This window comes from Mauremys mutica, chromosome 5 (genome assembly GCF_020497125.1).
Source record: "Mauremys mutica isolate MM-2020 ecotype Southern chromosome 5, ASM2049712v1, whole genome shotgun sequence".
NCBI lineage: Eukaryota > Metazoa > Chordata > Testudines > Geoemydidae > Mauremys > Mauremys mutica.
Window position 1 is genome coordinate 96662853 of NC_059076.1, and position 144179 is coordinate 96807031.

The following is a 144179-nucleotide window of genomic DNA, read 5'->3' on the forward strand; positions in this document are numbered from 1 at the left end:
CACTTTTTATTAGTTTTGCTTTAAAATACATATAATTTTGTATGCATTTATACATTATAGCAGAAAGACAACTTAGAAATATAAAATGTTAGGTCTGATTCATCACTCATTCCAGTTCTACAGTTCTACACCAGCATCACTCCAGCATCACTCCATTGACTTCAATTACTCCATTGTCTGCAGTGGAATTACTCCTGATTGACTCGATTGACACCATTGTAAGTAAATGGAAAATAAAACCCACTATTTCCAAGGGTGTCTGGTAAGATAACAGCCCCAGAGTGCCAATAAAAATGGCAGTAACAAAACCTTGGGCCAATAACAGGTATACAGAACTACCTAGAGTCTCCAAAACCTGGTTAAACTGATTCACCAGTTTTACAGGGGTGCAACTCCATTAACTTCAATGAAGCCACTCCTGATTTACATCAGTGAGAGGAGAATGAAGCCCCTTAATGTTAAGAATCAAATTTCTGTCTCTAAATGACAAAACAAACAAACAAAATATCAACACCCAGCACAATCAAGTCCTGGGTTTTCAAAGAAGTTTAAAGTGGCAGGATACCAGTTGTAACTGTTCGGTACCAAAGTGCCTACAGAATTTGAAAATCCAGGCCCTTGTTATTAACACCACCCTTAACAATTATTAACGAGCAATCCCTCACGTTCTAACATAAAATGATTCAATAAGATGCAAAATACACTTTGAGATACTTGTTAAGCTTTTGCGCAAAACTCACTCACTTAACTCAAAACTGGAAATAAAGTTCAATGGCAAAATCTTAAACAAGAACCTTTTATCTTTCTCTTTTTATATCTTTCCTTCTAGAGGGCAAAGTTTGGATTTATTAGCTGAAGTAAAATTTCCTACATTCATACTTGCTGCATTGTGGTATCCCATCCAGCATGAGAGAGCGAAAGTCATGATTATCCAATGGAAACTCCCTCAGAAAAACACTGCATGTTGACTGAAGACACAAAATGGAAGCAAACAAGAAGCTGTGTTCGTGTGTTTTGAGAGAGTCAGAGTAACGGTTACACTAGAACATTAAGTCAGCATATCTATATTGCTCAAGGGTGTGAAAAATCCACACCCCGGAGTAACATAGTCAAGCCGACCCAAGTCCCTATGTAGACAATGATAGGCTAACAGAAGAATTCTTCTATCAACCTAGCTACTGGCTGTCTGGATTATCTATGCCAATGGGAGGATTCCCCCATCGGCATGGGTAGTGTCTACATTTGAAGTGCTACAGTGGCGCAGCTGTGCTGCTGTAGCATTTTAAGTGTACACAAGCCCTGAGAGTAGGTCTACAAACATAAAAGGTAGAGAAGAGAAGGAGTTTAGTAGTGGATTGGCCTGCCCAGTTTATCAAGTTTGGTCATCTCCATTTCAAACTCTTTTCAGCCCAGATGTCAACAGCACTCCAAGCGTAGTACAGGAGGTCAAGGTCTGTGCATGTGTGAAGGGGGTAGGAGGTGGTGGAGGAAGAAGTTACATAGGAACAGTAGTTGATGGTAAAATATACAGTAATTCACATTAATATATTTGATATAATACTCTCAGTGTCTAGGGGGGGAAAATGTCACTTGACTGTCCTAGATGCAGAGGAAGATTCCATTGCAATTTTAAAATTTCTGCACATATTTAACCCCACAGTATCCTGTGAAACAATCTCAGAATCCAGCAGAGGCACAACGGCAAGATGCTCTGGCTATAAGATCAATATTGTGGTTTCACATTCATTTTAATAGGTCATTCTAGGAGTGTAGCATTCAAGGCTTAACCATGGAATAATTATAATCATGTGGAAAAATAAAAGGTCATCTGTACAGCTCTGGAACATGATTGTTGCAATTGTCTTGATTTCATGCTGTATTTTTCATTACCTGGACATTTTTTCAAGTGTGTGCTGATCTATTCGGTGTACTGATTTTGCTCTTGAGAGTACAGTGAATAGACAGCTCTATACTATATAAAGGTAAGAAGACTAGAAGCTGTTTTGGAAAGGAAGTGACTTATTCTAGTGCACATGAGCAAATTAACCATGTGGAATATAATAGAATCTCACAAATTCACTCTGATAACTGGGTAAGCAAACAGTTACGAGACAGGGAAATCAAGAGCATGGCATCACAAAACCCTCTCTTTAAAAAATAGCTTGATGAGGATAATTTAGTAATAATTTTTTTGTGATAGTGACATTTGGCAAACTAATACATGTACTCCTATATAGCTAAATAATGCAGTCTTAGAACTTCCCTTCACCAGTCTGCTAGCAAAAAGCTTTAGATTATTATACTATTAAAATTCACTAAATATTATTAATTATCTGTCTTGGTTTTAGATTTAGATCTTGCTGAGATATGTTATGTAACCATGTTTTAATTGTATTAGTTGTGTTGGATACAGGACTGGAAGCTCTTGGTGAGATGGTAAGATGAAAGGCAAGATGTGGGGCAAACAGCTTCTAAAGAGTTAAGATACCAATGACAGAGCCATCAATTCGGAAGAAACTATCTGCTTAGCCCCGCCAGCTGGCAAGTTGTGAAAGCCTAGGATCAAAGGAGATCCTAAATCTTAAAAATGCTGGCCTTGGTAAGGTGTCAGAGAGAGCTGATCTGCAGGATATTCCCATCTTCAGCTAGGAGAAGTAGACTAAGCTAGACCCACTTAAGCTATGGATAGAGAGGTTGAATTTAGGTGAGGAAATATGCGAATAGAACTTTTTGTTTTGTTAACCCATTTTCCTAAATGCTTCATTCCCTTTGGCAATTAAATTCTATTTTGTTTTGAAGATGCTGCTTGTGAGTCACTTTAATGAGCTGCTGTCACAGGACCCTGGAGACAAAGAGTGTATAGGAGCCAAATGCAATTGGGACTGTTAGTTTAACACAGCTGGAAAACAGGGTGCTGCAGCCCAGAGATTTGAGTCCAAAAGAGAGGGGGTTGCATGATTCCACCAAGCAAGAGGTAAAAGTAGTGAAACTGGTCATTACAGGCGTGCGGTCAAGAAAGAGTACGAGGGGTCTAAGGCCTGGTCTACACTAGGCGTTTAAATCGGTTTTCGTCCACACTAGGAGGCACCTTATATCGATTTTAATGGCTCTTTAAATCGGTTTCTGTACTCCTGCCCGACGAGAGGAGTAGCGCTAATATCGGTATTAACATATCGGAATAGGGTTAGTGTGGCCGCAATCGACGGTATTGGCCTCCGGGAGCTATCCCACAGTGCACCACTGACCGCTCTGGACAGCATTCTCAACTCGGATGCACTGGCCAGGTAGACAGGAAAAGCCCCGAACTTTTGAAATTCATTTCCTGCTTCCCCAGCGTGGAGATCTCATCTCATCAGCACAGGTGACCACGCACAGCTCATCAGCACAGTTAACAATGCAGTCTCCTGAGAATCGAAAAAGAGCCCCAGCATGGACCGCTCGGGAGGTAATGGATCTGATCGCTATATGGGGAGATGATTCAGTGCTAACAGAACTGCGTTCCAAAAGACGAAATGAAAAAGTATTTGAAAGAATTTCTAAGGCTATGACGGATAAAGGCCACAGCAGGGACTCCGTGCAGTGCAGAGTGAAAGTTAAGGAGCTCAGACAAGCCTACCAGAAAACCAAAGAAGCAAACGGAAGGTCCGGGCAGGTCGAAAAACATGCCGCTTCTATGATGAGCTGCATGCAATTTTAGGGGGCTGCGCCACAAGTACCCCACCCCGACCGTGGATTGGGTTGTAATCTCTGCCATGTCTGAGGATTATGCAGACGGGGAAGATGAAGAGGAAGAAGAAGAGGAAGACCTAGCAGAGAGCACACAGCACTCCGTGAACCCCAGCAGCCAGGAGCTTTTTATCACCCTGACGGAATTACCCTGCTCCCAGCCCTCACAAGCAACTATTCCAGAGAATGACGCCCTGGAAGGGAGCTCTGGTGAGTGTACCTTTGCAAATAGCAAACAGTGTTTTTTAAGCAAGCCTTTTTTAATGATTGATTTGCCCAGAGGACTTGGGATGCATTCGCAGACAGTATAGTTACTTAGAAAAGTTTGTTAACATGTCCGGGGATTGAGAGGAAATCCTCCAGGGACATCTCGATGAAGCGCTCCTGTAGGTACTCCAGAAGCCTTTGCAGAAGGTTTCTGGGCAAGGCATCCTTGTTCCGCCCACCATGGTAGGACACTTTACCATGCCATGCATGTAGCAAGTAATCAGGTATCATTGCGTGGCAAAGCATCGCAGCGTATGGTCCCGGTGACTGCTGGCATTCAAGAAGCATCCGCTCTTTATCTTGTTCTGTTATCCTCAGCAAAGTGATATCGTTCAGGATAACCTGGTTAAAAATCAGGAATTTAAGTAAGGGGGTGGCCATTTTTCTACTGGGTTCGTGGAATGCAGCAGCTTAAAAAAAACACTTTCCTGCACGTAGCGAAGCGGGGGGAGGGGAGGAGTGAAATGCTGATGATCTTTTCTGTTTGGTCACCGGCGAGGCGATCTTCCCCAAGCTACCGGACAAGCAGTGGGTGGGGGGGAGGGGGAAGGTTGTTGATTAGCAGGGAGCTAGCGTGGTATTAGCCATGCGTTGCGGGGGGGGGGGTAAATCACTGAGACAGTGGCTTACCATGGCCGCATGCAAGCTGAATCCTGATGCCTGGACCTGTGTCTGAGATCTGTAACCCCAGAGATGCAAGCAGTCACTATTAAGATGAAAAATGCGACCTTGTAGGGAAATCACATGTGCTATGTAAGGTGAATAGTGCTTTTCACTGTGAAAGAGTATAACCATTGTTCTGTAAAATGTATTTTTCGAAATATTTATCTCCCTCATGCAGCTGCAAATTTTTCAAGCGTCCCTCCTCCATCCCAAAGGCTAGCACAGATAAGGCGGAGGAAAAAGAAGACGCGAGATGAGATGTTCTCGGATATTATGGAAGTTACACGCAATGAAAGAGCTCATCTGAATGAGTGGAAGGACGTGGTTTCAAATTACAGGAAAGAGGCCAGTGAACGTGAGGACAGGAGGGATGAACGTGAGGACAGGAGGGACAACCGAGATGAGAGGTGGCGGCAGGAAGACCGGCAGGAAAATCAGCGGTGGCGGCAGGAAGATCAGCGGTGGCGGGATGCAACTCTGGGGCTGCTGCGTGATCAAACTGACATGCTCCGGCGTCTTGTGGAGCTTCAGGAACGGCAGCAGGATCACAGAGTGCCGCTGCAGCCCCTGTATAACCACCCTCCCCCCTCACCATGTTCCTTAGCCTCCTCACCCAGACGTGTAAGAACGCGTGGGGGGAGGCTCCGTGCACCCGCCCACTCCACCCCCATGGACAGCCCAACCAGAAGGATGCCGTTACTCTGAATTATTTTTTAATGGCCTTCTCCATCCCTCCTTTCCTCCTCCCAAAGCACACCCTTACTTCTCTCCCTCTTTTTATAATGAATCAATAAAGAATTCATGCTTTTAAAATGAGAGTGACTTTATTTGCATAAGTAAGCTGTACTCGAAGGGGGAGGGGGAGTTGCTTACAGGGACTGAGTCAATCAAGGGGGTTGGGTGTTCATCAACAAACACAGCAGTCACACTGTACCCTGGCCATTGATGAAGCTCGTTTTCAAAGCTTCTCTGATGCGCACCGCTTCCTGGTGTGCTCTTCTAATCTCCCTGGTGTCTGGCTGCGCGTAATCAGCGGCCAGGTGATTTGCCTCAGCCTCCCACCCCGCCATAAAGGTCTCCCCCTTACTCTCACAGAGATTGTGGAGAATACAGCAAGCAGCAATAACATAGGGGACATTGGTTTGGCTGAGGTCTGAGCGAGTCAGTAATGTGCGCCAGCGCGCCTTTAAACGGCCAAATGCACATTCCACCACCATTCTGCACTTGCTCAGCCTGTAATTGAACAGATCCTGACCACTGTCCAGGCTGCCTGTGTATGGCTTCATGAGCCATGGCATCAAGGGGTAGGCTGGGTCCCCCAGGATAACGACAGGCATTTCAACATCCCCAACTGTTATTTTCTGGTCTGGGAAGTAAGTCCCTTGCTGCAGCCGTTTAAACAGAGTAGTGCTTCTGAATACGCGAGCGTCATGAACCCTCCCTGGCCATCCCGCGTGGATGTTTGTGAAACGTCCCTTGTGATCCACCAGTGCTTGCAGCACCATTGAAAAGTACCCCTTCCGGTTTACGTACTGGGTGCCCTGGTGCTGCGGTGCCAAGATAGGGATATGGGTTCCATCTATCGCCCCCCCACAGTTAGGGAATCCCATTGCAGCAAAGCCATCCACTATGGCCTGCACGTTTCCCAGAGTCACAACCTTTCGTAGCAGCAGCTTAGTGATTGCTTTGGCTACTTGCATCACAGCAGCCCCCACAGTAGATTTTCCAACTCCAAATTGATTCCCGACTGACCGGTAGCTGTCTGGCGTTGCAAGCTTCCACAGGGCTATCGCCACTCGCTTCTCTACTGTGAGGGCTGCTCTCATCTTGGTATTATGGCGTTTCAGGGCAGGGGCAAGCAAGTCACAAAGTTCCATGAAAGTGCCCTTACGCATGCGAAAGTTTCGCAGCCACTGGGAATCGTCCCACACCTGCAACACAATGCGGTCCCACCAGTCAGTGCTTGTTTCCCGGGCCCAAAATCGGCGTTCAATGGATAGAATCTGCCCCATTACCATCAGGATCTCCAAAGCGCCGGGGCCCGCGGTTTGAGATAATTCTGTGTCCACGTCCTCATCACTGTCATCGCCGCGCTGCCGTATCCACCTCTTACTCGCCTCGGTTCGAAGGTCCTGGTTCAGCATATACTGCACGAGAGTGCGCGAGGTGTTTAAAACATCCACGATTGCGGTATGGAGCTGAGCAGGGTCCATGCTTGCTGTGCTATGGCGTCTGCACGGTTCACCAAGCAAAAAAGGCGCGAAACGGTTGTCTGCCGCTGTCAGGGAGGGAGGGAGGGGTGAGGCTGTACCCAGAACCACCCGCGAAAATGATTTTGCCCCATCAGGCACTGGGATCTCAACCCGGAAATGCCAAGGGGCGGGGGAGGCTGCGGGAACTATGGGATAGCTACGGGATAGCTACCCACAGTGCAACGCTCCAGAAATCGACGCTAGCCTCGGACCATGGACGCACACCACCGATTTAATGTGTTTAGTGTGGCCGCGCGCACTCGATTTTATAAAATCTGTTTTACAAAACCGGTTTATGCAAATTCGGAATAGTCCCGTAGTGTAGACGTACCCTAAGGCACAGCTTGCCCTGTAACCATGACAGAGATGTCTACAGGGGCTGTAAAAGTAATGCCTGTAGTCAAACTGTGCAATTTCAATTTAAAAAGCAAAATAGATCCTAGTTCAGAAATGACTGAGCAACCATCTGATGGCTGTTAAATGTTTTGTATGCATGAGCAGCTGAGCTCTGTCCAGTTTGTATTGGGCAATATGGCATACTTGTTGGCAGTCTTAACAGAAAGGCCAAGTCTTGAATAGGCATGGAGGCAGATTCAGGCCTTCTGCATGGTGCTTCACGTAGACCAGCCTGTGCCTATGCACAGACCCATTGACTATGACTGTAATGAGACTCTGCTCCTCTAGCACTAGCTTCCACAGGCACAGATTGGTGCCTTATTCTCTCACCTAAAGGTGGTCCCTCCAGCTCAAGATTGAGGGATATTGGTGGGGCAGAATGGAGAATGCAGAATGCACAACTATTGCTTGGGCTGTACGTATTCTCGGGAGAAAGAAAATACTTCAATTTTTACCTGTCATGCACTAAAAATTCAGTTTAAAGTATTTTTAAAGTGAATATGTCACCTCATTCTCATGCACTCGAGATCTGTTTCTAGAGCATAACATATAGTCAATGGAATTTAAGCATAGGATTAACTTTTTAAGCACTGTCCTGAATAGGGATAGATATAAGCATATGCAAAAGTGCTTTCCTGAATCAGGGCCAAAGTTCACATAAAACATGTCTATAAACAGCAATATTCAGTTAGAAATGAATGCTTCTTATAGTAACTGTATACATAGTAAAGTAGTTAAGAAAAAAATCCTTCTCTTAGTTTTGTATTTATATCTGTTAGATGCCATTTAAAATTCAGGCTCAAAAACAAAAATAAAATAAAATGGATCCAATCTATAAACTTTGTATCATAATACTAAAGCATTATTTTATTATTTCTGCTTTTCTGAAAGGTTTTGATTCACTGACTGATCCGTTCCAGGCACCTTGAGTCATTTATTTTTCTCAGTCACTTCATGTTAGAAGTCAGGTAGCATAACAAAATATGACGGATTCAATTGAAAACTTCAAAAAGATTGTTCACTAAAATAATGTGGTTAAAGCAACTATGCTTTGGTTTAGAAAACTATTTCAGTCACACTGGTTTCATGCTATCTTTTGTTTGCTCAATCCATATGGTGCCTCTGTTATAACCCAGGATGATTATCATGTCCTATTTTTCTTGTGCTTTCACTGAGCTAGAAAATAAAATGTTGGAAAATTGTATTATTGCATTAATACCTATATTATTTTTACATTATTATACTTATGTGATATTTGTTCTTGGATCCAAAATGTCACACACATACAGATAAAAGAATAATATTTCAACCATACATAAATGAGTTACTAAAATCTAATTTTAAAAAGGGACTATCAATTGAAATAGTCAAATTAATGAAGATACAGTTCTTTGATCACTCATCCTAGAGTGTATTGTTGTGATTCAGTGCCCATTTAAGCAAGTAAAAAGAATCCCATAGACTTCCCTGGGAACTGGATCAGATCCAATAAACCCATTTAGAGAATCTCTGAATTAAGGAAAATGCTAAACTTTTAAACAATGATCATATAGATTTCACTCACTGGAAAATGCTAGATTTAAAAATGATATTCCTTTTAAGATTATTGCTCCAGATTTTTGTATTTGGGTGTTTGAAAATGTGCATGTTTAATCTGTGCATGCAATTAACATAACTGGATGCATAAGTGTGACATTTTGGTAATTGCACATACAACTGAATTTTTTATAGTTATTATTATTTGTTTTACAGTAGCTTTTGGAGACACCAGTCCAAATCAGAGCCCCACTATTCAAGAATTTAATAGGAAACAGTCCCTGTCTAAAAGAGCTTATAGTCTACACAGACAAGATAGAGGGGGAATAGAAGCACAAAGAGGTACAGCGACACTAGCTCAGTGCTGGATCTGGAAATAGAATCCAGGTTTCCAGAGTCCAGTCCAGTGTCCTGTCCATCAGACCACGCAGTATGCCTAGCTGTAAATGTGTAGATAGAATTACTGTGCTTATACTCTCAATTGTAATAAATATATGCATAAATCATGTGCACAGTGATGAAAATCTTTCTCTAAAATGGATAAAGATAATGTCAAGGAATGTGTGGTTCCTTTTATTAGTAAATATTGATAGATTAGCTCTGTCTTAGTGTATAATCACTACTGAAGGTGTAAAATTGTGCTTTAGAATATTATAGTAAATAGTTCAAACAACTACGTTTCATAAAAAAATATACCTCAAAAGCTCCATGTCAGGATACGACACTCATGTGGAGCGAACAGGAAAAGGAAAGCTCAGGATTCCAGGCTGGAATTATATGTGGAAAAACAAGGGTTAATGAGCCAGACCCAGAAACAACTGAAACAACTCTTGAAATCTGTTGAGACCACAGAAGAGGCTGAGCCCTAGGATAAACTGAAAATGATTGTAGCCTGGAAGAAACATTTGAAGAATGTCCAAACTAGCCTTTTCAAAGATGTTGATGACCTTGAGTTCATCAGCAATCAATTAACAAGGTAAAAAAGTCTACTGAAGACAAGCTGAAAGTGGCTATTACCCCTGCTACAGAAAATGGATGGAGACTTTCCTTTAGCTCAAGTGGAACCCAATGGAGTTTTTGACACAGTAGGTCATGGTACTAAAGCCAAATAGCAAAATATTACTGTGTTCTGTAAGATTCTTTAAAATCAAAACTCTCACAGTTCTGTCTCAAAGGTCCCAGTCCTGTAAGGTTCTGAGCACCTTCAGTGAAATTAGGGGTGGAGGGGGGGTTAGGGTGCTCAGCAACTTTCATGATATAGGTACATGACACCTTTTGTAGAACTGAATCGTTTTCAAGTGTCAGGTCTAATTCAGTTTGCAACATATAGTTTAGTATATTCTGGTTTGAAATTACCTCTGATCACCTGAGTTGGAAATGTATGTTGTGGAAGACTGAAACAAAAACCAGTAGCAAACTCCTTTAAATGTTGGGGTATTCTACATTTCAGAGTGAGAGATATTTCATTATTTCTCCTCTGGACTAACAGAAAAGAGAAGAGTCTTAATACAAGAAAATGTTTACCTGTATTAATATAGTGATCATCATCAAACTAATCCTTGGTGTGATTTAAAACTAAAAATATCTGTCTGCAGTTTAAAAGTTTAAACAGACTTTATTAATAGCTTGCTATACAATCTGTGTGACATATAATTGTTGAAGACACGTTAGTACCCTTTAGTGGAGAAACTATTTTGCCTGTGAGGTGAGAACATTGATTAATTTCTTTATTAATGGTTTTACCTAGAATTTCAATGGACTTGAAAAGACAGGATAGTGTGGAGACAAAGTATATAATAAAATGTCTGAAACAAGTAGCTTATATAAAGCTGGCACGCTATAGACATAGTTCCATCTTCTATTGTTAACTTGCTCAGAAGAGACAAAACAGTATAAAAAATAGAAGATTTTGAAAACTCTTATGATATGGACAGCAATGGATTTTATTTTAGCTAATTCATGTTAAAGGGTTTTGATAGAAAAGCAAATCTCTTGGTTAAATTTCATGAGCACCATACAACTGATGAATTCCAGTATTATTTTTTGGTCCTATTAATTTAATGTAATCTTCTATTTATATATCTCTGCTAATGGGGTCTGATCCAAAGGTCAATTAGTATTCCACGTACTTCAATGGCTTTGGGGTCAGGCTCTTAAACCTTACCTACTAGCTCAGATTCTATGAACCTTGTGAAACATCCTTATGTTGGCTTTTGGCACATGTAAATTCTGCCTGATCTTGTGTGCATTTGTGGCAAAACAAGCGAGTGTAGAGAGCTGGTCTAGTTAGTGTACACTTGCTTCTGCAAGAGCCAAGCAAAATGCTGACATTGCTCGATCGAGTGCTATGAAAGGGAGCTTGGCTAAATAACTGGCAGCTCTCTTCTAGCCCAAAAAAGCTTGGGGGGCTTTAGAAAGCCCACTCACCATATTTGAATATACTGTATACAAATATTGATGTGTAGATATGCTGGTTGTAATGTGATGTTTCATTCTGTGCTAGCCATAAGAAGTACTAATGATGAGTGTGCTACTCCAGTCTATGCTGAGCGTTCAGGCTGCGTCTACTTTGTGCCAATGGATGGCTCAGTGAATCTCTGCTGGGTCACTGCAGAGCGCTCTGCCCATCTTCAACAGGAGTTGGAAAAGAAAAGCTAGAATTTAGCCTCATGGCTGTGGCCTATAAGGGAAAGCATTTCCAGGGTGGATTTACAGTCGTTTTAAAACTAGTGTATTTGAGAGGATGCATGTTCATGAAATGAGTCCTTGCAAAGACATAAAGCCATCATGGCGTGGAAGGGTCCGTGAAAGTTTCCCCCTATGTTCATCCAAAACTGCAACACCTCTGCTTTTGTTGTATTTTTTTTTAGTTTACGTTAACTCTGATCAAGAGACCTTTACCCTTCACCAAGAATAATGCGGTGGCTTTTCTCATTTGGATGGTTCTTCACAAGAGATTAGACTACCTTTCATTTCACTTATGATCTATATTCAAATTTGATTTCAGGTCTCCAGAGTTAGTATGCTGTACTAACCCATTTGGTACTCGGTCTTCAGGGTACCTCTTTTTTAAAGGTGTGGGTTCTAATGTCAAATACAACAAATTGATTAATTTCTTTATTAATGGTTTTACCTAGAATTTCAATGGACTTGAAAAGACGGGATAGTGTGGAGACAAAGTATATAATAAAATGTCTGAAACAAGTAGCTTATATAAAAGATCAGCTTCCATTTAAGCCCCTAAATAAGTGACAACTCTTTCAAAAGACTCAGCATGTTGGGTGCTGAACACGTACAAAAATACTAGCCAGAAAGCTTATAGGTCTTATTGTAGTTGTGTCTGTAGAGATATGTTTGTAGAAAATTATAATTTAGAGATGCTCCCTCCTAAGGGACTGTATTATGAACATAGTAATTTGGGGATATACCATGGAGGTGGGGGTTGGGAAAACTGCATGGCTGTGTGCAACAGTTCACCAGAGATGCTCTCCAGTTTATTTTATTAAAGTTTTAATCCTTTCTCATTCATTGATATGTTATTTAATGAACCCCAAGATCATTACATGGTGTCAGAAGTGCTGAATGAGTAGGAGACTGCAGTCATTTTGAAGTTAACTCCTGTGTTTGAAACTGAAAGTAGAAGCAAAGGGAGGCACTGGGAAGTATGTGGATCACCAGGCTCAGCGGCTCTTGCAGGTATTTCATGAGCACAATAGTAGCTTGACTATCTTAAAAGCAGGGGATGAGGGGAAGCCAAGACTGGATGTATTGCAAACTCCATCTAGTCTGCACTTTTCAGGCAATATTGCAGAGAACTGGAAAAAATTCAGACAGATTTGGCTAGTATTTAGCAGCCACAGAGGCAGAGGAGAAAAATGATAAAGTTGTTATAAATAGCCAATACTTCCTCCCCAAGACCATGCAAAAATATTGATGATTTCTCTTTCAGTTTGAAGAAGGTGAAAGCATGAAGTTAAGTAAAATACTGACTACATTTAAGGGACGTTGCATGCCAAAAAGGAATGAAACCTTTGACACCCAATTTTTTTACATGCATGCAAAAAAACTGAAGACAACGTAGCACAATATGTCACAGAATTAAGGATACTCAGTAAAACCTGTCACTTTGGTGAGCTGACAGAGTCTCTGGTCAGAGATAGAATCATTTGTGGCATTAAAGACAATGTGTTAAGAGAGAGACTGCTCTGTGAAGGAGATTTAACTTTAGAAAAAGCTCTCCAAATACGCAGGGCAGCAGAAACTGTGAAAGCACAAGCCAAAGAGCTGAATTCACCAGAAGGGGTTATCCAGGTACTAAATACTAAAGCACGCTGCCAGAATATTTCAAATCAGAAAGTGGAATTATTCGCTATGAAAACCCTTGCTAGGAGGAATTTCCGATTGGGTACAGACAGTTATGTGGAAGGTATGGTTCACAGCATGGCCCCAAAGAATGTGTCCTTTGGGAAACTCTGTCATAAATGTGAGGAAAATAATCATTTTGCAAAATGCTGCAAATCCCAAATGCAGAAAAGTCAAGTGTTTTCAGTTAAAGACAAGTTGGCTGAAGAGTTTTTGATAGATGTACTGGGATCTACCAAGCTTGATGTGAAGGACTGGATACTGCCTATCACAGTGAATGGAACAATTATTCCACTGAAATTGGATACAGGAGCTCAGGTTAATATTCTGTCTGAACAAGAATGTGAGAGACTAAAAATAAGACCAAAACTGGGACCAACAAAAATAAAAGTAACTGGTTATTCTGGAAAAAAAAATACTAGTGAAGGGGAGGTGCATCAACTGTAAAAATCACCATGGACAGGCTCCTGTTCATTGTAATGCTAAAGGATGGGACACCAATTTTAGGCCTGATTGCTCATGAGAAACTCAATGTGGTAAAATGGGTGCTTTCACTGCAAGATCATACTGAACCTAGCTATGAGGCATTGTTTTGGGAATATCACAATCTGTGTCAAGGGTTGGATTGCTTGCAGGGTGAACATACAATCTGGATAAACAAGCAAGTCCCTCCAGTTATCCATCTACATAGTAAAGTGCCATTTGCACTCTGTGATAAACTCAAGGCTAAGCTTGCAAGGATGGAAGCAATGAAAGTAATATAAAAAAACTGAGGAGTCAACAGAATGGGTGAACTCCCTCATCATTGTGGAGAAAAGTAGTGGCCAACTACACATATGCTTAGATCCCAGAAACCTCAACAAGGCTATAAAAAGAGAACATTTCAAACCACCAACCAGATAAGCGATTATGGCTCAATTTGCAAATCCTCAATATTTGGCTATATCCTCAGGTTTTTGGCAGCTAAAATTGCCTGAAGAAAGCCAAAGCTATGCACATTTAATACCCCATTTAGAAGATATGCTTACCCTTCATCACAACTTCAGCATAGAAAGTGCACCTCAAAACCATACATATGATGACATAATCATCTGGGGCTCAACAAAAGAGGAGCATGATAGTAGACTTCAGGAAGTCCTGGATGAAACTAAGGCTGTAAACCTCATACTACAGAAGGAAAAATATATTTTAGGAGTTACAGAACTGGCTTTTGTTGGGGATGTTATTTCCAGCAAAAATGTAAAACCTGATAAGAGAAAGATTTCAGCCATTGAAATGATGCCTCATCTCCAGTCAGAGAAAGATGCCCAACGGTTAATTACTTTGAAAAATTCAAATCTAATCTATCTATCAAAGCAGCATCTTTGAGAAAACTCATAGAGAGTAAAAATGAATGATATAGGAGTGCAGAACAGGAGGAATCATTGAAAGGTTTAAAACAACAACTGATACAAAAACCATTGTTGAAGTTCTATGCACAGGAAGGCCTATTAAAATTTCAGCAGATGCTTCACAGTGGTTACTTACAGTGATTTTACAGAAGCAAGAGGCAGAAACCAGATACACATAGATTGAGATGGAGCTTTTAAGAATATTGTTTGCCTGTGAGAGATTCAATCAGTATATTTATAGACAGACAGCGGAAGTTGAAATGGACCACAAGCCCCCGCTGGTGTTATTTAGCAAACCACTAAATGACTGTACCTTAAGGCTTCAAAGAATGATGATAAAGCTGTAAAGGTATGATTTAGTTGTGACTTACACACCCAGTGAATTCATGTTCACTGCAGATGCACTTTCCAGAGCTGTGGCTCCCACAAAACCAGAGAAGACTTTAGAGACAGAGATGCAAGTCTACTTAGATCTGATTGTAAAGACAATTCCCATAGCTAACAAGAAACTGCAATGAATAAGAGGGGAAATGGAGAAAGATGACTCATTAGGAATCCTTAAAGAATTGATGATTGAAGGGTGGCCTGAAGAAATGAGCAATTGCTGTCCAAGTTTATGGACTGTTGGAACTACAGACATGAACTTACTGTGATAGATGGGGTGATTTTCAAGGGCAGAAAGGTTGTAATTCCAATGAGCCTCCAAAAAGAAATGCTACGGAAGATCCACGAGGGTCATTTAGGAATTGAGAAGTGTGAACAATGAGCACAGGAAGTGGTGTGTTGGCTGTGGATCAATCCAGGCATTGTTAATGTGGCAGGAAACTACATTTCATGCTTCAAGTACAAGCCATGCCAACAGGCAGAAAAACTGATACCTCATCCAGTTCCACAAAGGCCTTATGAGAAGGTAGGCACTGACTTATTTATCTGGCAATCAAAGGATTATTTAATAGTCACAGATTATTATTCTCTGGGTCTAGAAATTTGCAGACTGAACAGTACTAATAGTAAGTCAGTGATAGCCGGCATAGAGGGAAACTTCTCCAGACATGGAATTCCAGATGAAGTCTTTAGCTGTAGTAGGCCACAATTTTCCAGTGCAGATTTTAGGAAATTGCCATAGATTGGGATTTACATCACAAAACATCAAATCCAAATTACCCCCAATCAAACGGACTTGTCAAAAGATCTATACAGACAGTAAAGAGCCTTAGGAAAAAAGACTTTTGACAGTGGGGGTGATTTGTATACAGCCAGTGGTGCTGGAACACTCAGTGGGAGTGCTGAAAGCCAGTGGTTCCTACCTGTGTCCACACCCCTCTACCCAGAGTGAGGCCAGAACCGGGCCGTGGCTCCAGAAGGATGGGGGGACATGGACAGGGGTAAGGGCACTGAGTCTGTGACCACAGCTGGGGCTGAGAGCAGAGCCCCGGGCGCAGGTCCTGCAGCTGGTACCCCACGTGTGGCTCCGAGAGCGGAGCCCCGGGCACGGATCCTGTAGCTGGAACCCCACATGCAGGGCCAGGGCACGGGTCCTGCAGCCGGGACCCCACGTGCTGGGCTGAGAGCAGAGCCCTGGGCGTGGGTTCTTCAGCTGGGACCCCACGCATGGGTCCTGCAGCCGGGACCCCACATGCCGGGCTGAGAGCAGAGCCCTGGGTGCGGGTTCTGCAGCTGGGACCCCACTCACGGGTCCTGCAGCTGGGACTCCATGTGCGGGGCCGGGAGCAGAGCCCTGAATGCAGGTCTTGCAGCCAGAACCCCGGCTCAAGTCCTGCAGCCGGGCATGGGGTCAGGAGCACCGAGACCCCGGGCATGGGGTGGTGGCTGGGACCCCACACAAAACCTGGGGGTGCTAGAGCACCCACCCCACCCCTAGATTCCACACCTAGGTATAAAGCATCACTGGTTTACTGAAGCACACCGGTGATGGCTGGAGAATGGCTTTTCTCCAACTCAGATGTTAATGGGAAGAAGGATGAGGTCTAATTTACCCATTACAGATAATTTGCTGAAATCTCATAACAATGAAACCATACGAAAGATTAAAGAAAATCAGAGGTGGAAGCAGCAATATTATTTTGATAAAAAGGCCCATGATCTCCCATCTCTTAATCCAGGTAATGGTGTGCCTGAGGAATCACACCTCTAATACTTGGGGCCACAGGAGTATCATTAAAGAACAGCTGCATCTAAGGTTTTATGTAGTCCAGACAGACTAGGGGGACACATTTCAATGTAACTGAAGAGATTTATGAGTAATCCCCAAAAGTTCCAACACACTGACAATAGATGTGGACTCTGGCATTTCCCATCTGACTATTTCTTTATCAGCGCACAAAGGAAAAAATGTCAAGGAACAAGAGAACAGCTCAGACTCTAATGAAAGACTGATACTGAGAAGATCAGAGCAGGAGATTAAACGTCCTGCAATACTCAGAGCCTTGCTAACTTGCCTGGAGACGAGGTATTTGAAAAAAGTGAGTGGTAAAGACTCACTCAAGAGTTATGTGCTGGTAACCGCTCTTTTCTAGGCAGTTGACATATTGGGTTTATGGAAATATACTTCATGGACTGAGAATCTAATGCATGTGTGATTAGTTGGCTGTTAGCTGTTTTATATATATGTATATAGGAATTAATTAGTTTTTCTTTAAAAGGGAAGATGTAGAGATATGTTTGTAGAAGATTATAATTTAGAGATGCTCCCTCCTAAGGGACAGTGTTATGAACATAGGAATTTGGGGATATATTGTGGAAGTGGGGGTTGGGCACACCGCAGGGCTGTGTGCAGCAGTTCACCATAGATGCTCTCTTGTTTGTTTTATTAAAGTTTTTAATATTGTTCTCATTCACTAGCTTGTTATTTAATGAATACCAAGACCGTTACAGTCTCGGTTCAAGAATATTAGACAGACAAGGTGGGTGAGGTAATATATTTTATTGGACCAACTTCTGTTGCGAGAGAGACAAGCTTTTGAGTTTACATAGAACAGCTCTTCATCAGGTCTGAGAAACATACTCAGTGTCACAGCTAAATACAAATGGAACAGATTGTTTAGCATAACTAATTCCAATCTGTTCTGCCTTGTATTTAGCTGTGACACTCAGAGTAATAATGAAATAATTTTATTTATTAATCCAATACAAAAGATTACCTCAACCACCTTGTCTCTTTATTTTACAATAGGCATGTCCAGTTCAGAACCTGTCATATTTATATTCATAACTAACCGTTTTCAAATGAGAATATATGATTACCAGTTCTCTTCTCTTTGTGTACCCTGCAGGCTTTGTGAATGTTCCGAAGCATTTTATAGGAATGAGTGCCCATAATGCTTGAAAAAGTCTCCCAGGCTCTTTGAAATGAATGCCCGTCTACTGCCAATTATCTGTTAAGGGCTACTGTATGAAATGGACTGGACTATACACCCTGGAAGGGAAATAGGAACCCCCTTATACACTGGCACAGGCTAGTCTGCTTGTAGAAGTAAGTGGATGCTGTGCATCTGTCTGCCTTCCTATCCCAGTACGCTCCAGAGCAGGCGGGCAAAGAATAGACAATGAAGGTAGGGAAGAGGAAGAAGCCTGGCTTTTGTCTGACCAGTGTATTCTCCTTGTAATTTGGCACCATTCAAATCAAAGGGAGTTTTTCTATTGACTTTTATGGAGCCAGGGTTTCACCCTCTAACATTAAACTTGTCAATACATCTGGTCAGAAAATAGGGTTTTTTCACCCTAAAATAATTTCAATGAAAATGATTTGATTTTTCATCTTCATCAATTTTTTTCAATGCCAAAATATGGCAACTTCTTGGCAACATATTTTATCCAAAACCAAAATATTTTGACTGAAAAATGAAAATGTTTGGGGTTTTGTTTTGTTTGGACAAAATATTAATTTTTTTTGTGGATAGCAGGCACTTTTCACAACAAAACTTTGTTTGGTCAAAAGCCCAATTTTTCACTGAAAAACAGTTTTGAAGGACATTTTTTGACCAGTCCAGCTTAAGAGTCTGGCCATTTTGTTCCTGTCTATAATAGGTTAAATTACTGACTGTGATTTAATAATGGTTTGTGTGTATTCAGTTGGGGTGAGGAGCTGCCTGGTGAGTTTGCATCACTGGTGACTAATTGGCTTGTTTTTTTAGATAGTGTTTATCTGAAAAGGAAGCTGAGATCATGGATAAACTTTTCCTATATAATGGGCTAATTTGACTAGCTATTGTGCAATTTATTGAATAGCCAGTGTGATGTTTAGGCACTTCTGGTGAGTACAGAGAAATAGGTAGAAATCTTCCTTTCCTGTGACCTCTGGGCTCTCAGTTTCTATGCTGCTTTGTAATTAACTAACTTTTGGTTTTTACTACATTTTCCTGCTTGTGTATGTGTATGTTTACATACATAAAGAGAATATTCTGTACTTCCTCAATGGAAGACTCAACATATCTCGTATTTTTAATGCCAGATTTGTATTTGTTTCTGTGGTGCATCACAGAAATGGTTTGGAGGAGGTACAGAGCACACAAAGCTTCTGCAATAATATCACGAAATCTGCAACCAATTTGCCTGCTTCCTTTTCTGGCTGTTTCCTCTCAGGAGTCGCACCAGTAACGATATGTACCTTTTGTGTTCTGTCACTTGAGACACAGATATCTGGTACACCCTTATCACTTGGTATATATTATTGCTTTCATAGCGTGGTTTACAAGCACAAATCTTGGTCAGGTATTCAGACAAGTTGTCCCATTCAAACAGAAAGGATTTCTTATGTGGTCCTTCAGTCATATTTTTGGATCCCATCTGGCTCTAGTACAGGTGCACAACGGGAGAGAGAGGGCTCAAACGACCACTGGCACTAAGGTCAGGGATATTAGCAGTGTTTGGCTGTCCATGGTCTTGTATACCATCTGGCCCTGTAGCTACTCCTTCTAGCCAGACATTAGGAGAAAACAGGCTTCTAGAAATCAGTACTTGGTTTTTGAAACCAGCTACTCTTGGCTGATGTGTGTGTGTGAGTGAGAGAGAGAGAGAGAAAATGAGGGTCAGAATGGTGCTAATATGACAAAAAGACCTTTATTAGATCAGTACTGTAACGTTTTAAAAACTTTACCTTACTTTCACTGAGCCAACATCAGTTTCCATGGAAACTGAAGTGAGAACCAGAAACCAGATGCTGAAATTGACTCATCTGCTAGTGACTGCTTCCATAAGTTGTTCCACTTACATGGATACAGATGTGAACAGAAGGTAATGGTTTAAAAACCTTAAAACAAAAACAAAAAAAACCCCACCCTCATCCTTACTTTTCGTCTCCTTAATCTCATTTCAGTAGGGATGCTAAAATCTGCAGTGTTTACAAACTATAGGGAAAACAAATATCTTTTTATTGTCTTTACTTTCTTTGAATGGCCAAAATACGTTTCGGGAGGTGCACTGGTTAACAAATCCTGACCTATGTGGTTACGTTGGAACCTATAGTCAGAATTGTCTTTGACTAAGCAAGTGCCTTCTGTACAATTCCCTTTTCTATAATTCATTTTATAGGATGAACTATGAGAAGTGATTGAGACAGTTTGATTGGGTAATGTATAGAACATTACTTCTCTACAAGCAGTCTCCCCTTACCACTTGAACCAGAATCTCTTATGAAAAAGTCACATACCTTTATGTTGGTGATACACCTGAATGAAAAATGGGGGGAAATTGTGGAAAATGTTGTCCCTGTTTTGCTTTGGCTTCTGGGTTTTTTTTTAAATAAAATAAAAAATGTGAAATGTTTTGACTAGCTCTACTCCTTGTCTCTTCACAATTTTTTTTTTTACATAGAAAAGCACAGACTGTCACTGGCTTCCTTAGGAAAGCTCTTGAAACAGGTGAGTAGGCTACAGAAAACTTGGTTCTGGTGTGCGTCGTCCTGCTGATGTTCCTTTCCAGACACACTGTTGCACTGTTGATATCAATTGCATCTTGTGCACCCTTTGCACCAAAATAGAGACAATCCTTCAACCTGGTCACTAATACTGAGGACATGTTTGTGTCTCACTAGCTATTGTTCAAATAAAAATGCCAGCAATTGTATAGTTTGTAAAACAGGGTACCATTAAAATAACTGAATAATGAGTTGTATATCACAGATTGTTTTGTGTAAGGTGCTTGTTTTGTTCAGAAGAAAAGACATCCCATATTGAAATCTGTATCTCACTAAAAAGAAGTTTTCAAAACTCCTACATTCTTCATAAAACTGAGCTGTGAAAACTCTCCCTTAAAACTTCATAGAGATACACAGTCCACCAGTGATTCACATGGTGACTTATTTCCTAACTCCCCCACATTTCATGAGGCTATTATATGAATAGTTCCATTTCCCTGTAGCTCAGAATTTAGAAAACAAAATACCTAGACCACAAACTCAAATGGGACTTACCAACCCACCACACAGTGGAACAGTATAATTCTACTTTGGCTTTAGTGACAGTTAGGGTGACCTAGGAAGTCTGACCAATTGAGTATGGACTAATTTGTAGATAAAAATGCTCTACTCCTTCAGTCATTCAAGTTCTAAGTTGGTTGTTTTCTTTCATCTGTTCATACGGCTCTATCACCATTGTTTTTATTTTTAAATGATTTATTATATTGTTTAATATATCTAACAATATGTTAAGCTTCTTGAAGATATGCAAAAAAGGGTCTCTGCCTTGTGGAACTAAAGTCTAATTTTAAAAAATAGAAGGGAGGGGAAAGGGTTTGATCTCATGCTGCATTCCCAGTTTTGTAGACTTTCTATGTAGCTGCCATTATCTCATTTATTTTTATTAACCCTAGCTTGTCCCTTGCTTGGTATTTTGACCTTGCCCTATTTCCATCGTATTTCATTTATATTAGCTATTTTATAATTCTTATATTTTCTTTAGTTTTATTTTAAAGCCATGCATTCTTACTACTGTACATTGCAAATGAGCCCTGATCCTGCAACTAAATCCTCATGAATGGTCCCTTGTGGATGGATCTGAAGGAGAACGTGTGTTTCTGTCTGCCCCTCCCTTCCTGCTCCACTGCCTGATGTTGTTTCCCCTATTATGGTTGTACTGTCTTTATCATGCTTGGCTTAGTGCCCTGGTCCTGCAAACATTTACACAAGTGAGTAACATTAGTCATGAATAAAGTTACTCATGCATAAGAGTTTTCATGGTCTGGTCCTTAGACACAGCTACCAAGTTTTGTTCTGCTCCAGATGTGACATTTTATGCAAATTATGCAGTGAGCTAATTTGAATATGAATTTAAGTGCATAGTCCCAGTTAGGACAGGGGGTTCAAGACATGGAGCTGCCCAGCACTTGGAAACTCTGCCTGGTCCAGCAGGGAAAATGCTGGAGGATATCAGGGATGGGGAGTCTGAGTGGGATGGTGGGTAGCTGGCAGGGGGTGGCTATTGGTACTGATGGAGCATTATTGGGTGTAGAGGGTGTTGGGGCTGCTGGGAGGTCAGTGAGTGCTTAAGTTTAAAGGGCTAGTGGGCGGTAGTGGGTGCCTGGACTCCTAGTGGATGGAGGGCTGGGGAGATACTGGTACAGCTTAAATATTGGGTGCAGATACTGGTACAGCTGGCTGCAGGATGGGGTTGGAGGGGAGATCTGGGCTTATATTAGTCCCTCATCTTCTGCTTCTGTTCCCTGCTGTCACCACCTTCTCCTTCAGCCATTACCTCTCAGCTGCTCTTTTAAAGGCCCTGGTTCAACAGGTGGATCAGCAATGGATGAGGTGCAGCAGATACCAGGGTCCTCTAGTGGCCAAAAGGCTCAACTACAGTGAAATGCCTGAAGCCTCCTTGCAGCTCAACATTGATGCAGGAATAGGCAATAAGGCTGCCAAACGTAGCAATGTAAAATAAGATGTGTGACACATGACAGCCCTGCTAGATTGAATACTCAGCAATGCAGGGATGCTTAAAAGATCAAAGACAATTCTGCACCTGGTCAGTACACTGGGGAAAGGTTGTGCCTTTCCTTGAGGAGCCCACATTCTAAGGACCTTATCCTGCAAACACTTAGGGCCAAACTGTGGCTTGGCTAGCACAGCAACACACAGGTAACCATGGAAGCAGGCTCAGAGCCGCTGCTTCTTCATTGGTGCAGATGAATGGGAGGGGAGGAACCTTGGGACTATCCACAGTGTGCTTGGTGGTGTAATTAGGCTAGCACATCAGGCAGCTATGTTGTGCCATATATACATGAGTGTGTATATAACCCACTGGTTGGTGGGTGTTAGGTGTCCAATCAGCAGAGGATATAAGTCTGTTACAGCCCTACATTTAGCAGCTCATGCTCTTATCTCTGGATTCCCCCCTTCAATCCCTGCTCTTTCAGCACCTCGGCAACAATCATACAGAGCCCTCCATTCCTGGAGCAGCAAATAGACGAGGCAGATTGTGATTCAGATACAAATTCCCTTCCAGGCTGCTTCAGGAGTGCACCAATGAGCTGCCCCTTACTCGGGGCAGATTGTTGCCTCACAATCTAGCCTTAAGTATAAAGATAACGCCACAGAAGTGGCAGGAATAAAATTGGATAATGACGGTGGGAGACACACAAAAAATATGATGTTGCTCAGATAATGTAGTATGTGTCTTTAAAAAAAATAAAAGGATACCATGTTACCTCCCTCTCATTCTAATCTGTCCTTAATTGCTCACCAACCCACATTCAGTTTCAGGGCATATACAAGTATTTAAAATCTGTATAACTGAGTTTATTATATATATTATATAATGTATTTGTGTTGAGGGTGGTGGGTGGGGGTGTGCGTGCGCGTACATACATACAATAAGTCAAATAACCCTTAATTATACGGGCCAGACTCTCAGCTAGTATGAATCATGTAGGTGTATGGAGGGTCCTCCTATAACACAGTATGGATTGCAGTTAACAAAACCATACCTAGACAAAGAAATGTGGTATATTCTCCTATTAACATATGGGTCAGCCACTCAATAATAATTTAATCAAAGTAAATAATACCTTTCTCTTATTGCAACTTTTGGGATAAAAATTGTACATTCTTTAATTTTTGTTCTGTGTTTTTTAATATATTCTGGGATGATGCAGCAGGTTTCTTAGGGCAATCAGTCAGATATTACTTGATATGAATAAGGGTGGCACATTAGGCTCCAATAAGCACATCTATGATACAACCCTTTCATTTAATCATTTTTTAAATTTTACAATCATAACATTTCATTGGACAATGGAGTGAGAAGCCAATGTACCTACAAGAGATGGCAGTCCATTCTAATAACTGACACTAAAAATCTCTCATGTACATTGCACTCTGTGTTCAGAGTTCAATATTGCTGGTCTCTTGCACATGTGCATCTCTGCAGTAACAGAGCAGCATCTTCCAGAACAGACATTTCACCAAATGGAGTTCATGCCTCTTATTACTTAACTGCATTAAAATAAATATAGAGAATCTAAATATTGAATGAATGATCAGCTGCCAGAGATCAATCAGAGTAGGAGGCTATTAGGAAAGTTCCTCTGCACTATTTATCCTGTTTCATGCCATCTGGAGGCATCTGAATGTGCTGCTGGAATAATTAAGAGATATCAAGAACAAAATGGGATAAAATGAATTCTGACTATATAAGATTAATTATGGGACCATTACTATAATATGTAACACTTACTGCACATTACTGAATGTCACAGTGGGATCAGTTCTGAAGGATATGTGACAAATCTTGCAAATGATCTACTTGACAGTAACTTTCTGGATTTTTTACGATCCTAGAAAACTTTTTTTTTATAAGAACATAAGAATGGCCATATTGGGTCAGCCCACTCGTCCATCTAGCACAGTATCCTGTCTTCTGATAGTGGCCAATGTCAGATGCTTCAGAGGGAATGAACAAAATAAGGTAATTATCAAGCAATCCATCTCCTGTCATCTAGTGCCAGCATTTGGCAGTCAGAGGCTTAGCCATCTTGGCTAATAGCCATTGATCCTACATGAATTTATCTAATTCTTTTTTGAAACGTTATACTTTTGGCCTTCACAACATCCCCTGGCAATGAAGTCCACAGGTTGACTCTTTTGTTTGTTTTAAACCTGTTGCCAATTAATGCCATTGGATAACCTGTGGTTCTTGTGTTATGAAAAGGAATAAATAACTTTTCCTTATTCGCTTTCTCCTCACCATTCATAATTTTATAGACCTCTATTATATTCCCCATTAGTCATCTTTTTTCCAAGCTGAACAGTCCTCCCCCTAATCATTTCTGTTGCCCTGTTCTGTACATTTTCCAATTCCAATATATTTTTGAGAACAGGTGAGTAGAACTGCACTCAGTATTTAAGGTGTGAGTATGCCATGGGTTTATATAGAGGCTTTATGATCTATACTGTCTTATTATCTATCCTTTTCCTATTGGCTTCTTCCATACTCTTAGCTTTCTTGATTGTCACTGCATATTGAGTGGATCTTTTCAGAGAACTAGCCACAATGACTCCAAGATCTCTTTCTTGAGTGGTAACAGCTAATTTAGACCCTTTCAATTTGGATGTATAGTTGGGATGTTTTCCAATGTGCATTACTTTGCATTTATCAATATTGAATTTCATCTGCCATTTTGTTGCCCAGTCACCCAGTTTTGGGACATCCTTTTATAACTCTTTGCAATCGACTTTGGACTTAACTATCTCAAGTAATTTTGTATAGCCTGCAAACTTTGCCATCTGTTTACTCCTTTCTCTAAATCAGTTATGTTGAACAGCACTAGTCCCAGTACAGCTTCTTGGGAGACCCTGCTATTTACCTATATCTGTTGTGAAAACTGACCATTTTATCCCTATCCTTTGTTTCCTGTCTTGCAACCAGTTACTGATCCCTTAGAGGACCTTTCCTTTTATTCCATTACTCCTTACTTTGCTTAAGAGTCTTTGGTGAGGGACCTTGTCAAAGGCTTTCTGAAGTCCAAGTACACTATATACACTAGATCACCCTAAGCCACATGTTTGTTGACCCATTTAAAGAATTCTAATAGATTGGTGAGGCATGATTTCCCTTTACAAAAGCCGTGTTAACTCTTCCCCAACATATTGTGTTCAGCTATGTGTCTGGTAATTCTATTCCTTACTATAGTTTCAGCCAGTTTGTCCAGTACTGAATTTAGGATTACTGGCCTGTAATTACCAGAACTGGCTCATGAACCTTTAAAAAAATTAGCTACCCTCCAGTCATCTGGTACAGAGACTGATTTAAGCAATAGGTTGTATACTGCAAGTATACAGTATATAGTAGTTCTGCAATTTCATATTTGAATGCCTTCAGAACACTTGCTTGAATACCATCTGGTCCTGCTGACTAATTAGTGTTTAATGTATCAATTGGTTCAAAAAATCTTCTCTATTGACACCTCAATAGACAGTTCCTCAAATTTGTCACCTAAACCTAATGTCTCAGGAATAGGAATCTCCCTCACAGCCTCTGCAGTGAAGACCAATGCAAAGAATTCATTTAATTTCTCCACAGTGGCTTTGTCTTCCTTTTAGCACATTGATTATTTAGTGGTCCCACTGAATGTTTGTCAAGCTTCCTGCTTCTAACGTGCTTAAAAAATAATTTGCTGTTAGTTTTGTCGAAGAAAAACTCAGTTCTCGCTTTTTGTTTGGGTGCAGCAAAATCAAATACTTTATTATTTCTCCAGTAATTACAATGGAGGGAGAGAGTGCCATAGGACACAGGGTCGCCCCAGTCCTGGACAGGTCTCTCAACTGGTAAACAATTACATCAAGCCTTTATACCTTTGTTACAGACAATTTCTAGCAATCATGGAGACAGTAAAAAGCAACAAATACATTTTGTTTATACATAGCAGAAAGGCTTATCTTATTTGTCTCTCTCTTAAGAAAAGCAAGCCTGCATTTTGGTTAGTGATTGCAAGGTCGTAATAACTTTGTACACAGTTCTTGTCCTGTCGCCTCGCACTATCTTTGCTCCTACAAGTCTCACGTCATTAGGGTTACAGTATGGCCTGACTCTTGCTAACTGACTGACACGCATTAAAATCCGCTTCAAATCCTTATTGAAGCTTTCCCTGCTTCCACAGTTTTGTGTCTTTTGCCAGTTGATTTTCAGATTTTTTTCCTGACTAATTAAACGCTAGCAAATCAAGTGTAAAAGTATATGCTCTTTTGTTTACCTCAGTAATAACTGATTTCTAATTGTTAAAGGAAGGTTTTTTGCCTCTAACCAACTCTTTTATTCTGTTTAGGCAAGGTGGCATTATTTTTTTGGTCTTCTTACTATTTTTTTTGGAGGGGGAGGGAGGGTATACATTTAGTTTGAGTCTTTATTGTGGTGTTTTAAAAAGTTTCCATGCAGCTTGCAAAATCTGTATCCAGAGTATATTAAATGTATACCATATGTAGAATAGATATTAAGATTAAAAGTAGATCTTTGAATATTTCTGAAATATGTAAAATAAACCTGATTCTCTTCTATTGGGAAGTATATTTAACATTTTTTCAGGATCCCCTGGGAGAATAACATGAGGGAGAAAGGAGAGCTGGCTGTATTTTAAAGAATCCTTAGTGAGGTTGCAGGAACAAACCATCCCGATGTGTAGAAAGAATAGTAAATATGGCAAGCGACCAACTTGGCTTAACTGTGAAATCCTTCCTGATCTTAAACACAAAAAAGAAGCTTACAAGAAGTGGAAGATTGGACAAATGACCAGGGAGGAGTATAGAAATATTGCTCAGGCATGCAGGAACGAAATCAGGAAGGCCAAATCACACTTGGAGTTGCAGCTAGCAAGAGATGTTAAGAGTAACAAGAAAGGTTTCTTCAGGTATGTTAGCAACAGAGAAAAAGAGAACTGAATAAATTCATGGTGGTTAAGTCCATAAATGGCTATCAGCCAGGATGGGTAAGGAATGGTGTCCCTAGCCTCTGTTTGTCAGAGGATGGAGATGGATGGCAGGAGAGAGATCACTTGATCATTGCCTGTTAGGTTCACTCCCTCTGGGGCACCTGGCATTGGCCACTGTCGGCAGACAGATACTGGGCTAGATGGACCTTTGTTCTGACCCAGTACGGGCATTCTTATGTTCTTATGCTAACAAGAAGAAAGTCAAGGAAAGCGTGGGCCCGTTACTGAATGAGGGAGGCAACCTAGTGACAGAGGATGTGGAAAAAGCTAATGTGCTCAATGCTTTTTTTGCCTCTGTCTTCACGAACAAGGTCAGGTCCCCAACTACTGCACTGAGCAGCACAACATGGGGAGGAGGTGACCAGCCCTCTGTGGAGAAAGAAGTGGTTCGGGACTATTCAGAAAAACTGTATGAGCACAAGTCCATGGGGCCAGATGCGCTGCATCTGAGGGTGCTAAAGGAGTTGGTGGATGTGATTGCAGAGCCATTGGCCATTATCTTTGAAAACTCATGGTGATTGGGGGAGGTCCCGGATGACTGGCGAAAGGCTAATGTAGTGCCGATCTTTAAAAAAGGGAAGAAGGAGGATCCGGGGAACTACAGGCCAGTCAGCCTCACCTCAGTCTCTGAAAAAATCATGGAGCAGGTCCTCAAGGAATCAATTCTGAAGAACTTAGAGGAGAGGAAAGTGGTCAGGAACAGTCAGCATGGATTCACCAAGGGCAAGTCATCCCTGACTAACCAAATTGCCATCTCTGAGGAGATAACTGGCTCTGTGGATGAGGGGAAAGCAATGGATGTGTTATTCCTTGACTTTAGCAAAGCCTTTGATACGGTCTCCCACAGTATTCTTGCCAGCAAGTTAAAGAAGTATGCGCTGGATGAATGGACTATAAGGTAGATAGAAAGCTGGCTAGATCGTCGGGCTCAATGGGTATTGATCAATGGCTCCATGTCCAGTTGGCAGCCAGTATCAAGTGGAGTGCCCCAAGGGTCGGTCTTAGGGTCGGTTTTGTTCAATATCTTCATTAATGATCTGGAGGATGGCGTGGACTGCACCCTCAGCAAGTTTGCAGATGACACTAAACTGGGAGGAGTGGTAGATATGCTGAAGGGTAGGGGTAGGATACAGAGGGACCTAGACAAATTAGAGGATTGGGCCAAAAGAAATCTCATGAGGTTCAACAAGGACAAGTACAGAGTCTTGCACTTAGGATGGAAGAATCCCATTCACTGCTACAGACTAGGGACTGAGTGGCTAGGCAGCAGTTCTGCAGAAAAGGACCTAGGGGTTACAGTGGACGAGAAGCTGAATATAAGTCAACAATGTGACCTTGTTGCCAAGAAGGCTAATGGCATTTTGAGCTGTATAAGTAGGGGCATTACCAGCAAATCGAGGGACGTGATCATTCCCCTCTATTCGACATTGGTGAGGCCTCATCTGGAGTATTGTGTCCAGTTTGGGGCCTCACACTACAAGAAGGATGTGGAAAAATTGGAAAGAATCCAGTGGAGGGCAACAAAAATGATTAGGGGTCTGGAGCACATGACTTATGAGGAGAGGCTGAGAGAAATGGGATTGTTTAGTCTGCAGAAGAGAAGAATGAGGGGTATTTGATAGCTGCTTTCAACTATCTGAAAGTGGGTTCCAAAGAGGATGGATCTAGACTGTTCTCAGTGGTGGCAGATGACAGAACAAGGAATAATGGTCTCAAGTTGCAGTGGGGGAGGTTTAGGTTGGATATTAGGAAAATCTTTTTCACTAGGAGGATGGTGAAGCACTGGAATGGGTTACCTAGGGACATGGCGGAATCTCCTTCCTTAGAGGTTTTAAGGTTTTGTCAGGCTTGACAAAGCCCTGGCTGGGATGATTTAGTTGAGGATTGGTCCTGCTTTGAGCAGGGGGTTGGACTTGATGACCTCCTGAGGTCCCTTCCAACCCTGATATTCTATGATTCTATGAATGTTGACATTTAAGGGGCAAACTCATGCTACTCATAATGGGAGCTGCTTGTCCAGTTTTAGTTTGCACTGTACTTAATGTGCCCATTAGAGTATTTATTATGAACTTTCTCAGGCAGTTGATGTTAATAGCTAGTTGAAGAGAATATTTTTAAAAGGTACAATATATTGTCATTAGTACCTGTTTAAGTGCCACAAAATATGCAGCATTGGGAGCCATGAAGCTTTTTGAAACATGATATAAAGATCTTCAATGAAATATAAGACCAGATAGTGCATGTCCCTTGGGCCACATACATACCTTTCGTGTGGATGTGACTGGTTACATATATAGACATAAACTGTAATATTTTTAGGTTAAAATAACTCTGTTTCTCTGTGATTTGATTTTGCACATGCAAAAGTTATATCACAGAAGCTAAGTAAAAAAAGTTGTTTTTGCTGATGGTTTCTGACTTTGTGGCAAAGTGGTGAATTAATATGAGCACATAAGCTCAGAAACACCTAGTTTTCCTGTGGAAAAGATTGCCCATACAATACATAGCAATCATTAATGCAGAACATTATTCCAAAGGATTCTATAATAGTGGCCCTGATTTTTATACCTGTGACAAATTGATGGTACAGAAGAAGACATTCGGGAAGACAGTGTCAGATCAAAATGTTTTATGGATTATTAATGGAGTCTGGATTTGACAGAAAGCATGTTTATGTGAAGAGCTGGCATATCTGGAGTCTGACTAGAATGATGTCTGTTCTAATAAGTGACTCCTATTCTGAGTTTGAGTGGGTATGAATGGAAATGAAACCAGCTTTTTATATGTAGAGGCTCATAGCCCATGTATACCGCAGGGTATGAAACGTTTGCTTTGACTGCTACCTGCACTCTTCTCACAAATGTAACATTTCAAAATAAATAAATAAATACATATATATAATATATATAATTTAATATTTTCACATATATAATAAATCTTAAATTATATCTGAGGATATTTATAATGGAAATTCTGAAAGACCCTGAATTACAGTGGACATAACGAGTGCAACATAAACACAGAACAAAATATTGCTAAGATGAATGTACAGACTTGATGCAAACATCATTAAATGAATCACAGTTAGCTGTAAAGGTAATTCCCATCATTTATGTTCTGAAGAACTGGCAATAAAGGTCAAGTTGAAATAAGAACTTAAAGCACAATATTTAGGAATATAAATATGTTTCATTCTCCATATGAGAAAAAATATAAATTCTTTTGCTTTGAAATCCAGAAGAGTTTTAAGCTGAAACTCTTGCATTTTAAACCACTTTTTCTTTTAGTAATTCAGGCAAGTATTACTCATACATCATAGAAGTATAGGACTGGAAGGGATCTTGAGAGGTCTTCTAGTTCAGTCCTCTGCACTCATGACAGGACTAAGTATTATTTAGACCATCTCTGACAGGTGTTTATCTAACCCGCCCTTAAAAACCTTCAATGACAGAGATTTCACGACCTCTGTGTGCAATTTATTCCAGTGCTTAACTACCCTGACAGTTAGGAAGTTATTCCTAATGTCCAACCTAAACTGCCCTTGCTGCAATTTAAGCCCATTGCTTCTTGTCCTACACTGAGAGTTTAAAGAGAACAATTTTTCTCCCTCGTCCTTGTAACAACCTTTTATGTACTTGAAAACTGTTGTCATGTCCCCACTCAGTCTTCTCTTCCCTAGACTAAACAAATCCAATTCCTCATAGGTCATGTTTTCTAGACCTTTAATCATTTTTGTTGCTCACCTCTGCACTTCCTCCAATTTGTCCACATTTTTCCTGAAATGTGGTGCCCAGAAATGGACACCATACTTCAGTTGAAGCTTTATCAGCATGGAGTAGAGCGGAAGAATTACTTCACATGCCTTGCTTACAACATTCCTGCTAATATATCACAGAATGATGTTTGCTTGTCTTGCAACAGTATTACACTGTTGACTCATATTTAGCTTTTAATCCACTATAACACACAGATCCCTTTCTACAATACTCCTTCCTAGGCAGTCATTTCCCATTTTGTATGTGTGCAACTGATTGTTCATTCCTAGATAGAGTACTTTGCATTTGTCCATACTGAATTTACAGCAGACCATTTCTCCAATTAGTCCAGATCGTTTTAAATTTTAATCGTATCTTCCAAAGCACTTGGAACCCCTCCCAGCTCAGTGTCATGCACAAACTTGTGAAATGTACTCTCTATGCTATTATCAAAATAATTGATGAAGATATTGAACAGAACTGGACCCAGGACTGATCCCTGAGTGATCACACTTCATATGCTCTTCCAGCTTGACTGTGAATCACTGATAACTACTCTCTGGGAATGGTTTTGCAACCAGTTTTGCAACCACCTTATAGTAGTTCCATCTAGGTTGTATTTCCCTTATTTTGTTTATGGGGAGGTCATGCAAGACAGTATCAAAAACCTTACTTAAGTCAAGATATACCACATCTACTGCTTTCCCTCTATCCACTAGGCTTGTTACCCTGTCAAAGAAAATGATTACGTTGATCTGACATGATTAATTCTTGACAAATCCATGCAGACTGTTACTTATCACCTTATTATCTTTTAGGTATTTGCAAATCAATTGCTTGATTATTTGCTCCATTATCTTTCCAAGTACTAGAGCTGCAACTCTCCAGGTTGTCTTTATTCCCCTCTTTATAGTTTGGCACTTTATTTGCCCTCTTCCAGTTCTCAGGAATCTCTCCCATCTTCCATGAGTTTTGAAAATAATCACTAATGGTTCAGATATCTCCTCAGTCAGCTCCCTGAGTATTCTAAGATGTATTTCATCATTGACTCTGCAAACATGCAGACTTCCCCTTTATTCCTGATGTCTCTACACACAAATTGTGCTAATCCAGGGCTCAGACCCAAGGTCCAAAGAGCCCATGGAGGTGGAGGGTCCAATTCTGAGTCAAGCTGGAACACAGGATTCAAGCTATTGCTTTGCAGTGTAGATACAGCCCCAATGGACTTGTGCTCTGGGGATCTGCCAAAAGTATACCATAATCCCATAGGACAACTTTTTGTCCTCTGGACTGTCAAGTTTGTCAGATAGTCAAGTTTTCCCACACAGCACCATGACCAAAAGGCTAGGAGTGGTCACTTTTAGAGAGAGCACTAGAAAGTCTGGGATGTGGGTGGTTGGGCTTGGGCCTGAATAATTCAGGGTAGATGCTGGAGCCTCAGATTGGAAACCAGGGCTCAACAATTCCTACCCTGTGGTTACAAATGAATGTAGATGTTCAAGACCTAGGCTAACAAACCCAGGGTCTGCTAACTCAACTTCTACTAACCCTGGGCTTACATTGCAGTGTAGACATACCCTGAGCCTGAACATCTACACTGCAAGTTTTAGCCCTGCAGCCCAAGCCCTGCAACCCTGAATCAACTGACCTGGGACAGCCATACTATTATTAAAGTATAGATGTACCTTATTGTGTTCAGAGATGCACAATTCCTCCCCTCTCTCCTTCCTTTGGGAAGGAGATAGAGGAGTGAGTAAATTGTTTTGACCCTTTTCAGGATGTAGTTTAGATCTTATGCACACTACAGATGTTGTGCTGGTATAACTAAACCAGCTGAGCCCCCTAGTGTAGATGCAGATTATGCTGGGAGATGGAGTTTTTTCTACTGGCATCATTACACCACCTCCCCGAACAGCATTGTCTATATTGACAGAGGCACTCTTCTGTTGGCAGTGCTGCAGTTACATAGGGTTTTTATTTGTGTCACAGCTATGTAGGTTAGGGAGTGTTTGGGGTTTTTTTCTACACCCCTGACCAAGATAGTTATGCAAGCAAAATAATGTAGTGTTGACCATGCCTTAATCTCCCTACAAGTGCTCATTCAGAGTTCTGGCTGGTGAATATGTACTTTCTGTCTCTGCTTCCTACTTTCCCCCCCGCCACGGTTGAAGATGCAATTTTAGTACCTTTAACTGAATGGTCAGAGCTATAAGGGGAGACACTTTTGTCTCCTTTAGTAAGTGGGTAAAGATGATCTATCCCCAAGTAATAGTGATACCTACAATCTCTGCCTCCTTTACAATATTCTGTCTGCAGATATCAGCAAAAGGAATTCAGGAATCTTTTTCAATGACAAGAACACTGTTGCACATTGTCTAAAAGACAGTGGATATATATATAAGAAGCAACTGTATAATTTATAGTTATTCTTCACAAATCCAGTGCATGAGAATACACTCATTCAAACAGACATGACCTTGTGAACCCACCAAAAGCTAAGCCATTCATCATTTAGTCTAGAGGAAATGATTGTCTGAGTGTGCTATCAGGTAATAGCTGCTGGAGAGCAAATGTCCATGGCAGAATGATTCAGTCTTTGCTGACGTGATATCTATGGAGTAATCGGCTTTGGCAAGATGATAGAGAGCATTCAAGTGTAAAACAAAAATTCTTTGTAATTTCTTAATTGAAAAGAAGGCAGCTGTCATTGAGTTTTAAGTTGCCAAATACTGTTAAGTAATAACCTTGATTAAAATTAGACTTGTATGAAAAATGTTGCAGCAAATAAGAGGAAAATTACATTTACACCAGTTTCACAGAAAGCAACCAACCCAAAATAGCATCATTGTTTCCTATACTGAACTGCAAATGATTCATAACAAATAATTAATTCAATTAATTCAATAAACTTTAGGTTTACAAATTGACAGCAATAAGATTGTGGTTTCCTCAAATGTATTGTTCCTCCAAATAATCTGTGTGAATAATTCTTGGTCAACATTTGAGCTATTTTGATTAGGTTGCCCTGTTCCTCACTGGAGGAACTTAAATCCTTAGATACAGTCTCCAGTCATGGACAAATAAAGTGCTTTTACATGTTTTAAAATTAACTTTATTCATTTTTCTATGTGTTCTTACCAGTCAGCTTTATCAGGTAGAATAGTTTTCAAAAAGCCAAGGCAAAAGGAATGCAAGCACAATGTAGACAAACCCATTTAAAATAATGGTGTATCTTTATGAGCTTTCAGTGAGGAGCAAAATGATCAGTTCCCAATAGCACTCAGATTGAGAATAGCGCTAGCTACCTTATAGGAACAGCTATCCTAGCGGTGAGATAGCTGACATGTCAACTCCTCACATAAACAGGCTTTTGGTCCATTAATAGTTAAAAAACATCCTGACCAGACATTTTTATTTATGAATGGATGGCAACATCTCTCATTAAACCTTGCTTTAGAATGGCTTAGCTGCTAGCATAATAGCCAGGACATAATTGTTCTCAGCATCGTTATAGAAAGCATTCTTCAAATTTGGTTTCGGTCTTTGTTCAGGGGCACCAACTCTTGATAACCATTGTCAATTGTCAGCAGTGGGTCCATCTAGTGCAGATCCTTTCTGTTCTACTCTGAAAAAAAGATGGCAAAAAGGGACACCTTCTTACTCAGCAGTTCATCTCCCTGTGTCTATTGCTTCCTTTAGTGACAAAAATAGGTTTTTAGTATTGCCTATTCCTGTTAGCCCCGCAGAACTACAAGGGAATAAGCTGTGTGACAAATCATTCTTATTCAAAAGGGTCTGGTTGTAAAAAGCTTCTAAAGGAAGTCAGACTAACCTGGCATTTGAGCATTATCAGAGCATTGAGCAAGACCCTACTTTCTGACGAAGCTTTCCCACTATAACCAAAACAATAGGGAAAGTAGGGAGGGAGAGGGAAACCTTCCCCCACCAAAATTAACCAAATGCTCATACATGCACATCTGAAGCCAGAACTACCTTCTGTAAGGAAAGGGAGAAGAGTAGAAAGCTCCATTACATCCACTAGGTTCCTCTCCCCCCACATCCCTTAGGGAGCACTTGGATAGGCACTGTAGAAAACCCTAAGAATGATAACACAGTAGTGCATACTGTACCTCGCCATTTCATAACAATTATCTGGCTCCAGAAACACACTTAATTATTTCACCTAGATTCACAGAGATTCCCAGTTGCCTGGGAAACTAGCTGCCATGTGTAGTTCTTTTCTTTTCTGAATAAATGTTGAGTCACATGGATTTTCCATGTGTTAGGCTTTGTTGTTGACTTCTTTTAAGGCAGCATGTGTCTGCTCAACAGAGCAACATCTTGCAGGCCTTCATAGTCAGCTTTGCTTCTTTGGGATTCATTGTCTCCCAAGCAGCATTTGATGTTGCTCATATAAATATTCAGAATTAAGTCTTATATAAACAGCTAGAATTACTGAATTTTTCACTAGATGTTCTTCTTAATTGTTTTCAGTTATTTAACTACAAAAATGTGTGCTGGTATCTGCTTTCTTTGCTAGTATCTCATAAAATGCTAGTCAAGCATCTAATGCTAAGTGCCTGAAAATCCACAGTCAAGAAAATTCACTTGGAATTGAAATGTGAAAATCAATTGTTGGACTCAGTCTATAAGGTGCCACAGGACTCTTTACTGCTTTTATGAAAAGAACTAACAGACGTTTTGGAGCATGAGCTTTCGTGGGTGAATACCCACTTCGTCGGATGCACGCTCCAAAACGTCTGTTAGTCTATAAGGTGCCACAGGACTCTTTGCTGCTTTTACAGATCCAGGCTACCCCTCTGATACTAGTTCTTTTTGTAACTCTTTGAGCCCAGGCATTGTCTGTCTTATCATGTGTAAACAAAACTAGAGAACATGTCATTTCTTTGGCAGAAAAGGAACAAATTAAGGTACCAATCCTCCTGTCTGATTTGTTGTGTGGGTTTGGGCAGATTATGTAAAACCTTTTGTATTTCATATCTTGGAGTAAATTGGAGAGCAGTTTTCAGACTTTCACTTGTAGGTTGCCTATTTGAAGCCAGATTTGGACAGCAGTCAATGTAAATGTTTATCATATGATGGCTGCTCAATTGCCTATGTGAAAATGTGTGATGGTCTCATTCCACTTACTTTAGTGGGGAGGGGGAAGTGTACACAGAATGTGGGTACACAAAAAAACCCGCGAGTACAATTGTACCTCTCATTCTCCCCTGAATTTGGGGCTCTACATTATTGGAAGATGGAAAACATTGGCCTCTGAAATGACAAATTACTTTCCCCATTATGTCCCCTATTCTCCTTTGTCACTACACTGTCACATGGAGACATCTGAGAACATTCTCACTGAACTCGCCTTTCTTCCCTCATCTGTAAGCTTTTCCCATACCTCATGCTGATGGCAGCCAGACCACTGAGAACACCTTATAGGATCATACTTTGTGGTTCACACCTTTGATGGAGAGCTTGAGCTGAACTTTGTTCTCTGAAGAGAGGCCAAAGTTGGCATGAGCATAAAGGATTGCTAACTTCTCAGGACTAATGCTGATCAGGGGTGGCTCCAGGCCCCAGCACGCCAAGCGCGTGCTTGGGGCAGCATGCCACGGGGGGCGCTCTGCCGGTCGCCGGGAGGGCAGCATGCAGGCAGCCCTCGGCGGCACGCCTGCGGGAGGTCCACCGGAGCCGCGGGACTGGCGACCGGCAGAGCGCCCCCTGCGGCATGCCGCCGTGCTTGGGGTGGCGAAATGTCTAGAGCTGCCCCTGACGCTGATCAAAATTTTTTGTCAGTATTTTTTCCACAGAATTTTTGTATTTGACATTTTTCATTGACACAAAACAAATTGCATTTCAATTTTTAAATGATAGCCATTTCCATTTTAAAAAGTGTAGCCAATTCTAATTGTGTGCATTTGTGATTCCTCCTTCAACAGGAGCCATACACTGAGCTCAAGACAGAAAATCTCCACCATTTTTGGAGGTAGCCTCTGGAAAGCTATATTTTCACTCCACTGATGAACAGTTGTGACATGACTAGCTCCTGTTCACTTCCATCTGGAAACAGCTGTATTGAGAGCAGATTCCAGAAAGGGCCCTTTTATTCCTCACATTCAGAGCAATAACAGTGGGTCTTCTCTTCCACCTGTGAAAGAAATAAGTCTGGCATTACGAAATGGTTAACACCCACTGGTAGGTATTAATTGCTGTATTGCAAATGAATTAGCATAGTGAAAACTAATTGCAGGACAGTAAAACTTCACTATGTCCTTGTTTAGGGGAAAACAAATCTAGCCTTGCATTCCATCGTTCAGCATGGACAAGTGCAAGTGAGAACAGATGCTGAAGTACAACTCAGGAAAATGTACCTGCCAAGATTCAGCTTCAGAAAGACTGTCTAGAAAGGCTTACCTCTGAACTGGATGAATCTATGTATACTATTACTCTGACGCACAAGCACTATGGAGAATTTGTCTTCATGGAGAGGAAAACTTCCCAAAGGAACAACCCTAAGGAATAAAAGACACCATTTATACTAGTGCTTTTGGAACAAACAAGCCAACAATATAATAGATATTTAGAATTGGTTGACTTGGATTCCTTTGGTGATGAAACCACTGGGCTCAGATAAATGCTTATGAGAGATTGGAAAGGAGCAGCATGATGGCTGGAGGGAGCTTGGTTTGAAACAACAAATCTGTGCAATGAGCGCAGAAAAGTATGAGCCACCATTCACAGGCTGAATCCTGATGGAGAACAACCAAAGTGCTCTGACAACTAAATTGCATAACAAATCATCCTAAATGGTAAACCAGCCCACAATGTAAAGTGCAAAATGAAACAAATCAAGCAGGAACTTTACTCACTCCTCAGAGACAGCAAAGTCTACAATGACTTTGTCAACAGTGAGAAACTGACAACGGCTATGAAGAATCTGAAAGACAGCTGGACCCGATGGTATATCTAATGAGCCATTCTAGGGCTGTCAAGCGATTAAAAAAAGTAATCATGAATAATTGTGCTGTTACTAATAGAATACTGTTTATTTAAATATGTTTGGATTTTTTCTACATTTTCAAATATATCGATTTCAGTTATGACATAGAATACAAAGTGTACAGTGCTCACTTTATATTTATTTTTATTCCAAATATTTGTACTGTAAAAAACCAAATAAAAGTATTTTTCAATTCACCTCATACAAGTATTGTAGTGCAATCTCTTTATCATGACAGTTGAACTTAAAAATGTACAATTGTGTACAAAAAATAACTGCATTAAAAATAAAACAATGTAAAGCTTTAAAGCCTACAACTCCACTCAGTCCTACTTCAGCCAATTGCTCACACAAACAAGTTTGATTACAATTTGCAGGAGATAATACTCCCCGCTTCTTGTTTACAATGTCACCTGAAAGTGAGAGCAGGAATTCGCACTGCACTGTTGTAGCGGGTGTCGCAAGATATTTACTTGCCAGTTGCGGTAAAGGTTCCTCTGTCCCTTCATGCTTCAATCACCATTCCAGAGGATATGTGTCCATGCTTCTGATGGGTTCTGCTCAATAATAATCCAAAGCAGATCAGATCAACGCATGTTCATTTTCTGAGTCAGATACCACTAGCAGAAAGTTGATTTTCATTTTTGGTGGTTTGGGTAGTTTCCGCATTGGAGTGTTTCTCTTTTAAGACTTTTGAAAGCATGCTCCACACCTCATCCCTCTCATATTTTGGACAACCCTTCAGATTCTTAAACCTTGGGTGGAGTGCTGTACCTATTTTTAGAAATCTCACATTGGTACCTTCTTTGCGTTTTGTCAAATCTGCTGTGAAAGTGTTCTTAAAACGAACATGTGCTAGGTCATTGCCTGAGACTGCTATAACATGAAATATATGGCAGAATGTGGGTAAAATGGAACAGGAGATATACAATTCTCCACAAAGGAGTTCAGTCACAAATTTAATTAACACATTTTTTTTTAATGAGCATCATCAGCATGGAAGCATGTCCTCTGGAATGGTGGCCGAAGCATGAAGGGGCATACGAATATTTAGCATATCTGGTATGTAAATATCTTGCAACACTGGCTACAAAAGTGCTATGCGAACACTTGTTCTCACTTTTAGGTGACATTGTAAATATGAAGCAGGCAACATTATCTCCCATAAATGTAAATAAACTTGTTTGTCTTAGCAATTGGCTGAACAAGAACTAGGACTGAGTGGACTTGCAGACTAAGGTTTTATATTGTTTTGTTTTTGAGTGCAGTTATGTAACAAAAAAAATTGACATTTGTAAGTTACACTTTCACGTTAAAGAGATTGCACTACAATACTTGTATGAGGTGAACTGAAAAATACTATTTATTTTGTTTATCATGTTTACAGTGCAAATATTTGTAATAAAAACAGTATAAAGTGAGCACTGTATACTTTGTATTCTGTGTTGTAATAGAAATAAATACATTTGAAAATGTAGAAAAACATCCAAAATATTTAATACATGTCAACTGATATTCTATTATTTAACAGTGTGATTAATCACAATTAATTTTTTTGAGTTAATCGCATGAGTTAACTGTGATTAATCAACAGCCCTAATTTTTATATTTTTGGATGAGAGCACAGAAGTGGCTACTTGAGATCTTCAGTTTTTACATGGAGAAAATGTAGATACCTAGGTGGAGGAAACAGTGTCTTTATGTGGTTTGAGCAGTGCAGCCACTTTGGCCTAAGTCTGCAATGAGCTACCACCCAATATTCTTACTCTGCCCAACCTACAAGCTATATGAGTGGGTGATAATTGAATGATACCAATTCTGGAGAACTATGAACATGCAATGTATCTTGGGGATCAAGTTAGACTGAACATTGATATACAAAGCGCACATCAAGAAGCTGAAGAAAAAAGTGAAATCTGGGTACTGTGTACTCCAGAAACTGGCCAATTCAAAATGGGGAGCTTACCCCCAAAATACTCAGCCATCAGTCTCATCTTGTGTGACTCAGTTGTGGAGTACTGTGCTCCAGTACGGTCATGCTCAACCCATGCACAAGCCATTGATATTGAAATTAATCAATCGTGTAGGATCATCAGAGTGACATTAAAACTAACCCCATGCTGTTGCTATATACTTGAAGGGATTGCACCATCACTATCAGTGAGGCAGGATACTTCAGGAAAAAGGAGAGACAAAAACAGGTGCATGATCTCTGACACCCATGGCACCAAACATTGCACCATCCAAGAGGCTGAAGTCCAGAAAGACCTTTGCTTCTGAAAATCCCTTATCCCAGAATACAGCTGTGGAAGGCTACCGAGTAATAAAATGGTGAGAAATGACCTCAAATGGAAATACTGGTGTACTTTAGATGTACTGTAGATCGAACGGCAGATGGGATGACAAAGATTGGTGACACTATCACCAAGTGGAAGCTGAGGAATGAACCCAAATGTGAATGTGGAGAGCCTAGACAAATGTTTGAACATCCTGTCAACATCTTGTACTCCCACAGACTGTTGGACATAAGTGACAACACCAGCTTTTAGCTGCAGTTTTGGAGTGACCAGCTATAATGATGAGCTCTACTGTGGTAACAGCAGTGGGAGCCATAGCCTAGAGAGAGTTCAGGCAGCTGGTGTGTGGTCTAGACCTGCTCTAAGCAGGGTTACAGAACACAGTGGTAAAAACAGTAAAGCCCTGTCTCTCCTAGTGCTACCACTGATTGAGCTGTACAGGTGGTATTGTAATGGTGGGAGAAATCCAAAAAATGTCTACGAAATACAGCCTCAAGTGGAGAGAAGCTTCACTAAAAGATTCATGAAAAATCCATTGAAATATACCTGAGCAATTCAACTCTACTTCAGTGTAAGCACCCATGCACTCCTAATGTTACTGTAACCAAGGATGTATTGTTGGCCTGCTACTACACTTAGACCTTAAATATAAATAAACTAACAAACTACATTTGTGAAGCATTCCATTGTGTGCTAAACTGTTGGGTGTCAAGCCTTAGGCTGGAGTGAAGCTTTAAATATGAATTGCAAACCCTCAAAATAGAGGTTTATTATGGAATGAAAGAGATAACAGATGCTTTAGCTACAGCAGCCTGAATGTTCCAATATAAATGAGCAGCACTGTAAATGAGAACATGCTTTATTCTTGTGTGCTAAAATGAGTAAGAATGATGAGACCGCAGTCTCACCCCAAGCTATCTTTTGAGAATAAAATCTTAGGCCCTGATTCAGCAAAGCACTTTATTCACTTATTTAACGATCAAGTTGATTTCAGTGGGAATTAAGTACATGCTCAAGTGCTTTGTTCAATGGAGACTTACATAAAGCACATGCTTAAGTGTTTTCTTCTGAATCAGGGTCTTAGTTTATAGTTTGAATAATTTTTTATATAAAATAATGGAATGGAAGCTAATTATTCAGTAGAAACTTTTTTTTCTGAGCTATATATACATTCAGCACAGCAATTCAGCATACTCGATGCTAATCAGATGCTGAATGTAGAGATAAATAATTCTTGTCAGAACAGTGAGTCAAAATCTCAAGGACTGTCAATTGATGCAGTTTCATTGTCTCTTTTACTTCAATGGAGCTATGGTGATTACTTGACTGTCTGGCATACTGTTCCCACTTGGCATTACACTAATTGTAAGAAGGGTATATAAATGCAGTTCTCTGATAAAATTAATTATACATATCTCCATTTTTTAACTTAACAGCATGACCACATTTGAGTAGGACTTCTCTTTTTTCTTTGAAGTTAAGCTCTATTGTACATGTAACTACTTCCAAATTATATACTTAAATATAATTATGCCTTTAAAAATGGGGCTGTGTAGTCATGTCATCACTTAATGTATGTGTAAAATATAGCCACAAAGCTACATAACAGAGAGGGTTGAGGAAACTATGTAATTTATACAATCAATTATAATTTTTTCTCTCAGTCAGGTAGATAAAGTAGTTCCTCATATTTATTTCCATTTTTCTTTAAGAAATGAGGAAAAAGCTAGATGTACTACTCGATTTATAATTACAGTGTGAGGCTGTTGTTGCTCCTATCGAAATCAGTGCTTATTAGTCATGTTTATTACAGTAGTGATTAAGAGCCAGCCAAAATGGGGCACAGAAGTAGGCATGCCATGCCCCAAAGAGCTTACAATCTAAACAGACAAGCCAGACACAGAGTGGCAGACGGGTTATAACACACAAGCCGAGTGAAGAATGGGAAGGAAGCAAACACTGTGTTCGTTCCATGATTTTGTGTGTGTGTGTGTGTGTGTGTGTGTGTGTGTGTGTGGAGTGGCAGGTGTTACTTAGGGAAGACTAAGTTAAACAGAAAGAAAAGTGAAGTAGGAGCCCTCACCCCCCTCCACCCAGCCCTCCCGAGCCCCACCCAGTGCTTTGGGCACCCTGGCTGGTGGCTCCTACCCTGTGCCTAGCTCAACACTCATCCTGGCAGGGATGAGAGAGGAGTGCACTTCCCCATACTGGAGGCACTCCACAGCTCATCTGCACCTTGATATTCTGTCCATGAAAATCACCAACAGGAGTCAGGACAAGATTCACCCTTGGCAGAGTCAAATTGTGATTTTCCTTTTTGGTGTTATCTGGACGGGAGATCTGCTAGGTCACTCCAATCCTTGACTCTGGGAATCAGCCTTACCCTGCTCTGCTGTGAGAACCCCCACTCCTGGGATGTTCACGCACAGCCTCTGATATGTAAGATGCTCCTTGGATTTTGCAACTGAATGACACTAGTCAATACATCTGGTCCCAGACACAACCCTAGGAACCTCCATCTTGCTGTGTTCAGTTATACCCGCTGGACACTGCAAGCTTATATGAGTTCATCAATTTAACAAAGAAATTGATATGTACCAAGCTTGTTCTCCCAAGGGGAGTCTCTGACATGCTTCAAACCAAACACACTGCTTCAGGTAGAATAAACAAACAGATTTATTAACTATAAAGATAGCTTTTAAGTGATTATAAGTCAAGGCATAACAAGTCAGATTTGGTCAAATGAAATAAAAGCAAAACACATTCTAAGCTGATCTTAACACTTCCAATGCCCTTACAAACTTAGATGATTCTCGCTACAGGCTGGCTGGCTGCTCTTCAGCCAGGCTCTCCCCTTTGATCAGTGCTTCAGTCACTTGGTGTGGTATCTGTAGATGTAGGTGGAAGAGCGAGAGAGCATGGAAAATGTCTCTCCCTTTTATTATGTCCTTTCTTCCCTCTTGGCTTTGCCCCCCTCCTTCAGAGTCAGGTGAGCATTACCTCATTGCAGTTCCAAAATGACCAAAGGAAGGGGGGTGACTCCCTCGAGAGTCCAACAGATTCTTTTGTTTCTGCCTAGGCCAGCATCCTTTGTTCCTTTGAGGCTGGGCCTGGTTTGTCCCATACATGCCCTGATGAGGTGTGAACTACCTCTTAGCTCTTGGTGACTTTTTGCCTAGGCTTATTTTAAGCCATGAGGAACATTTTCAGCCTCATAACGACATACATAAAATTATAACCTATAACCTTACTATAACATTACTGTAACAACAATGCTCATGGCATCATAAGCCTTTCAAAGACACCCGACATGACAAACTTTGCATTGGATACCACACAATCATTTTACAAGGATGAACATGGGGGTTCTGGGGGTTCCCCCGAAGTACAGCGCGTCACACCAATGCCCACCTTGAATGAACTTGATTTAATGCCAAGAATATGAACATAACTCTCCCTCCTATAATAGAGGGACCAGATAGCCCTGGCACCTCATACTCCCACAACACTTCTTGGGAGTGCAGTCATATGCCTTATCCAGGCCTACAAAACAAAGGTAAAGTTGAAGGAGGCCTTCTGAGCAATGCTCACAAACTGGACTCCTGATATGGCTGAGAGTTACTCACTGGCTAAGAGGGCTGTGGCGATCACTGAAGCAAAAGACCAGGCTTGGGAGGAGTTTGGAGAGACCATGGAGAATGACTACTGGACAGCCTTAAAGGTGTTCTGGCAAACCATTCATTTGTACATTGCCCAGGCTGTACTCAACAAGGGTGGTGAAATGCTGACCTTGACTGAGGAGATGGTTGAGAGGTGGAAGGAACACTTTGAGGAACTTCTCAACCCAATGGACACGCCCCCCCTTTCAGGAGGCAGCGCTGGAAACCTCCAGTGAGATCAGATCTATTTCTGATGCTCAGGTCAATACGGTGTTAAAGTGCCTTCATAGTGATAAGGCAGCAGGGATGGACAAGCTTCTCCTGGAGATGTTGAAAGCACTCGACAATATTGGGGTGATGTGATTAACGCATCTCTTCAAGGTTGCATGGAAGACGGGTTCAGTGCCTCTGGACTGGCAAACTGGGGTGGTGGTCCTGATCATTAAGAAAGGAGACCAGAGGGTGTGTTCCAACTCTAGGGGGAATCACACTATTCAGCATCCCCAGCAAAGCCTATGCCAGGAAGCTGGAGAGGAGGTTACACCCATTAGTCGAACCTCAGATTCAGGTGGAACAATGCAGATTTTGTGTCGGCCTTAGAACAATGGACCAGCTCTTTGCTCTCTCACATAATGTATACAAAAATGAAATCCCATTTCCCCAATATCTGTCAACAGAATACACTCTAGAGAGGAAGCAAGTGTCTGCGGGGGTGAGGGAAGAAGAAGAGTTGATTATTTGATTTGGTCTAATTTTGGTCTAATTTTAATTGGAACCTGCAAGATTACTAAACCTTACTGTGGCTTTTCTTTGTGCTTTTTATGCTGGATGGAATACTCAGGTTATCTGAAGAATTAGCTTGATGTCTCTAACTAAAGAGGAAAAAATAAAGCTGTCTAACTAGAAAGTAATCTCTTGAGAAAACAGAAGTGTAAAGAAACAAAGTGATTTTGACTATACATTAAAAGAAACAAAGCCTTTCTTATGTCTACTGAAATATGTTTTCTGGAATTGTCCCTGTAATACTGTGCATTATATCTGGCAAGATACTAGTGTCAATTCATATTCAATGCACATTTTTAACAGGCTGACTATTCACTTGGTGTTTTGTTGGAAAGATACAGTACCATGATGAATTATGAATTCTCTCTTTCCTTCTGGGTTTGTTTTCAGAAACTTTTTTTTACTACTCTTAAATATTTATGGTAAATGGACTTTTGAGAAAAGTATAGAAATGTCTGTTATCTGCCTTTCTCAAGCCGGGGAAGCCTCAGTATTTAGGCTGTCTTTGTACCCTTTTTGCACAATCCTTTTTGGCCTTTGGAGGGGGTATAAACTGCTTGTGAATGTCTCTCACCTTTCCAGTCATTGTGAGGCCACATGGTTTTCTTGTTTACATTCCTGTCATTTCACATGGTAGCTAAGTAATGCAGTGGCTCAAACTGGCAGCCTAGGGAGGAGAAGTGCTGGGACCATTGCCAAAATTACCTTTGCCGCATAATAGAGAAATGTACTACCAGCTATTTCACCTGGGAAGGTATTGCTGTTGCCTTAAAGTATTTTCTATTAGAGTATCCCCAGTGCCTTTACATTATAAGCTCATATTTTCCCCTCAAGTGATGAAAGTTGAAATTCTTATCTCAGAAAGACAAAAAGCAAGAGATAACACTGAATAAATGAACAAAAGCAATTTAAATGCAGTATTTGTTTATTGATCTGAATTATTAAATTTTTCATAAAAGACCTGCCTTCTTTTGATTAAGTCAGAGGACCAGATGCACTGCTGACATAAGTAGACAATTCCATTGACATCAGTGAAGTTGTGGCATCTTACGGTACCTCTAAATTTGGCCCATATCTGACAGCACTGCCTCAGTTTTTCACTGAACAAGACTATGCTTTTTTACTTATTACTTGTGATTTGTTATTTGAGACCATTTTTTTTTCTTGGCTTATAATTTCCCTATATAATAAAGAGTTTAGTTTCTTTATTTCCTGTTTTCTTGAACTGTTTTTCCACATGTAAAAGTTAATTTACCATGAGGCCGTAGAATATGGGCAACTCATTGTGCTGAATTGAGTCTTGACCTCAATGGGAATGACACTTAGTTATGCCAGAGCTCCACTTGTTCCATGATGAGTTGAACCCTAGCACCAAATTCTGTAAATTTCCCACAATAAAGGAAAATACTCTGATGGCAAAATGTCTACATTTTTCCAATACAATGAAGCACAGGGATTTATACCATAGCTAAATATGAGGTTGATTCATAACTAATTAAAAAATAACGTGAGATGATCTTGAATTAAATCTTCTTGAACCTAGGAAGATTGGATGTGAATCCATAATTTGTAGCCAACCCTCTATTTGTATAATGGCCTGGCCCAAAAGCCTGAAATTGAACATACAGGAATTTGGGAGAAGTTTGGCTCCAAATCTGACTCTGAATTTTGTATCCTGATGTCATCTTTATTTGTAAGGTAAGGGGTTTGATGATAACTTACATCCAAGTTGCACTCGCTGTATCTTGGGGAAGGTGTATGTGAGGGAACAGGCAAATGAATTGTAACCTCCTTTTTGCAATTTGCTTGAGCCTGTAGCCAGACGACTGCTGATCTTTTCCTTGATTGAGAAGCAGAGCAGCCCCAGATCCCAAGGGCCATTTTGGCAGACAGAGATTGCCAGGATGCAAAGCTGCCTTGGTCATGAAATGGAACCATAACAGCTGCTCTAAATACCCAGAGGTTTCCCAATGCAGAAGAATTCCTCCACTGGCAGGTTGATAGCTGCTTTGTGCCAAAGGACCAATACAAAGTGGTCACAGCATGTCCAAGAATCTGGACAATAAAGTATATCTTCGTCAGTTAGGTTAATTTGACAGTGAACAAATGCTTAAGAAGCATTGGGTTTGTGAAACTACATCACAGAAAAAAATGTGTACCTGTTGAGAAACGGACTCTACCTTATACCTGTAGGGCTACAGTTTCCGCTGGGGAAAGCTCAATTATTAATATTGTTATTAGGATTGGTTGAATGATATTGCTGCCAGAAACCTGAACTGTCCCCACTTTTCACATCTTAAAACTGCCCTAGGGGAGTTCAAGGTAATGTATCACCTTAACAAATAGTTTAATCAGACAGTCACAGAATCACAAAAATGTATAGCTGGAAGGGAACTCAAGAATTCAAGTCCAGCCCTCTGCACTGAAGCAGGACCAGGTAAACATAGTCCATCTCTGACAGTGGGGGGGATAGCTCAGTGGTTTGAGCATTGGCCTGCTAAACCCAGGGTTGTGAACTCCATCCTTAAGGGGGCCACCTAGGGATCTGGCACAAAATCAGTACTTGGTCCTGCTAGTGAAGGCAGGGGGCTGGACTCAATGACCTTTCAGGGTCCCTTCCAGTTCTATGAGATAGGTATATCTCCATATATTACAGGTAAAGTCCAACCTATTCTCAAAAACCTCTTGTGAGGGGGACTCTACAACCTCCTGGGAAGTCTATTCCAAAACTTAATTGGTCTTTTATAGTTAAACTCTTTCATATATGTAACTTAAATTTTCCTTGCTGCAGATTAATCCAGTTACTTCTTGTCCTACCTTCAGTGGACATAGAGAACAATTGATTGCCATCCTCCTAATAAGAGCCTTCAAATATGTTAAGGGATGTTAATCAGGTCACCTGTCTTCTTTTCTCAAGACTAAACATGGTGAGTTTTTTTAACATTCCCTCATAGGTCAAACCTTTTCTAAACCTTTTATCATTTTTGTTGCTCTCTTCTAAACTCTCTCCAATTTGTCCACATCTTTCCTAACGTTTGGCGCCCAGAACTGGACAAAATACTCCAGCTAAAGCCTCAATAGTCCTTATAAGAGTGGGACAATTACCTCCTGTATCTGTCTTAAAAACTCCTGTTAATATAACCCATAATATTAGCCTTTTTTGCAACTGCATCACCTTTTTGACTCTCATTCAATTTGTCATCCACTATAATCCCCAGATCCTTTTCAGCAGTACTGCCACATAGGAAGTTATTCCCTATTTTGTAGTTGTACATTTGATTTTTCCTTCCTAAGTAAAGTATTTTGTACTTGTCTTTATTGATTTCATATTGTTGATTTCAGAACAATTCTCCAATTTGTCAAGGTCATTTTGAATTCTTATCCTGTTTTCCAAAATACTTGCAATCCCTCCCAACTTTTTGTCATCAGCAAAATTTTATAAGCATATGCTCCACTCCATTATCCAAGCCATTCATGAAAATATTAAATAGTACTTGACACAGGACTGCCCCTGTGGCACCCCACTAGCACGTGCCCCCCATCCCCAGTTTGATAGAGAACCATTGATAACTAATTTTTGAGACTCTTTCAACCAGTTGAACACACACCTTATAGTAATTTCATCTAGACCTTATTTCCCTAGTTATAAGACTGTCTTGTGGGACTGTGTCAAAAGCCTTGCTAAAATCAAGATATATCATGTCTACTGGTTCCTTCCTACTAAGTCAGTAACCCTTTCTAATAAGGAAATTAGGTTGGTTTGGCATGATTGGTTCTTGACAAATCCATGCAGGCTATTCCTTATAGCCTTATTATCGTATATGTGCTTACAAATTAATTGTTTAATAATTTGTTCTAGTGTTTTTCCAGATATGCAAGTTAGGCTGATGGAGTCTATTATTTCCTGGGTCCTCTGTGTTCCCTTTTTAAAAGATTAGGTACTATTGTTGCTTTTCACCAGTCCTCTGGGATCTCACTTGTCCTCTAGGAGTTCTCAAACATACTTGCTAATGGTTCTGAGAATACTTCTGCTAGTTCCTTAAATACCATAGGATGAATTTAATCAGGCCTTGCAGAATTGAATACATTTAACTTATCTAAATATCCTTTAACCAGTTCTTTCCCTATTTTGGACTGAGTTCCTTTCCCCTTGTTGTTAATATTAATTGTGTTGTGTATCTGATCACCATTAATCATTTTAGTGAAGATTGAAGCAAAAAAGGTATTAAACATCTCAGATTTCTTGATGTCATCAGTTATTAGCTCTCCTCCACTAAGTAGAGGACCTATACTTTCCTTCATATTTCTTTTGTGCACAATGTATTTTAAAAAAACCCTCTTCTTATTGTCTTGTATGTTCCTTGCTAGTGTATCTCATTTTGTGCCTTAGCCTTTCTGGTTTTGTCTCTACTATTTTGTTGTACTCCTCCTTAGCAATTTGTCTATATTTCCACTTTTTGCATGGTTTCTTTTTGATTTCCAGGTCCTAATGGAGCCATATGGGCTTGTTCCTATTCTTCCTAACTTTCCTTCACATCAGGATAGTTTGTAGGTCTGTCTGTAATATTGTTTCCTTGAGAAACTGCCAGCTCTCTTGAATTCCTTTTTCCCTTAGATTTTCTTCCCATGGGACCTTACCTATCAGTTCAGAATTTGTTAAATTCTGCTTTTTTTGAAGCCCATTGTCCTTATTCTGCTGCTCTCACTCAGCCCCTTCCTTAAATCATGACATCTATCATTTCATGATCACTTTCACTGACATTGCCGTCCACCTTCAGATTTGCTACCAATTCCTCCCTGCTGGTCAGAATCATGTCTAAAATGCTGTTCACCTTCTTACTTCCTCTACTTTCTGAACCAAAAAGTTGTCCCCAATACATTCCAAGAACCAACTGGAAATTTTGTTTTACCGTATTACTTTTCAAACAGCTGTCTGGGTAGTTAAAACCCCCCATTACTACCAGGTCTTGTGTTTTGGTTATTTCTGTTATTTGTTCTGGAAATGCCTCATCCACCTCTTCATCCTGATTTTGTGGTCTATATTAGACTTTTACCATGATGTCACTTCTATTTTCTCCCCCTTTATCTTTACCAAGAAACTTTCAACTGGTCTGCCTCCCACCTGCTTCTGGACCTCAGAACAAGTGTATATATTCTTGATGTATACAATAACACTTCCTCCTTTTTTTCCTACCTGTCCTTCCTGAACAAGGTATACCCTTCTGAACTAGTATTCCAGCCATGAGACTTATCCTACTTGAGAATATGTCTATACTTAAATCACTAAACAGCACAGCTGCAGGGCTGCAACTGCTCTGCTGTAGTGCTTCAGTGTAGACATTACCTACACCTACTCCCATCAGCATAGGTAATCCACCTCCCTGAGACATGGTAGCTAGGTTGACAGAAGAATTCTTCTGTCAACCTAGTGGTGTCTACACTCAGGGCTAATTGGCAGAGCTATGTCTCACAGGGGATTTTTCACATCCTGACAGACATAGCTATGCTGATGTAAATTCCCAGTGCAGACCAGCCCTAAGTCTCTATGATGCCAATTAAGTTATAATTTAGCTTAATACTTCCAGTTTTTCCTGTTTAGTCCCCATATTCCTTGCATTTGTGTATAGAGACCTAACCTGTTGAGCAGACTCCTCCACACTTGGCTAGAAATACTCCTGTGTTACATGCTTACATAAAATTAATTGTATGGTCAAAAAATGAGAAGCAAACAAAGCTTATCTCATGATCAGTGAGGTCTTGACTTGCTAGGAATGTGGCCTGCATGTCCCCACTGATGAAAGCCAGATAACGGGAACCACCCTCGGTGAGAGGTGTTTGTTAGTAGATTCCCTTGGGCGGTCCCCAGAGCCAGCTGGCCCAGGTCCTCTCAAGCTGTGGCCGGTGCGGCTGGCCCCAAGGACTGATGGAGCAGCTGGCCCCAGGTCGCTCCAGCAGTGGCCGATGCAGTTGGCCTTGGGGTGCTTGAGCAGCAACCGGGCACCCTGGGCCCTTTTAAATCGCCCAGGCAGGCCACAGGGAAGGGCTCCTAGGCACGTGTGGGTGTTACCAGTGGTGGCGAAGGCAGCCGGATGGGCATGTGAAAGCTGTGGTGATGCCGGAAGAGTGCACCAGCAGAGCAGCCAGCAGCTCAATGGGCACTAGCCAGTACAGCCGCATCACCACCCAAATGTCAGGCAGACCACATGCACGTGGGCTGAGGGCCCATTGACTGATCTTCCCTGGAGCCTGGAATTGTTATTGGCAGCCTGGCTGTGGAAGTTACAGAGGTCGCGAAAGTCACAGAATCCATGACTTCTGCAATCTCTGTGAAAGAATCGTAGCTTTAGCTATCAGCAATCAGCACTGGAAAATGAAACAGAGCAGATGTGGATATATACACCTTAAACAACAGTGAGGACCTCCTGGATTCTGTAACACTGTGGCCCTATGGTACATGCACAGTTGATAAAGAATCCATTGATCTCAACGTATATTTGCAGGATTAGCACTAGAAAAACAGCTTTACTTCTAAACAGAGCACATTTGATATGGAATCAGTAAAACACAATAGACATGGAGCCCCACAGTGCAATTTTTACAGTCACTTGTCAGTGTAGAACTGTGCTTTAAGACACAGTCCCTCTGCAAACTACATGGACAACTGAATGTGTTGGCTGATTGCTTCTGTATGCAGGGCCGTCCCTAGCGGGGGTGCAGGGACTGGCGTGGAAGTGACGGCACTTCTGGGATCGACTGTGCTGGGGGAAGGTAGGGGAGGCTGGGTGAACCAAACAGCCAGGTGTGGCCCTGCCCACTCTCTGCCCCCACCCCCAAGGGCCCTGCTTCAGCGGCGCCGCTGTGCTCCGGGGGCTGGGGCCATGCTGCCCACCTTCCCGGAGCTGGGGAGGCTGTGGCGGTGTTGCATGCTCACCCTCCCGGCGGCAGGTGTGCTCTCCCTCGGGTGGAAGGGGTGGGGTTGGGGGTAGCCTCCCACAGCCAGCAATTCACCCGCTGCCCATGTGGTGCCGGCCAATCACACCAGCTTGCGGGGCCCGGAGTGGTCACCTCAATTCGCCATCCCCTAGGGACAGCTTTCTCTGCATGTAGACTGCTTATAGCCTTAAATGCATAATTATGTTAGTCATACAGTTGTTGCATCCCCGACTGCTGTCTTCACCTGAAGCTCAATGTAAAATGATGACAAAAACGTAACCAATATTGAGCACAAATGTTCCTGCTGCTACAAAGAGAAATAACAGCGGAATACCAGCAAACTGAAAGAAATGTGTTTTCATTTAAAAAATATTTATATGCAAAGATATTCATGAGCCAGTGTGAATTATGACATGTAACACTGAAGTTTTATAATGTAAGTCAAACTCAATTTAAAAAGCAACACAAACATGAGCATGACAAAAAGTCTTATGGAAAACATACAGCTTTATTAATTTTAGTTCTATGCACCAGGCTATATTTTATCACTGATAAGGAAAAGCCCCCCCTCATCACAAGGATGAAAAATATACTATGCAAAGTTTCAGAAAGAGTTTGGGTGTCTGCTAGTATGGGGCATTGACTATGGTATTTAAGTCACTGCCAAAAAAAAAAAATCTGTGCACACTGAAGTGTCCAAGGGATATAAAATGAAAAATTAGTAGAGGAAAATAAGTACACTGAAGTTGTTTATTCACAAGATTTCTGATGTAAACCCAAGGTAGATAAACCCAAGGCAGCCCCTATATGCCACCTCGACCATGCATTGGGGGGCCAACCTATGGTATTGAATCAAAATTTAATAAGCTAAATATCATAGCTCTATGACATCAGTTCTGTAGAGATTGGTATAGAATTTTCATGTGCCTCCCCTGCCACCACCTAATCTACCCTGGTTGGTAATCTCTTTGATAATCAGACGAAAATTTGCAGCTCTCTGTCTAACCCATCCCCAGTATAGAATCATCTTCCAAGAGACTAGCTGAGCACCTCTCATTTCCATGGCAACATAGTTTTCAGACAGCATGCTGCAAGCACTGCCTAAGGTGAAAGTGTTGTACACAGTTCATGGGAGTGGTTAAGGCTGGACAGGCTAGTTGCAGTGAGTAATATATCTGATGAAGTTAGCCATTTTTCCTGTTTGCCAAGCAGAGACAAGTAACAGCAGAAGGTCTAGATACCACACTGCCCTGGGAGGGGGGAACTAAGATCGAGGCCTTGTCTACACTACAAGACTATTTCGAATCAACTTAGTTCGAATTTGTGGATTCGACCTTATGAAGTCGAATTTGTGTATCCATACTAAATACACTAATTCGAATTTCTGAGTCCACATTCACGGGGCCAGCGTCGACTTTGGAAGCGGTGCACTGTGGGAAGCTATCCCACAGTTCCCGCAGTCCCCGCTGCCCATTGGAATGCTGGGTAGAGCTCGCAATGCCTGCTGGGGGAAAAATGTGTCGAGGGTGGTTTTGGGTAACTGTCATCATTCAACCGTCACTCACAAACGCCCTCCCTCCCTGAAAGCGCCGGCGGGAAATCTGTTCGCGCACTTTTCTGGTCAGTGACAGCGCGGACGCCACAGCACTGCGAGCATGGAGCCCGCTGCGATCATCGCTGCACTTATGGCCGTTGTCAACTCCTCGCACCTTATCGTCCACCTCTGCAACAGTCAGCTGCTGAGAAATCGGGCGAGGAGGCTCCGGCAGCGCGGTGAGGAAAGTGGCGCAGACCTCTCAGAAAGCAGGGTACGCCGGGCAGTGGAGATCATGGTGGCAATGGGTCAAGTTCATGCTGTGGAACGGAGATTCTGGGCCCGGGAAACAAGCACGGACTGGTGGGACCGCATAGTGCTGCAGGTCTGGGATGACACAGAGTGGCTGCGAAACTTCAGGATGCGTAAGGGCACTTTCCTTGAACTGTGTGACTTGCTGTCCCCTGCCCTGAAGCGCCAGGACACCCGGATGCGAGCAGCCCTGAGTGTGCAGAAGCGAGTGGCCATAGCCCTCTGGAAACTTGCCACGCCAGACAGCTACCGGTCAGTAGCGAACCACTTTGGCGTGGGCAAATCTACCGTGGGGGTTGCTGTGATGCAAGTAGCCCACGCAATCGTTGAGCAACTGCTCTCAAAGGTGGTGACCCTGGGAAACGTCCAGGACATCATAGATGGCTTCGCCGCGATGGGATTCCCAAACTGCGGTGGGGCTATAGATGGGACTCACATCCCTATCCTGGCACCGGCCCACCAGGCCAGCGATTACATTAACCGAAAGGGCTACTTTTCCATGGTGCTGCAAGGACTGGTGGACCATAGGGGACGTTTTACCAACATCAACGTCGGGTGGGCGGGCAAGGTTCATGACGCGCGTGTGTTCAGGAGCTCTGGTCTCTTTAGACTCCTCCAGGCAGGTACTTTCTTCCCGGACCACAAAATAACGGTTGGGGATGTGCAGATGCCTACAGTGATCCTCGGGGACCCAGCCTACCCGCTAATGCCCTGGCTCATGAAGCCCTATACAGGCACCCTGGACAGAGAGAAGGAACTCTTCAACTACCGGCTGAGCAAGTGCAGAATGGAGGTGGAGTGTGCTTTCGGACGTCTCAAGGGGAGATGGCGGAGCTTACTCACTCGCTCGGACATCAGCGAAAAGAATATCCCCGTAGTTATTGCTGCATGCTGTGTGCTGCACAATCTGTGTGAGAGCAAGGGCGAGGCCTTTTTGTCCGGATGGGAGGTTGAGGCAAATCGCCTGGCTGCAGTTTACGCTCAGCCAGACACCCGTGCCGAGAGAATATCCCAGCGGGAAGCGCTCTGTATCCGGGAGGCTTTGAAAGCAAGTTTCCTCGGAGAGCAGGGTAACCTATGACTCTCCACTTGCTTTCAAGAGAAACTGACCCTGGGCCTGTGTCAGTTTGTGTCGATTTGGATCTGCGGCTACATGCCGCGTTCTCCAAGTTTCCCCCACTTCCAAAGCACGTTTTTAAGCAAATTAATTGTTACACTCATTATTAATAAATCTTTCTTTTACTTTGCATTTCTGTTCTGGTGTTGAGACATGGACGCATACTGTGCTGGGCACGGTGTGGACTGACGTACAGACCGCTTCCTCCATAGAGGACTGACATCCTCCTGCTCCTACATAGGTCTCTGGGGTGGGGGACGGATGACAGTGGTTCTGCATGAAGGGGAGGGTTTGCAGGAAGGGGCGAGTGGTGCCTTCTTTGCATAGGGGTTTGGATGACGGCAGTGGGCTGCGGGTTTCTGCGTGGGAAGGGGTGATGGGTGTGGGAGAAGGGTGACTATCTGTCCGTGGATGAGGGCTCTTGTTGGGGCTCAGGGCAGCGGATAGGCTCGTGGATCCATTGCAAGTGCATCGTAAGGGCAGCCTGCCTTCACAGTAATGGCGTGGCAGGCGCTAGGACCCTGGACAAGCATACACATTACGAAATGATCAGGGGCAGCATACACAACACAGAATGACCCTGGTGCCTACTGACTGCAGTGTGTGTGTGCCCCGCAGTTGATCCTTTCCCCAAGTCTGTACCCTGGTACTGTAGGCTATACCGTGCAAGTATGAAACCCCTGTCCACCCCATACACCGAAAAATCCTCTGACAGGAAAGACATGACGGAAACAGTGATTAACAGCAAACATCTTTTATTAATCTAATAAACAGTGGGGGGATGAACCTTGGATTTGGGACTGGCTGAGCCTATAAGGGAAGCACTTCTACAAATTTCTAACGTGAGAAGTGCGGGGTACACGGCCGCTCTGCTCTGGTTCAGTGACAGTTCTCACGGCCTCTACCACCCCTCCGTCTTGTACTTTTGGGTGAGGGGGGGCCAGGACTTCTTGGCTGGGGAGGGCGATTGCAGAGACACTGCAGGGGGGCCCTGTCCTCCAGCCTGCGGTCCTGCAGGACATCAACAAGGCGACGAAGCGTGTCCGTTTGTTCCTTCATGAGACCAAGCAGCGTTTGGGTGGTCTGCTGGTCTTCCTGCCGCCACCTATCCTCACGTTCCATGAGTGTGCGATGCTGCTCACATAGGGTCTCCCTCCAGTGTTTCTGCTCTGCAGCCTCTGCTCGGGAGCAGGCCATCAGTTCAGCGAACATGTCGTCCCTAGTCTTCTTCTTTCGCCGTCTAATCATTGCCAGTCTCTGCGAGGGGGATGCCGGGGCAGTCCGGGAAGGAGCCGAAGCTGTGTGATGGGGAAAGTTAGTGATTTCCTTGTACAGATACATTTTGGCGAACAGTGAACACCGTCTAGTCAATTTCTATGAAGAAGACCGTACCGGACAACAAGTGTCACGTGGTCTCCAGAGAAGCACAACATTTTGGCCTACGCTCTGATTGGCTGCGCCATTGCACAGGAGAGCGGAGAAGTCGGGAGAGATAGCAGAATCCCTCTAGCAGAGAGTCCTGGTAAGCCTTACAGTACATTATGCTTATCAGTTAACGGATAGCTGTGCCGTCGTGCTAAAGGCAATCTGGAAATCAGATACTATGACCCTTTTGCAGCCACTCCCGACACTGCAGGGGAAAGATCAATGTATGCTTTTCCTGTGTGGCCTACAGCACGTGGCTGCTAAGCGCGGGGCTTTGTTATGCAAAGTATAAGTAAACCATTAAGAACAGTAACTATTCGCTAATTGCCCTAATTAGATGCAGCACTTCAGTAACGAGATTACCCTGAGGCGTGTCTCTCGAGTGCAGAAAGAAAGGATGTTAAGGGAAGCACTTCACCGACCGGGACCCTACGCGGCCATGCTGGTAGAGGCGATGGTTCCCCTGTATCTGAGGATGTCGTGGCGTGGAAGAGTGAGCTTCACCGGAGGACCAAATAAGGCACCTCTTCCTCGAAACCTCCTGCGGAGGGTATTTGAGGAACTGTTTGAAGCATTTGTGGAATTGTCCATGGAGGACTATTGTTCCATCCCAATCTGTGTAGACCTACTGTTCGTTTAGTTTCCCTTTAAAAACTTTTAGATATAGTATTTATAGATAGAATTTATATGTTTGGTATACATGTTTTCGAGCAAATAAATATTTTCTGGTTTATACGACTTACCGCCTGATCCTTCCCCTGACTCTGAGTCCGGGTTCACGGCCGGTGAGGGTTGGTAGGGGATCTCTGTGAGGGTGAGGAACAGATCCTGGCTGTCAGGGAAAGCGGCATTGTGTTCGCTGTCGCCTGCGCCTTCCTCCACGGACCCTTCGTCGTCTTGCCCATCGGCGAACATCGAGTAGGAACTGTCCTGGCTCACTATGCCATCCACTGAGTCCACGGTCACTGGTGGGACAGTGGTGGCAGACCCACCGAGAATGGCATGCAGTGCCTCGTAGAAGCGGCATGTCTGGGGCTGTGCTCCGGAGCATCCGTTTGCCGCTCTGACTTTTTGATAGCCTTGCCTCAGGTCCTTGACTTTCACGCCGCACTGCATCGCATCCCGGCTGTATCCTTTCTGTGTCATGGCTTGGGAGACCTTCTCGAAGGTCTTTGCATTACGCTTGTTGGAGCGCAGCTCTGACAGCACAGACTCCTCGCCCCACACAGCGATCAGATCCTGGACTTCCCGGTCTGTCCATGCTGGGGATCTCTTTCTATTCTTGCATTGGGCTGACTCCTCTGCTGGAGAGCTCTGCATCGTTGCAGGTGCCGCGGAGCTCGCCCCGATGTCAAAGCAAGAAATGAGATTCTAACTGTCCAGACAGGAAAAGGATTTCAAATTTTCCCGGGTCATTTCCTGTGTGGCTGCTCAGAACATCCAAGCTCGGAATGCTGTCCAGAGCGTCAACAGAGTGGTGCACTGTGGGATAGCTCCCGGAGCTACTAAGTTCGATTTGCATCCACACCTAGCCTAATTCGAGCTAGCAAGTGCGAATTTAGCGTTACTCCACCTGTCGGGGTGGAGTACCAAATTCGAACTAAGGAGCCCCCTAGTTCGAATTAAATGGCTTCCTGGTGTGGACGGTTGAGCGATTAGTTCGAATTAACGCTGCTAAATTCGATTTAAGATCCTAGTGTAGACCAGGCCCTAGATGGGGTTCTACCTGCTATCACCAAATCCCAAACAGTGCTGGGGAAACTTTTCCACTCGAAGGCACCAGACCCATGCAACCTCAGCTATATGAACCTGGGGAAGAATAACTGTTGGAATGAGCCATTCTGAAACTCAAGCTTGCAGAAGCAGAGACCAGAAGCTGCAGCAGGGACTATCAGACACTCATTGCTTTCCACAATTTTCACTTTGAAAAATCTTCCCCCTCTACTGATTGACAGTTTGCTCCAGCTCTCTCTCAACCCTTGCCTCACAGCCTATTCCCTTCCAACCTCACTGTGCCATTGCTCTGCTGAGGGCCAGCACAAAGATTAGGCATCATTTAAATCCTAGTTAAATCCTCATAATAGGGATAGTTGCAAAGGCCCTGGGCTGGCTCACTGCACAGGAGCGAATTTCACCTGCTGAACACTCTTGCACATATACAATTGATCATACAATTGGATAATGCAAACAAAAGGGTCATAAATACCTTTTGGAGCACATCTGCTCTTTGTATTCAAGCAAATATTTGCTAATGCTTTTCTCAGCCTTCACCATGCTGTGGTCCTGATTCATCTGGCCCTTCTGCAATTCCGCCTCCTTCCAAACATAAAACCCAACTTTTAAAAAGGCAATAATTGGTTTTCAAACCATGCAGATTTATTGTGAGCCTAGTCCAAATCCTGCTTTCAGCTCTAGCTGTATCACCTGTCTCTCCTCAATGGGATACCATACTCAAGCTAACACTTCTCATCTTTCATGCCTCCTGTGAGCTTGAGGGATAAAGAGGGCCTCCTCAAGTTGAGGTTGCTGAAGGCATAATCCCTGCTCTGTGTTGGAAACCACTCTTTGCTACACATTTGCAAAGAAACAGTCAGTGCTTCTCCCAGCATAGGAATCAAGGTGGATGAGTGAGGGGCATCCCATGGCCTTTCTGGGAGTACTATCACTTTGCACAGTTCTAGCCACCCTCACTGTCTTTATGCTGTCTGGTGTTATGACTCAGATTCTGCCCGCCCACTGCAAGGGTGCCCTACATGAGATGGGAACAACCTCCCTGCACCCTCTTCTCCTTGCACACACACACGTGGTGGGAGGAGAAGAACAATTTAGCCATGAATGCAGAAAATATTCCGTGATTTCAGCTTTGGCTTTTTGTCTCAATTTGAGATGAAACTATTTCCAAAAACTTGAAAATATTCATGGAACTAAAATTTTGGCCTGGCCAGCTCTGTTTAACATACCCAACCAGAGGAGCCAAGCTAGACATGTTTAACTACTGAACGCTTTTATCATGATTCATTCTTTCTGGTCTACTGGTTGTTGTTACTGCTCTTTGAATTCCCTCCCATTTGCCTACATCTTTCTAGCACTAACACTGTATTCCAGTTGCTGGAATTAATCTTTTAGAGAGAAGATCTGTTGGACAGAGAAGACAGAGGCCCACGTGTAATGAGAAGTAGGTATTTTCACTGAGAGCTTTGTTCTGTGGAGCAAATGGGCATAAACAAATACTCATTTCTCTGCATCTCTCTTACTGACTTTCTTTTGCACATTAGGTGATATTTTCTGGTTTGCATCTAGAAACTTCCAGTGCTTTTCCATAGTTCCCAAAAATTAGAACAACCTGGAATAGATATGGTAGTGACAGCCTCACTCAGTTACTTTCTGAAACCCTTTTCTAATACACCAAGGAAAATGATTAGTTGAAACTGATTAGTGGGAGTCCAGAGACCTATGTTCTATTCTTGATTTGGCCACTGGCATGCTAGATGACTTCGGGCAAGTCACATCTCAGATGTCATGTGCCTCAGTTTCCCCATCTGTAAAATAGGGATAATTATGTTTAACTCCATTGTAAAGCACTTTGAGGTCTAATGATAAAAAGGGGTATATAAAAGCCAGATATTATTATCACTATCAGTGGGTGATCTGCAGCATCTGTGCACTTCCCTTAATGCAGGGGAGCAGGTTTGAAAGCATATGTTGCAATGGCTGAAACAGCTCAAGATCTTTTCATTACAGACTATGTGGCTTGCAGTGTCAACCCTGGTGCATGGATAGAAAAGCAGCATCAGCTATTGTAAAATCCTTCTCATCAGAAGCATCCTGAGTTAGGGGGAAATAATCCTAAGGGACTACTGCTGTCTTCCACAAGCATCATATGATGTTTTTCCAGCCCTCTCCTAGGCCGGAGCTGTTGTAATCTGGAGAATACAGAGCTTGTACAGCACCCCTGGGGATTTTCACCTAGACTGAATAAGGCAAAAAGAAAATGTTTCCTATTATCATAAATAAAAATGGATAACAAAATATATAACTAAATATGCACAGCACAAAGCCTCTGCTATGCCACATGTGCACATCTGCCGTATGAATAGCTATTCTACAATACTAGGCACCCCCTTCACCGTAATTGTGTGCAAAATCCAAGATAAGGACACAAGGCCTAAGGATCAGAGCTGAGCCCTAAGGGCATAACTGTCTTTCAGTTATTGTTTGTATTTATCACTCTAAAAAGAAAAGAAAAAGAAACATTGAAACTCCAATTCATGGAGACATAAAGTACCTAGTTAAATATTTCTTACGTGTTTCTAGGGCTGTCTCCTTGGAAACTGGATTTTCAGCTCATCTGCTTATCCCTTTCTTCTGAATGCAGGTCTAGGAATTCATTAGCAAGCTGAGATGCTGGTAGCTCTGACAGCTTCACATCATTAGTATTCCAAAAAGTGCAAGGCAGAAAATTTGTTAACACACACACACACACACACACACAAAGCTGTATGCATTTAAATACGTACTTAGAGAGGCTGGGCTTACAAGACAGATGAGGAAGAAGGAAGTAATGAGAAAAATCTTTTAACGTTGCACTATTGTACTAGCAATCCATGAATGAAAAGTCTGTGACATGTTGAATTTCACTTAATATGACACCTGAATGTGCTAGCAGAATTGGAAATGCAACACCACATTAAAACATGATGGACTAGGTTCTTCCACTAAAGCCATGTGCTGCTCAGTGCAGAGAAATTGAGGAGGGACTTGTCAGAGAGGGGTTATTCTCCCTGTTTTGAATCGCCTCTCAACTGCTCTAACTTATGCCACTTGTGTGAGCGACCTACTAGATCTTAGAGGATTAGTGGAGCAGAACACCGCAAAGGAGACAGAAAATTTGCCTTTATACATTTTGTTGAGTTTCTCTAGTACACTGAAATTCGAGATGATAAAGCTGCTGAAAGCAACTACAATGAAAGACAACAGCATTTTCCTGCTTGCTGATTACTTCTTTGACATGGAGAAAACAATAATTCCTCAAAGCACTGAAATGCAACACGAGTACTCCATTCCTGGGCTAAATCAGCCACTTAGTCTCTCTCTTAGAGTAAACTGTAAACATTGTGTCTTCCTTAGTACAAAAATTGTAGAGTACTGCATTGAAAAGGCTGTGTGCAAAACAGAAACATTGCACCTATTGTAGTTCAATCACTGAGTGGAATTACTCTATGTTATTTTATTTCTCACTTATGATATGATTTTTTTTTTACTTTTTATATATTTCTCTGATTTTTTCCTGGCAATGGAATTGAAAGTATTCTGATTACATTAGATACTAACCCACAAAGTTTTAAAACAGTGCACAGGGACATAAGCCATAAATACTAACGAGAGTTAGATATCTCAATCCCCATGGACAGCTTCAAATATAGATGATAACATTTTAAACTGCTCTCAGTTTTACTCAGGCAGGCCACATGGTTTACAGCACTGAAAACAGAATTGTGATTCAAGAAGTTCTAATCCTGACCCTTTCAGTTGCTTTGCAAGTTGTTTCCCTTCTTTAGCATAGTTCCTTGATTTGTGCATGAAACACAAAGGACTGAAAATTGCCCCAACGTCCATGTATTCTGCATTGACTGGAGCAGAAAAATAATAGTCTATTAAAAATGTATAAAAGGTTAATAATTCTCAGTCTTCACTCTAGCTGTAGTTCGATCTATCTATCTATCCATCCATCCATCAGGGCCGGCTCCAGGCACCAGCGGAGGAAGCACCTGCCTGGGGCGGCACATGCTAAGGGGCAGCATTCCGTCCATTTTTGGGATGGCACAGTCCGGGCGGCTTTTTTTTTTTTGCTTCGGCAGTTCGGGTGGCAGTTTGACGGGCTTTTTTTTTTTGCTTGGGGCGGCAAAAATGGTAGAGCCGGCCCTGCTATCCATCCATCCACAGGTGCTGGAACTAGGGGTGCTGGAGGTGCAATAGCACCCTCTGGTTTGAAGTGGTTTCCATCATACACCAGGTTTACAGTTTTGTTTCATTATATGATTAGATAGATAGATAGATAGAATCAGTAGGTGTTTAAACTGTTTTCCTCCTCAAGATTAAAAATTCTAAGATTAGGGACAATGTTAACCAATACTGTAAGTGTGTACATGCAAATATTTATGTCTTTACTGTGTCCAATGAGTTTAATGAAAACTATTATTTACTGCCCAGGAGCTAAATAATGGAGCATTGGTACCAATGGAATTCTGCACAAAAAATCCAGGAAAAGTTTTGACCAAAAGGTGATTTTTTAAAGAGCATTTTATGACAGTTTTTGCTTTAGGAAAAAAGGACATTTTTCACTACAAAAACGTTTTGCATACAAAATTTCAACTAGTTGTAATAAAAGCCAGTAGTAAACTATTATTTTTGCTATTTTATTTATTTTACATTATTTTACAGCTTCCAAAGTAGTTTATTTGGGAGGGTGTTAAACTGAAGATTATTAGAGTTTCTAAAAATTACAGATGATAATTATCCAGTGCAAAAGATATTACACTCAACTCATGGTTATTCAATATTGGAACTCCTTATGACAGATAAAGATGAAGTAATCACTGGAAGACCTGTGATGATGATGCCCAACCTGTGTATGGTGCTTCAGAAGGGCTAATTTCCCAAAGCTGCAGATAATTATTAATGAACTATACTGGGAGGAAAAAAATAGACAGAAAAATGTAAACTAAAATTGGGATTTAACTTTAAAAATTGTTTATTAGATGGCCCAAAAGCTACAATTCTACAATCAAGAAAGAGGACAATTTTGGATTAAAAAACCTCTATTTCAGTGGGGAAGTGCAGGCAGCAGTTAGAAATAAACAAGTAATATATAACAAATGGGAAGGGGGAAAATAGATAGCAATCAGTATAAATTAGAAGTTATCAAGTAAGAAAATTTATAAGAGAAGTTAAAGATAGAGTAAATCCATGACTAGAAGGGTTAAGGACAATATGAAGGAATTTTCTCAGGATATTAGGAATGAAAAAAATACTAGCAATTACTAGATGTTGTTAAAAATGATGCAGAAAAGGCAGAAGTGCTCAATAAATATTTTTGTTTTGTATTTGGAAAGAAGCAGGATAATGTAGCCATATTACAAGATGATCATGAAGTACATTCTAATGCTAAGCAGCATTCACTAGGGATGAACTTTTTTAAAATCAGTAGCCCCAGATAACTTCCGCCCAAGATTCCTAAAAGAGTTGGCTGAGGAGATCTCTGGTTTGCTGATGTTAATTTTTAATAAACCTTGTAATGACAGGTAAATTCTGTAAAAGTGTCAATGTTGTGCTGATATTTTAAAAGGGCAAAATGGATGACCCACATAATTGCAGGTCAGTTAAACTGACACCAACCCAGGGCACATAATGAAAAAACTGATACAGGCTTCAGTTAATAAATAAAGGATAGGAATATAATTAATGATTGTCAACATTGTTTTATAGAAAACAGGTCTTGTCAAACAAACTTCATATGATTTTTTCATGAGTTTGATTGCTAAAGATAACTGTGTAGATGCAATATACTTAGACTTATGCAAGACATTTGACTTAAAACTGTAAGATATTCTGCTTAAAAAATAACACTTTACAATATTAATAAAGCACACATTAAATAGAGGAAGAACAGGCTAACTGGCAGATCTGAAAAAGTAGTTGTCAATGGAGAATCATCATTGAGTGGGGGTGTTTCAAGAGGGTTTCCACTCGGATCAGGACTAGGACAATTCCTATTCAACATTTTCACCAATGGTCTGGAAGTAAATATAAAATCACTGTTGATAAAATTTGCAGATGACACAAAGTTTGGCAGACTGGTAAATAATGACGAGGACAAGGCAGTCACACAAAGTGATCTGGATCACTTGGGTATCCTGGGCCCATTCAAAAATGCATTTGAACACAGCCAAATGCAAAGTTATACAACTAGGAACAAGAAATGTGGGCTGCACTAGAGAATGAGGGACTTTATCCTGGAAGACAGTGATTTAGGGGTCAGAGAGAACTCACAACTCAACATGAGCTCCCAGTGCGATGCTGTGGCAAAAGGGCTAATATGATCTTTGGATGTATAAACAGGAAGTACTGAGTAGCAGCAGGGACAAGATTTTTATTTCTGTATACAGCATTGTGAGATTAATACTAGAATACTGTGTACAAGCCTAGTGGGGACTTTTTAAAAAGGAGGCTGAAAAATTGGAGAGGGTACAGAAAAGGGCTACAAAATGAGTTCAGGGCTGGAGAAAATGCCTGAGAGTGAGAGAATTAAAGAGCTCAGTTTGTTTAATTTATAAGAAAGAGTGAAAGGTTGCTTGATTACAGTGTATAAGGATTTTCACCATGAGAAAACACTAGGTACTAAAGGGCTCTTTAATCTAGCAGAGAAAGGAGTAACAAAAATCAATGGCTGAAAGCTGAACCCAGACAAATTTTGCTTAGAAATAAGGCGCAATTGTTTTAACAGTGAGGGTGATTAACTGCTGGAACATATTACCAAGGGAAGTGATAGATTCTCCATCTCTTTGTATCTTCAAATCAGGACTGGAGACCCTTCTGGAAGGTATGATTTAGTAAACCACAAATTATTGGGCTCAGTACAGAGGTAACTGAGTGAAATTTAATGTCCTGTGCTATGCAGGTCAGACTAGACGATGTAATGGTCTCTTCTGGTGTTAAACACTATGAATCATTAAAAATAACCTAAAGGGCTAGTGTTATTTATTTATTTTGAAAAAGTGGTCTTCTTTATTGCCTTCAATGGAGTACATCACAAGGACTGAATTTGGTCACCATTTCCAATTAGTGTTCCAGCCCTTTCACACAACTAGAGTTCAATTTCTAGGGAAGCAAAGCTGTTTTCTCTTATTAAAACCAAATCAATTTTTCTGTGTTTTTAAATATTTAGGGAATCAGACTATAAAAGCATTTCTTCACTCAGGGCTTCATTATGCCTTCAGCTGTTCATACGCTGCTCTCATTAAAGGTGATGGGAATCATGTTTCAACTGTATCACTGATACAGTTGATGTTACCTAATTTACCTTATGTTAATTTGAAGCAAAGCATTGGATTGTTGGTCCTCACTATAAATATGATCTCATACATGCACCCTCACCGTCCACACAGACACACATATGTAGGCATAATACTTTCTGGAGATATGTTAGTTTGCTGCACATTCACCCTCCACACAGATACACATATGTAGGCATAATACTATACTAACATCCTCAGTCAATCTATGCATGAGTCTTTCAAAATAAGAGTTATAGGTTAGAATTTATTGGGACCCAACCATGCTGTAAGTGTTACAGCTTATTTCTTGTAAAGAAGCTAGGGAAACCAGAAGTGGAAAATCCTGCAGACCAATTGACGCGTTGTGAATGCACATGTTCCAAGATGACTTGCTGGTGGAGAGAGAAGAAAGGAGAAGAAAAAGATTTGAATTAGGAGATGTTAGGGGAAAGCAAGATGGATATAGTGGAAGGGAAAGGTCAGAGACGGAGGGAAAAGAATGAAAAAGCTAGGAGAGAAGGGTAAGAGACAAAGGGATAGGCGTCATCAAGGGGATGGAAAATTGGAAGGAGGGGGAATGTTGTAAGAGGAAAAATAACACACAGTCCAGGTGAAGTAGGAAAGAAAGATGTGCAAGAGAGAGCAGAAAGAAAGAAATAATGTGTAGAGCCTGGCTTGTGTGGATGTTCAGGGAATGTGTGGGAAGCCGTTGCAAGGACAAGGAGCATCATCCCACCAAGCTATGTGGCTCACAGGCCTCACAGACCCTGCGCTCAAAGGGTGTCCAACACCCCAGAAAGGTTTGGTGGGGAATTGAGCCATGCTGGCTGTGATGGAATCTACAGGCCCTACACTGAACCAGGGCTGGGAGTACAGCAAAACTGGGCTAGGGAGGCCCCGTCCTTCAACAGGAGATTAACTGAACAGGACAGTAAGATTGTTAAGCCTCTGACCATGCCCCAAACTGAGGAGCTGCAAATTGGTAGGAAGTGACCCAGGACAAAACATACTTTGGATGCAGTTGCAACATGATTCCCATTGACTTTTTGAGAGCAGCTGATGAACAGCTGAAGGCAGAATGCAGATCTAAGTGAAGAATGGAGCAATTGGAACATGCTGAAGCTGAAGCTGGGGCCAACTCTCGAACAACCAGGCAGCCAAAACTGTAAGGATATGATCTCACCACTAGGCAAGCTGGTCATCGGACCTTCAACATGTACTGGGCTGTGAAGTGATCTGGGCACACCAAGGGGAGCAGGATGCACTTCTCTAATGGTGAAAGTGCCCACCCATCCACCAACACACATGCCATATGTATCAGTGGGATTGGAAGAAAGTGAAGGAGGGAAACATGAAGAGAAAACATACATCATTGTACTTCTTTCCCATTACTCCATGTCTGCACTCCTAATGGAGTGATGGGAAGGGCATATCAGAAGCCTGGGGTAGTGGGTGGTGGAAGAGGATCTGGCTGTACATTGGGTAAAGCATGGAAGAGGAGCTAACTGTGATCTGTGGAGGGAAGTGAGGAAGAAGCTTAAAAATGTGAACCCTAAAGGCTCAGACACCACAAGGCAAATAAAAAGAACTCCATGTTTATTAATTTTTTAATCTCATGATTTTTAATCCAGTGTCATGATTTTTCTTGGGGGTAGAGGATCTTACTCATGATTTTGGAACATTTGGAACATTTGGGGCTTGGCAATACTGAGGTACTTTCAATATTTTCAATTATCCAACCCTGTCTTCAGGGAAAATAAACATTTAAAATAAAAAAAAGGAAAGCAGTAATCTTTCCACCGCCACCTATTGAACTCTCTTTAGTGTATGCCTTTCTCCGTTCCCTCCTTCAGTCCATTCTCAGGAGGTGGTATTCCCTGGTTACCACATGTATGCCTAAGGATCTCTGGTTCATCAATAGACTAATGGAGTGGTCTCCGCTCCCATTAGTGCTCTGGGCCTGAGCTCTTTATCTGCCCCTGCTTTTTGACCCCTTCTGTGTGAGTAGGATAGCTGCAAATTTAGATGGGCATAAGGATGTGTCCGACAATTGCATGGTACTTGGCACACTTACTTTTGCAGCTGCCTATTACATCTACAGTCACACACTCAGGTGGGGACAATACCTCACTTTTATGAATTTTGCGCCTTTAAATAAAATGTTTGATGACATTAAGGCACATGAACAACATGGCCTCTGTGCACGTCACTGTAAATAGAACTGGCTGAAGTTTTTCAGCAAAAAATGCATATTTGGTGACACCAAAACATTTAGTGAATTCATGTCAATTTTGTTGAATCTGTTTTGGTTAGAAACAAACAAACATTGCTTCTAACCTATTTATTTTTAAGTTGAAACACTTCGTTTTGACATTTTTTATTCAAAATGTTCTAATTTTTAAATTCTAAATATTTTTGTTTTGAAATTTCTCTCATTTTTTGTTTTCCAAGAATTTAAAATATAACAAAAGCTCAAAACCAAAATGAAACACTTCAACCCAAACTGAATTTTTTCAACTCTTCCATTTGCCAGCAAATGCTTTAAATTTTATTTTCAGTTTGACCCAAAATAAAAACATTTTTTTAAAATGCCAGCAAACTGAAAGATCAGTTATTCACACACCTCTAATTATATGCATGTCAGCACAGGGACCATGTCTGAATACAATATGTGTTGTACAGTGCCTAGCACTGGGGGCCCAAACCTGACTGACACCTTTGTGTGCTACCACAGTCATAATCATCACTCTTAATGCAACTGTGCACTTTTGAAAATTTAGTTCTGTAGTCCATCCAGACTGAAGTTAATGTGAGTTGTCAGCAAGCGTGGCTCCATAAGAAGTCAATGGAAACTGGTTTAATGATTAAGCATACTTAATATGAATTTAAGCCTGAAGGTCCTATACAAGCCATAGACTTATTGAAGCTGTGAAAACTGCACAATTTGAGCCTAATGCCATCTTGAGCTTTTTTGGTATCATTAACCCTGAACATTCGATGAGTGAATGTGCTAAGCCGTTTATTACAAGACAGGTGCAGGTAAACTGGAGAGAATTCAGAGGAAAGCAACAAAAATTAGAGGGAGGCTGGAGAATGTCCCTTACCTGGGAAGAGGAGAAGCTATCATATGCATTGCACGACTAAATATTGATTGTGTCTTGGGGTAAGGAAGACTGTAAATCATATTTAAAAAATGTAAGCAACAAGGAAGAACAGGAAATACTTAAACTAGTGCCAAGAGGCACAACATGGGTCGGGGATTGAAAGTTAAGTGAAGGAATAATGAAGGCACAGAATCAAGATGTTTTCCGAGAGTCAGTTAAGGCCTCAGTCCTGCACAGGGAACTGAATGGGCACAGTGTCCACCCATGTAGTTCTCTTTGCAAGGCCAGAGTCTAAATTGTGAAGTAGTTTCCTTGTGTCTCATAGCTTTGCATGAGATATTTGAACCTATATTGGATAAAGCACTAGAAATTATAATGACAGAGGCCTGCTCTGGAAAGGTGGGAGACTCCATGACCTAACAAGTATTTTCCATCTCTCATTTCTCTGAAGACCAGTGGTCACAAAGGAGCATGGCTGTCCCAAGTCCATTTCTTCCAGGTTCATCCTTTTTAGAGTGAGCTGTTACAAGAGAGTGAGGATTAGATTGGGGATCTGTTTGGAGGAAAAATTGCCATGAAGAGAGTGAAAGAGAATTCAGTACCTTTCAGGTCTCCAAACAAAGGCATTCTATTATCTGTATATCTTGTTCTGCTAGAGGTCAATTGGTTTAATACCTATCATATTTGCATCAATATGCATAGATTCATGAGGTGCCACCAACTCCTCTCTTTTTTCCCCGCCACCCCCAGACTGATTCTTGCCTGCATATTTATACCTGCCTCTGGAAATTTCCATTACATGCGTCTGACGAAGTGGGCATTCACCCACGAAAGCTTATGCTCCAATACATGTGTTAGTCTTTAAGGTGCCACAGGACTCTTTGTTGCTTTTTACAACTCCTAATGAACATATATGCAGAAACATATAAAATTCCATTAATTTTCACATAGATAACATGAGTTTTTATTTTAACTATCTGAGAAAATGTAGGCAGCATCAAAAAAGGTGTCCTAAAAAAGCAGACTGTAAAACTGAGGGTGGGCGGGGGAGTGGCAGGGGGAAAAAAAGACATAGATACATCTAATAGTCTGAGATCAATGTATCAAAGATAATGGGTCTGAGTCTCCATTGCACTCCATGTAGTCATTCACACTATTGCAAGTGGGTGTATAAATGCTACCAAATCAGGATCAAAGTGTCTTTCACATGCAGTTTGCACCAGTGTAAATAACTTCACAAAATGCTGTGCAATGGAGAATCAGGTCTAATTTCAAATTTCCTAACAGAGACAAGGTGGGTGAGGTAATATCTTTTATTGGACCAACTTCTGTTAGTGAAAGAAAGACAAGCTTTTGAGCTGTACAGAGCTCTTCTTCAGGTCTGGGGAAATTAATTAGAGTGTCACAGCTAAATGCAAGGTGGAACTAGGTAATTTTTCTAATTTCCAAGTTTTCTATCAGTAATTCTAAAGTCTTTAAGAGACTTATTACCCTGAAAATTTGCAGCTCTCTTCACAACTGAAAAGTCATATTGAGAAAGCCAAGTAAATGTCAAATAAACAGAGAGAGAGGCTGTATATTAAAAAATATATGGAGAGCAAAATTGAAATCTCATTACACTCAAGAATGTGAATAAGAAAACCTCTTACTGCAGCTTTGGTGAAAGAGCATTCAAAATTATCATATTCATGTTCTTTTCCTACTTTATTCAAATGCTTACTTCTATTTTTATTTGTAATACACATCAGTAGTTTTTAACACCTATATCTGCCTGGGTATATTTCTATTCTATGTAAATAAAATTATATTTTGTACAATAAACATTTTAAAAATGCAATTGCACAGGTCATATTCCTAGGTCATTGATGTGGATGTATATATCCTATCATATTTAAATTGTAAAATAAATCCTATGCTAGGGGTTTTTTTTTAAGAGATTAAAGGGACATACGAAGAAGGCTAATTTTCAAATTTAAACTTATGCAGACGTTGCTTCCATAGTATTTATTATAGTACATTCAGAAGTACAGCTGCATTTCCTTGATCTTGACCTGACTACATTAGGGGCCAACAATCTAACCCTTACCTATTAGCACAGTAGATTTAAAGGTTAGCCCCTAGTTATGTCTCTTGTTTGCAGCACACCTCTATTCAAAGGGCTCAAAGACTTTCTGCCCAAAGAATCATAGAATATCAGGGTTGGAAGGGACCTCAGGAGGCCATCTAGTCCAACCCCCCATAGTCACTGTATAAGTGACCTTGGCTGTCAAAGTGTGTTAATTTTACAAATGCACTGTAAAAATGTTGCTAGATTTCTTTATGCTATAAATAAGATCATATCTGAAACATTCTGAGAGCTCTCTGTGACCCAGGTAATAGTGGATATTAAATCTACTAACTATGAGGAAATATGTGATACTTTATATAGTTAGTGTAGATAACCTGGGCAGTTTGACTCTGTCCTCTTAAGAGAGGGATAGCTCGACATTTAAAGTTATGCTTAGCTTTAAGAGACACAGCCCAGAACTCATAGCCCAGGGGAAGGGGGTCTGAGGTGGCTTTAAGTCACCTTAATACCACCTGATTCTGGACTGTTCTGGGGGCCAAAGTGGTCTCCAAGGGTAGAATGCAGACAGCCCTCAGTGGCTGTCGAACTTATGACAGTGTCCTTGGGCTGCCCTATGGAAATCTTTAACTTACTATGTGCTGTGGCCCTGTCCTTGACGTGTCCCTCCCACCCCCAGACACAATCCCTCCTCCAGGGCTTACAAGAGGGATTGCAAGAGAACAGCTTATGGCTATGGCTAACTCAGGCTCTTAAAGGGACAGGAGCCCAAAGAACACTGTTTTAGGCAAAGTGCCCTGGACACTGGGGATTAGAAATGGGCAGTGTGCTCTGACTGGGGGTTGCCCCAGGAGAAGGGACAACTATCCTCATAAAGGACAATCATGTACAGTCAGGAACCATGGTGAGATTTTTAGCTTAGCTGACACGGTGGCTGGAGCAGCCTGCTATCAGGAGCTGTGTAGGATGTACTGCCACAGCGATAGGGGGATAATGCAGAGGGGCACCCACTAGACATAAAATGTATTGATCTTTGCTAGGTAACATGCAACTTACCTACTTGCCTTTAGAAGTAGAATGGACTGGAGAGGGCAACCCAAGTACAAGGCTTGATGAGCCCTAATCTCTATTCAGCTGCTCCCAGGGCCAAGTTAGGAATCACTATGTTGCACCTTGAAAAATCACTGCTTAGGTCACTTTATCTGGGGTATTTGCAACTTTTCATTTTTCTGCCAGCCATAGTAAAATAGCCCTACACTTTAGCCATGCTGTCTGAGTGCTTCTTGGTTCTCACCAGGGCTAGTACCCATGTGTACATTTACAATGCTAACCCCTGCACCCACCCTGAAACAGTGAGGCTCAGAGCCTTGGTCAATGACTTTGGCTCATGCTGCGGTACTCAAAATAGCAGTGTAGAACTTCCTGCTCAGGCTGGAGTCTGGGCTCTGAATCCTGGCAAGGTGGGTGGGTCTCAGAGCCTGTGCTTCAGCCTAAGCAGGAACATCTACACTGCTACTTTGAGCCTGAGTCATAGCATGAGCCTGAGTCAGTTGACCAGGCTCTGAGAACCACTCCCATGGTTATTTTTGCAGTGTTAATGTACCCCATAAGGCCTAGCACCTTCAGTGCTTATCTCTGCAATTTGAGCTAAGGGTGTGATTCCCCCGCGCGTGTACACATAGTCATGCTAGCTCTCATCGAGCTCATATGAATACAATAGCCAACCTAATAGGTCTTTTCCATCTTTTATAACAGTACTACGATGATTGGAAGAAAGAGAATTTCACTTCCTGGGGAAATTCTTTAGGGTACCCATGAGTATTATTTATCCCTATATCTCCAAAAGAGCAAAAAATCCAGTATAGGGTCCAGTATGCTGCCAAGGTGTACTGAGATGAACTCTTTGTTGTGGAAATCCCTTCCTTTGTGTTAAATTCTGATCACACTTTGCATGCAGTGGCTTTATTTCTTTATGTAGCAACTGAACTCTTGATGACATTTTGCTTGAAAGTTCTTTTCCATGTTTTCTATAGTGGTACTCCCTCCACCCCTTCCCATCTTCCGCCTTGCCCTTGGCTTTTTCCCTCTTTTAGTTGCTGCTCTCTACCACTGAACATTTAATTTACCCATAAGGGCAATAATAGACAAGTGAGATGATTTACAAGGACTGTGTGAACCTTGCTGCCCAGCCATGAACATGGGCAGTTCAAGTTAAATGTTGCATGTATGTAACAAAATGAATAATGCTTCCTGAGAGTTGGTGTTCAGTCATTTCTCAATGAACAAGGTAAAAGCCACCAGGGGAAGTCGTGACTAATAATAATCCTCTGCTGCCCCTTGTTTATCAACCTTCAGCCCACAAAGCTTTTTTTTTTTTAATTAGTTTTGCCTTCAAGGAAAGAGATTCAAATTATGAGACATTTGCTGTGGAATCCTCTCTCTGCAAACCCACTGTTTAAATGTCAGAAGTGCTTCTAAACACAAATTAAAAAAATATCTGTATCTAGCAGTGCTCGGCATCTGCTTGTTTTATTTCAACTGCAATTAAAAAAATCTAAAAAAAAAACAAATTGTGCCCTGGAACTCTCCACTATGATTATTATATTAAAAGCAACATATTGCTCCTGTATATTGTCCATTTCCACTAGCTTTTCTGATTGTATTCTTATCGTTTGGAAGGTATATATAACTACATAATTTATCACACTGTATCATAGCTTAATAGCTTTGTCATTGTTATTATTTAGTATTTATGTTTTTGTGACACCCAGAGGCCCTGATTGGCATTGTGGCCCCATTGACAACAGGGTCCCTGCCTTGTCACTTGCCTTCATAGGCTCTGAACCTGCAAATACTTAATCTAGGGGCTCGTACACCTGCACATCTACCAACGTGATATATGCCATCATGTGCCAGCAATGCCCCTCTGCCATGTACATTGGCCAAACCGGACAGTCTCTACGCAAAAGAATAAATGGACACAAATCTGACATCAGGAATCATAACATTCAAAAACCAGTGGGAGAACACTTCAACCTCTCTAACCACTCAGTGACAGACTTGAAGGTGGCAATTTTGCAACAAAAAAACTTCAAAAACAGACTCCAAAGAGAAACTGCTGAACTTGAATTAATATGCAAACTAGATACAATTAACTGTGGCCTAAACAGAGACTGGGAATGGTTGGGTCATTACACTAATTGAATCTATTTCCCTATGTTAAGTATCAGATGTTAAGTTCTCCTCACACCTTCTATGGGCCATCTTAATTATCACTTCAAAAAGTTTTTTTCCTCCTGCTGACGATAGCTCATCTCAATTGATTAGACTCTTCCTGTTGGTATGCATACTTCCACCTTTTCATGTTCTCTATATGTATAAATATCTCCTGTCTGGGTGTTCCATTCTATGCATCCGAAGAAGTGAGCTGCAGCTCACGAAAGCTCATGCTAAAATAAATTTGTTAGTCTTTAAGGTGCCACAAGTACTCCTGTTCTTAATCTAGAGTGTAACTTTACTCACATGGGTAGTTTAATAGAAGTCAATGGAATTTTTCAGATGAGGAAAGTTTTAAAGCACAAGCTTAATTGTGTGCAGAATCAGGGCAAGTGACATACCAAGAGTGAGGGAAAAGGGATACAATCAAATATATACATTCTTTATATAAATATATATACTTGCAATTTTCTTTGATAATTGTGCGATAAAGTGCCAGCTAGCCCCATCTACCCCTCAAGCTATCATTAAGTGTGTATATCTTATTATTAGTGTGATAGTGAAAGTTCACACTTTAAAAAAAATCTATTAATGAAATATAGAATCATAGAAGATTAGGGTTGGAATGGACCTCAGAAGGTCATCTAGTCCAACCCCCTGCTCAAAGCAGGACCAATCCCCAGACAGATTTTTACCCCTGTTCCCTAAATGATTGAACTTGTAATACTGGGTTTAGCAGACCAATGCTCAAACCACTGAGCTATCCCTCCCCCACAACTTGCATCAACTGTGTCTAAGTAACTAACAACCCTGCCAATATAATTTTGGTGGGGAGGAGAATGCCCTGACACGCTGTCTCTCCCAGAAAAGTCTTTGTGGGTTTCAGATTTTAATGATGGGATTTAGCTCTTCTCAAAGTGCAAGGCTCTTTGGCTCCATAACTTTTACTGAAATGCTGGCTTAAGCTATGAGGATGGCAAAAACCAGAGCGGTATAGTGAGAAATGCTCCATTTAAGACCTTTAATTGGCTAAATAATTAAATCTGAGCTGAAATAGGGTTCAAAAAAGCACTAGATAAGTTCATGGAGGACAGGTCCATCAATGGCTATTAGCCAGGATGGACGGGGATGGTGTCCCTAGCCTCTGTTTGCCAGAAGCTGGGAATGGGTGACAGGGGATGGAGCACTTGATGATTACCTGTTCTGTTCATTCCCTCTGGGGCACCTGACATTGGCCATTGTCGAAAGACAGGATACTGGGCTAGCTGGACCTTTGGTGTGACCCAATATGACCATTCTTATGTTCTAAATAACACCCACAGAATTCTTTAAACTTCCAGGGCCCTGTAATGGGATATATAAACCCACACTAGGATAGGCGTTAAGGAGCAGTTCTAGGACCAAGTGGGCCCACCACACTGGCAGAGACTTCTCCAACCGGAGGACAAGTTTAAAAGAGAGCCAAGCAAAACAGAAGGGCAGGGACACCACATAGAATAGGGTGGTGGACCTATCCCAAGAGGTCCTGAGTAAGGCATAATCATTGCTACAGGGAAGAGGCTCAGCAAACAGCAGCTACCCCAGGCCTTGAAGGAAGGACACACTTGTCCTTAAGGATTAAGGAACTCTTTTCTCTGTTTTTTTCTTGCATTATTTGTAAGACTGTGACCATGGCCTGGACTGGGAAATGGCCTAGGGATGTAGCCTTGGTGCTCTTTGGGGTGCCTGATATCCAGCCATCCATAGGGCTCATGGTCAGAGCCGAATAGAGAGGGGAAGCCTGAGCTCCCCTATCAGCTAACTGTGAGGGAGGGATAAAGTGTGGGAGGTCTTTGGGGCCTGGAGCTGGGCTGGAAATTCCTTTTGGGAGATGTTGGATTTCTATTCTTTGTTTGTCATTGAAAAGGGTGGTCTACAATGGTGACATGGTTGGAGGGGTGAGTTACTATCTACTGGAAGAGATTCCTCCACTGTGCCAAGAGCATTCCTAGGTAGCAGAACTCCAGCTGATTGATTGGACTGGTGCCAGGAGTTGACCTTGTGTTTGTTAGATGTCATTTAGCTGTTCTGTGTTGATTTATACTGTTTTAAATTTATTATCAATTTGTTCTGGAGTTAGTATTAGATTTTGGGTTTAGTGGCTCATTTTTAAAAACTTTATAATGTAATAATGCATGTTGTGGATGATCGAGATACAAAAGGAGCACTTAAAGACAATAAAGGCATGGCGGAGAAACTAAATGAATTCTTTGCTTCAGTCTTCGTGTCTGAGGATGTTAGGGAGATATCCTTCAATTTGATTTATAAGAATTTTAGAGAAACATATTACAACCCGAGTGTATTTTAATAAATCAGAATTGTTTTAACATGGAGAACTGTTCCCTGAGACTAAATAGGCAACTTTGTATGTTCTAATTAAAATTTGGTACAGAATGGAAAAAATATGTAAGTACTTAATTAGATTATCATACAACCTGCTTATTTTTGTTCTGACTTATGCAGAGAATATTTGTGACCTCTGTGATGCTAGTAAGGCTCTGTGATGCTAGTAAGCCTCTGTGATACTAGCAAGGCTATAGGTGTCAGCTGAGTAATGACAAATTCATAGCTGCAATCCAGACCAGCTCACCTGTATGTTAATATTGTTCAAGATAGATATTGAATGTGTTTAGTGATTAGACTCTATAAATGCTTGTAGGTTGCTGAATACATTAATCTTACTTGTAATGTCTGTATCCCCTCCTATAAGGTAATATGTAAGTTTTGCTTTATCATTAAGGACCTGATTCATTTGCAATACTGTGGAAATTGCGGAGTCTGCAATATTAGACTTCCACCACAATTTTGATTTTAATTAGCTTACTTTGCACTGTCCAAAATTTTGCATACATTTTGAGGTTTGCAACACACACTTTTTTCCCCATTAGGACTTCCCTCCTTAGCTATGGTAGCTTTGGCAATATTTGTTCAATTTGTCATGTGCATTGAAACTTGAATGAACTCATCCGATGTCGCAATACTTATATGTTGCTAGGAGACAAATGGTTGTTTACATACAATACAGTACTTCTATGGGTTTAAGCAAATGGTAAATCCTGATAAAGACTCAAAAACGTGCAAAAAAAAAATCACTGTTTTAGCTCATGCTAGGCAGTATCCCAAGCAATTGCATGCTGTTGGTGGAAAGTTGTTTTGTACAACCTGCAATGTTAGACACATTTTAGTCACGTTAGACACATAAGTCAATTGTTGATGTTCCTATAAATTCTGATTGGCTTCATAATGCCAAATGCAAAGCAGAGACAGATCTGACATCAAAAGTAAAATGTCAAACAATTGTTGCATCTATATTTAATTGCAGTACTGAGAGTCAGGATGCTCGAAATGTGGCATATTGTTGAGGTATTCTCTAGTGCAAATATATCAGTGGATAAACTGGATAACTCAGTGTTCAGGGAATACATTCAGAAACCAATTTGAAACACAGGAGTTCTTCCTTCTGCTAGGAGCTTCACCAAGATTACTTGCCCAAAGTATTTGAAGTATACAGAAAGGAGTTGAAAGAGCATATGAAAAAAGCTGACGTTGGATGAGTCAACAGATGACAAAGATAATTATGTACTGCATATTGAGTGGCTCAGAAAATCTACAGTCATTTCTTTTGGACAGTCCTGTTCTTAACCTGGTAAATTGTTCAACTGTGCCATGAGCTGTCATCAAGTGCCTGGCCAATTTTGATATAGACGTTAATAAGGTGTCCGGGTTAGTGACAGAAAATGCAACATACTGTACTTGAGCATATAATCAGTTTCTAAAGGGGCTACTTCCTAATTTGGTCCATGTACATGCAATGTGCATATTGTAAGTCTGACTAGCAAACAGTGGCATGTTCATTTTTCTAAAGTTGATAAATTCACTGCTGCAATGAAAAAAATGTTTAAACACCGCCCAGCTTGCAAACTGTGTTTCAAGGCTTTCTTGACAGAAAGAAAAAAAATAAAACAGCTTAATCCTGACCAAGTGCCTCTGTGTCCAGAAGCATGACATGATTGACTTCATGGTCTGAAGCTGTTCTTTACCATGCTGAGCATGTAAGTGACTACAGAAAATTCATTGAAAGTAAAATGAAGATTTTACCAAATCTCAAGTAATGCACAGACTGATCTCGCTTTTTAAATGACATGAACTTGCCACTTGACATAGAGTTCATCGCTCGGAATGCCAAATCATTGATGAAAACCATTACATCTTTTGAGATGTGTTCTGTTTCTATCCATCAATCATACTACACTGTAATAGATTTGACACACTGGGCAGACGCCAATGCAAGCACAGCAAATATGCAGAGCTGAATGCAGAGAGCAGTGTTCAAGAACATGGCAGGCAAACTGAAGGAATACAACTGCAACATTGAGGAGAGTTTTGCCAGGCCAGCTTGACGAAGACCAACGTTCACACAGCCCGGATAGTCATTTATGAAAGTAGTTCAGGTATTTGATGTGAAACAAGTGAATATGTTATTGGAGCAGGCACTCTCCCTGGAGGCAATCCCTATGTTTGGCCCTAAAGCTAAAGCACAGCTTGCCCCATTCAAATGTTTTGCAAGTGAATGTGAATTAACTGATAGCGGAGAGTTTTTCAATTCACCTGCAGTTCTAGAGCATTTTCCAGAGTTAGCAGAGACAGCAAAGCAATCGCTATCAATCTTGTCTAATTCTGTGGATGCCAAGCGTGCAGTCTCTTGGTATAGACAAGTCTTCACAAAACAAAGACAGGGCATGAAGGAGACCACTGTAGTGGAGTTTACTGCACTAACATTCAGTGCCTGTAAAAGTGAGTTGACTCAGTTTCTTCAGCAGCCTTGTTAAGGCTTTTAGTCTTCTGAATTTTATATTATTCCAGTCACTTTTGTTATTGCTGTTGTTCATGAATGTAATATAGTTGCAGCAAAAGGTCTGATTAACAAAAAAAATTAGCTGGCATAACATAATAGTTGAGTGTTTATATCATTCCAGAATTTTTTTCTTAAACAAATAGGTCTCCTCTGGCTTTTCCAAATTACTGCTATTAATAAAGACCCATTAATACTTTTCTTCAATTTTCCATGTCTTGTCCACCACTCAGCTGCAATTATGTGAAGATCATCCCGCAATTCAAGTTTGGGCCTTATTTATAATTGTAAAAATGCTTGCTCTGAACCTGTGAACCTAGACAGGAAAAGGGGTTCCCCCACCCATCCAGAAGAACTACCAAGACTAAAAGGGCCATTGTGGAACATCACAACACAAAAAGGCTGGTTCATGTGCAACATGAAGATGCTGTATGTGAGGAAGCAGATCCCAGCAGCTTAGAAGAAGGAAATAAAGATAGCTGACATGAATATTTGTAATCTCTTTGCTGTTTGGACTCTTAGAAGGGCTGGAGCTCAGCAGCAAAAAAGTAGAGATACTCACAGACAACCTGGGTTACTTCTAAAAAGACAGTCAGTGCTGATAGATAAATATATCTGTCATCTTTTGGAACCACAGACTGAACTCATTGGTGTATATATGTTGCCTATTTTAACTTGTAAATAACTCTCTTTTTTCTACGTAATAAATCCTTAATTAGTTTACCATAGGACTGGCTACCAGAGTTGTAAGATCTAGAGTACAAACTGATCTAGAATAAGGGACTGGTCTCTTGGGACTGTGAGTAATCTGAATATTTTGTGATTTTTGATATAAGTAACCATTTATCACTAAGTCCAGCTTGTTTGGGTGATAAGATAGGCTGGAGAGCCCAAGGAGACTGTCTGCGACTCCATGCTGTTACAGTGACCCAAGAGTTTGCATTTGTTACTAGGTTGGTGAAATCTAATTATAGAACATACAACCACCCTGGGGTGTCTGCCATGCTTTTTGACAGTCTGCCCTGAGCCACTCCAGACAGTGTAAAACTTCCAACTGATGAAAAACATTAAAATTCTCTTCTCCTTGATACTGAGTGTGCAATTTCCTATGTTGCGAACACAAATCAGGGTCATATTTTTTGAAAAGATGGACCATACCTATTAGGGCTGTATTATGGAAGTAAATTACGGTAATAATTTAATTGGCTTCAAAGGCGACTTGTATGCAGATGAAACTGAAAACCTGAATAGCCCAGGTGGGTGAATAGTGAGGAAAAAGGTAATTATTTATTTGAATTAATTTTATAAACTTAATATTTATTTGTAGCTCTACATAGTGGATGAAAATGAAAAGAATCAAACAACTGACAATATTATCAAATTCATAAAATACATTTTCAATAAATATTGTCAGACCTGGTCTTCTGTTTAGTACTAGTAAGCATGGTTTTACTATTTAATACAAAAGAGATGCTTGTTTTTTTTCTGAATACTACTTCAGTCATTATTTAAAAATGAATTATGAGCTGTCATCAGAAAAATGGAATAGTTCCTCAGATCTTCAAAATCTTTGGGGAATAAATTAAAATCAGTCTGTGCTATTAGAGAATCTCCAGAATCAGAGACAAGAAAGGAGTACACTATAAAAATAAGTCACTTAGCGTTCTTGTCAAGAATAGTCTCTTGCACTTCTAGATGCACATCCAGGGGTGGGGAGTTCAGTCCAGGCTAGTTCTCAAGCTGAAAGATCCTGGTTACTTGCTAGTCCCTGGATTTTATACATATTTCCACAATAGCTAAAACTTTTCATTAGCTCCCCCTTTTCATTAGGTCCCCCTGACGGTGCGCTAATCATTAAATTGCTGACTTTCAGGCTTCACAGTAAACACACACAGAATTCTCCTAGACTGTTATGGAAGGTCATCTAGTGAAAACTGTCTGCTGTCTGGTTTACTGAAACACAGCACAATGGAAACAAGTGAAATTGTATTCCCAGTAGGTATAGCGATTTGGAATGTGAAGATTTCAGACTAACCAGTGCAAAATACGACATGCTAACCATCCATAAAATAATATTATATGTACATACAGGATGAGCTCAGTTGAGAGAAGGAGAAACAGTGGCAACAACAAAACTTATTGCTGAAAAATGTCAATCAGCTCTAGCCAGTGCAAAACAAGCCTTAGAGGGATAGTCATCAATACTTAATATACCCTGAACACTCTGAGTCCTAGGCTGCACTGAACCCCTAGGTAACAAAATGACTTGTTGATCTCACCTTTTCCAATTTAAATATTTAACCAGCTTCTAGGACTAAGAGGGAAATACACACATCACACACAACACCCACTGTTACCATAGCCAGAGCCCGTACCAAGGCATGCAGCACTACACACAGAATGAACAGTGGGGAACTCCAAAGGTTCAGCACTTAGCTTGAGTAAGCACCTTTTGCGCTTCTCTACCTGACTGATAGTTGCTGAGCCAGGGAGGAACTTACCTATGTCTTTGGCGGTGGCTTCCTGGCTAACCTCTCATTGACTTCGCTGGGCCCAGGATTTCACTGCTGGTCTTTTTCAGATCTATCTGACCAAGTAGAGCCAGAAGTGGGTCTAGAAAAATGGGTAAAACAGAGGGCCCAATTCACCATTGCTTTGCACCATGTATAGTCGCTGACATCTGTACAAAGCAATTGTACAAAGTGAACACATCAGAATGGTAGCATCTAAACCCACTTTGCACTAACATTTTTGACTGCTGTAAATGACTCCACAAGGCAGTGGAGAATCAAGTCCAGTATATCTACGTAGGCTTTCCACGACATATGTGGAAACATATGACAACATATGCCACTGTCTATGACAACACAGAACCTGTGGCTACTGTAACTTTTGTTCTCTGTTTCTCAGTTTCTCTTCCCCAGAACATACTTCACAGAACTTCTGACTGTAGCGCTACCTGCTATCCATGAGCAGAGAGAAGAGATATCAGTGGAAAGTGGTGGGGGCCTGGAAGGATATTCCAGAGAGGCTGAAGGGAGGTGTAATGGAACCTGAAAGTGGGGTATAGGGTAAGGGGATAGCGTGCAGTAGCAGAAATACAATCTTGTGGGACTGCATGGGAGCCATCACAGAATGGGCTTTCTGATGGGGGAGGGGAGCAGCAGCAGATGAGTTCTCCTAGAGATTGCACAGCACCAGAGATAGAAAGAGAAGTCCTAGTGGAGGACTATATATACATACACACACACATACTTTAAATCATTAGTCAGATCATGAGTTCTTAGGTCATGGGACCTATAAAATCCCTGAAATGGTGACTTTTTCGGTTCTGTTTCGGTTCTGTTTCGGTTCTGTTTCGGTTCTGTTTCTGTTAGGGGGAAGGGAGGGGAGGAGTACTCAAACGCACTTGAAAAGTATGCTTGTATTTCAAAATGCCTATCTGAGCAATGCATCACTGGCGCACATTATACATAAGATTACCCAAGGCTCGAGAAGGAAAGCACAGTCTTGCCAGTGCAACATAGTGGATTAACAATTATTTTCCAGCCTAAAACAAAGGGTTGCCATTGCCTTATAACGTCTTGCTTGGGAAAGTATTCGTCAGATTCTGGAGGTTTTGCTACAATGATTGTCATAAAAGCTACTGTATTTTACACTGAGAGAGTATTATCACTATCAATGTGTGTTTTGAGTTAATGAATAAGCTGAACTTATTTACTGATGTGTTTCAATGGTAAATAATTTTAAAGCTTTACTAAATAGGATTTGCAAAACATATCTTCTGTCACAGCGGTTTGTTATATAAAATAAATACTCTAATTCTTCATTTTAGTCTTTTTGAATTACATAGTAATGAGAAATGAATTATTTACAGAAAACAGAACACTTACCAAACATTTAACATACTGTTTTGTGTTTGCAATATTAAAAAAGCCGGGGGAGGTGGTAAGGAAAGAGTTCTTAAAAAAACAACAACAATGAATGATTTTTGCCAATAGGCTGAGATTAGATGTTCTTGGTGGGCAGCGATGGAATTCAAGCCCATCCAGATCTGAACTGCTGACCTTCCTACTAAAAAGGCTTTTTCATGAGCATGCTTTTCTGCAGAGGAACTGAGGGCACTTGTCCCAATCTGACCAAGTGATTAGCATTACTTGTTGAATGTTTACCATACATATCTATATCAACAGATAGTATGTGTTCATTACTTATTGATCATAACTAGTCATCATATTTGGATCATAATGGTCCCTTCTGGCTTTAATATCTGTTAATGTTAAAACTGAGCAAATGATTTGTAATGAATAATTTGATTTTTTTCTATTTATTCTTCCCTCCCACTTGCAGCATAGGTTTCTTACTCTTATTCAATGCTTTTTTTCTAACTTTTTTTTACTGTATGTACTGATCAAAAGGATTTCAAAATGTCTATTTGACCAATGCCTTGCTGACCCATATTGTAGATAAGATCACCCAAGACTGGAAAAGGGAACTATGGTCTTCCCAGTGCAATATAGTGGACTATTTTCCAGCCATAAAACAAAGGTTTGACATTTTCCTATCACATCTTCACTGGGAAAGATATTGAGTCAGATTCTGTGACAATGTGATATTAAGAATTGAAACTGTAATCAGTAAGATAAATCACATGTATTGTTTCTGATCCTTGACTTAATGAGTGCTTAAGAAGATCCTGCACAAACATCCTCATCTGAGAATACAAGACTAGTTTTCCACCAAAGACGCAAATATGTGATTCTCAAAATCCTCCTCCACAGCTAGTATAACACAAACTTTTGAATGCTTGCACAAATCAAATACAAAAGCAGCATCAGTTCTCATATTTTAACAAACAAAAACTACCTTTGGTGATAGGTAAGGATGAGGCAGGACACACTCTATCCACCAAAAACCTTAAAACCCTGGAATTACGTTAAAGGGAAAGATTTGTGGAGCCCTTTCAACATACACATTGCCTGCAATATTGTTAACAACACACTCCCATGCTCCATAACCCTTTCACTTCTAACTCCAGCAGTTACCAAAAAGCAATGAATACCCCAACTTATCAAACTTGCATTCTAACCTAAAAACATAACAGTGAACTCATATGCTTTTATATCAATTATTGCAAGAGATCAACACTTGTGACCATCATACATTCCAAGCATTTGGGAGGTTATTGTGACTTTGTACTGCTGAGGTCACTGTTAAGGTTTTAGTGTTAGTGGTTTTGTTGTTGGAAGTCAAAATACAAGTTTGACTGCTATTAAGTTACAACGTCAACCTTTACACTTGTGGAATCTTTTCTCATCAACAAACATCGGAAGAAGGAGCTAAAGGTAGAAAAGGATTGTAAGAATACTACATCAGTGATTTTTAACCTTTTTTCACTTAAAAAATTCAAATGGAAATGTGGATCCCTTTGGAAATCTTAGACATGGTACATGGACTACAGGCTGAAAACCACTGCTATATGTACAATAATATTTGGCATCTTTTGGTAATTTTTTTTGATATCATGGACTGATTGATGCTGAGCAGTGCTTGATTAATTACCAGTATTTATCAATCACTTTACATCAATTCCTCTGCTAATTATATCATGCTATAACATACAGGTAATTTCAATAGCTGTCAAATTGCATGTCTTAGGCTATTAAGTATTTTTGGCAGCCATCCAAAATACATTGAACAACTTCCTGCAATCAACCTGGGAAAGCAAAGCTGAATTATGAACCAGAAGTGGCAGAATTTGGCTAACCTTCCCTCATTAGTATTACATATGCAGGACTGTACTAATAATTATAGGTGAGAAAGGTGACATAATCGTAATCAGTAACGCCACATGAGAAAATGTGTGAAAGGCAACAGCAGCTGCAAAGTACATACTGTCATTCCATGGAAGCGATCACCCTACCACCATCTACAAGTAATAGCTCAGAAGGTGTTTGCTATAGGGAAGAGGATCTATTGTGTTACAAGGCTGTGCCAGGTGCCATGGAGGTATATAACAAAAACAAATAGTGCATTTAATAAGAACATAAGAATGGCCTTACTGGGGTAGACCAATGCTCCATCTAGCCCAGTACCCTGTCTTCTGACAGTGGCCAGTGGCAAGTGCTTCATAGGAAATGAACAGAACAGGGCAATTATAGAATAATCAGTCTCATGTCATCCAATCCCACCTTCTGGCAGTAAGAGATTTAGGGATACCCAGAGCATGGGGCTTCGTACCTGACCATCTTGGCTAATAGTCATTGATGGAACTATCTTCTATGAAATTCTCTAATTCTTTTTTGAACCCAGTTATACTTTTGGCCTTCACAACATCCCTGGAAACAAGTTCCACAGGTTGACTGTGTGTTGTATGAAGAAGTACTTCCTTTTGTTTGTTTTAAACCTGCTTCCTATTATTTTCACTGGGTGACATTATGTGAAGGGGTAAATAACATGTCCTTATTCACTTTGCCCACACTGTTCATGATTTTATAGAACCTCTATCATATCCCCCTTAATCATCTCTTTTCTAAGCTGAATAGTCCATGTCTTTTTACTCTCTTTTCATATGGAAGCTGTTCTGTGCCTTTAATCATTTTTGTTGCCTTCTCTGTACTTTTTCTATTTTTTTTATTAGATCAGGCAATCAGAACTGCACTCAGTATTCAAAGTGTGGGTGAATAATGGATTAATATGAACGATTGTGATATTTTTCTATCTTATTATCTATTCCTTTCCTAATGGTTTCTAATATTCTAATATTAGTTATAAATTGGGGACACATCAGTTGGAAGTAACAGAGGAGGAGAAGGACCTTGGAGTATTGGTTGATCACAGGATGACTATGAGCCGCCAATGTGATATGGCTGTTAAAAAAGCTAATGCTGTTTTAGGATGCATCAGGCGAGGTATTTCCAGCAAAGATAAGGAAGTGTTAGTACCGTTATATAAGGCACTGGTGAGACCTCATCTGGAATACTGTGTGCAGTTCTGGTCTCCCATGTTTAAGAAGGATGAATTCAAACTGGAACAGGTTCAGAGACTGGCTACTAGGATGATCCGAGGAATGGAAAACCTGTCTTATGAAAGGAGACTCAAAGAGCTTAGCTTGTTTAGCCTAACCAAAAGAAGGTTGAGGGGGGATATGTTTGCTCTTTATAAATATATCAGAGGGATTAATATTAGGGAGGGAGAGGAATTATTTAAGCTTAGTACCAATGTGGACACAAGAACAAATGGGTATAAACTGGACACTAGGAAGTTTAGACTTGAAATTAGACGAAGTTTTCTAACCATCAGAGGAGTGAAGTTCTGGAACAGCCTTCCAAGGGGAGTAGCGGGGGCAAAAGACATATCTGGCTTTAAGACTAAGCTTGATAAGTTTATGGAAGGGATGGTATGATGGGATAGCCTAATTTTGGCAATTAATTTTGACAATTGATCTTTGATTATCAGCAGGTAAGTATGCCCAATGGTCTGTGATGGGATGTTAGATAGGATGGGATCTGAGTTACTGCAGAGAATTCTTTCCTGGGTGCTGACAGGTGAGTCTTGCCCACATGCTCAGTGTTTAACTGATCGCCATATTTGGGGTCAGGAAGGAATTTTCCTCCGGGACAGATTGGCAGAGGCCCTGGAGGTTTTTCGCCTTCCTCCCAGCATGGGGCATGGGTCACTTGCTGGAGGATTCTCTGCAGCTTGAGGTCTTCAAACCACAATTTGAAGACTTCAATAACTCAGACATAGGTTAGGGGTTTGTTATAGAAGCAGATGGGTAAGATTCTGTGGCCTGCTTTGTGCAGGAGGTCAGACTAGATGATCATAATGGTCCCTTCTGACCTTAAAGTCTATGAATCTATGAGTCTATTCTCTTAGCTTTTTTTCACTGCTGTGCATATTGAGTGGATATTTTCAGAGAACTTTCCAAGATGACTACAAGATCTCTTTCTGGAGTGGTAATAGCTAATTTAGAGCCCATAATTATGTATATATATTTGGGATTGTGTTTTCCAATGTGCATTACTTTGCATTTATCACATTGAATTTCATCTGCCATTTTGTTGCCCAATCAGCCAGTTTTGTGAGATCCCTTTGTAACTCTTCACAGCCAGCTTTGGATTCAACTATCTTGAGTAATTTTATATCATCTGTAAACTTTGCCGCCTCACTGCTTACCTCTTTCTCCAGATCATTTATGAATATGTTAAACAGCACTGGTCCCAGTACAGATTTTTAGGGATCCCGTTATTTACTTATATCCACTGTGAAAATGACCATTTATTCCTAACCTTAGTTTCCTATCCTGCACTGATCTGTGAGAGGACTTTCCCTCTTATCCCATGAATCCTTACTTTGCTTAAGAGCCTTTGCTGAAGAACCTTGTCAAAGGCTGAAGAACCTTGACAAAGTCCAAGTACATTATATCCACTGGATCACCCTTGTCCACATGCTTGTTGATCTCCTCATATAATTTTAAAATATTGGTGAGACATGACTTCCCTTTACAAAAGTCATGTTGACTCTTTTCCAACATATTTTTTTCCTGATTGAAGAAATCTGTGGATCTGAACTATAACCTCATATCTAACCATTGGCAAGTTTGGTGGAAAGTTCTGATCCAGACTTTTCAAATGGCCCCTAACTTTCCATAAGAAACCAAATCCCAGGTTCTGGTACTTAGGGCAACTCAGGGAGATCAGGAACATCACTATTCACCAAGTTTGTAGGATTATAGATTCATAGAATATCAGGGTTGGAAGGGACCTCAGGAGGTCATGAAGTCCAACCCCCTGCTCAAAGCAGGACCAATCCTCAACTAAATCATCCCAGCCAGGGCTTTGTCAAGCCTGACCTTAAAAACCTCTAAGGAAGGAGATTCCACCACCTCCCTAGGTAACCCATTCCAGTGTTTCACCACTCTCCTAGTGAAAAAGGTTTTCCTAATATCCAACCTAAACCTCCCCCACTGCAACTTGAGACCATTACTCCTTGTTCTGTCATCTGCTACCACTGAGAACAGTCTAGATCCATCCTCTTTGGAACCCCCTTTCAGGTAGTTGAAAGCAGCTATCAAATCCCCCCTTATTCTTCTCTTCTGCAGACTAAACAATCCCAGTTCCCTCAGCCTCTCCTCATAAGTCATGTGCTCCAGCCCCCTAATCATTTTGTTGCCCTCTGCTGGACTCTTTCCAATTTTTCCACATCCTTCTTGTAGCGTGGGGTCCAAAACTGGACACAGTACTCCAGATGAGGCCTCACCAATGTCGAATAGAGGGGAATGATCACATCCCTCGATCTGCTGGCAATACCCCAATTTATACAGCTCAAAATGCCATTAGCCTTCTTGGCAACAAGGGCACACTGTTGACTCATATCCAGCTTCTCGTCCACTGTAACCCCTAGGTCCTTTTCTGCAGAACTGCTGCCTAGCCATTCGGTCCCTAGTCTATAACAGAGAATGGGACTCTGTGCTTGTCCTTGTTGAACCTCATTGGGTTTCTTTTGGCCTAATCCTCTAATTTGTCTAGGTCCCTCTGTATCCTATCCCTACCCTCCAGCGTATCTACCACTCCTCCCAGTTTAGTGTCATCTGTAAACTTGCTGAGGGTGCAGTACATGCCATCCTCCAGATCATTAATGAAGATATTGAACAAAACTGGCCCCAGAACTGACCCTTGGGGCATTCCGCTTGAAACCAGCTGCCAACTAGACATAGAGCCATTGATCTCTTCCCGTTGAGCCCGACGATCTAGCCAGCTTTCTATCCACCTTATAGTCCATTCATCCAGCCCATGCTTCTTTAACTTGCCGGCAAGAATACTGTGGGAGACCATATCAAAAGCTTTGCTAAAGTCAAGGAATAACACATCCACTGCTTCCCCTCATCCACAGAGCCAGTTATCTCCTCATAGAAGGCAATTAGGTTAGTCAGGCATGACTTGCCCTTGGTGACTCCATGCTGACTGTTCCTGATCACTTTCCTCTCCTCTAAGTGCTTCAGAATTGATTCCTTGAGGACCTGGGCTCCATGATTTTTCCAGGGACTGAGGTGAGGCTGACTGGCCTGTAGTTCCCCAGATCCTCCTCCTTCCCTTTTTTAAAGATGGGCACTACATTAGCCTTTTTCTAGTCATCTGGGACCTCCCCCGATTGCCATGAGTTTTCAAAGATAATGGCCAATGGCTTTGCAATCACATTAGCCAACTCCTTTAGCACCCTTGGATGCAGCGCATCTGGCCACATGGACTTGTGCTCATCCAGTTTTTCTGAATAGTCCCGAACCACTTCTTTCTCCACAGAGGGCTGGCCACCTCCTCCCCATACTGTGCTGCCCAGTGCAGCAGTCTGGGAGCTGACCTTGTTTGTGAAGACAGAAGCAAAAAAAGCATTGAGTACATTAGCTATTTCCACATCCTCTGTCACTAGGTTGCCTCCCTCATTCAGTAAGGGGCCCACATTTTCCTTGACTTTCTTCTTGTTGCTAACATACCTGAGGAAACCCTTCTTGTTGTTCTGAACATCTCTTGCTAGCTGCAACTCCAAGTGTGATTTGGCCTTCCTGATTTCACTCCTGCATGCCTGAGCAATATTTTTATACTCCTCCCTAGTCATTTGTCCAATCTTCCACTTCTTGTAAGCTTCTTTTTTGCATTTAAGATCAGCAAGGATTTCACTGTTAAGCCAAGCTGGTCGCCTGCCACATTTACTATTCTTTCTACACATCATAATGTTTTTTTTCCTGCAACCTCAATAAGGATTCTTTAAAATTCAGCCAGCTCTCCTGGACTGCTTTCCCCCTCATGTTATTCTCCCAGCGGATCCTGCCCATCAGTTCCCTGAGGGAGTCAAAGTCTGCTTTTCTGAAGTCTAGGGTCCATATTCTGCTGCTCTCCTTTCTTCCTTGTGTCAGAATCCTGAACTCGACCAGCTCATGGTCACTGCCCAGGTTCCCATCCACTTTTGCTTCCCTAGTAATTTTTCCTGGTTTGTGAGCAGCAGGTCTAGAAGAGTTCTGCCCCTAGCTGGTTCCTCCAGCACTTGCACCAGGAAATTGTCCCCTACACTTTCCAAAAACTTACTGGATTGTCTGTGCACCTCTGTATTGCTCTCCCAGCAGATATCAGGGTGATTAAAGTCTCCCATGAGAACCAGGACCTGTGATCTAGTAACTTCTGCTAGTTGCCGGAAGAAAGCCTCATCCCCCTGGTCTGGTGGTCTGTAGCAGACTCCCACCATGACATCACCCTTGTTGCTCACACTTCTAAACTTAATCCAGAGACACTCGGGTTTTTCTGCAGTTTCATACTGGAGCTCTGAGCAGTCATACTCCTCTCTTACATACAATGCAACTACCTCACCTTTTCTGCCCTGCCTGTCCTTTCTGAACAGTTTATATCCATCTATGACAGTACTCCAGTCATGTGAGTTATCCCACCAAGTCTCTGTTATTCCAATCACATCATAGTTCCTTGACTGTGCCAGGACTTCCAGTTCTCCCTGCTTGTTTCCCAGGCTTCTTGCATTTGTGTATAGACACTAAAGATAACTCGCTGATTGTCCCTCTTTCTCAGTCTGAGACAGGAGTCTTCCCCTCTTGCACTGTCCTGCTCGTGCTTCCTCCCGGTATCCCATTTCCCTGCTTACCTCCGGGCTTTGGTCTCCTTCCCCCGGTGAACCTAGTTTAAAGCCCTCCTCACTAGGGTTAGCCAGCCTGCTTGCGAAGATGCTCTTCCCTCTCTTCGTTAGGTGGAGCCTGTCTCTGCCTAGCACTCCTCCTTCTTGGAACACCATCCCATGGTCGAAGAATCCAAAGCCTTCTCTCCGACACCACCTGCATAGCCATTCATTGACTTCCACATATCTTGCCACATATAGAATTCCTATATTTGGACTTTAATCCAGGTATGAGACAAGAATTGTTAAATTCCACTAAACTATATTAAATGTAAAGAAACCAAAGCAGCATAAAAAATTACATACATCATTTCCTGGAAAATTATTTTCTGCTCTGTATCATTTCCTTAACACTAAACTGTTTAATATCCTTTTCATGAGAGGTATTTATCGTGTAACATTAAAAATTCCCTGCATACTAGTCTAATGGATAGTTAGCTGTCATTTACGATAAGTGTATTAAAAACTCTGTTATATCCATTTAGATAGTTTGGTCCAAATTTTTCAAAATGTTCCCTAAAAATGAGGCACCCAAACTTAGATGATCAACTTGAGGCATCTTGGATTTTCAGAGGTGCTAAGAACCCAGCACCTACAAATATAAAAAACAAACAAAACACCACTATATAATATACTAAATATTTGTTATTACTTGTGTGATTAAATTTCTAGCAGGTGTATCTAACGTTAACTCTATTTACTGACGCTAGAGCAGAAGAGCAGAGCAGACAATTCCTTTGCTCATTATCAGCAGATGAAAATCTGAAGACCCCATTCAGTCCCACCTGAAAAAAGAATTTGAGCTTTGTCACAAAGCATTCATGTTTTACACATAATGACCAACTAATCCAGTCTCCAGCTGAACCTAGCTCAAAAATGTTGCATTGAAAGGGCATTGGAGTGTTTGTAAAAACTGGCAAACTAGTTTGTGCCACAGTAAGGAGGAAAGGAAAGTTTAAGATAAAAAATAATTTAAATTGCTCACATTTTATTTAACCATTTGAAGGTCATTTTGAAGTGTAAATACAGCCACAGAGCAGTGTGTGGAGTTTTAAGTTCTAAGTGGCTAGCTGGGGGGCAAGGTTGGTTTCTGTCCATGTAGCAATCTTGACCTTCGTTTGACTGGGGGCGGGGGAGGGCGAGCATGAGAGCTAAAGCTATGATGAATTGCTCTCATTTTGTGTAAGACAAAGGGTACGTCTACACTACGGGACTATTCCGAATTTGCATAAACCGGTTTTGTAAAACAGATTTTATAAAATCGAGTGCGCGCGGCCACACTAAACACATTAAATCGGTGGTGTGCGTCCATGGTCCGAGGCTAGCGTCGATTTCTGAAGCGTTGCACTGTGGGTAGCTATCCCGTAGCTATCCCATAGTTCCCGCAGCCTCCCCCGCCCCTTGGCATTTCCGGGTTGAGATCCCAGTGCCTGATGGGGCAAAAATCATTGTCGCGGGTGGTTCTGGGTAAATGTCGTCAGTCACTCCTTCCTCTGGGAAAGCAACGGCAGACAAGCATTTCGCGCCTTTTTTCCCTGGATTGCCCTGGCAGATGCCATAGCATGGCAATCATGGAGCCTGTTTTGCCTTTTGTGACTGTCACCGTATGTGTACTAGATGCCGCTGACAGAGGCGATTCAGCAGCGCTACACAGCAGCATGCTTTTGCTTTTGCATGACAGCAGAGATGGTTATCAGCCATACTGCACCATCTACCAATCTATAAATTGGTAATAAGATGATCATGGCTACCAGTCCTTTTGCACTGTTCCATTTGCTGCTGTCATAAGTGCCCCTGGCTGCTCTTAGCCAGGGGCGCAAAAGCCAAAATTGGGAATGACTCCCTGAGTCAATCCCTCCTTTTTGGTATCTAAAAATAGAATCAGTCCTGCCTAGAATATGGGCAAGTGTACTAGAGAACCACTGTATCAGAGAACCAGAGAGCACAGCTGCTCTGTGTCAGATCCTGCAGAAATTATGAGCTGTATGCTATTCACAGGGGGTGCTCCTGCAACAACCCCTCCTGTTCATTTCATTCTTCCCCCAGCCTTCATGGGCTACCGTAGCATTGTCCCCCCACTTGTGTGATGAAGTAATAAAGAATGCAGGAATAAGACACAGTGACTTGTTAGTGAAGGCAGCCTCCAGCTGCTATGATAGTCCAGACAGGACAGTAAGGAGTGCATCCCTCTGCTAGTTCAGGGGCACTTGAATCTTTTCTTTACACATGAAGGGTGGGGGCTGATGGAGCTCAGCCCCCTGTTGCTATGATGATGATGGATATCAGCCATACTGCACCATCTACCAGGAAAAATTAGGACCAGGCGACCTTGATCGACCTGTCCCAAGCAAGTTGGTATGGTTACCAGTCCTTTTGCACTGCCCCATGTGCCAATAGGCTGATGATGAGGACGGGTAGCAGTCCTATTGTACCATCTGCCACCCATGGCGGGGTGGGAGGAAGGATGTTGTTGTTGAGTGCTGCACCATCCCGTCTATCTGCAACATTCAGTAAAGATAGGGTGACATGTAAAAGAGTCAAGACAGGATTGTTTTCCCTTTCACTTCTGGGGGTGGGTGGGGGGGGTGCGTAAATTGCCTAGCTATGCCCTGACCCACCGCGGACACTGTTTTTGACCCTAGAAGCATTTGGAGCTCAGCCAAGAATGCAAAGGCTTTTCAGAGACTGCAGGAACTGTGGGATAGCTTGAGTCCTCCAGTCCAGGAGCGTCCATTTGATTCTTTGGCTTTCCGTTACGCTTGCCACGCAGCAGTGCGCTGAGTCCCTGCTATGGCGTCTCTCTGGAGATATTTAAAAAATGATTTTGAATTTCGTCTTCTGTAACGGAGCGCTGATAGAACAGTTTTGCCTGCCCTTACAGCGATCACGTCCGCATCGTCCATGCTGGAGCTCTTTCTTTATTTTGATTTTTAACTGCATCACCACCCGTGGTGATCGGAGCTCCACGCTGGGCAAACAGGAAATATTCAAAAGTTCGCGGGGCTTTTCCTGTCTACCTGGCCACTGCATCCGAGTTCAGATTGCTGTCCAGAGCGGTCAGTGGTGCACTGTGGGATACCGCCCGGAGGCCAATACCGTCGATCAGCGGCCACACTAACCCTAATCCGATATGGTAATACCGATACTAGCGCTACTCCTCTCGTTAGGGAGGAGTACAGAAACCGGTTTAAAGAGCCATTAAAATCGATATAAGGTGCCTCCTAGTGTGGACGGTTGTGGCGTTAAATCGGTTTTACGCTCCTAAAACCGGTTTAAACGCGTAGTGTAGACCAGGCTAAAGTGATATCACTTGCTGTAGGAATGCTTCACTTTAGACAATTTAATTTTAGGAATAGTAGTTTGAGTAGTAGCTGTTGGAAAGAAAATGTGTGCAAAAGTCTAACATGTTTGCTGCTAAAGGCAAGGAAAGTTGAACAATATGAAACTGGAAACAAGTTGAAATACTGTGGGGGAAATTTTTCAAGGTCACAAATGGGAGTTTGTTACCCCCTATATTTCTAATATGCTCCCTCCCCAACACGATGCTTAGTATAATTTCATTGATTTCTGAATTCATACTGTACAAATGAGTGTCCAATATTATTGGTTCAACCAGCTGTTCAAATGCTATTATTAATATCCTTTTATTTGAGCCAGACTGGAATACCTGCCCATGCAGGGGAATGAAGAGGCATAAAAATCCCTCCCTATGTGCCTGTTTGGGCTACCTGTATCATGTGTCTGGGCATGCAGGAGCACTGGGGCTAAGTATCTGCTTACCTCCTTCCCTGAGCTGACAAGTGGTGAGTGCATCAAACCTTGGCTCCACCCCCACAACTCAATGGCTAGTACAGCTGAGCCAGTGCAGGTAACGTTGTAATCTGTTGCTGGTATAGGTCAGCAGCAAATTGTTACCACTGGGGAGAAAGCATGGAGCAGTGGGAAGCATTCAGAGTTGACTCTGAGGCAAAATGATGTCCAGAGTTGGTCATGGAGTACAGAATCTTATGGTAAACCCCTTGCTCAGAGCTATGCCTCAGGCCACAATCTAACCCTTTATACAGCACTCCCAACTAGCCTACAAAGTGGAAAAAAAACCTTATTTGCCCAAGTCCATGTCTGTTCTACAAGTTACTTCTATACTGTGTAAACAGAGGTTCGAATCCGAAATTAGCATGTGATCAGTTCACAATGTTGAATTCCCTGCACCTTATTCTTCTGGGGGAGTGGGGAAAGTGAGGGTTCAGGGAGATGAAGAGTTTGTGTTAGGCTTGGAGGTACAGCTTTTTAGGAGAAACATCCAAATGCTATCATGCTTATCCAAATTATTCAATCTTTTGGGGTTCCCGTAATCATGCCCAAATCCCTCCTTCCTATGCAATCTCCCTTTCCCAACAGATTCCCAGTCCACCCCTCTATTATTCTATAGTAATGATACAATTCACTGTAGTTTAAGTTTTACTGTATTGGACTCTGGCCTTCTTCAATGTTAGATTACTTATTGGTGTGGCTAGGCAGTCCGCTACTTATCTCCAACTTTTCCTATTTCTAGCCTCGTCTTTAACAGTTCTGGTAATCTTCAACTACTCTTGCTTCTCTCACTGCTTTACAATGTGGTATTTTGTGGTGATCTAAAGGAATGATATCTGTTTCCCCCCCCCTACCTTTTCATTTCTCCTTTTGCCCCGTATAACTTCAAAAGTTGGAGTGTTTTCAAAAGTTGGTGTACCCAAGATAAAATGAAAAGAAAAATCTCAGACCTGGACTTCATTCATTTTATTACAATAAGTAATACATAAATAAAGGTGGGAGAAAGTAGAAAAAACCTAAATTTTGAAAGCTTAACTTTTGAAACATCAGCTTTTTTTGAAAAATATTTCACACATAGCTTCAAGAAAACATATTATATAGAATCAGATAGAATCATAGAACTGTAAGGGACCTCGAGAGGTCATCTAGTCCAATACCCTGCACTAAAGGCAGGACTAAGTATTATTTAGACCATCCCTGACAGGTGTTTGTCCAACCTGCTTTTAAAAATCCCCAATGATGGAGATTCCACTACTTCTCTACACAATTTATTCCAGTGCTTAACCACTGTGACAGTTAGGAAGTTTTTTCTAATGTTCAACCTAAATTGCCTTTGCTGCAATTTAAGCCCACTGCTTCTTGTCCTATCCTCAGAGGTTAAGACGACCAATTTTTCTCCCTCGTCCTTGTAACAACATTTTATGTACTGGAAAACTGTTATCATGTTCCCTCTCAGTCTTCTCTTCTCCAGACTAAGCAAACCCAATTTTTTCAATCTTCCCTCATAGGTCATGTTTTCTAGATCTTTAATCATTTCTGTTGCTCTTCTCTAGACTTTCTCCAATTTGTCTACATCTTTCCTGAAATGTGGCGCCCAGAACTGGACACAATTCTCCAGCTGAGGCCTAATCAGCACGGAGTAGAGAGGAAGAATTACTTTGTGTCTTGCTTACAATACTCCTGCTAATACATCCCAGAATGATGTTTGGTTTTTTTGCAACAGTGTTACACTATTGACTCATATTTAGCTTGTGATCCAATATGACCCCCAGATCCCATTCTGCAGTACTCCTTCCTAGGCAGTCATTTCCCATTTTGTATGTGTGCAACTCATTGTTCCTTCCTAAGTGGAGTACTTTGCATTTGTCCTTATTGAATTTCATCCTATTTACTTCAGACCATTTCTCCAATTTGTCCAGATCATTTTGAATTTTAATCCAATATTCCAAAGAACTTGCAACCCCTCCAAGCTTGGTTTGGTCCGCAAACTTAATAATTGTACACTATATGACATTATCTAAATCATTGAAGAAGATATTGAACAGAACCAGATTCAGAACTGATCCCTGTGGGACCTCACTTGTTATGCCCTTCCAGCATAACTGAACCACTGATAACTGCTCTCTGGGAATGATTTTCCAACCAGTTATGCACCCACCTTATAGTAGCTCCATCTATGTCGTATTTCCCTAATTTGTTTATGAGAAGGTCATACGAGCCAGTATCAAAAGGCTTACTAAAGTCAAGATATATCACATCTACTGCTTCCCCCCTATCCACAAGGCTTGTTACTCTGTCAAAGAAAGCTATCAGGTTGGTTTGACACGATTTGTTCTTGACAAATTCATGCTGACTGTTATTTATCACCTTATCTTCTAGGTGTTTGCAAATTGATTGCTTAATTATTTGCTCCATTATCTTTCCGGGTACAGAAGTTACGCTGACTGGTCTGTAATTCCCCAGGTTGTCCTTATTTCCCTTTTTATTTAACATACCATTGGCCTGTTTTGAACTCCTTTGACAGAAGTACCTTTGACATTTTTCATGATCTTTTCCCATTCATAGTAATGTCACGCGGAAGAGTCACCAGAGTATGTGCTCTGGGCCACAGTGAGGAATTATAAACTACTAGATCAGAGGTTCTCAAACTGTGGTCCTTGCTCCGCAGACAGTTCCCTCTAAGGTGTGTGCCTAGACGGCCGCACACAAGAGAAGGAAGGGCCACCCACCTAATTAGTGAAGCTGCGCAGCCATGGCTCCACTAATCAGGTGCCTGGACTCTGGAGAAGATGCACATGGAAGGTGAGGTCGTGGCCTTGGGGGGAATAGGGGATAGGTGGGAGAGGGCAGTGGGGTGAGAGGAGGGGTTGGGGGGAATTTGGGACTTGCAGTGCTGTGGCGGCCAGAGAAAGAGGTGACTTTCCCCAGCTCCAGGGCTGTGGCTGCCAAGGAGAGATGGCCCTCCTGCCCAGCCTCGGCTCTGTGGCTGCTGTGGTGGGGGAGATACCACCCTCCTTCCCAGCCCCAGCAAGGGTGCTGCTGCAGTGGGGGAGAGAGGGAGAGACCCCCCCCTCCTTCCTGGCCCCAGCTCGGTGGCTGCCGCAGTGGGGGAGATCCCCCTCCTTCCCAGCCTCAGCTTGGGGGCTGCCGTAGCAGGGAAAAGGGAGCCCATCCTTCACATTAGAAAGGCAAGACTACTGATATTAAAATATGAGTTGTGTGCTTTTATTTGTAGAACAATTTTTTTAATTATTATTTGGTTTTTTTATATAGCACTTGTATCCAAAGCTCTTTACAATAGTTAGCTAATGGTACAAATAACATTTGGAAAGTTCATTAAGTGGTCTGCCAAGACCCTCAGCAATTTTCAAGTGGTCCATGAAAAAAAAAAAGTTTGAGAACCACTGTACTAGATCATACAACCTGGTCCACACTTAAAATTCTGGGCAACATAGTCATGTTGCTCAGGGATGTGAAAAGTCCATACTCCTGGCCAATGTAGCTATGCCAACCTAACCTCCAGTATACATGCAGCTAGAACAACAGAAAAATGTTTCATTGATCTAGTTCTCATTGTTCAGGAAGGTGGTGTTCCTGCAGCAATGGGGAAAAAAGCTTCCGTCAGAGTAGATTTCAACTACACTATGGGGTTATGCCAGCATAGCTACAGCACCATACCTATGTTGTTCTAGGCCCTGTAGCACAGACATACCTCAAGCCTCCTCTCTCCTTTGATTCCCCTTATACTGGGAATTTTAAAACCCCTTATGCTCCCTGTGGGAAACACTCAGAATATGTCGCTAAATGTGAAGATTAACAGCATCTGGGGCCAGCAGAATAAGTGGTCAGAGGGAGAAAGCAAGCAGACCATGTTGTGAAGAAAATTATGACAATATAGGGCAAAGTAGCCTGCCAATCCCTCCACGCTTGCAACCAACCTGCCACAAGAAAGGAAGATGACCACATAGTTCAGGCATGGCACTAGTGAGACAGAACTGCCACAGTAAATTAGGGGATTCCCATGACCCTAGTGCATCACAGAAGGTGAAGTCTGGCCAGGGAGTCCAGCTCAGAAAGGAATATGGGGTCATGAGACACACAAACTACAGCTCCCATGAGGCACTGCAGCAGCTCACGTGGACACAAATTGATACGAATATAACCAGAACATTTCCAAAACTATTTCTGAACTTTTAATTCCATAAAATATGTTGATATTTCAGCTTATTCGTAACAAAAGCAAAAGTTGATATCAGACTTTCCTGTGAGATGAAATTTCCATTTTTAATCATCTCTTCTGCCTACCTATATTTGTCTGCTGTTCCCCCTCCAAAAAAAGGCAGCACACATTTTTGAATGTGGGGTGGTAAGGCATAATTCTGGGATTCAGTTTGGTATGAATTTTGGGCAAACACTTGGTCTAGTTATTTCATAACCCCTAATTTTCATACACACATTTATACAGTTTGTTAACAAGAATAAGAGGCCTAGTGCCAGCGGTTGGAATTAACTGCACTTGCAGAAAATTAAATAGGGAACTGAGCTAAATTCTGTGATACAGTAGACAACAGTTCTATAATATATATTCCATCATTCACATTTAGGTTTCATTTGAACAGAGGCAGAAATTATGATAGCAAAGTCAAAAGCAACGTGTCAAAAGAAACTCAGAAGACAGATTTTCTTTTTTTTTTTCAGGAGTAAATTCACTAAAGCTTTCTTTTGATAAGCTTTAATCAATCTGCTAAGCTCTAAACTAGCTCTGCTGTGCCAGAGCTGATATCACCCAAACACCATGTTCCAGCTTAGTTGCACATATGTAGTCATTGCCAGTCTTCTGGAAAAATGTGCAGAGGAAATTAAGCTTTCACCTGTTGTGTGACATGAATACATACTGAGATGTGGAAATTGCTCCTGAGGAATTAATAGAAGGAACAGGAGGAGTCACAGCAAGAAAGCGTACTTGCTTGGAATGTATGCTTCTTGATAGCCATTTTCATTTCTTCGCCATCCTTGACATGGATAAGTATTAGTAATACGGTTCAACACTGACCTCCCTGTTAAATATAGCAATCTGAGTCTTTTGAACTATAGAATACCAGCATAGTTCTTTGCACAATCATTATTGCCTAACAAATGACCACTTAGGACTATATACTTTAAAGCAAAAAATATCCAGGTAACTTACTAAGGTTTAAAAATGAAACACTGCATATGTAAGTCGATGCTGCTTGGTTCAATCAATCATTTTCAGGAGAATACATAATCATCCTTAAAGTTGCAACAAGATTATCTGCCTATTCTTTGCCCGTCATTCTTGTCTGAAAAGATTGTTTTGTAACTTTCTAAAACCGAGCACTGGCACCGGCTCCTGTATAAACTCAGTGGAGTCAAAATGAATTCTATTTACGTTATGACAAAGACGTAGACTCATTATCAGAAAATTTACGCAAAAGTAAATGGGCACTTTGCCCAATGTCTGCAAAAGTAAATGAACAATTTTCCAATCTGATATCACAGTAGCCATATAAATATAAAAACAATAACTTTACACAAATGCTCACCCCTCCACACTGACAAATTTGAAAAGATCATTCTGTAGTCTGTATAGTTCCTTAGTACAGTTGTGAATTTCTGCAGACCAAGGGAACTACAGAGTTAAACCTTCAGGAGGTGTGGTGATGCCACACTTCCTGAAAACAACAAGGAGTCCGGTAGCACCTTAAAGACTAACAGATTTATTTGGGCATAAGCTTTCGTGGGTAAAAACCCACTTCTTTAGATGCAAGAATGTACACTTCCTGTACACTCTAGATGCAGTCTTTGGTTTCCTGTGGCACGCTTCCTATTGAGGGAGGAACAAAGAAGCCCAGGGCAGGGCTGTTGCAGGCTGCACCTACACAGAGCAATAGAAAAGTTGTTACCACATTTCTGTACATAGTTTCCGTTAATAACAAAGGATTTATCTTAAACTGGTCTGATTGTCAGGAAGGGTGTGTCTACACCTTGAGCTGGGGGTGTGAATCCCACCTTGAGGAGTGTAGCTGTAGTGGCGTGAACGGTGGGAGGGGCCAGAAGCCCTTAGTACATACCTACCATTTCTGACGGGCACATACTCAGGGCAACTAGACCCTCCTTCCGCTTACACCACCACAGTGACACTCTATTTTTAGTGTGCTAGCGTTATAAAAGTTAGCACAAGCATGTCTTCTCTAGCTTGGAATCACACAATAGCTTGAAAATATTCCAAGATACTATATGGCACCAGGAGTGGAAGGCACAATGTGCTGGAAGATCCAGTGAGAGGTAACATTAAAATGGCTGCTACAGTGCCTGTGCAACTGCCAATAACTCTCCCACCTGCTCTGAGAAATGGGAAAAAGCTGAACATGCCTGGTTCAAACAGCAATTTGAATGGTATGTGAAAGCCACAGGGCAACTAAACAGGAAGAGGAGCAAAAGGTTGTTCTGCTCCTGACAGTGGCAGACGCAGAAGCCCAAGATGTGTACAGTGAATTCCATACAGATGGTAGGGGGAGAGAGAGGAAAGCTTTGCAGAAATAATGATGATGTTTGAAGATTGTTGTGCCCCTATGAAAAAAATGTTACTTATATTCAGGATCAGAACACAGACTAAAGGTTCTGTTTTACTTTAATAAGAATATTAATTAATTAACAATCTGAGATTGTCAAAATAACAGGCTCAAATGGAATTATTTAATGAAAGATTAATACAGCACTACACAGGAATAGAAAGAAAACATACCATTCCACCCCCAGTAGCTGGTGAACAGAAGGTAGTTTGGTCCTTTCGTCTGTCTTACACCCTATACAAGGAAAGTGTGTTTGGCGGTTAGCTTGGGAACAAATACGGTCAGCATTGCACAAGGTACAAAGAAATTCCTTTTTGCAGGCAAAACAATACTTTCCCACAATTAACTTCACTATGTGTTCTGTTGTCGATATGCCATCTTACCTAATTACTAGTGACATTTCTTTTATGGTTCTCAGTTTATCTGATTGATAAACGTAAGGGATTTCTAAACTGCTCATTATTACTGAAATCTGTGGCAACCAGCCATTCTAAATGAGTTGAAAAACATGTTTCAATGGGTCATTATTTTATCCATTATAGAAAACCTCTGCAATAACAAGTACCTCTTCTCAATCACAGAACATAATTGGATCATAAGCACCCCTTACCAATTACTCAGTCTTGTTTATTATAACATACGTTGTAGACACCTTTCACTACATTTGAGGGTTCTTTTTCCCTAGAGCACTAGACTTTCACAGACTCAGAGGCATTGAGGATGATTAGGTACAGCCCAATACTTAATTATACACATTCTTGAATACTGGTCACCCACTAGGTTCAGGTTAAGAACCAACAATCTGAGGCCTTAGAATTCAAGCATACTTTTTGCTAAGATTTTTCATAGTAACTATTCTCCCAAAGTAAGAGTTTATCATAAAAGGTTAATATTTACTAACACAAAAAGGTGTTTATTCCAGACTTAAAATTAAAAAGTCTGTCCTTTGAAAATAGAATATTTAAAGACTGTTTTATTAAAGATCAGATTGTCCTGGTGCATAATCATGAAAAAAGTCTCTGAACAGTTACTAAGGGAGATGGATATGACACTAGAAAGGGCAATATTTAGATAACAAGCAAACAGAAATACAAATAAAAAATCTAGAAAGGCAGAGAACACACAACTGTGAATACCATACCTAAACCAGTAAGGAAAAAGTTCACAGAAATTAAATTGTCCAAGGACAGAAACAAGGCAAGCAGGAAACAATGCTAGTGATCTGGCAACCCACATGAGTTTAGGAAATGTCCAGAACTCAGGAAAATATAAAATCTGTAATAAGTCCAACCATTATGCTAAAATATATAGAGAGAGCAGGAAAGTACATGCATTATGTGCAGTAATGAATTCTTCAAGGGAAGAAGTGCTGTTCATGAGCACAATAATGGAGAATGCTGTAAATTCAAAAGATTGGCTAATTAAAATGTTTAAAAATGGCACTTATATGACATACAGGATAGACACTGGGGCACAACTAAATATAATTTTAGCAACTGAACTAGAGAGATGTAAGGAGCACATAAAAGTAGAAGAGTCAAAAGTTTCTGTGAAAGGCTATAATGGAGGAAAAAATCCTGTTTTGGCAGAGGGCACATTGACACGACAATAAAAAGGGAAAATGATAAAAAGCGAGTTTGTGGTGGTACATAGAGGCAAGCAACCAATCTTGGACCTACTTGTGTGTGAGGTGCTTGTTGTCGCTAAGAGGTTGTATAAAGAAAGACAACACAGAACCAGATATGAAAGTATTACTAGCATTGTATGAAGATGTATTCACAGGAAAGGCCTCCAGTAACATAAGCAATATGGATAAGAGAAGGTGCAGAACCCATGGTATAGGCTACATTAAAAGTTCGATAAACCTTAAAACAGACACTAGAAAAAGTGCTGCAAAGCATGACAGCAAATAGTATAATCAGAGACTAGAAGCACCAACAGATTGGGTTCACTCATTAATTGTAGAGCAAAAAGGGATGGGGGGGCATAGCTGTGTATGAACCCTCAGGGGCTTAACAAACACATTAAAAGAAACCACTTCCACTTGCCTACAAGAAGTGGACTGTTGTCTGAGATGGCAGAAGCCAAATTCTTCAGCAAATTAGATGTATCGGCTGGATTTTGGCAGATTCCCTTAGACACAGAACTCTAAGATCTGCACTTTCATCACAACCTTTGGCAACTACTGCTTCCTAAGATTGCCTTTCAGAATAGCTCCAGACATATTTCACCGTACAATGAGCCAAATGCTAGAGGATGTAGCAGTTGTGAAAGTGTACATTGATGACACAATAATGATGGGTAGCATTGTCATTGAGTATCAGGAATGACTGAAGATAATACTGGAAATTGTGAGAGCTAATAACTGTAAACTGAACAAAGTCAATTGTCAGATTCAAATATGGAAATAAAATACTTGGGAGAGAGAGACTAACCTCTAAGAAAATCTTGACCAATGAATCATATTCAAGCAACGCTGAACACGCTAAGACCTGCACATAAAAACGGTCCTCAAAGGCTGATAGGCATGGTGAATTATGTAAGTAAATTCATACTTATGTACACAGATTGCACAACTCACCTATGACAGCCCCTTCACAAGACCACCAAATGACACATATGCTAGAGCACGAAAGGGTGTTCAATGTTTTAAAAGCAATTGATACAATGTTTTAAAGCACATTCTGACATTGGATCCAGTGCTGCAAGTTTCTGACCCATTGAAAGACAAACTCTCCACAGCTGCTCAAAACGAGGACTATGACAGTGCCATTAATTGATTGGTTGCCAGTCTCATATGCATCTAGGGTTATAACAGTCACAGAGAAGATGAATACAGAAATTGAAAAAGAGACACTGAGTCTGATGTATTGTTGTACAAGATTTAATGACTTTCTCCATTGGCATAGCTTCAAAACAGAAACTGACCACAAACCACTGATTGCAATGTACAAAAAGGGACTTGGAGGATATAATGACTGCTTTTGAAAATACAGAAGTATGGTGTGACCCTGCATTTCCAACCTGGATGCCACTTAGTAATGGCAGATACACTCTCAAGAATATATACTCCATCTGACAATACACAGTCCAATAATTTGGAAGAAGCAGTAAACCTACATGAAAACATGATAAAGTGTCAGATGCTGTGTCTCCAGCCGTGTGGGCAGAAACAGCTAAAGATGAAATTCTGCAAGCAGTGATATAAGCGAGAATTAAGGCAGAGAAAAGAAATCAACACTTCAAATGTGCCTATTCCCTCCATAAAAATGAGCTGTCAGTGATTTCAGGAGTGCTCTTGAAGGGGACACAGTTCTGGTTCCCACAGTGATGAAAAGGAAAATATTAGAACAAATATATGAAGTTCTCTGGGAATGACCATATCAAAAAGGAGCGCTAAAGAAACTGTATTCAGGCCACAGATAAACCGTGACATGACATCAAAGAAAGAGTAAGCCGGGGTGTAACATGTCAGAAGCCCAGAGATTCCTGATGATATCAAACAAACAACTCACAACTCCATTGGCCAAAGTTGGAATTGACTTGGAATTTTCTTACAGCAGCTAATGGTATATTTAGTTTCATCCTTCCAAAAAAGGGTGTCATGTCAGCACAGCCTCACCATCACCCCTTCAAGGGCAACAATCACTTCTCTCATGTCTTGTCTCCAGCTCACCATGCCTCAGCCATTCACACTGAATCACAGACCTACAGCCTGGTAGTTTACTTTGATGACACCACCATATCATCCTTTAAAATGCCTCTGCTCTGTAGATTTCATTTCCAACACAGCGAAATACTTGAAGGTCCAAATCTGTCTTGGCATAACTTGACTGACACCAGTGGGGTTACATAAGGGGTAACTTGACTGACAGCAGGGGGGTTACATTAATTTAGTCTGTTAGTGCAATTTCAGTGAGCTTATGTAGCCAGAATCCTATGTTCTGTTTCTTTGTTTCTTTTAATTCCTGTCCTTGTGTTTCATTAGTGTAAATTGTTTACATTTAATAATAAAAATGATGGAGATGAAGGATGGAAATGAATTATATAATCCCTTCCCTCTGACTTGTACTAATGAGGATAAATATAGTCTGGTGGCACCTTAAAGCTTATGCCTAAATAAATCTGTTAGTCTTTAAGGTGCCACCAGACTCCTTGTTGTTTTTGTGGATACAGACTAACATGCTACCCCTGGATACTTTTTCCCTTCTGTATTACATTGATTTCTGTTCCCCACAATTGATTTAAATGGGCACCTCTGTGATGGTTGCCATGGAGACCAATTTAGGAGAGATTCTGTTTGGGGAAGAAGTTCCAGCACTGCAGTATGTTTGAAAATAGATAAAGAAATTAAAGTGATGCCTACAAATATTCAAGGCTTTACAGAGATGAGTAGTCCAGGATCCATGGGGCTGGAAGGAGTGGCCCATGTGGAAGAGGGTTGGGCAGATCTGTTGCCATCATTGTTGAGTTTATTCCCTCCTCTCTCCCCCCGCCATATATCCTCTCCCCCAATAGTTGTTTTATGAATCCAGAATAACAGTCCAGCTACAGATGACGAGTTGATTCCAGTGGTGTGGCCTATGGTCCTTACTATTACCTCTCCCTTATTTGTCTCACAGCAAATAGGTTCAGCACAGCTTCTTAATCCTTGCCCTACCACTCACCCAACAAAACACTGTAGGAGTCTACTTCTACCCCAGTCCTCTCCTCCTCTCTATCTCATGCTCAAGTAAAGGGGACTATGTGTGTGCTTGCTGCTTCAGGTACTCTCTCTTTTGAACCAGAATGAGTGGCTCAGCAGTCAGTGAAGAATTTATTGGAGATCATCTCAATGTGTCACACCTGGTTTGTGCATACAAAAACCATGTTTTACTTGCGTGTGCTTAAATAGGTCCAGTGGAATTCAGAAAAGAGCTTGTCCACACCTTTCTCTTAAGCTTTTCCCAATATGTGCCTATCGTCCAGTGTGAATATACTCTGCACACATCCAGCCATTCATTTGGAAAAGTCTGTGTCTATTCATTCCCCAGTTGTGCCCCAGGATATGTACATACATTTAGTTTTGTGCCTACCTACATTATTGAAAATGTGATCTAGTTTCTAAGCTATTCAGTCTTTTCTTTCTCAGCTGAGAACATAAACATGGGTGCCAAGTGCATTAATGGTTTTTGTGATGTGGCCGTCTGACCACTAAGAACTGGGGGTGGGGGCAGGGAAATCACCAACACATTTCACATGGGCAACCAAAAGCTTTCAATTGCTACTGACCTGAGATTAATGTAAGCAGCTGATCTGGGGTGAAAAGCTCCTTATTCTATTACTAGTCTCCTGAGTCAACCTTTGCCTCCTTTGTCCCAACCCTTCAGACGGTTTATATTTTATCTAAGACTTGTTTGACAATTTGTTGCTTTAACATTTGTATTGAAGAGGTGGTTCTGTAGTGCTCATGTGTTTCATTTTTGATGATTGAATTTGTTCTGCAGCTTAGTTTTCTGCAGCTTTTGTTCCTGTGGGTAAGTGACTGACAGAGGTTTGGCTCAACAGTTACCGCCTGCCTGAGTACTGTTATGAAGAATGAGACATGACTGGAATTGTTAGTAGAAATTAATTTTAAAAAAACCCTAAATGACAGAAAATAAACTTATTTTTCCACTGACAATCTTCTGTTGACTCTGGACTTAGTCCAAATTGTTTGGTAGATCTTTGTTTTTCATTGTCAAAGTCCTTATAAAACCCTATATTTCCCCGGCTGAAGGTAATGGTGCCACTCATTTATGACCTATTTTAGAATTTTAGCACAAACATAAACAGTTTGGAATGCATATTATAGTACATGGTACTGCTCAACTAGTAAAAGCCTGCAGAATTTAGCTTACCAGGAAAATGTACCCAAAACCATTATGAGGACATGGGATGACACTGAAGCTGAATTTAAACAACAAAACAAAACAAAACAAAAAAACTCTTTTCAGGTTATTTTGTTTATTAGATTTTCCTTTAGCTTTTAAATCAACATTTTCTATCCAAGTAAGAGTTTACAAGGTTGTAGAACTGCCTCACAATATTACCCAAGATGACCGACATTCAAACATTTGCTATTTTACAGGTTGTGTTTATATAAATAATGCCTTTACTCTCACTGAAACTTTAAAATAAAATAAAAACAATTATGGATTAAAAGCAAGAGATTTCAGATTATTCAAGTGCTATTGATAAGTGAACCTCAGATATCTAGAATTTTAACCTGGCATAAATAAGCAGGGAATTTTCATAACAAATACTTGTACATGAACTAACATGTCAAAGACAACAAAGAGTCCTGTGGCACCTTAAAGACTAACAGATGTATTGGAGCATAAGCTTTCGTGGGTGAATACCCACTTCGTCAGACACATGTAATGGAAATTTCCAGAGGCAGGTATAAATATGCAGGCAAGAATCAGTCTGGAGATAAAGAGGTTAGTTTAATCAGCGAGAGTGAAGCCCTCTTCTAGCAGTTGAGGTGTGAATACCAAGGGAGGATAAACTGATTCTGTAGTTGGCAAGCCATTCACAGTCTTTGTTTAATCCTGAGCTGATGGTGTCAAATTTGCAAATGAACTGAAGCTCAGCAGTTTCTCTTTGAAGTCTGGTCCTGAAGTTTTTTTGCTGCATAGGTAGAGCCATTTTAAAATGGAAGGAAATGGGCACTCTGCTACAGAGCAAGTGTTTTCAGTAGTTGTTGCTCATGGAGTGAGAGAAAGAGGATCAGGCTAAAGATGAGAATAAGGCAAGATGAAGAGTAACTTGTCGATGAGGTGAAAAGGTGTGCAGATTAAAAAAATGAGAACACTATCTCTCTTTTTCTCTGTCTCTAGAAGTGAATAAGAGAAATTTATTGATCCCTGTAATCTCCAACTGTTACAGTCACACATATCCTCACTATGCAACACACAAGTCAAACTATTCCTAGAATCAGCTTGCTTGACACAAACCATCAAGATCTGCTTTAAAAGTGGAGAAGGCAAACAAAGGACAGAGAAGGAGGACCAAATTACCAAATTAAATGATTAGGAGCCACATTTTCAAAAGTGGTTTCTAAAACATCATCTGCAACTGTGTGTTTGTTTGCAGAAATTAGGAAGTTAGACATCTGTCCACCCAAATTGCAAGTGCAAAAGTGAGTTTTGAGTACTCATACAAACAGGATAGATTTCATTGAGTGGGTTGAGACTCATTTGCAAATGAGATCTACAGAGTCAGGTAGATAAAGTATTTGGCCTGTGATCTTCATCACCGCTCTGGCTCCTTTACACTAGATAAAAGGCCCAGGACAGCGTGAGGGGCCGTAAAAGCCCTGTATTTGGTCCTGGGAGAATTCCACCAGCATAGGCACAGCACTTGCAAGCCCTGGCCTAGGATGTGTGCAGGGCTGAGAATTCGAGGGGGCGTGGCATAGGCAGGGATGCAAAACCCAGTGATGTAGGACAGGTCAGTGAGGGTGCCACACACACACACACACACACGGGCTGTCTAAATTATGCTAGGAGCCCCTGCAACTCAGAGAGCAGCCCCTGATCTAAAGTGCACAAAAAGTGAATTAAAGTCACTTTAGCCCCTGTGCCAAGGGGCTGCAATTTATGTGCTAAATCTCTCTTTGAGTGTGTGTGAGGCAGCATTTTTGTTATTCCCTATGAACAACATTCAAAGCGAGAATAGTAGATAGGGACAGCAATAGCCAGACGTACAGCCAAGTCTTATCTTCTGCCATTTCATCACTTTAATTTAAACCAAGAAATACTGCTGTACTCCAGGAGATTGCTAATGTCAGGATTTACGCTTTTCAGGGAAACAGTAAAGAGATTTATATTTACAAGAATATAAGGCTTGAGTAATTTAATATTCTGTATTGCAGTAGAGTTGGATTTTGAAAGGGCAGGGAGTGAGAGAAATGAAAGTGAGGACTGTTGTGCTTTTCTGCTGTTTTGAATACTAAAATTGTATCCTCCAAAACATATCTACAGAAGAATTACAGTGACTACCATTATTATGCTACTATTCGCCATGGATCTGTGCTATAATAGAATTATTTCTTATGCTAAATCTGGAGAGATACTGAAAAGTATCTTGTTGTGTGGCAATTATGGCTAAATGATGGGTTTTACTGGCAATCATTGAACCTGGCAACATGCAAAATTACTATAAAAGCTGTTTATATCCCCAGTAAGGTTTGCCAATGACTATAAGGTACAATGGTTAATTATCTCTGGATGTGTGCTTTGCATACTGTCATTTAGTTGGCGTATTCATGATTTCTTTGAATCTTCTCTTGCTTTATAATAAAAGCATTTATTTAGGTAATCTAAGTGGATGCTGTGTGGTATGTCAATACGCAAACAGTTCCATCACTTATTTTTGAATAAAAAATACTGTTGTGATGCTGGTAAACCAGGCACTCACTCTTAGCACGTTTGTAGGCATCAACTGAACACTGACAAATTCATTGCTGGAAACCAGATCAGCTCACCTATATGTTAATATTGTTCAAGATAGGTGTTAACTTGTAAGGATGTGTTTGGTGTTTAGACTCTACAAAATGCTTGTAAATTGCTGCGTGCATTAATCTGGATTCTACGCTATAAGGTAAAATATAAGTTTGTTTCATAATTGTAAAAATGCTTGCTCTGAACTTGTGAACTCAGAAGAGGACTGTCAAAAGTAAGTAGGCTGTTATAGCACAAAAGCTTTGTCTATTGCCCCATCCACACATGGAAAAGTATGTGCTGGAAGAGGGACTTAAAGACAGTTGACATGAAGATTTTTAATCTCTTTGCTGTTTTGATCTTAGATTGGATGGAACTAAGAAAATAAAAGCAGAGATCCCCAGGGTCAATCTGGGTTAGCCAGGAAATTACATTGAATGCTGACAGATTATTGCATCTCTGTCACCTTTTGGAACCATAGACTGAACTCATTTGTGCATATATTTTGCTTGATTTAACCTATAAATTACTCCCATTTCTTTGTCCTAGTTAATAAACTCTTACTTAGTTTCCTATAGGATTGACTACCAGTGTTGTCTTTGGTGTGAGATCTAAGGTACAAATTTATCTGGGGTAAGTTACTGGTCTCTTGGGACTGGGAGCAACCTGAATATTTTGTGATGTTTGGTGTAAGTGACCATTATCACAAAGTCCAGCTTGCCTGGGTGGCACGATAGACTGGAGAATCCAAGTGGATTGCTGTGACTCCATGGTAAGATTGTTACAGTGATCCAGGAATGCACATTTGTTACTGGGTTGGTGAAATCTAATTACAGAAAATACCATCAGTCTGCAGTGTCTGCCCTGTTTTGACAGTCTTCCCTAAGGTAGTCAATCACAGGCATGAACCACTCCAGACAGCGTCACAACTGTATCTTAACTTTCCTTTGTATCCATCACTGTAAAGTGCTGAACGGATACATTATATTTACATGCTGATGTCCATATGGGACTTCATGGAGGATTCTGCACTTCATCCTTCCCAGATTCTAGGAAGTCCTGCTTGTCTTGTTGTTCCTTTCATAATTTTGTTTCTTCTTTGTTACAGTAGGAAAGTTTCAGTAGTATGCGTGTTGCATTATGCTCTAACAGGAGTCAGATTTGAGCCTAGCTACTCAGATGCAGCAAAGAAACTAGATTCTGACTGAAAACTGGCAGAGAGAGATTCTTTGCTGGCATAAATTTGGGGGAGTTGGCTCCTGTGGCAGTTGCTCTACCAGCACCTGGAAGAATGGGAGTGGAGGAGGGAAGGAGTAAGCAGGAGCATGGTGGAGCTCTACTCCACTATGGTAATCATAGAAATACAGGGCTCAATGGGACCTCAGGAGGCCCCTTATTTCAGCCCCAGCACTGACCATGTAAACTAGACCATCCCTGACAGATGTTTGTCTAACCTGTTCTTAAAAAGCTCCCAGGGAAGAAATTCCACAGGGTAACCTATTCCAGTGCTTTACTCTCTTTATAATTAGAAAGTTTTCCCTAATATCTAACCTAAGTTGCCCTTGCTGCAGATTAAGACAATTACTTCTTCTCCCTGCCTTCAGTGGACATACAGAACAATTGATCACCATTTATAACAGCCATTAAGATATTTGAAGACTGTTATCAAGTGCCCCACTCAGTCTTCTTTTCTCAAGACTATTCCCACTTTTTAAAAATCTTTTTAAATCATAGATCAGGGTTGTTGTTATATCTATCTATCTATCTATCTATCTTATTTTTGTTGCTGTCCTCTGGACTCTCTCCAATTTATCCACATATTTCTTGAAGCGTGGTGCTCAGAACTGAACACAGTACTGCAGCTGAGGCCTCACCAGAGTTTGAGTACAGTATTTCAATCAGTTGTGCACCCACCTTATAGTAGTTTCATCTATACAACATTTCCCTAGTTTGCTTATGAGAATGTCATGTGGATCTGTACCAAAAGCCTTGCTAAAATCAAGATATATCAGGTCTACTGGTTCCGCCCATCCATTAGGCCAGTAACCATGTCAAAGAAGTAAATTTGATTGGTCTGGCATACTTTGTTCATGACAAACCCATGATGGCTATTCCTTATAACCCCATTATCCACTCGTTGCTCACAAATTGAGTGTTTAATAATTTGTTCCAATATCTTTCCAAGCATCCAAGTTAGGCTGACTGGTCTATAATTCCCCAGGTCCTCTCTCTTCCCTTCTTAAAGATAGATACTCTATTTGCCCTTCTCCAGTATGCGGGGACCTCACCTGCGCTTCAGGAGTTCTCAAAGATAATCACAAATGGTTCTGAGATTACTTCTGCTAGTTTTTAAGTACCTTAGGGTATTACTCCACTGGAGTAATATAAAGCAGATGTTAAGATATGCTAACTCATTCTGGTGACAGGCTTGCATAAAATCAAGGAGCAGAAATTGGATGCAGAGGAGAATAGAGCCCTACATTTATAAAGTTATGTGTACAACCTTTAATAAATAAGGATTAATCACAGTTAGAGGAATAGTGAACTTTGCCCAAGGGAAATAACTGCCAGCCCACAAAGGTTGTAATCTTTACTCCTTAAGTTCCAAACCAAAAATGAGACCCTGAGTTATGATTACAGTATTAAATATAGGAAGGTATGATGCCCTTCCAAGTTTTCCAGGAACTGCTGAAGTAGTGTTGGCTCTACATATCACTGCAATGAAAGACTTCAGTGAGATCATTACGTACAAGGGAAATCATATTAGAGAGCTACTTTTAGAATCCTAGTTCCTGTCAGTCTTAATAGCATCAGCTACTTAGTTCAGTCTGCCCATCTAAGCACTGGTTTTTATCACACCATTTTATTTCCTAATGTTAATCTCAGAGACCTTCCAAAACTAACATTGAAGAAACTGACGTAACTCTAGCCTTCAAGAGTAGATGAATCTATGGGGAAAAAAAGCAGGGTAATCTGCATAAACTGAGATACCAAAAACATACTTGAGTATGAGAAAAACTTAGTTATGCTGACACTGATATTCTGAACCTAAATGAATACTTGCTTAGGAGACATGAATAATCAGAGACCACTAATGAATGTTATCAGCAATTTAAAGAAATCTATATTAAAATATATAAATGGATTAAGCAAAGGAATGTGTAAATGTTCAGCAATATCAGCTTCAGCTAAATCAAGCACATAGTAGTGAGGATGATAACATTAATTCATAGCCATGCTTATATATTCATTGGAAAATTCTATGTAAGGCCCATAAATCTGATAGTGAAAAGTATACATAATGCTTTTTGAAATATTCATTGGCATCACAGTGTAGCTAAGTGGTACAAATAAAAATTCTTGAATTAGAGATGCTGCAAATATCTTGCAAAGATTGTTACAAATTTAAATATACAGTGTATATTCAGCGAAGTTTTGGGGAATTAATCAACATTTACTATTGGCATTCATAGAAATCATGTGACAAAATTCCACCATAGTGCTTTGAAATGGTACCACAGGTGTCTAGCTATAATTATCAGATTTACTCTCCGGTTACTTTATGAGCCAGATCTTTCCAGAAATAACACAACATTACAAATCTAAATTCACTGTCACCATCCATGTCATAATTTCTGGAAATACTATGCTATTTCTATATGTGATACTGCGGATATGCAAATCAGTGAGCTGGCAGGGATTTGGGAGGTAACAAAAAGTCGATAAATTATTTTAATAGCAATAGATTACATCTAGATCATAATTTAATGAATGTGATGTTATGGGAAACAAATATTTAATAATGGGTTCTTCAGTCTAGGAGAGAAGGGTATAACATGATCCAAATCCTGGAAGTTGAAGCTAGACAAATTCAGACTGGAAATAAGATGTGAAGATTAACGGTGAGGATAGCTAACCTTTGGAACAATTTACCAAGGGTCATGGTGGATTCTCCATCACTGACAATTTTTGGATGCTCTTTTCTAAAAGATATGCTCTAGGAATTATTTTGGGGAAGTCCTATGGCCTGTTATACAGGAGTTCTGACTACCTATTCACAATATTTAATTTGGGCCTTGGGATCAATGAATCTTTCATTTCTAATTTTTCTGATCAGAAGAAATCCTTTTTTTCAGAATCTATATAAGAGCTACACGGTCCATGTTCCTTCCAATGCACAGCAAACTCTAATTTGCCAATTTGCATTGTTTGAATGAACAGTAAAGAGAACAGGTTATAGAAAACCAGGTGCAGGTCATTTTATGCATAAGAAAGATCACTTGTGAATCAAACCGTAAGGAAATTCTAAAATATGACAAATGAGTTGTCAGAACGAAGAAGGGGGAAAAAACATGAATAAATAAGTTAAACGGGACTGATCATGTTACTAAACAATACACATTGGGTAATAAGTGTTTGCAAGATCAGACCCTGAAATATGATTGAACACACATGGAGGATGAAGTGTTGAGCATATAGAAGGCAGCAATACAGACCACTATCTCATGAAGACAGAAAAAGCTGCTTTCTTTCTGGATGCTCTACCTATTTGTAAATTAAATATATTTTTTCAATGGTGGTTTAGCACTGATAGCCTTTGCAGAAAAAAACGGGAATCCATTTTTAGTGGATGATTCAGGAGAAAAAAATTTTTTGTAGTGATAATCAAGATGGTTCTATGACTACAAAAGTTTTTTTTTCTCCTGCTGATAATAGCTCGTCTTAATTAATTAGCCTCTTACAGTTGGTATGGTTACTTCCACTTTTTCATGTTCTCTGTATGTATATATCTTCTTACTATATGTTCTATTCTATGCATCTGATGAAGTGGGCTGTAGCCCACGAAAGCTTATGCTCAAATACTTTTGTTAGTCTCTAAGGTGCCACAGGTACTCCTGTTCTCCTAGCCAAAGACTTCCATAAAAGCTAATGTTATTGAAATTGCAAAATACCTCCGTAACAACCACTTTGCAGCAGCTGCTCTGAAAAAAGTGGAAGGAACCAAACTAACCCTGCCACAAGACGTGTGATAGAACTAAGTAGTGGACTGTTTTGAGCACTATATCAAGAACTGGCCTAATCTGATGAGAGTTTGTGAACAAAATTGTGAAAAAATAGATGGCTTAAGAGAAATGTTGAACACATGCTGAGTACCCTGAAGCCTATTTCTGTAACCTTGAACAAAATGCCGGGAAATAGCTGTTTTATTGCTGATGCTGTTGAAATTTGGAAGGAACTGAGTGAGACCTTAAAAAGAGAATTATGCAATGACAGAGTTAAATTACAAGCATTAAAAAAAATGAATGGGACAAGGACTATCTCCAGCTCATTTTCTTGCAAATATTCTCAATACTCAATACCAGGGTCAAACCTTAACTGCTGAAGAAGAGAAGTTGGCTATGACATTGACATCCAGCAATCATCCCTCCATAATGCCAACTATAATAAATTTCAGAGCTAAAGGTGAACCATTCAAGAAATATATGTTTGCTGATGATGTTTTAAAGAAAGTCACACCTGTGAACTGGTGGAAGTCACTTAAGCACTTGGATTCAGAGACTGTTGAAGTGATAATCTCACTTTTAACAGCAGTAGTTTCTTCTGCTAGTGTAGAAAGAATATTTTCTTCCTTTGAATTAATTCATTCCAAATTGAGAAATTGTTTGGGACCTGAAAAAGCAGGAAAGCTTGTTTTTCTTTTCCAGATTATGAACATACAGGAAAATGAAGGTGAAGATGATTTAGTTAGCCGCAGAAGCCCATATTTTAAGTTTCTCATGTTGACCTGACTGACATAGTCGATTTAATTTTGGGGTGTTTTTTTTTTATATTTCATTTAGCTATTTTAGTTCAAAACAATTTAAACAAAAACAGACTTGATTTTTTAAAAAATGAATGTTTAACTAAATTCAAAAATGCATATGCTTCTTTTGTTAAAATATTATATATTTGCTGTTGAAGAAAAAATCCAGAATTAAATAACGTTGTTGTTTTAGTTAAATAAAACAATTTAAATGTCTGTCTTGTGATATTCTCCTCCTAATACAGCATGGCAAGAAAAATCCTCCAAATATGAATGATTAACCTGTTGAATTGGGAGATAGTTCACCTCCCAATTACTTCAGAAATATCTGCTTCAATTACCTTTCGTAAATGAAATAACCAAACAATCATTCATTTTCTGATATAGCTGTAAAACTAATCTGAAAAGTTTTCAAAATAAATCACTTTAAAAATGGATAGTGTGTACCTTCTAAAAATGAAACCTACATCTCTCTCTCTGAGTTGTGAAGAATATGCATTAAGGTTATAACAACCAACAAGAATGCACTTTTATGTAGAAATCCATGATTAAATTGAGACTAGTAATTTAAATCATGGTTTAAATCAATTTGATTGAAATCAAATCCACCCTGACAAGAACTAATGGCTGGATGTTAAAGCCAGACAAATCCAAACTAGAATAAGACACAAAGGTTTGCAAGCGAAACAAACTAGCAAGGGAAGTAGTAGATTTTTCACCTCTTAAAGTCTTCAGATCATAACTGGATGCCCATCTGGAAGGTAGGCTTTAATGAAACATAACTTACTGGGGTCAGTACAGGAATAAGTGGGTGAAATTTAATGGTCTGTGTTATAAATAAGTCAGACTAGATGATCAAATTATCTCCTCCTGGACTTAAAAATTATTTAATCTATTGATCAAAGAATGCCCAAAGGAAAATGTTAGGCATTTTGCACCGTACAAATGTTCTACACTTTAATTTGGAAGATTCTCTTTAATGCTACTTAGCATATTTCATTTACAATTATAAACACATCATCGACACTCAGCCAGACGTTAGATCACATTCCATATATTTTCTAACTGCTATCATAACGCTTGAATAATAGTTAAGCCTACTCAGGGACATCTGCCCACTTACTGCATTATAAATCTAATATTTTTTTCTTTTGTTTGAAGAATCACATAGGCACATTTCACTGACTTATTTAGAATTTCAGCTCAAAATTGTACTTGTGCATTTTAAAGTCTGGGACAATATAATACTTTATATAGCATAAATCATGCAGAAATTATGCTGTATGTAGGGGCAGTAACAGACTCACATTCTCTGTGGAGTGGGCACAGTGGGAGACACGTAACACACTGACCAATGGTGGCAGGCATCTCAATAAGAGGTCTGATATTCAGAAGTGCTAAGCACCTACGAATCCCACTGATTTCAATGGGAGAAACAGATACTCAACATGTTTGAAAACTTGGACACGTGTAGGTAGGTGTTTATGTATAGATTTAACAACCTAACTTGAGGCACTCACATTTGAAAATTTTGGCCAGAGTAAATAAGTAATAGCCAAACTGAGCCCCTAGTAGACTGAATTTCTCTTCCCAGCATTAAGGAATTTGCTGGCCTTTTAGTAAACACTAGTTATTCTTCTAACTTCTCTGAATACTCTCATGAGTTAGTTCTCACCAGTTTGATTAAGGGTTGCATAACCTAACCTTTAGATCTTAACTGGTTCCCATGTAAAATAGAGTATTTCTGCTTCCTGTGCTCATGTTCACCACCCTTTTTTGTTATTATCCTATGGGCTTGTGTACATTTTTTGTATGTATTTTAACTAGGGCTGTTGATCAATCACAGTTAGCTCATGCAATTAACACAAAAAATTAATTTAGATTAATTACAGTTTTAATTGCACTGTTAAACAATAGAACACCAATTGAAATTTAATACATATTTTTGGATGTTTGTCTACATTTTCAAATATATTGATTTCAATTACAACAGAATATGAAGTGTACAGTGCACACTTTAAATTATTATTTTTATCACAAATATTTGTACTGTAAAAATGATAAACAAAAGAAATAGTATTTTTGAATTCACCTAATACATTTACAGTAGTGCAATTTCTTTAGCATGAAAATGAAACTTACAAATGTAGATTTTTGTTGTTGTTAAATAACTGCACTGAAAAACAAAACAATGTAAAACTTTAGAGCCTACAAGTCCACTCAGTCCTACTTCTTGTTCAGCCAGTCGCTAAGACAAACAAGTTTTCATTTACGGGAAATAATGCTGCCCTCTTCTTATTTACAGTGTCACCTGAAAGTGAGAACAGGTGTTCACATGACATTTTTGTAGCCAGCATTGCAAGGTAGTTATGTGCCAGATAGGCTGAACATTCGTATGCCCCTTCATGCTTTGGCTGCCATTCCATCCTGATGATGCTGGTTTAAAAAAATCATGCTTTCATTACATTTGTGACTGAACTCCTTGGGAGGGAGGGAGGAGAAGGAGGGGGGGAAATTGTATGTCTCCTGCTCTGTTTCACCTGCATTCTGACACATATTTCATATTATAGCAGTCTCGGATGATGACCCAGCACATGTTCATTTTAAGAACAGTTTCACAGCAGATTTCACAAAACATAAAGAAAGTACCAATGTGAGATTTCTAAAGATAGCTACAGCACTAGACCCAAGGTTTAAGAATCTGAAGTGCCTTCCAAAATCTGAGAGGAACGAGGTGTGGAGCAAGCTTTCAGAAGTCTTAAAAGAGCAACACTCCGATGCAGAAACTACAGAACCTGAACTACCAACAAAGAAAAGCAACCTTCTACTGGTGGCATCTGACTCATAAGATGAAAATGAACATGCGTCAGTCTGCACTGCTTTGGATCATTATTGAGCAGAACCCATTCTTAGCATGGACACACGTTCTCTGGAATAGTGGTTGAAGCATGAAGGAATCTTCAGCACAACTGGCACATAAACATCTTCTAGTGCCGGCTACAACAGTGTCATGCGAACGCCTGTTTTCACTTTCAAGTGACATTGTAAACAAGAAGCGGGCAGCATTATCTCCTGCAAATGTAAACAAACTTGTTTGTCTGAGTGATTGGCTGAACAAGAAGTAGGACTGAATGGACTCGTAGGCTCTAAAGTTTTATATTGTTTTATTTTTGAATGTAGTTATTTTTTGTACATAATTCTACATTTGTAAGTTCAACTTTTATGTAAAAAGATTGCACTACAGTACTTATATTAGGTGAATTGAAAAATGTTATTTTTACAGTGCAAATATTTGTAATAAAAATAATATAAAGTGAGCATTATATACTGTAATTGAAATCAATATATTTGAAAATGTAAAAAACATCAAAAATATTTAAATACATGATATTCTATTATTGTTTAACAGCACGATTAATCATAATTAATTTTTTAATCACATGATTAATCACAATTCTTTTTTTAATTGCTTGATATTCCTAATTTTAATAGTCTTCAACATTTAATGTAATGTCTCTTTGTTAGGTATATATATGTGCAGTCACAAAATTGTACTAACATCTCTACCAGTACCCTATAAAACTTTTAACTTCCTGGAAAAGATCACACTGCTCTTTGAGTGGGCTACAGCATGTGGAAACTGTCAATTGCTCTTCATTTCTTACTTTTTGAATGGATGGAAAAATTTTAAGAAATGCAGTAATTTTCTTATGTTTTGTGTAGTGGGAAATTGCTGTTTCCTTTAAACTGCCTGGCTTTTATTTTGCTTTTTTAATTTCACTGATTCTCATTACACTGAATTCAAATGACCAACTATCAAAAAAATTCAGCTTCAGTGCATTTTAGGAAACATTGTGAATGAATACAATTTATATTGGCATAGAATCTTGAAAGATAGTCTTTTACACCCACACCAGGAATTTAGCACATCAACAAAACCTCATGCTAAGTTTCCATTGTATTCCAATATATATAGTAACATATGAAATCTGGCAGTAAAGAAACAATGACATTTTTAAAGTGCCCTCTTCAGAACTTACATAAACAACTGCTACTGCTAAGGAAACCCCTGTTGCCAAGGTACTCATAAGACAAAGCTTATAGCTTATATTTGCTCTTTCTTTGCAACTGTAAAAAGGTTGGATACTTGGAACCCTACTAGGCTGTCACACAATCCAGGACAAAATATGAAACGTTGTTCAAGTGCCAATTTGTAAGTCTATAAGAGACAAATGTGCACATGCAAATAGTTTTTAAAACAATCGGCTCCTTGTTAGAAGTGGAATTTTGAAGGCGTGCTCTCAAAGAATGTGTCCCTAGAAATGTAAAGATCGCTTTTTACGAAGGAGTAAACATAAAGAACTGGCTATAGATTCTCTGAAAAATAGAGGGGATCACAACAAACTTGTGATGATTCTAATAGCCAATTTAATATGTAGGATTCTTCATGACAGTCCACAGAAATATAGAGATCAGAAATTGGTCATCTGAAATGATATTTCATTTACTTTACTTTTTTTCAGGGACACTTCTCTGCAAATAAAGAATATTACACCTAGTGGGAGTATACTTTGGTCTCCCTTGGCAGTGAGTCTCCAGTAGCATTTAATTTGTACTTTCATGATGAAGATTTTGCTGTTCTGCATATTTGATTTGGAAACCTTACTGTTTTATTAATTCAAATGTAATAATAACTCCCACGATACTGACCGTTATAACAAAATTTGATGATAAACAGATATCTATATCATTTGGTGACTTATTAACCCAAAAAAGTGACTATTTCATAGGGGAAAATGCAGTTCCTAAAAGATCTTGCTTCAGAGTTTCAGCTGGCCACCTACAGAGGTCAAGAATGTATTTCCCCCAGTGTATTATAGGTTTTGTTGTTTTTAAAATCTCCTTCCTCTGAAGCCTCAGGGATGGCCATGGCTAGAGATGTGCCAAAGGATGGGAAGGGCCAGGGCTCTGAAGTGACACCTAGAATTCTCTCACACAGGTGCTTGCCTGCCTGGCTGTTGCTCACTCAGAGTATAACTGATCACCACATGTGGGGTTAGGAAGGTCAGATTGGCAGTGACCCTAGAGGGTTTTTGCCTTTCTTCACAGTGTATGGGTCTGGGTCACTTGCCAGGATTATCTCGGTATATCTCACTTAATCATTTCCCTGACATTGCGGGGGCACTGATGCACCTGGACTATAATACTTTGGTCTAATTTCGGTTGTTGAGTTTAGTGTGCGGGTGCTGGGTGGTGTTGGTGGCCTGTGATATACAGGAGGTCAGACTAGATGATGTGGTGATCTCTTCTGGCCACTCTGTGACTCTATAGTTTATATAATCACTTTGCCATCATAGTCCCTTGTAAAGGAGGGTTATATACCTGAAGGAGACCTAGGGTGTTGCCACGTGTCCTTCCACACGGTTTCTGTCAAGAAGGGGCATCCTTAGGTCTGTCAGAGGTTCCATAGAAGCCTTCCCAGCAAACAGTGTTTACAGGATGTACTGAATCAGCACATTCTCCATAGGCCCTGACAATGTCCGCTTACTGGTCAGCACTACCCAAGCAGAGCAAGGAATCCCAGTGCCACAGTTCTCTGAAAAAATTACTCAACAGTGGTAAAGCTGCCAGATATTGGCCTTACCTTCATTGCAAGGGAAAGAATGAGCTGCCAAGGCCAAGCAGGGAATGAGGAAGAACAGAAGAATGCTGAATTCATATAGAAAATTGAAGAAAGAGAGACTCTGAGGCCCCCAGTGCTATGTGGAGAGAGTGAAGGAATAAAATAAGAGCTCGGCTAACCCAAACACATACTTCTGAAGACAAAACAGGGCAAAGCTCCGTGTCTCACACCAGTCTAGAGAGGAGAGAGCCTCCCCTCCAGCCTAGGGAGTCAGGAAGGATCTGTGTGTCCCTATTGAGAAACCAGAAAGTGAGATAGAACTATAAGCTTTTAAACTCAGGAAGAGGCTGGGCACGACAAAAAAAGATGGGGCTTCATTTTAGATTTTGCCTAGCTAAAAAGTGAAAATGCTTACATATAGCACTTTAAGCGGTAGAGAAGCGAAAGGAATTTGAACAGTTTAAAAAGGTAGGGAGAACACTTGTCATGTCTTTGGCATAAAGTCATTCATTCTCTCTCAATCCACAAAAGCAGAATCGTGGGACCCAGGGGAACAATGTCTGAACTCTGCCACAGTACATACTGGGAGGCCTCCTGACTGGTTGCTTTATCCAACAGCAGTGTCATTTCATTTTCATCACCAATAGAATCATCGCTTCCTACCAGTTTTCCCATACATCTTAGATAGTAAGATTTCTTTTTATTGGCACTGGTGCATGAGGAAGTCAATAGAAGTTTCAGGACAACATGATTTGCCATTCAAAAATTCTGCAACTTTTTTGGTAGCTCATTATCATTTTCATCATTATTTGTGTGTCAAATTAGGCACGTCACAGAAACAAGTGTAGTGCAATTCCCACCCAGAAGAGTTTGCAGTCTTAAATTAATATAACACAACAAGTGAGGTGCATAAAGAGACAGAAATGTGAGAAGAGGAGAGCTGAGTAAGGAGGAAATAAGAACGTAAGAACATACAATCACTCAGGATGGTAAGATTTGCACTTCTCTTGGTGCTTGTGCCATTTGTTTGAGTACCTTTTACTGCCCCTTCACTTATTGTAGACATCATTTAAGTGAGTCCTTAGGAATGAATTTGAATGAGGCAGGAGAGGGGATCTAGCAAACAGGTTTGGACAAGGTGTTCAGAAGACAGCATGGAAGAAAGCAAGGCTAGCATCAAAAACTTGACAGGAGAGACTGCAGTAGCCGTGGTGGAAGATGATTAAGGAGTGGACATAAGATTTGGCCATTGGGACACATAGGAGATCCAATTTTGAAATGTTTTGGAGGAGACAGTTATCATACTTGTCACCAAATTTAATAGGGGGGAGAAAAGGAAGGACAAATAATGAGCTACCATTTTTAAATATGAAAATTGTCCATTTACTTCACGCTGTTTTGTCAAACCTGTAGAAGTGAAGCACAGTTAAAATTCATTCCAAGCAGAGAGCTTGGAAATGGTCTTCTGAACCCCTAAAATGGCAAAGGAAATAATTGACATTGTTCAAATACTGCTGTTCATTTCAGAATTCAGATGTGGTAAGTGAACTCTTGTTGGAAAGAGCATTCTTAATCCAAAGAAAGGCACAAAACAGGATCAGCAACCGTCTTCAGATAGCTTGTCAAGTCTTGCGTTCAATATTCTAAATATTTTAAAAGTAGAAATGAGGTGAATGGTGAAATACTGTTACATTTTTTATACCATATAGAATCCCAGAGAATGTTTCACTTTCAACGAATCAACATTTTCCTACAGAAAAAGTTCCAGATCAATTTCCAGCCAGCTCAAGAGACTTTAGAGAATTTAGCTGCCAAACTCTAAGTCTCTACTGAACATGTACAAACTGAGATTTTTCAGAGGTCTATAACTTGGCCAAATGTAGGCAACTTTTCATAGGGACAGCCAGAGATACATCCTTCACACAAGAATAACCTCCCTGCTAAATTTCAAGTTCCTGCTTCACAGCACAGAGGCAATAGAGCTTCTCAATGAATGAAGTAAAAGGTTTTTTTTAACATGGGCAAAAAATATATTTTCCCCTAACCTGGTTCTGAAAACAGCTAAATTGTTTCCGCTCAAATTTTTATATATTTTATATAGACATTCAGCCTGAATCAAACACCAGACATGGAAAATTTCAGCACAGATGTTGTACCAATATAATAAAAAAAACCAGCAGGATCTTATTAAGAGGGATAAGGCAAAGATGCCACATTTATTGTAAATACCATAACAAAACAAAAGACAATGTTTTCCTACTTGTTTCCATTACTACTTATTCCTTATACACACACACACACATATTCATCCACACAATCATTCATTCAGGTTCTGTATAGATGTTATAGTTACCAGCCTAGATGTTGCTCATGCCAAGTTACTGGCCAGGTATCTTGGTCATGAGGATGGAGCCGAGTCTGTGTCAGATGCATCTGATGCTCCTGGAGGTTGGTATCAGAACCATAGACTCCAAGTCCTTATTCTTTAGAGTCCAGTTTTATAGGGATTTTTCCCTATGTTAGTTGATAGGAGTTGCTTCATTCTGCTGTTGCTAAATCAATCAGCAGATGGCTGGCTCCATTCTGTCAGATGCTTGTTTTTTCTTCCTTTGAGGTGTGGTGGGTCATCTGGTTGATCCCACTTGACACCTTCTTCAGCCAACACTGAATTCTTCAGACTGGTAACTCCCTAACCATTCAGTCACATACATTCTCTATCTTAATCACATCTATTTCACGGTCTCTTTGCTTTTTGGGGTGTTACCAATTTATGTGAGACTCCCTGTCTTTTAACAATCAAAGATAAAGTGAGATGAAAACTTACAGAGGGTGGGGGTCTCTATCTATACACTATAACAGCTACTGTTTTGGCTTACTTAGAGTTAATTAATGTTTAACAAGTTTTATACAAAGTATTTCTTTGAGCAGGCTTCACACAGACACAGCTGGTGGCTTGCAGGTTAGAATCACAAATTTACTTTTAACATAAACCTTTAGTTATGAGGCATCAATTAACAATAAGTTATTTTTCATATAAACCATGTCTAATATAAACCTTCTTTAATATCCCTACACAGACGATTAAAGTTTGCCTACTTATAAGCAACTGAAAGAGGGTCTGATAATGGAAAGTGTTGGTCAACCATAACTAAAGCAGTGCTACCAGCTCTGCTTATAATACTGGTAATTTCATATTATCTAATGAGCAAACTTGTAGCGCAATTGCTCCAGAAAATTGTCAGGCTCTTTTAACAGGTTCCTTTAGGAATAATAGGCCTCTTCTCAAGGTGGCTTAATTCTCCAGTGGAACTTAGCAGTGTGATAAATATCCCCAACATGAAAATCAGAGCCGGTCAGAAAATGTCAAGAAAAAACATTTTGATTAAAACCAAAAACAAAATTAAGCTAATTTTCATGAATTGTATTCCATTTTCTGGATATCTTTAACAAGAATCTAATTCACATTATTTAGGTGCCAAAATATGGGTTTAAGTTCCTAACTTAAGACATCCAATTTTTAAATATTGGTTTCAGTAAATGTGTCGATGTTTGTGAAAGTGTCAGACTGGCAGCAAGCTAGACCAAAATCTCCTGTACACAGGAAGGCTTGCAAGTAACTAAACCATTTACAACCAATTGTCCTAGTCAATGGGAGCCATCAAGATTCTAAACCACCATTAATGACCCACAGTTTGCATAATTACAATAGGTCCTCAGAGTTATACTTCATATTTCTAGCTTCAGACACAAGAATGATACTGTAATGGGGTGCTGGCTAGGAGAAACAAGCCAGGCCCCTGTGGCCTTCTTCTAGAGGAAGAAGGGTATTTGTTGGGCTGGCTGAGGGGCCACACCCTAATTACCAGAGTGGATCCACCTGCAGGCCTGGGTAGCCAGACCGCACTATAAATCTGGCTCAGAGACAGGAAGCAGGAGGAGACAGGAAAGGGAGGAGTGTGGGCTCTAGATCCCTGCTGGCTGGGAAGTTAGTAGTGTCCCAGAGTGTTGGTCTCTGTAAATAACAGGTGGTGGGAACGTACACAAACAATAAAAGGACACAGGTGCTGCACTTCAGTTGGTCTCTGACTGCGTTTGTGGAGGGGCTGGGAGAAGGCACTGCTACAGATACATACAAATAGGTTATAATCTACTGAATATATTCCTCCTTTCTTATGATACCTTACAAGAGACCTTTGGCATAAAGCATATTCCAGTTACATCATATTCACACTTACAAGCATGTTTTCCTAAAACATATGGAATGCAACATCACAATGCCAAGTACCAGTTCTAGAGGGTTCAACAACATGAACTTCTGCCCATTGAAAGAGTCATTTAACTGGGCTAATTAGCAGTCATCACACTAATAACTGTAGGTTAGCACCATCCTGGGGTATATTTGTATCAGCAAGCTAATATTAATAGTATTTTTCATTTGACAGGGAATGTTGTTGGTTACTGTTTTTCACTTTAAGTTCATTATCAAAAAGTGTTTTCCTCTGAGTCATTTGTGTGTCACATTTTGGGAATCGCACCTCTAATTCCTAGATTTGCCTTTGAGCTGTATTTTGCTGATACTTTATCAGTCTGTCCCTGGCAGATTGGGAAGTGAGAGAGAAGAAATGGAACTTGATTGTATTTATTATTATTATTGTTGTTTATTTTTATTACCGTAGTGTCTCAGAGCCCTAATCAAGGACTAAGGCCAGATTGTGCTAGCTGCTGTACAATCACAGAACAAAATCATTAAGCCTTGGCTGATTCATAGTTATTTGCATCAATCACTAAATTAAAGGTAGCAGGATAAAGGGAGTATCAAAAAGTGCTAAGGAAAATTTTCAAGAGTTCTGAGGCCCTCAAGTTTTCAACAGACTCAAGTAGAAATGTTCCAGACAAATTTCCTTCCCTCCAACACACTCATTTGTCACCAACTGCCTAAAATCCTTTTTGGAGGTACCTCGTTCCTCTCTTCCTCATGTACCAATAGCCTTTTGACTGTCCTATACTTTCCTACTATTTACCCATCTGCCTTTGAGCCAATAACTACCAGACATTTTTGTCTGCACCCCAAACTAATGCATTGAAAAGAATCCTTCTTAATTACTCCCACTCAGCTGTCCTATCAGCTGGAAAGAGACCCCGCAAAGTCTTTAAATCAGTCATTTGTTTTGGAGCTAGAATGTAACAGGAAAGATTTTATTGCTCTCTTTAAATGTCACTGATTTTGAAAACAGCTTCTTAATTATTTAATGAGTTTGCACATCATGTCCCTTCAGTCTAACCATTACCTTGTTCTAAATCCCTGAGATGAGTTTTCCTTTAGCTCTATATCCACAGGACTGATTTTGATTTTCTTTTCCAGATGAACCGAAAACAACTTAATTTTCCATTCTAGATTTACCAATGTTTGCATTTCCCCTTTGTTTTCTGTTTTAAAGTAATTTTAAAAATTAAACACAGATATAAAGAGTAACAAAAAAGAGCTATTCTGAGCTAAAGTAACATTATTTGATTGTTTGTTCATTTCATTTTTTGTTTGAAAATATAAAAGAAAAAAACAGTATGAGAATGCCACTGGCTTCTTTGTTTTGGGGAAACATTTGATAATCTGTATTGTACTAATAATTTTGTATTTTAAAATATTTAAGGACCTCATAGAATATCAGTGTTGGAAGGGACCTCAAGAGGTCATCTAGTCCAACCCCCATTTAAAGCAGGACCAATCCCCTGACAGATTTTGCCCCATATCCCTAAGTGGTCCTCTGAAGGATTGAATTCACAACCCTGGGTTTAGTAGGCCAATGCTCAAACCACTGAGCCATCCCTCCCCCACTCATAATAGGAGTGTTCAAATTGGGGATATTTCAAAACCTTTTCTGGCATGTCCACTAAACATTAAATTATGCTGCACTTTTTACACAGTTATGTGTATTCAGATACTAGAAAAATATTATTTTTGTAACCAGTTTCCTGATTCAGTCAAAATTCTGTACATCTGCCTAGCTTTGATTTCAACTGATTGTATTTTTTTCAATAATTTGCATTAAAGAGAGCATAAGATCTAGTTTCCCTCACCTTAGTTTGTATGGAGAGGTCTGCATTCTTCACCAAACCGGCTCCACCAAAGAACCTAAAGTCATCAAGGATCCTAAAGAAAATGGTATCCCAAAGTTTCCGACCTTTCTGGGGTAGATTTTCAAAAGCAGCTAAAGGAGTTGGGCACATAACACCCATTAACTTTCAGTGAAATAAAAAAACAATTATATGAAAATTATGGGACAAAGCTTATTTTTAAGGAACTTAGTCCCACAATATTTATGCATATTTATGGTCATACATTTATATCACAATGGACAATATAATCCTATATGATCAAATGCTTCTTAGTAGCTCTTCTTGTATATCGTTTGAGGGACATCAGGTACTAAACAGGAGACATCCCTTAAAATACAGAATGCATTGGCTGAGGCTGTTGGCAGAAATTTCACCAGGGAGATCAGTGGTGGGGTGTACTGGCTGGGGAAAGGATGTGGCCCAGGCAGCACTGTAGGAAGATGTGTTTATTCAGCACCAGTGATTCTCCTGTGAAGCACTAGTTGCAAGCAGAAGTTGCTCTATCCAGCTGGAGACCTTGAGAGAATGCAGAAGTGTTTCTACTACCTGTCCACTTTTAGGATAAATCCTCCTTGGAATGGAAAGGCCAGATTGCCACATATATCCGTCCCTGAGGAAGCATCTGTGACTCTGGCCCACTATTTGTGTGTTACTGCTACTTTTTTATTACACTATACAGACCTTAATGTGTATGTGTAGTATTGCATTACTGCTATTTCTAAATTACTGTAATTGCATTTAATAAAAACATCAGATCCTAAAAATGGAGAGGAACGTTTTAGCTTTCTTATGGTTTGATACAGAAATCTGTTTATGTGGCTACTTTTTCTAGGACTTTAGGTGAGTGTCCCAAATAGGTTTGCCTGTGATTTTGATGTAACAAGACAATTACTGTATGTTAGTTGGATTCTAGCTAGTTATTAAGAATCCTATATGTGCAGTTTAACAGCTCTCTCTTGGTAGTCCATCGATCCGATGATGACAAATCTGTGCAGATCATCTATTGTTGGTCTCATAGTGTGCCCTCTGATGACTATACAAGCCAATTCTAGAGGTGCACATTTTGCTGTAGATGGTGCATGGGAAGTTCGCAGTCAGTGGGTCGTGCGCTGCTGGTGCTCTGTGACGTCATTCGCATGCCTCTTGTAGACGCCGGCAGCGGTCTTCCTCAAAGGCGATGCAGGTATTTCTGACTGTTGCACGCCACTGTGTTCTGTCGCTGGCAGCGTCCTCAAGGTCCCTAGGTTTGATACTGCTGTACTGCAGATTGGCTTTGATGGTGTCCTTGTAACGTTTCCGTGGACGACCTATATGCTGGATGCCCTGGGAGAGCTCACCATACAGAAGCTGGCAGGGGATTCTGTTGTCATCCATGCAGCTGACATGACCGGTCCAACGTAGCTGTGACTTCATGATCATCATTTTGATGCTTGTCATCCGGGCTCTCTCAAGGACCTCAAGATTGGGCACTTTGTCTTGCCAGCGGATCTTCATGATGTTGCGAAGGCAGTGCACGTGGAATGCTTCGAGCTGCTTGATGTGATGCCTATATAGTGTCCATGTTTTGCACCCGTAGAAAAGAGATGAAAGAACAACAGCTCTGTACACAAGCTGTTTTGTTGACATCCAGATGTTGTGGTGGTTTAAAACTTTGACACTCAGACAGCCAAGTGCCTGGCTTGCTTTGGATATTCGTGCATTGATCTCATTATCCAGTGATCCATCACTGGATATGACACTACCCAGGTATTTAAAGTTCTCCACTACTTTAAGCTGAGTGCCATCATTGGAAATACTCGTGACAGAAGCATTTGATCCAGGTGTAGGTTGATGGAGAACTTCTGTCTTTCCGAGGCTGATAGCTAGTAAGAAAAGTTGCGAGGCCTCGGCAAACTTGTTGACAATGTGCTGAAGAACATCTTCAGTGTGAGCCATGAGGGCACAGTCGTCGGCAAAGAGTGCCTCAAGAAGGAGTTTCTGCACTGTCTTAGTCTTTGCATTCAGGCAATGGAGGTCAAAAAGTGAACCATCATGCCGGTATTTCAAATATATACCTCGATCCAGATCTTTCATTACATGATTCAGGATGCATGCAAAGAACAGGTTAAATAAGACAGGAGTGAGAACACATCCTTGTTTCACGCCGTTGGTGATGTTGAAGGGGGCTGATGTGGCTCCATCAGACAATATTTTGCTTCTCATGCTGTCATGAAAAAGGCATATAATCTGGACAAATTTTCTTGGGCAGCCAAGTCGTGTTAGAATAGTCCAAAGGGCTTCCCTGTTGACGGTATCAAATGCCTTTGTCAGATCTATGAAGACAGCATACAGGTGCATGTTCTGTTCCATGCACTTCTCTTGTATTTGTCTGACAGCAAACACCATGTCGACAGCTATGGAAGAAATATTTACAGTAATTTTTCAATCCACAGTAAATGTATATATCGCAATTTAAAGCTTTTTATCACGTTGCTTCCTTGAAAAAATATACATTAATAAATGCATATTATGTGGCTTTAAAAAGTCACCTTTTTCTCTTTTGTATTTTGCATCATAATGATCTGTCTGACACCTAGAGAAGTTATTTTTTATCCATCTCCCCTGTCCTGGTTCTTATTTTCCTCCCTAGTAGACTGTTACTCATTAATCTCTGACTTTTACTTGACATTTCTTCTTGTCTCTCACTTTCAGTTACCCAGTTTCTGGATCAGCCTACATTAAGTCTGAAAAAATCAGTTTATAAACCAAGATCACATCTCTGCTTTAATACTTCAGGCTATCTGTGCCAGATCTGAACTTTACAACCATTTTAAAGTTTTTGTTGAATGTTTAAAAGCAATCCGAGTTTACAGTTTTTGATTTCCCCTGCTTGCTTTGATGTTACCATTGCTTATATCAATGCCATTGAAATGAAACAGTTTTGCTAATATGTAGTAGCAGCACATTACTTAGGTGGTCAAGCTAAAGATAAGGACATGGAAAATGTATTGTACTTCTTTTCTAAAGAGCACAAGTAACTAATGAGTGTTATACATTAAATGTAACTAATTAACTTCTTACCACAACAATTTCTTTCTGGTGGTTAATCCTCGAATATCTGTTTAATCAGCACTTTTACTACTGTGACTGCTCCAGTAACAGAGATCTGCCAAAATCCTCTAACAAAGAAACCAATAGATTTTAAGTTTGCACAAGTTTTCATATATTTGCATGTCTCCAGGCATGAACCATTAGAAACATGTGCTTTCCCTTTTTAGATGTATACATCAACAAAGGCCCTATGGGGAAACAGCCGTATGAATTTATGTGATGGCTCAAGTGTTGTATAGGTGCTATTCTCTATTTTTATATTCTAAAATCAATATTTCATACCTTATTTCCAATATTTTCCTTTGTTCATGATAATTAGTCCTGACAAGGTAGAGGATGAAGAAAATGAGTGGGTTTTAGTATGGAAACATCACAATATTTTCAATAACTCTATAAAGTTGCATTTAGAATAGGTAGTTTGGTGGCACCTTAAAGACTAACAGATTTATTTGGGCATAAGCTTTCACGGGTAAAAAACCCATTTCTTCAGATGCATGGGGTGAAATTCACAGATACAGGCATAAATATTTATTCCAAATAAATCTGTTAGTCTTTAAGGTGCCATCAGACTCCTTATTGTTCTGTGGATACAGACTAACATGACTACTCCTCTGATACTTGAAAATAGGCAGTGCTATATTAAATCCCTGCAATTGGATGTAAGGATTTGCCTGCATGGAGTCCCATTGAAGTCAAAATGGTTCTATCTGAGTCTCAGGCTTTACCTGCACACTGGAATGAAGTTAGAGATCTTAACAAAAGGCATTGCCATTAATTATTATTTGGGGAGGGGAGAAAGTTGTTCTCCATTACCATCAGTGTAATTGACTATACACGAGTTCCAACTAAGGCCCCCTGTGGTTGTGACAAGATGTATGAAACAGACAGTGGTTTCACAAAATTCATATATACTAGTGAATTATTCACCCAGCACTATAAGCTGTGCACATAATGGGAAAAGCTATTTGTCAAATAATTTATTCAAAAAAACTGCTGTGAAATTCACCAGATACGTTATTTGATGGATGGCATTTAATCACCTCTCCTAAGCTCTATAGTCAAATGAAGCAAGAAGTTGATTTCTATGGCAGGTTCACACATATGCCACTCCTATAGGGCCTGGTATACACTAGAAAATTAGGTTGGCATAACTACATTGCTCAAGGGTGTGAAAAATCTACCCCCTTGAGAGGCATAGCTAAGCTGACCTAAGTCCCCGTGCAGACAGACCTAGGTCGATAATAGAATTCTTCTGTTCACCTAGCTACTGCCTCTCAGGGAGGTGGATTACCTATCCTGGCAGGAGAACCCCTCCCGTTGGCATACGGAGTGTCTACATTAAAGTGCTCTAGCGGTGCAGCTGCAGCACAGCAACTGTGCCACTGTAGTGCTTAAGTGTAGGCAATCTCTAAATCAACAGTAGGAAAAAGTTCCTTGGAGACAATGTTATATAATAATGATTGCATGCCTGGGCTTGGTACAGCTGGTTAACCACAGGATAAAGCAATGCATAGATTGCGAATCTGAGCCTTTTTAGTGGAATTTAGGGCTGATCCAACTCCTATTGAAGTCAAATGAAGGCGTTTCATTGATCTCAATGGGCTATGGATCAAGCTCTGAATATCTATGTTGTGTTGGAAAGCAGAATTTATTTTCTTTTAGATTTAAAGGTGTTGTTTTGCTTCTGGTGTTTTTTTCCTTTTCTCTCTCTTCCTTGCCCACCACTCCCCAACTGCCTTTTGTTTATTTTGGGGCTGAGGTTAGGGTTTGGGTAAAGGTTACAGACAGGATTACATTTTTAAAAACATGTTTGAGTTCTAGCAAATCCATGTGATACAGACAAAAGCACAGTTGCTAAATAAATCATACACATATCCAGAAAACGGAATGGAAGCGTCTTCTAACTCTGAAACCACAGGCTTCTACCTATCAGTAACAGCAGGTTCCGCACCCTTTCTGTGGTTAAGCCACTACAGGGTAACATCACACTTTCTCTGATACAGAGTCAGTTATGAAAACTGTCAGTTATGTCTTGGCTTTAGGAGCTAATGTTCGTTTAGGGGTTGTATTGAAACTTTCAGATGTAGAATCAGATCCACAGGTGTTGTAAATTGCTGAAACTCCATTGATTCCCATGGAATTAAGCCAGTTTACACAAGCTGAGGATATGACCCTATATATCTATATTTGTAATGTAAAATTACCTGTAGAGCAAACACTGTCCCAATAAGTATTATTTGTGCTGTATTTCACAACCATTCTTAAACTTCTTGGGATAGTTGTGTGAAGTTGTATCTAATAGGGGCTTGGTACTGTTCTCTGATCACAGAAGAAGGCAGGGTTAAAAGTTAAAATCTGTGAGGATAAACTCAGAGTGAAATGATCAAATATGATGGTGTGTTTACCTAAGAGAGAGAATTCCTCAATAATCATCATACATCTTCAAAATTGTAAGCCTAACTATATCTTTTGAAAATTCTACTTCAGATGTCAGATTAAAAAATATATCCCCTGAAATCTACATGTATTTTCCAAAAAGGGTATTCTGTTCAACAGCAGGAGAAAATCCTTCACAATAAAACTTATTTACAAAGTTCAATCAGTTTGCTTTTGGCTAAAATTATTCTCAAGAAAGCCATTATTTTGTTCATGGTATGGAATGTATCCTGACTTACAATCAGGTTGCACCTTGGAGAGCTATCTCCACACAGAAAGAAAGAAAACACATTCACAATGGGGAAAAAAAATCATTCTGTCAATCAACACAGATTGTTTAATCTCAACTGGAAGGAGATGTGAGAGAAGTCTTTATTTTATTTTATGATTACTTTGCCCTTATGCTTTGCCCTGAAGCAAAAAATAAAATTCAAAGACATGAGATGAAAATAACGGTGAAAACGAATCACTGAATGTAATAAAGAGTAAATTTTGAGGAAAGAATAGAGACTAATAAATGTAATAACCTTTCACTGTCTTCTTAAGCTAACCTGAAATGAACTGGTAAACACTGCAAACTATATATATATATATATATATATACCATTTAGAAAGCATGTCAATAGAAACTCTGGTTTCTATTGACAAGCTTTCTAAATGATAGAAATAGATTGTCATATAATGGATGTGGAATTATCAAAATTCCTTTTAAAAATTCTGTGACTACTTGCATTGAACCATCTAGCAATCTAGGTTGAAATCCTGGCCCCACTGACTTCAATAGAGCAAGGATTTCACTCCTAATGTTTGAGCTGCATTTTCAAACATCAGTGTCTAAGTCATGCCTCAAAATACAGGTAACCAATCAAGTAATTACCCATAGAATTGTACATTTGTTCTCACAAACAACTGCTTGGATTTTTGAACACGTACTATACTACCAGTTTGGACACAGATTTGCATACAGTACTTTGTTTATGCAAATTAGGCACCAATTTTATGCACTACAAATCTCATTTTACTTTGCAATATTTTGACAATATTAATTGCTTGCACAAAGTACAGCATATTCAACAAGTTCAAAGAAACTGAACAAATTGAATAATCCTCTGCAAGCTTGTTTCAAATTAGCATTACAGCCAAAATGATCTTGCAACCAAATATGCATGGTTGGTACAAATGTAGCAAAATAGGAAAACTATTGTCAGGGCCGTCCCTAGGGGGGTGCCGGGCCTGGGACGGAGGTGTGTGGGGGGGTTGTCCTGGGGTGGGGGTGTACGCACTCCTTCCCCCAACCCGACTCTTCCAGCCCCTGCCCCTTCCCCCCGCTCCACCCCGCTGCCCCTTCCCCCCTCCTCCACCCTCCTGCCCCCATTCCACTCCTTCCCCCAAGCCTCCGCCCTGCCTCTTTGTGGCTTCTGCTCCCTCCCCTGAGCGACATCAGGAGCCAGTGGGGTGGAGCGGGGCAGGCTGGGGCTGGGTCACTCATTGCTGTCAGTGCCAGGCCCCCCGCTAACCTTCCAGGCCACCCTGGACCCCACGTCCCAAAGCGCGGGGCTCAGGGCGGTTGCCCTGGTCCATCCTGTGGACAGGACAACTCTGACTGTTGTGAAAAATTCACATATTCAGTTACATAACAGCAATTATTATAGATGGGCAAATGCTTGACTTTGTTTGGATAAGCCCTGAAAAGTGTGGCTAATCTTTTTCAAAGACTCTTTTAACCTTTCAAGATTTTCTTCTTTCTCCCTTCTGTTCAGAGTCCAACCTCTAAGTGCCTTTTCCTAACAGCAGCCTCCTCTATCCCACAGGGATTCCCTACTGGCCAAGATCTCCAACTGGCTGAAAGCAATGTTAGGTAGCAAAGATAGACGTTTTCTTCTCCATTACCAACTGCAGAACAATTCCAAAATTCATCTCTCTCACCTTGACCTGCTGTCAGGGTTCCTTCCCCACTCTGAACTCTAGGGTACAGTTGTGGGGACCTGCATGAAAGCCCCCTAAGCTTATTTCTACCAGCTTAGTTTAAACCTGGTACGCTGCCACCACCAAGTGATATAACAAGTAACAGGGAAAGGCCCACTTGGAGTTCCTCTTCCCCCAAAATATCACGAAGCCCTCACACCCCCTTTCCTGGGGAGGCTTGAGAATAATATCCTAACCAACTGGTTACCCCTGGGTCTTTGGACAATGGAAAAATCAGTCAGGTTCTTAAAAGAAGGATTTTATTAAAAAGAAAATGTAAAAATCATCTCTGTAAAATCAGGATGGAAAATAACTTTAAAGGGTAATCAGATTCGAAGAGCCCAGAGGAACCCCCTCTTGCCTTAGTTTCAAAGTTACAACAAAACAGGGATAAAACTTCCTCTAGCAAAGGTAAAATTCACAAGTTGAGAAAACAAAGATAAACTAATACTCCTTGCCTGGCTGTTATTTACAAGTTTGAAATATGAGAGACTTGTTCAGAAAGATTTGGAGAACATGGATTGATGTCCGGTCCCTCTTAGTCCCAAGAGCGAACACCACCAAAACAAAGAGCACAAACAAAAGCCTCCCTCCTCCCTCCCAAGATTTGAAAGTATCTTGTCCCCTTATTGGTCTTTTGGGTCAGGTGTCAGCCAGGTTACCTGAGCTCCTTAACCCTTCACAGGTGAAAGGATTTTGGTGCCTCTGGCCAGGAGGGATTTTATAGTACGGTATACAGGAGGGTTGTTACCCTTCCCTTTATAGATATGACACCTGCCTGTGCTAAAACAATTATTTATGCCTTAATCATTTGCAGTATTGACTACTACTGAAATTTCTAACCTCTAGTCCTCAATCCTGAAAATAGTTAAACACATGCTTAACTTAATGTCCTTCTCTGAAGCAAATGTAGTGGGACCATTCATGTAGAAATTTAAGAAAGTGTCTGTTTACAGGATCAGGACATAATATTTAGGGATTCCAAATTCTGTGGATAAATGACCCTCTTATTCCTGGAAGCAAAACCATATTGCACATCTGTTCCATTAATTTCATCTCAGAATCTCATGTAAGATTTTGAAAACTCCAACCTACCTCATTAACACTAACCCCAAAACCTCACTGTTTTATCCTCGTATGACTGCTTCCTTTTATTCTTTTTCTCACTACTCTAAGAAAAACCTATTAATATCTTCCTCATTACATTTAAGAGTGTGAGTGTGTGTGAATGATTAGTACACATGAAAGGTGTGGGATTGACAGCCTAGAAACCACAGAACATGTAAAGCACTGGAGCTGGTGGAAGGATAACAGCTCTTTGGCAAACAATATAAAAACAGTTAGGAGAAGTGCAGATTTTTAAAACTAAAAGACAGATAGAAAAAGCAGTTCATAAATCATTACATATGTGAATGTATGGGGAGACTGCTAAAATGATTCAGTTATTTTAAAACTAATTGTGAAAGTTATTTGTTATTTTCAGAATAAGTGTATCCATCCCTCTACAAAATAGAGGTATGATTAGCCTGGTAATTTGACACACCTGGTAATTAGACACACTATTAAAAATTAGTACACTAGAGATGCTTGCCAATTTAGAGTCTGAATCTCAAATTGAGGCCACAGTGTAAATTTAATATAGGTGTCTATACATATTGATATGCCACAATGTAAATATGTATATTTACATTGTGGCATATCTATCTATCTATAATGTATACTGTGGCATATATATATATATATATAGACACACACAGTGTTTATTTGGCTTATAGGGGAGGAGGGCTAGAGGTGAGGGAAGAGGAAAAATAAGGTGAAGAAATTGAAGTAAAAAAGGAGGGGAGAAGCAAATAGCCCACAGGTACTGTTTTATTTTTGGTTTTGCAGTCCCTTTTAAAAATTGAATTGAAATACTTAGTGTAATGCTAATAACATATGGTCATTACTTTTAACATGGTAATGACTAATAGCCATGCCAGGGTTTAATACACTTCTTGGTTGGCATTTATTTCCTAAAAAAAATACATTTTGCCATTAGTCTCTGCTTTCATTTCTCATGTTACCAAGTTATTTAATCAAATTTACTTAATATTTTTCAGCAAGAAAAAGGAATTTATTATTCTATGTAGCACCCCACATGTGCTAACCATTTTATGAACAAGTATGAAGACAAGGGGCTGAACTCTGAAGTGGTAAAATATTTACCTTCTTCTAGAGACTTTGGCATGTATACCACACTAACTCAGACTTCCATAGGTTCAGTTATGTTGTTAGATTCAGTCAGACTTGTCTCATTAACATGCAATAGAACTTCTTCTCACGGTACCTCTTATTTGACCTTGCACTGGGGTGCCCCTGCTAGAACTGAAGGGGTTAAGGAGCAGTTCTGGGCCTAGGTGACTCTGCCTCCCCCATCTGCCCACACTAGCAGAGACTACGCTAGCTGGAGGAAGGAAATTAAATAAGAGAGACACAGGGTAGAAAACAAACCTATCCTGAGAGCTGTTGAACAAGGGTGCTGCAGAAGCCTTCACTCCAGGAAGAGGCTAGCAGCACAGCCCTGAAGGGCTTAAGGGTCAAATTATTTTTATTATTATTATTGTTATCGTATGTAAGACTTTGAGACTGGGGAGAGGTGAATGGTAGGAAGTGGCCCAGGGAGGCAGCCTCGAGGCACTGATATTGTTGCCTCTCAGAGACCCCTGGGCTGGAACTCAGTGGAGATGGAGGGTCTGGGCTTCCCCTACCAATCACCTTTCCTACCCCTCCTCTCAGGAGTGAGGAGAAGATAGAGATGCCGAGATCCATAGGGTGAGGATGAGCCACCCAAACGGGTCCGGAGGTGGGCTGAAGACTCTTCCCAAGGATGTGAGATTTGTTACCCCTGAAGGAGTCAAAGCAGATTGGTGACCAGACTGGAGGGACAAGTTGCCACTCACCCAAAGGCGGGCCATCACAATATAGGAACTGTTGCTGATGAAAGGCACCAGAGACAAGGGAGGCCAGTTGTGTGGGACAATTATGTAGCAGAAAAAACAATTATTTGGAGGATGTAGGCATAAGTTAGAGATATTGGAACTTACTATATCCTTCCCTTCTGACCCCTTTCAACATGTAAAACACCACAGCTTGCACACTCTTAGATTAACTTGGACTGATGTATACCTACCTCTGACCTTGCCCCAGGTCTCTTCCCTGAAGAACGTAGAGTTTAAATAAACAACTAAAGAAGGGTGAGAAATAAGATGCAACAACACAAGTGATTGAATGACTGGTGATGTTCAGCATGTATCTTGTGGTTCCACTTTTTAAATTTTTTTTCTTCTCTCTCTCTCTCTACACACACACACACACACACACACACACACTCTCTCTCTAGCATTTGCACTCACCATCACTTCCTGGGAGAGAGGCACTGAAGTATATGTTAAAAAAATAAACCTTGCAATATTTTTTTAACTGGGAGGAAGTTTTACAGGCTGAATTATCACATTAATAACAGATTTCAGATCTATACAGGCAGACATCTGTATTTTTTATTGTTTATGCCTTACCCTTGGCCCAAACTCTGACTTAATTGACACCCCCTCCAGCCCACTGCTTTAACAGGGTGGCATGGGATCAGCATGTGTGCTTGCAGAATTTGTTCCTTGATCTTTGTCATGCTGTCTGGAGTGGCTCATGAGTGAGAATAGCAACCTCAGAGCAGACTGTTAAGAAGCAGGGCACAAACCCCAAACTGGTTGTGCATTCTATAATTAGATTTCACCAACCAAATAACAAGTGTAAACTCCTCAGGCACAATAGAGCCTTAACATAGAGTCCCGACAGTCTCCTTAGGCATTCCAATCTATCTTGTTGCCCAGGCACACTTTACCCTGTGATAGATGGTCACTTTACACCACGCTAAAGATCACAAAATATTCAGGTTACTCCCAGTCCCAAAGGACCAGTCACTTCCCCAAGTCAATTTGCACCTTAGATCTCCCACCAAAGACAACACTTGTAGCAGATCCTTCTAATAAACTAACTAGAAAAAAAAGAAATGAGAGTTATTTACAAGGTTACACATACACACATAAATAAGTTGCAGTTTTAGGTTTCAGATGATGATAGAGCTGTTGAAATATGCCAGCTCTATATGTCTATATGTCCATTAGGGCTAACCCAGGTTAGTCCTGGGGATCTCTTGCTTATGTTTAGGAATCTTTGCCCCTTAGATTCCAAACAGCATAAAAATACCCCAATTCCTTCTGGTCAGGGATTTTTATGACCACTTCCCTAGAGTACAAGCTGATGGGATGAGGGCTTCTGCACTAATCTTTTCATGGTTGGAGGGTGAGAGCAATTGACAAAGTTGTTCCACAGTGGCCCTTTTGGATTCAGTAGTGAATTCACTGATGAGCAGGAGATAATAACTTCTGTAGGACACAAGTATTTTGCAATAGGAGAAGTTGTTGTCCCATTTTGTGAGTTGCAGAGTTTCTGAATACACATTTTACAGTTATAGAGCAAACACTGAAGTGTTACCTAGCATAGTTTCAGCTCTTTAAAAAGAAGCACAACAAAGTTTGGATCAAATTCAGACATCAAGAATGTGATCTAAATGTTTCAACAGATTTTTGGCAGCTATGATAAAAGTGTTTTATTTTCTTGTAGTGGACTTAAAATATTGTTTGGAGTTCACTTTGGGATTGGCTTCCAGTTTCTACATGACAGGCCTTGAGGATCTGAGAGAGACAGGAGTAGTGAGCTTTTCATGATGACAGCACAGGCAGAATTAGATTTCCCCTGGTGTGGGGTCATCAGATTGCAGAATAACAGTGTTTGTGACATTTGGATCTTAAGAGGAGCATAGCCAAATGAAACTTAGGTGATGTGTATCACAGGTCAGGACAAGTGCACTTGTGTTCCCCCTCCAAGGTCCCTCGAGGGCACCCACTCTAGCCTCCCAACTCCTCTGCTATCAACTCTCTTGGGCAGAGACCCATGTCTCTCTACATCCTGACCAGAGTTCCCTGACTGCACTGTGGTATCCCAAGCAAGCCAGACTGCCAAACAGGCCAGCAGCTGTGCTTTTCTTTCTCTCTAGATAAGAACAGCATGTTACAAAATCCATCCAAAGTTCTCATTTAATATCTAATGGGGCAAATTTCTTTGCCTTTACTGGTGTTTAGAGCATTATCTACTAATGTCTTAACCAACTATTTACTTGCTCTCTGAGATCATTCATGATATACTGAGGCAATCATACTACTCTTCCTTGAGATTATCTATGAACATATGGCATGAGTCCAGAAGTGGTCTAGGTTTACCAGTTTCATAAAAATTGGAACCTATTGGCTCCTTTATCACTTATGCCGTGTGATCACAGAAGCGCTTTAGTTATTTTCAAGAGTTATATTTTGTGACTTTTGAATTTTCAAATTGGGCAAATTTGCCATTTCCATTAGTATTAAAGGACAAGCAACAAACCACATGTTTGACTGTGTGTGGAGCTCACAATCAAAGTAGATAAGATGAACATTCCATCTCACACTACAGTGTAACCTTTCATTACAAATTAACACAAGTGCTGGTTTTCGTTATCATCTTAAGTAGGAAACATTTACTGATGAGAAAAAAAGTGACAAGATAACCCTAGAGGTGTTAAAGAATCCTCTTCATTGTTTAGCAGGATGTGTAGGGCATATAAGAAAGCTGTTTGGCAGGGATTGCAAAATAGTTTAAACAAGTCAACCCTCCTTCATCACCAGCCCCAGAACAGTGTAAAATGCTTATTGTGTGCCCAAGGGAACACTTTCCTAAAAAGTCATATTTGGTTTTGATGAACAAAATATATCATGAACAAGTTAAGAATCTCTAAAGACAAGTTAGATGTCTTCAGGTAAGCAAGGCCTGATGAAATACATCCTAGAATACTTAAGGAACTGGCTGAAGAGATTTCTGAGCCATTAATAATTATCTCTGAAAACTCATGGAAGATGGGAGAGATGCAAGAGGCCTTGCAAAGGACAAACAGAGTACCTAGCTATAAAAAAAGAGGAAAAAGGACAAACCAGTGAATTATAGATTCAGTACCTGGAAAGATAATGGAGCAAATAATCAGTCTTCAAACACATAGAAGATAATAAGGTGATAACTAAAAGTCAACATGGATTTGTTAAGAACAAATAATGTCAATCAAACCTAATTGCAAATAATGAGAGAATACTGATAATTTAACAAATCATGCTCAGAATTTGCCCCATTAGATATTAAATGAGAACTTTGGATGGATTATGTACCGTGCTGTTCTTAGAGAGAAAGAAAAGCACAGCTGCTGGCCTATTTAGGCAGTCTGGCTTGCTTGGGATACCACAGTGTAGTCAGGGAACTCTGCAACCTGAAAACACTCTGGTCAGGATGTAGAGAGACATGGGTCTCTGCCCAAGAGAGTTGATAGCAGAGGAGTTGGGAGCCTAGAGTGGGTGCCCTCGAGGGACCTTGGAGGGGGAACACAAGTGCACTTGCCCTGACCTGTGATACACATCACCTAAGTTTCATTTGGCTATGCTCCTCTTAAGATCCAAATGTCATAAACACTGTTATTATGCAATCTGATGACCCCGCACACCAGGGGAAATCTAATTCTGCCTGTGCTGTCATCATGAAAAGCTCACTACTCCTGTCTCCCTCAGATCCTCAAGACCTGTCATGTAGAAACTGGAAGCCAATCCCAAACTGAACTCCAATGTACATGGCAGAGGGGCATTGCTGGCCATGTAGATTGGCCAAACCGGACAGTCTCTACACAAAAGAATTATTGGACACAAATCTGACATCAGGAATCGTAACACTCAAAAACCAGTAGGAGAACACTTTAACCTGTCTGGTCATTCAATGACAGACCTGCGGGTGGCAATTTTGCAACAGGAAAGCTTCAAAAACAGACTCCAAGGAGAAACTGCTGAACTGGAATTGATATGCAAACTAGATACAATCAACTTCGGTTTGAATAGGGACTGGGAATGGCTGAGCCATTACAAACATTGAATCTATCTCCCCTTGTAAGTATTCTCACACATCTTATCAAACTCTCTGTACTTGGCTATCTTGATTATCACTTCAAAAGCTTTTTTCTCTTACTTAATTGGCTTCTCAGAGTTGGTAAGACAACTCCTACCTTTTCATTTTCTCTGTATGTGTATATATATCTCCTCGATATATGTTCCATTCTATGCATCTGAAGAAGTGAGCTGTAGCCCACAAAAGCTTATGCTCAAATAAATTTGTTAGTCTCTAAGGCTACGTCTACACTACCCGCCGTATCGGCGGGTAGCGATCGATTTTTCAGGGATCGATATATCGCGTCTCATCTAGACGCGATATATCGATCCCCGAACGCGCTTATATCGATTCCGGAACTCCACCACCGCGAACGGCGGTGGCGGCGTCGATATGGAGAGCCCCGGAGATCGATCCCGCGCCGTGAGGACGGGTAAGTTATCGATATAAGATACTTCGACTTCAGCTACGTTATTCACGTAGCTGAAGTTGCGTATCTTATATCGATTTTTCCCCTTAGTGTAGACCAGCCCTAAGGTGCCACAAGTACTCCTGCGGACACAGACTAACACGGCTGCTACTCTGAAACCTGAACTCCAAACAATACTTTAAGTCCACTACAAGAAAATAAAACACTTTTATCAAAGTTGCCAAAAATCTGTTGAAACATTTAGATCACATTCTTGATGTCTGAATTTGATCCAAAATTTGTTATGCTTCTTTTTAAAGAGCTGAAACTTGGCAGGCTAAGCTCCCCATTTGGGAATGCGCAGTGGTATGGGATTGTCTTTGAAATGTGGAATCTGCTCTGCCTTCTCAGGTTGCTATGTCATTGTTGCAGTAATAGCTGATGTATATTGTTCATTTATTTATAGAATCTATTCTATTTATTTATTTATAGAATGTGTGCATGTGAATGTGGTTTGCAGTCAGGCATACTCCAGCCAGATGAGCATTAACTTCAAGCCTGCAGTTTGGCTATGAGGCTGGTGGAGTGGGTTTCTTTATGATGCATTAGCACTTTTTTTCTCACAGTGCAGCATAACTGTAGCTGAATTCCATCTACTGGTTTCATATCTATAAGGAACATTTGAAACGTTAAATTAGCCTCTGCAGAAGACCATGAAAGTAGGGGGTTTTTTCAATTTAGTCAAAATTTTGTTGTTAAATATGATAACTGAAATTTGAAACTGGTTTGGTAATTGTATGTGTTTTTGGTGGCAATCTGCACTATTTGATTTTCAAAAACTGAACATTTTGACATTTTGACTGAAAATATTTTTTGAAAACTGTCCGCAGTGTTGTAGCTGTGTTAGTCCCAGGATATTTGAAAACTGAAAATTTGGGGTGGCAGGGGGCAGGGGTTGTGGTTTTTAATTGAACAAAGAAAACAATATTTTGGGAAATTTTATATATATATTACATTTCCCAAAATATAATTAATTGCCATAATAAATTGGCACCTTTGACTAACTCTAATACAGGTATGATACCAAGAGAAGGAAATAAGTAGTGAAAAATGCAACCTTTATTTTTTTTAAAGAAAAATAAGAACAAATAGTAGTGAAAACTAAAGAAACTCAACAAGTGGCAACTAAATGATGATGATGGTGATGATGTTGCATGTCAAGTTCAACGGATGAGCTACCGACACTTATTGGGGTCCTGAGATGAGACCTGTAAGCGTGTAGATTCACCCCTGCGGCGCCTCCTGCTGGGGTTATCTGTGGGAATTAGCTCATCCCAGCACTGGAGCGCCCTCTGCAGGCTGGTGATCCACTTTACCTCACTCTGGCTCCCGTGTCCCTCCCAGGACCCGGTGCCCCTTCACTGGGTTTCTGTCCCCCTTGCAGAATCCCTCAGTATCAGGGTCTCCCCCTCCCAGGGGAACCCCCACTCACTATCCCCACTTCACCTCAGTCTTGGCTACTGCCAGTCATCACTTAGCCCCCATTCACTGGGGCAGACTGCAGAGTATCAGCCACTCATCACAAGCAAAGGGGTTTGGACCTACTGCCTTTGCCTACCTCTGGGCTGCCCCTTTGCAACCCCAGTACCCAGTTGGCCTTACCCTCGGCCTGCAGCCGGGGGGGTTTCCAGGCCAGATCTCCCCAGCTCCTCTTGCCTTCCCCCAGCCCTGCTCCACCTTAGATACCCAGGTACATTCCCCAGCAGCCAGGCCCTTCTCCCTCTAAAGGCAGAGAGAGAGCGTTTGCTTGAACTCCTGGATCAAGCCTTCATAGGGCCAGCTGGGCTCTAATTGGGGCATGGCACCAGCTGAGCCTGCTTCCCACTCAGCCTGTGCTGTTCTCCCCGCCCTCCAGCCCTCTCCCAGGGCTGGTTTTAACCCTGCCAGGGCTGGAGCGGGTAACCACCCTGCTACAAGACCAAAGACCAATTTTGGACCTGCTGCCCCATTTGCAAGTGCCCCAGTTGAAGACAATTGTAGATGGATGTGCACTGCTTTTATCTTTACGCCTTGCATGTCTCTACTCGATTGCAGCAATACACAAGCACTCAAAATCTCTCAATCCAAGGAGGCAGAGCTGCCTCCACTGGATCTTGTCATGAGCTAATAGCTCCCAGATGTTGCGGTCCGCATTGCAAGATTGGAGGTTGGCCTAGGGAGTGTCTTTGTCCAATTTTCTTGGTCTGGCCCTAGAATGAGTTCCAGTCTGCAATTCTCCATAAAAGATGGCCTTGGGTGTTCTACTGTCAGACATATGGACCACATGACCGCACCATCTCAGCTGAGCTCTCACTATAAAAGCTTCAATGCCTGTGAATGTTGCAGCACTCAAGGACCTCTGTATTAGGAACCAGACCTTGCCATTTAATTCCCATTATCCACCATAGACATTGTAGGTGGAATTAA